This window comes from Squalius cephalus (assembly GCF_949319135.1).
Source record: "Squalius cephalus genome assembly, chromosome: 7".
In the NCBI taxonomy this organism is placed as follows: domain Eukaryota; kingdom Metazoa; phylum Chordata; class Actinopteri; order Cypriniformes; family Leuciscidae; genus Squalius; species Squalius cephalus.
In genome coordinates, this window is record NC_137128.1 from 32,856,988 (window position 1) to 33,001,166 (window position 144,179).

At 36.6% G+C, this 144,179-nt stretch overlaps 4 protein-coding genes and 1 long non-coding RNA gene across 10 annotated transcripts; 4 read left to right on the forward strand and 1 right to left on the reverse strand.

Moving 5' to 3' along the window:
• The first annotated feature begins 2,853 nt into the window (after positions 1–2,853).
• lamc1 (laminin, gamma 1) lies at positions 2,854–56,129 on the forward strand. Its single transcript, XM_079877374.1, has 28 exons — positions 2,854–3,609; positions 34,402–34,706; positions 37,754–37,884; positions 40,192–40,358; positions 41,885–42,073; positions 42,387–42,504; positions 44,259–44,357; positions 46,483–46,619; positions 46,760–46,882; positions 46,991–47,180; positions 47,697–47,809; positions 47,982–48,203; positions 48,678–48,866; positions 48,975–49,220; positions 49,868–50,021; positions 50,114–50,256; positions 50,362–50,540; positions 50,626–50,782; positions 51,011–51,216; positions 51,347–51,426; positions 51,514–51,651; positions 51,920–52,064; positions 52,152–52,301; positions 52,917–53,031; positions 53,338–53,537; positions 53,730–53,888; positions 53,973–54,072; positions 54,849–56,129. Exons 1-28 carry the CDS (start codon positions 3,240–3,242, stop codon positions 55,103–55,105), a joined length of 4,782 nt encoding a protein of 1,593 aa, XP_079733500.1. The 5' UTR covers positions 2,854–3,239; the 3' UTR covers positions 55,106–56,129.
• Positions 56,130–61,317: 5,188 nt separating this feature from the next.
• On the forward strand, positions 61,318–74,133 carry lamc2 (laminin, gamma 2). The gene is made up of 22 exons (XM_079876400.1): positions 61,318–61,591; positions 64,572–64,748; positions 65,087–65,210; positions 65,299–65,441; positions 65,527–65,658; positions 65,758–65,947; positions 66,848–66,960; positions 67,070–67,285; positions 67,378–67,554; positions 67,818–68,051; positions 68,176–68,312; positions 69,592–69,748; positions 69,840–70,045; positions 70,235–70,314; positions 70,799–70,936; positions 71,062–71,206; positions 71,649–71,798; positions 71,994–72,108; positions 72,590–72,786; positions 72,964–73,122; positions 73,209–73,308; positions 73,483–74,133. Exons 1-22 carry the CDS (start codon positions 61,516–61,518, stop codon positions 73,734–73,736), a joined length of 3,420 nt encoding a protein of 1,139 aa, XP_079732526.1. The 5' UTR covers positions 61,318–61,515; the 3' UTR covers positions 73,737–74,133.
• Positions 74,134–74,670: 537 nt separating this feature from the next.
• On the reverse strand, positions 74,671–85,201 carry nmnat2 (nicotinamide nucleotide adenylyltransferase 2). Its single transcript, XM_079876401.1, has 11 exons — positions 84,951–85,201; positions 83,300–83,388; positions 81,321–81,388; positions 81,077–81,155; positions 80,875–80,992; positions 80,714–80,794; positions 80,089–80,133; positions 79,564–79,640; positions 77,319–77,420; positions 77,110–77,177; positions 74,671–76,191 (listed from the first exon to the last, which is right to left on the reverse strand). Exons 1-11 carry the CDS (start codon positions 85,033–85,035, stop codon positions 76,089–76,091), a joined length of 915 nt encoding a protein of 304 aa, XP_079732527.1. The 5' UTR covers positions 85,036–85,201; the 3' UTR covers positions 74,671–76,088.
• A 4,088-nt stretch (positions 85,202–89,289) lies between these two features.
• smg7 (SMG7 nonsense mediated mRNA decay factor) lies at positions 89,290–108,713 on the forward strand. Of its 4 annotated transcripts, none has more exons than XM_079877527.1 (23): positions 89,297–89,404; positions 95,095–95,126; positions 95,511–95,628; positions 95,759–95,891; positions 96,161–96,332; positions 96,478–96,549; positions 96,663–96,813; positions 96,939–97,074; positions 97,168–97,330; positions 97,779–97,935; positions 98,279–98,349; positions 98,437–98,497; positions 98,587–98,718; positions 99,090–99,507; positions 99,594–99,735; positions 99,831–100,204; positions 100,403–100,747; positions 102,425–102,574; positions 103,130–103,207; positions 103,453–103,609; positions 103,977–104,147; positions 105,575–105,729; positions 105,848–108,713. In XM_079877527.1, exons 1-23 carry the CDS (start codon positions 89,379–89,381, stop codon positions 105,959–105,961), a joined length of 3,528 nt encoding a protein of 1,175 aa, XP_079733653.1. In that variant the 5' UTR covers positions 89,297–89,378; the 3' UTR covers positions 105,962–108,713. The 4 variants fall into 4 exon arrangements, with proteins under 4 accessions (XP_079733655.1, XP_079733656.1, XP_079733653.1 ...); XM_079877528.1 differs by having other exon boundaries at positions 98,608–98,718; XM_079877529.1 differs by lacking the exon at positions 102,425–102,574 and having other exon boundaries at positions 89,290–89,404.
• Positions 108,714–117,429: 8,716 nt separating this feature from the next.
• LOC307161763 lies at positions 117,430–120,070 on the forward strand. 3 transcript variants are annotated; one of them, XR_013821797.1, is made up of 5 exons: positions 117,430–118,003; positions 118,104–118,167; positions 118,857–119,156; positions 119,298–119,372; positions 119,507–120,070. It is a non-coding gene; the product is annotated as an uncharacterized lncRNA (long non-coding RNA). The 3 variants fall into 3 exon arrangements; XR_013821798.1 differs by having other exon boundaries at positions 117,527–118,003; positions 118,093–118,167; XR_013821799.1 differs by lacking the exons at positions 117,430–118,003; positions 118,104–118,167 and adding an exon at positions 118,349–118,410.
• The last annotated feature ends 24,109 nt before the right edge of the window (positions 120,071–144,179 follow it).

Here is a 144,179-nt window from a genome sequence, read left to right on the forward strand (position 1 = left end):
CCTTGAAATCATTTAATGTGTATAATTAAGTATTAGCAAACCAGGTTTAACCCTTTAGATTTACCTTTACTTTTAATCTAATTGAGGTGTTTGGAGGGTATTAAAATGTTGTCAAAACCTTTCTTAATTTTGTTTTTCTATTTAAATTTGGTGGGTAAGATTAAAATGTTGTCAAAACCTTTCTCGATTTTATCTATTTAAATCATTACCTCTTATCTGACTTTTATCGTTTTTTTTGTTTTGTTTTTTTGCTTAGGGCAGAGGAGTTTGCCAATGATTACCGATAGAGGGCGCTTTAAAACCGCAGCAGACGGTGCTTTAATATGAATGTTCACTTAAATAAATTATTTAAAACGTATTTAATTGCTGTTATTTTAACCTTGAACGGCTAACCTAAACTGCAAATATAATTGTTTCTCATTGTGTAACTAAATATAACTGTAAATACACACAGTGTCCTGTTTTTGTTCCTTTAACATTTTTACTTTGTTCTCTAGATTTACTCAATAAAGCAAATCTGGCACCACAGAAAAAAATATAAATATTTGAGAGGATGCTTTGAATATCTTGAGGGAGAAAATATTTGTAGCCTCTGGGTAAGATGAGCGTACATACCTTTTGTTTCCTGGATAGACTAAGTCCCCTTAGAGAACAATTGCTGGTGAATTTGTTTAAAGTTTTAAGGTAGTGAGACAATGCACATCCTGGGCATGCCTGAGCTTGATGCAGCAGGGCACTGTCTCAGTATGGGGGACTGGAATGAGTATTTGACAAAGTGTTGACGGTCTTTTCTCATTTTGACATAGATCTAGCTCTCATTTCCCCTGTTCTGGATGAAGTAAGTCTAGTGATTGATGGATGGACAGAAGTCTAGTAGAGAGCTCACTGCATACGGTCATAGATATAGGTAGATAAGGTCAGGTAGATATCAAGATTCTTGACTCAAAAACTTATAAGAATCTCTTTGCTTTATTGCCTTTTAAATAGGTATATCATGATTTTTATTTATCTCCAATTTATCTCTTTAATTTATTTCCAACAGAGCTGATTTTATCCTATTTAGATAGATGCCAATTTGATCAATTAATCTCCACAGCTGATGGGAACTGATTGATTGCCTTTTTTAACACCAGAGTTTTTTTATTCTTTGATCAACATTTGATTAAATCGTATAGCATCTAAAGAATGTCTCCGAAGAGTCTGCTCGCATGGCCATCTGAGAGACTCATTGGGCTCATGCTGAATATCAGGTGCAGTATAGGCCTATCTGCTATAGCCGCCTAAATCTTATCAATGGTATGCTGATAACTCAGTGCTCCAGCTCTCGCTTTCCAATCAAACCATGGAGCAAACTTTATTTGTGAAAATCCCATGCAAAAAGAAAGTTCATTGAAAATATATATATAAAAAAATCAGAATAGCCAGTCCTATATGTTGTTATTTATTAAGTCCTATTTATTTTTATGATGATTTTATTACTGCCCAGTCAAGAAAGAAAAAGTTGCTGTTATTATGTTTCTAGCATGTTATATGTTTGCCAACAGTTCCTCTAACCCTATGGAGTGTGTAGATTTTCATTTCTTAAGCAAACATAGGAAGACACATCATGGCCATAATCCAGGATGGCGATGTCAAGATGCACCAGGCTCAAATTTTCACAGAATGGTTGTGAGGGAGCATGAAGAATTATTTTTAGACATGAATTGACACCTCTTGAGTCAGACCTTAATTTCATTGACAGTCTTTGGGGTGTGCTGGAGTAGACTTTACAGAGTGCTCGACTCTTCCATTGTCATTACAAGATCTTGGCCAAAAATTGATGCACCTCTTGATGGAAATAACATCACAACATTTATTTCCATCAAGAGGGGCATCCATTTTTGGTACACACTCCATCAATTAGGGTTAGAAGAACTGTGATAGAAACATAATTGTCACTGCAATAAAGATCCAATCATAGACTCTTAAGCATTTGCCTATTTAAATCCAAACAGCAATTTATTTAGTTTTACTGGGCAGTAGGCTTTGTGTAGCCTACCGTAGTTAGTTCTGTGAAGCCTTTGAATATGCATACAGTGGTTAGGACCTATGCTTATCTGCATAAAAAAAATCACAAAGGCAATATATAGCCTAACATAAATTTGAAATGTTTGAAATTTTCATCAGTCTTTCTTATTTACAATCAATATAAGGCATTTGCTTTCTTAAAATGCACATAGGCCTATCTGAGAAAACAACGATTTTATTTTTGCTTGAAGTCTGTATGAAGGATTAATCTAAACATTGATTGAATGGGTGTGGGAGGAACTTTTAGTTGGTTCTCTATTACATCTTTGAAACAATGCTGGTAAAATATTAATAAACAGCCCACAAAACGTAACACTCAGCTATTTAAAGTTTTCGGATACACCCTTGCCTGGTATATATAACCTTGCTCTTTGACTCCACTGCTCTCAGCAAGCAACAGCTATCATCCCCTAGTTATTCATAGCATGGGGGATTCATCCAGAAAGTATGTCTTTGAAGATAACACAAGATAAATGTGAAGGTGGACATCTCAGAAAAGTGTTTTAATGAATAAAAGTTTAGAAAGGTCTCACCATCTTATTTGAACGATATTTTTTTAAGCCTTGGTTTAACACACATATTTGTTAAAAAAATGTAAGCTACGGGTAGTTAGTGGTCAGTTCATCGCTCCCATGAGAATCTGTGAGGTAGCCTATGAAATTCTGTCCCCAACCACTCCTGAACATGACTGGCAAAACTGACCAATTGTGAAAGTGCAAAGCCACGCCCATAGCCCTTTCGCCACGCCCACGCATGTCTCCCTGTCCATTCGGACTTGCCTTGTTTAGCGGGTCGGCGGTCCATCAAAGCATCCTTCAGGCGGAAGTAGACGTAGGGATTTTTTTTTTGGAAGTACTTTGACTTGCGCACTAGCTGCCAGGGTGTAGTCGGATATAGTTCCATTTCTCCAAAAGTTTTTTTTTTTCCATGGCGGTGGTTACTAAGCACCAATAAAGTGAAGGTCTGCAAGAGAGAAGTCGCGAGGAGATTAAGCCACAACTATTGCTTTTCTGGAGGTGAAGCGATTACCACCATTTTCCGCATGAGTTTATTTATTAAAACACAAACTCGGTAGCTGGCGAGTTACCGCAAACTTTTTAAAGACTGCGAGGATTTTAAGGGATCAAGACAGTGACGGTAACTACGTGAGGTCGCATAAACTAAAGGACACAATGTCGCTTTTTAGTTATTTGTTATTATGGACTTTGTGGGCAGCGTGTAGTCATGGAGCGATGGATGAATGTATAGACGAGTCCAATCGGCCTCAGCGCTGCATGCCAGAGTTTGTTAACGCCGCTTTCAATGTAACCGTGGTGTCCACCAACACTTGCGGTTCGCCGCCTGAAGAATACTGTGTACAGACCGGGGTTACAGGAGTCACTAAATCATGCCACATTTGCGATGCCGGGGACCCCAGACAGCACCACAGCGCTGTTTATCTCACCGATTACAACAACCAAGCGGATACCACCTGGTGGCAAAGTCAGACTATGTTAGCGGGCATCCAGTACCCGAACGTTATCAACCTGACCCTTCACCTGGGTAAGCTGCTTTCTCTTGCATCCTCGTCAAATCGCGTTACAAAATGTTTGTTTCCCTGAGCCGTTCTGGGAGTTGTTCTAAAGTTATGACAAGTCCATTTAACATGTGTTGCTTAAAGTTAACCATCTGATTTTTGTGAGTGACTAGCATCTAGTATAGCCTACTATTCATTATATTAGTCGCTAGTATGCATTCATAGCGTACTATAACTTACTTTGGAGATTTTTTTCCCTTTGCTACTGGTCGATATGGATATTGATAAATAACTAGGCTACTTCAATGTGACTGGTAACAAATTGCATTTTCCCCCCATTGAAATCTATGAGGTCTAAGATTCAGATATTAACTATTCATTTCTGGCTATTCAATTGTTGCTAGTAAAGTAACTATCCATTGTTTAGTAGCCTCTTTATTCATTTGACACTTGTAATATTAAATGAATATACACTAGTAGGCTGCCTTTTTATTAGACACTGGTGTGTGTTTTTAATCTTACTAGTAAGATTTTTCTTTAAAAAACAACAACACTATCAGTAAGGTCTCTTTATTTGAACTAACAATGGACAGTGCTTCTGCAGAATTTTTAAATCAAATTTTACTAATATATTTAATATTAAAAGTTGTAGGCTACCTGTTAATTAAGATTAATACATGCTGTAAAAAGATTGTTTATTGTTAGTTTAGTTATCTAATACATTAATGTTAAAAAATGGGGCCCTACAGTAGTGACCAAAAGCAATTGTAGTGAGACAGTAACTAACAATAGATGCTAGTGTCTCATAAATATTTATTACTGTCTAATAAATAAGTTATAGTAAACCAGATTCGTGATCAGCTCAGATGTGAAACATCTGGCAATTGTTGTTTTCTGCATTATAACAGTCATTTGAGATCACCTGATCCTGCTTCAGAAATGCATTGAAATAGTGATAGTATTTGATAGCTTTAGGCTGTAAAAATCTGCATGTTTCTAATTGACATTGTTCAAAATGACTTTTTTCCTGTATTTTACTGTTATCATATAGCCTACTGCATGTCATTTAGGAAGGTGCATTATCTCTTGAAAAAGACTCAAGTTTGATTGTCTAACCACAATAGTGCTGTCACAATTCCTTGATTAAATTGTTTTAAATTGCATTTTGCACATGTGTTGATTGACTGGCATTGAATTCTGACCCCTGCCAGATTATCCAAATTATAAGAATTAAAACCATTTAAAATAATATAGCATAGTGCTATTATCAAATCATAAAGGCTGTGATTCAGTTTAAAAAATATGCGCTTCGGGTTTCAGGGCGAAGCGCGACACTATCTACTACTATTTATTTGCAATGCATGCAGGTTTCTTCTGTCTCAGAACGTCTCCGTTCACAGTAAATGCTGCTCCACACAGACTCAGTCTCCGTCTCCGCATGTTCTGTTTGTGTGGGTTTCCAATAACGTGCATTTGGGAATGCATAATGTGTCTCCAACACAGGAGAATACATCAATGTTTCTAAATATGGGAACTGTTATTCATCACAATTTCAAAATTAAAAGTTTAAACCCTCGCTCTGAGTTTTCCAGTTTTAATGTCCACATGTTCCTTGTCCAAGAAATTACAGTGGCTGTAGCATTTCTATCATAAATATTAAAGATTAAGTGGATATTTGAAATAAATTTTTGGTCAATACTAAACAAGGGTCATGCTGTATGTGTAATAGCAACAATAACCCGGCCATTATTTATTACCACAAAAAATATCCGATTATTCGATTAATCATCAAAATAATCGACGATTAATCGTGAGTGACAGCCCTAAACCACAATCTCTTACAGTTCTGATTGCTGTCATGGAGAAAGCTTACCTATGAAGCTCACATGAGATACTCTGGGTTGAGAATCTGGTTTTATACTGTTTTAGACAATATAGACCCTCTGTTAGACTTGGCATGGAGTGGCCTCTCTACTAGGCAGTGAAGTTGTACGCATTACGCGAATCATTGAATTTCTGCCAGCCTAAGCAAAACGATTGGGTTGCAGGAGGAGGTTGTTCTGACTGTGGGAAAAGAGCACTAACATAACCAATTAGTAGAGTGCCAGCAAGCCATGGCCTCTGTATCATTTCATTCCCAGGTAGATGCTGCTATATCAGTAGGCCTATAACCAAATGTAAGTAATAAGCATGTCTAATGAGCTGTAATCAGCGTGTCAATACATTTGCATTTAGATAATGGAAGAGGAAGTGATTTTGCTTTTAATGTTCCTCTCAGACACTTGGCTAATTAGCAGCCATTTGTTAGCATGTGGACTATAACGGGCCAGTTCAGTCAGATGCCTTTTCTTCTAATTCACTTTATAGTTCTTGTTAATTTAGGCATTTTCCATTTGAATCGTGTCATTAAAACAGTGTGAAACTGACAGTCATATAATATTTGATGCTTTTCATCTTAATTATGTGCTGAAATTAAGTGAAGAAATTGACTAAATTGAGGCAAAGTGTGGGGGGGGGGGGGGTTATGCATGTAGAAATGTATATATTTTTATATGCAATTTGGGCCATATTTCCATGCATCATGTTTACGCAGTATCCCAAAATTTGCTTAAAAATATGTGGATAGTGACAGATACATAAATCTGTAATCGGTCGACTTTGATGAGCTGAAGTGTATCTGCACCTCTGCTTTCCACCTCGCTTATTTGTAAGTTGCTTGGATAAAAATGTCTGCTAAATGTAAATGTACATGTCTTACCGAGAACTGAAGCTCAAATCTCAGAGGAGATACACGATTGTTGATTTACATGTTTTTGTTCTCTCTCTCTCTCTCTCTCTCTCTCTCTCTCCCTCTCCCTCTCTCTTTTTAAAGTGACTCTGTAGGTGGGAACCCCCAAGAAGTCCGGGTCCCAGCCATAAGCTTTTATTTTATGTGCTTTGCCTTTGATGGCTTTTATGTTTATTCTGCCTTAGTTTGGGATGTTCGAGGCGGAAACAGGCATGTCTTAACTTGACACTGCTGAGTCCTGTGAGAGCATGGAGATTTGGCCGGGTCTAGCAGAGTCAGGGGGGCGAGGAGAGATGAGGAGGGTAGATTTACTATTGAACACTTCTGTATGTCCCACACTCGTACTTTATTAACCAGTTCTGGCTGTCCTGTCACGCTCCAAGAATGTGATGAGAATAAGAAATGTGAATCATCATCCAGACACTGGCTAATGAAGACCTTGAAGACATGTATCTGTACTTGTACAGGCAAATAGATAGAAGAATGGTCAGGTCAGGTTAATGGAAGATAGTTGATGCTGCTTGTTTTAAATTGGTCTACTTGTCAGACGGAGCCTAGAGGGATTTCAGACACAAATTTAATCATACTGTAGCAATGTTCGATGTTATGGGAAGAAGGAGGCGGGAACCGGCGAACAATCAACAGATTTTAATAAATAAATAAACAGATACAAAACGAAAGTAAAGACAGATAAAACAGAAACAAAACATCAAATAAAATCCAGACCTGGCCTCTCTCATCCTTCACCGTCGTCGTTCCTCCGCGAGAGATACGAGACCGGTGCGTCGCGCAGGTGTCGCACATCAGCAATCACGCCACCGGCCTCGCGCCGTTCTCCCACGGCCCTCAGCCTCGTCCTGCTCGCCACACATACCTTGCTAGAAATGTCAGATAATTTTTCTGTAAGGACATTGTTTTTTCCTGAATTGGAATAGGCTTCAATGTTATATTTAAGGATCAAGACTAAAACAATGACTAGGGAGCTATAGAATTTCGTGATTCTTTTTTAATTTTTATAATAGCCATTTGTTCATAAATTCGAAAAAACCCTCTAAAGGCTCTGTAGACATCTAAGGAGGTTGAAAAATGTATTGTAGAGTGTGATCATGGTCAGAAGTTTTTGTCAAAGGTGTATGTTTTTAAGAGAACTCATTGTACTAGTCTGTTACTTCCAGTTCCAGTTGCAAGTTTATCTTCAAAACTTGAATTGGCAAAGTGCATTTGAGATGAAGTTTTTCTCCAAAACACCATTGGGAGCATTTGTGGAGGGTGAGAATTTCCTTTCATCTGATAAACTGCAGCAGTCAGTGATTCATTAACTTGAGCTTGTGAATGGCCTTTATCGTGCCCTATTTCCTCCCTCACTGATAGAAAGAAGTCCACAGTGCTTACTGCAAACTGTCAGTCCGTGACTTGCATTTTACTCTGCATCAGATTGTTTTCAATGCCTGTGTCATTTATTTTCAATTTCATATACTTTGAGTTTGTAACTGCACTGAATTCATATGCTGTCCTCATGTGTGCTGTATCAGGAGCTGTCCTTGTTTTCACTTCTGTTTTCTGGGAAAGAGCTGGTCGAACATCTGCCTCCTAATTGTTTAAATCTGGGAAAATTCTGGAACACTCTATCTGGAATACAATGTGGCCCTTTTAATGCTGACTTCCTTTAAGATTTTTGTGTAGATGATTATTTATGTGCCTGGAAAAAGCTTGTTTTACTTGGAGCTAATGCGCATTTACAGTATGTTAAGTAGTTTGACCCTGGTTTTACTTGACAAGAGCCAAATTCTTGGGAGAAGAACTTGTCCTCAGTTCTTGTTTTCCTCCTCTCTTTGTCTTTTTCCAGTCTCATCCTCTCTCTCTCTCTCTCTCTCTCTCTCTCTCTCTCTCTCTCTCTCTCTCTCTCTCTCTATCTCTCTCTCTCTCTCTCTCTCTCCTCTCTCTCTCTCTCTCTCTCTCTCTCTCTCTCTCTCTCTCTCTCTCTCTCTCTCTCTCTCTCTCTCTCTCTCTCTCTCTCTCTCTCTCTCGATTTCTCAAATGAGAGGAGACGATGAGTGTTAGCAGTGTGGGAAACTGAACAGCAGAATGTTTCCTGGGCTCTGGGGTCCTCGTCTCTCATCCCTTAGAGGCACTTTTTTTCCCAAACTCCATCAAAGAACTTGTCATTTCTGAAGGACCAGATGGTCCAAATTATACCAATCTGAGTGTAGGGGGTTGGAAAGAAGAGCGCACTATCTGGTTTGAACCTATTGTTATTCTCTGGAAGGTATGATCTCAGTGTGGGAAACTTGTGTTTATGAAACCTTTGTAGTCGAGCTGTTCATGTAACTGCACGATTTTGTTTTATTCATGTTGTCATCGGGCCTGTTGCTGCTTTTCTCCTTAGAGACAAATTTGGCTATTGATGTTGAATTTGTTTGGAATTCTATCACTATAGTAAATTCAATCCAAGCTAATATGATGTTTCCACATTTACAATGCCACCACTCTTAGAAGGCAATGACTTGGACTATTTGGTGGCTCTAATTGTATAGCCAGGGGCAGGATTTGTGATTCGGACCACCCAGGATGGACAAAGTGCTGAATCTCCCTCATTTCCTGGTGATAAAGCCATTGTGAGCCACTAGTCCTTTCCAGATTGTGCAGAAGTGTAATGAAAGATCCCACACTGGGTCTGTGGTGCCAGCCATTGGACCCGTCAGACGGGGAGCTGTGGTTATGGTGTCACTTAAGAGAGCGTTGTCCTGTGGGCCCGTTTGACTGCCAAATAGTGGAACAAGCCCTCGGGGGGGGGGGGGGGGGGGGGGGGGGGGGGGGGGGGGGGGGGGGGGGCACTGTTTGCTGCCCTTGCCATCAATGATTAGTGCTTGTAACAAATGACTGGACCCCGTTAAAAGTTAAGCTCTGGAGATTTAACGCTAGTTTGGCATAAATCAGCCTGTCCTCATGATGGGTGATACTTTCTACATGCCACTGTGCTGATTCTTTGAGTTAGCTGCTTGAGAAAAGTAAAAAAAGTTAAAAAAAAGTTGAATAGTTTTTACAGAGAATTTCCCAAATTAAGAGAGATCCTTCAAAATATTTGAGAACATATTAATCTTTGGGATGAAGTGAATTCTGTAAATTCCACTACGTTGATATAGTGGGTATCCACGCAATGATTGTAGATCATGCTGATTATTTTATTCAAATTAAACAGTTTTCTGTAAAACAAAAAATTTAGGCAAATGATTATAACCAATTGTTTTTTGTTTTTTGACCGCTAACCAGAGGGTGCGATTCCCAAAAGCATTGTTAGCCAACTATGTCTTGACTAGTTGGTTAATTTCTCCAACTATGCATCGTACTATGGTACGTTTATATAGTTTTACGCACCGCAGTTATTTATTGATTTGATCATTTTTTTACGTAATGCGTATGTTTGCAATGTAAAATATTCATTGTGATTGGAAGACTTTTTATTGACCGAAATAAAATACTGTACTATTTTGTCTAAATAAATTTAAATCCAAAACTAAAATAAACCTTTTTAAACGATTTGAGGGAATTTAGGTATCACATCATTAGAATGTTTGTACAGTGTGAAAAGTAACCTAATATTTAGCAGATTTTACAAATGAATATCTACATTTAACAGTGTTATTAAATTCTTTGAGTTTTGCAGATTAACTTTAAGTGAATGCTAGATGACGGCAAAATATTTAAAATGTAAAAAGAGTGGAATTCTTTGAGTGGTGTTCAATATCGAACGGTACCGGAAATGTAAAACAATTAGTAATCTCAACTAAAATGGTGCCTATGGAAAATCTGTACGCCTCTTTTGTTTGTTTGTTTTTCCCATACAGAGAGGAAAGACTTAGTGAAAGACTTGTAGTTCTGCTGCTTTGATGTGTGTGTGTTCAAGAAGGAATTGAAACTTTCCCACAGTTGACTTCCCTGTATTTATTTCGTACCTTTTTACGCACACACTGGATGTACATTATTTGTCCTTGGTCTTTCAATACCTTGAGGCTCAGTGCCCTCAATGCTCTCAGCTCCACCTGCAAGCAGCGTTCATCTTGTTTGGATTAGCTCTTCTCAAATGTCTTTGATTGGGCAAGTAGCAGGCACTAATGCCACCCTATTTAAGTCTTTACAGGTGATAACATGCATTAACCTCCAGTCCAGTGACGGCATATGTTTGCAGAAGACTTTGTTTCCTTTCTGCCAGGCGCTATATTGTCTGAATCTATCATGCAGTGTCATTGTTTTGCCTCTTCTTCGTTTGATCTGTAGTCTAGACTTGTATGGAAATGTAGTTCATGCTGAGAATGTGACAGCTCAAACATGTGCTAATGTATGAGTGGAATAAGACTGTGTGGTGGTTATTCCCCAATCCTGTCATTCACAGAATATCAGAAGCAGAAAAATACTCCCATGAACAAGACGTGTAACAGATGGCCTTTGGGTTGATGCCAGCATTGCAACCTGTTGTGAAGTTGCAGGAAAAAAAGTAATATCAGAGCTCTTATATGACCTCATATGCCACATATCAGCCAGTTCATCTAGCATTTATTTTACAATTACATATGTCATTTCACCATTGGGTAGTATTTTGCACATCGCTATATAATTGGAATCATTCATTCATTCAAGTTTAGACAATATTTAACTTTAAATTTCCCACAAATAGGACACAAAGCAGCTGTGTAGTTTACTGATACCTCAACTTAAAACATGCTCTTCAAAAACATATCCAATGTCAGGCTCTTCACTGTTATTTCTGACAAAGCGTTCTTCAGAAGCTTCAAAGCGCTGCATCCAGGTATTGAAGTGTGAATCTGATCTCTCTGCTTCCTTGCAGATTGTCAGTTGCCAAATACAGCTGTTTTCACACATAAACAGAGCTTCACAAGCCAGATGGGAAGAGAAATGTTGTCCCAACACAATGGGGAAAAACTTAGTGTATTTATTGTTCTTTAGTTCTTCCAGCACCATCATACTCGGGTGCTTGAAAGAGCTGGCAGTGTATGCTTCACAGCTGGTTCATACTTTATGAAAATACCCTCCCTCAGGCATCGGTGGTAGCACATGCCTTTACAGTGAAGCATGATTTGAAAGTAGAGTAAAATATGAGGTTTACAGTCGGAGAGAGAAACCCTTGCTTCCTGCTTTTGGAGACAAACTGTTCTTTTTCCAGTGTATACATAATGTACATTGTACAATAAAGAAAATGTTGAAGTTGATTTGTTACAGTCAGTGAGTTCGATTACACACAACAATGTAACATACCTTTGTTTTCAGAATGTAAGTATGAACACCAGTAAATGTGACATGAAATTGGAGTAAAAGTTAAATCCAGTTGTACAAATTTAAGCAAAACCTATTTGACAAACCTATAGATAATTGCCTATTACCCTAATTTATTTGGGAAATATGACACTGTTTTTTCCTGATAAAATGGCATTTTCTTACACATTGTCGTCTGGTTATAACTAGTGTAAGATTGTGCTTGTTAATTACCTCAATGGAAATGCACATAAATGTAGATATGATTTTCTTGGACATGTTGGTACAGTAGTCCACATTTTCACAAATTCTTAATTAATGCAAATTTAATTCCCAAGCCATTCATCAGTACTTCAATAAATGTATTCGCACAAAGCTGATATTAAAATTGGCTAAGGGTTCAATATAAGATTAATATGGTAGGGAATTCACTGGGTTTTCATCACATTTTCCCTTCTGGGAAATCCTCCATTAGTATGTTATGCTGGGAAATATCATGTTCTAGAAACAACATCATAGTGCTTTTTTCCTCTTGTGGTTGGGCAAATAGTTGTTTTAGTCCGTCGTATCTTAGGTCCTATGGTTTCCTGTGTCCTGTGTTTTCCCGAAGTGCCTGGAAAACTAACTCAACCCTTTTTGACAGAATATTAAACAAACGATCTTCTGGCAGTTTACTCCATGTGAGAAAAGGAATGTCATTTGGCAAACCATGACTAGTTTATTGTTTGACTCTTGAACTATTTGGCTTTTATTCCGATCATTTTATTGTAATCAATTTTAGAGATGGTTTTCATTTCTTTTTCACAATGAGAGAACCGTATGAATTATGTACCAGTTTATGTGGCTTACCAACTTTTTTGCCCTTCAGTGCAGGCTGGATTTCAAGACTATTTCATGACCTCACAGTGCATTGCATGAGTCAGATTTTAGACAGTTCCTTCACACATTCCTTTCAGATTATTTGTCATGCCAACCTTGCACAAAACTCATTCATCACAAGATCATTTTGTTCAGCAACACTTACCTGTCAAAGGAAGAGTTTATTGCATCCAGAAATAGATTATGAGAGAAAATAAGTCACAATATAGAGTCAGATGGACAGGTGGAGTCTTGGCATCTATCCGGTAAGGAAAGGCCTCTGATTCCAACCCATGAATCAGTAAAACGTCACATAGCATTTAACTCAATTTAGCTTTTGTTTACACGGCCCTTAATGTTAAGAGCTGCTTTATTAGTAAAGAAGATGACCCACCTATGTTGTGCATTCAGAATATTCTATTAAAATTAAATATTTATATATAGGATTTCTAACCTTGCTTTTCAAAGCAGGTCTTGTAAAGATTTCTCGTGCACACTCTGTTGACCAAATGTCACTTTGGTTTCCGGAACCCAGAAAAAAACGTCTCCGCAGTCACTTCCTTTTGTCTCCCCTGTCCAAACACGATCTCCTCCTGAGGAATAACAAAGCAAATTCTGCACTTTGTTGTGACATTCCTCCTGCCTTTGTGTTGGATAATTGGCCAGAATGCTAGTTTGCAGGGCTGGTGTGGTAGTCCAAACTCTAGAGAAATGCTAAGATAGTGATTGACCATTGTTCATTTACAAGTCAGTTCAGCACTCTTATCAGAAGATGCACTCACACATTTCTACAGTCCATAGGATCACGTCTGCTGTACTGCACTCTTATCTTGGTTTCATTTCCATTTATTATTTTACACCCTAAACTGCTGAAGTCACTGCTGAGATAATTGCTTTTTAAGAGAGAATAAATTATAGCTCGCAACTTTTGCTATGTGATCAGAACATATTTTGAAGTATTTTAGGGTTAAGTAAATAAATATTTATTTTTTTATATTTTAATTGATTGTTTTTTTTTAAATGAAATTCTTTGGAATACTTCTTTGATCCTCAGTGATTCATTGTTTAGCAAGTACATACAGTATCTTGTTTCTTGTTACAGTATCTGTGCTCTTGTTTACATTCAAATTAAGATCAAGCGCTGATTTATTTGTAATATGCGCATAAGCACATTGTCCACATTCAGCCGAGTTGGCCGTTATCTGTCTGGGAAACTCACAATCGGAGAATCTTGAAAGTCGATTAACTTCATCGTCCTGCTTTGATTATGACTGCATGAATATCAGAGATTATTTTTTATCTTAAAACGACCACTGAACTCCTCCTCGCTTTGTACGTAGCTTCTGCTTCAATCGTAAAACCGCATAGAATTGTCTTCAGCAAATTTGAGATCAGTGTAAGGATGAAGGGAACTCCACCAAGGAGCTTATTAAAGTAAAAAGGTATAGCCGATTAAGGAATGTCTTGAATGGCTGCACTCTCCTTAAGCCTCTTGAATGAAGCACCGTCCCACCGGAGAAGCCTCAGCCGTGTGTGTGTGTGTGTGTGTGGATGTCAGGGTCCTATCTTTAGATCTGAGGCATGGGCCAGTGCTCCCCCTCTATCTCTAACCCACCCTCTTCAAGTTCTACTTCACAAAACCCCTTTGTCTTCTTTTCTTTACATGGGGGAAGGGTTATCCAGTAACTGGATTAGTCTTTTTGTTTGGTTATTCCTACTTGTCTGTTCATACACCCCCCACCTTTCAGTCTGCTTGTTTTTTCCCCTCCATCCCCTAATTTTCTCTCTTTCTTCTCTTCTTGGCTTTCTTTTTCAAACTGAAAATTCTTAGAACTCACTCTCAACTTCATTGCCCCGTCTTAGAGAAGTCTTCATCTGGATGAGATGTTAAACACCAAATTTACACTCTAAAAGCTTAACCACGGCCTGTGTTTGTAGTCCATTTATCACTGTTTACTTTGAAGTTGAAACTTTACATTCCTGCTTTAGAGAGTAAATTGAAGGGCCGGGAGCGGCTTGAAGGGGGGCAAAGTGCTCCGTCTCAGCAAATTAGAGCACCGGTTCTTCGGTGTCAATGGATGTCACCAGGACGTTGTGTCCATCTCTCGCTGTTGTCCCCGAGGGAGGGGACGCACGAGAAGCCTGACACGATTTCGAATGGGACAGGATTATAAACTAACACTCGCAAAGTACAAAGTTGGCTTTGGCGACTGGCGGGAAACTCTAGTTTTTACAGGATGATAACTTTTTTAATAAATAATGCAATTGCCAAATTGTAAGAATGATAATCTGACGTTCATGGTGTAATTGACAAGCGATTCAAAACAAGGAGCAAAAGTGTCTTCTAAAGTAAGCATCATAACAGCATTATTTAATCAAAGTTTTTGTGAATATTTCTATCATTATTTACATTTATGCAGTTAGCAGACGTTTTTATCCAAAGCGACTTACAAATGTGAAACAACAGCAATTTGTCATTATGCCACCAATATCAAAATATGAGAAACAAAATCATGATCTGTCTGAACTTTTTTTTTTACACCATGAATTGGGTCATGTCAAAAATGCACTAATATTTATAATATATAATACAAATATAATACATAGAAATATATAACAATATATTTGGATATATAATTTTTTTTTTTTTTTTTGTTATTCGTAAATTTTATATATATAACATTTTGTTGACAAAAAATAGTTTAATGGCCAATAAAAATATATTTTTTAAATTAAACTAAATCACTGACAATTGGCAAAAAAAGTTAATTTTGGGCCCTTAGTACAGAAGGTTTGAGTAAATTTGCTTTCTTTGTATCGTCATGTTTTATTGTTTTTACATTTGTTCCTGAACACTTTCCTGTCATACATTACTTACAGTTAGGGATGAGTCCACTCTGGAATGTCACTGACCATAATGTGACCCATGAGATTTGATTTAGTCATTGCCTTTGTATCTGATAGATGGTCTTCATGCCGAAACACGCTACACTTGAGGATATGGTGCCCTTAGGACACACTTGACTTGTACCCCTACGCCCATACTCCCTTTTTCACTGGCCCATTATTGACTCCTGACCCCTTTGAACTCCAAAAACACCCTCCTTATTTCACTAGTGAGATCACAGAGAAGTATTGGCATTGTATGGTATTGGCAGGATTTAATTGCTTTTGCAAAAAAGCCCTGGCTATTTGTAATTGAAGTAAGAGGAAATTAATCCAAGGCCAGATTTTCCATATGCTCCTGTTGGGCATTTTGTTACTGTTGATATCAGTGATCACTCGTCATGTGGAAATGAAGTTCAGCTCTCTGTAGTCCTCCTTTCTCATAATTACATGCATCAGTTCAAGATGGATTTAAAGGCTTTGTACAGTATGCCTCTTTGACCTCATAAAACGCTGTGAGTTCCTGCAGAAACAAATATTGAAACACAGTGTAATGCTACACCTGAAATGCAGGCTTTTTCCATCAGAATATTGTTTCATGTCTATATTGAAATACACAGTTAATATGGTAATAAAATTGCTTTAGCTTCTATATAGTAATGGTAAATAAGCTCTGGCCAAATAATCATCTGCCAATATTCAGATAGTGCCATTGAAGTTTTAATCCATACGGGAAAAAAAGTAATACGTTTTTTCTTTAGTGGTATTTTTTTATTGATTAACATAAAATTTTGAATGAAAAAACTGAATTGAAAAATGTCTTTGTTCATTTTTAAAAATTCTAAAACTTCATTTATATCCAGGGTTAAATTAATCCCAAGATTTCCTATGTGTAATGTACAGTTTAAAACCCACTGTATTTTAGTAAATATCAGCCATTTTTTATTAGCCATCATTATTCCAGTCTTCAGTGTCACATGATCCCTCAGAAATCATTCTAATATGATGATTTGGTGCTCTAGAATCATGTCTTATTATTGTCAATGTTTTTAATATATTCATTTATTTTTATTTATTGCATGCATCCTTCTTGAATGAAAGTGTTCATTTCTTTATAAAAAAAAAAAAAAAAAAGTAAGTGTACATTTTCCTAATAAAGTCATGACATGTTGTGGTGTGAGAAACAGTTGGCCTTTGGTCAGTATCTTGTACTCAGATAAGCTGAGCACAGACGAGGCACCGGTAGCGTTAAGGATCTTGTAGCTGTCAGATGATAGCGTCAAAGTTTAGTAATTAACATTCAGGGTCTGCTGAAGCTCTTCTCTTCTGTCCGTTAGATGTCTGGCCATGTGATTACTCTATTCAGTTTGGAAGGGTTTTTCCTCATTGTCCATTGAAAATATGAGGAGCGAGAACAATATATTACAGTGTTGACTGTCTCCCAGATGTCACCATAAAATATCTTGGCTCAGATGTATGTTTCTGCTGCTGGCGATATAGGAAGTCTCTTGCAGAAGACAGACACTGAGAGGTGTCATTTACAATTCAAGACATTGCTAAGTTAAAAAGAATGTGTCTGCTGAAGCGGATTGAAAAAAACGAATTACTGTCATCATGTATGTTGTGGCACAATCATGCACTGAGACAGAAAGTACGACCAATCTTGTCACTATCTGCCTGCCTTTTAGCAATTTTCTGTACCTGAAACTCTGGATACTTTCTCTGTGCATTCCTGCAGCCTAGTTTTAGCCGTAGCAGCTGTCTTGTAGCAGTCTATGTTCAGTTAGTTTTCGGGGCCAAATTTAGCCCTGGCAGACTGATCTAACCTGACTTCCATTCTTTTTTTGCCCTGAGAGTTTGCTAGTATAGCATGTGCTTGACGTTCTGCCTGGCACCAAACAGCATTTTCAAGTTTGTGCTCATTAGCATGCCTAGCATACTCTCCTGAGCCTTCACACAGCCAAAGACAGTATGAGGAGGAGGAGGAGACTGACCACTCATAGAAAATAGAAAAATGAATGGGAGAAAGCGCATCTGTGTGTCTGTCTGTCTATCTGTGTGTCTGTCTGTTTCAAAGTTATGTTATTTTGACATACAAAGGGTAGGCAATTTCAGAGTGGCTAGCAAGAGCAAGCTAGATTTGAAAGCATTAGACTCTACCATCTCTTCAGACCAACTCAAAAGACACGTCTCCTCCAAAAGATATGAACACGTACAGCAGAGTCTGCAAAGCGTCATGATAGTTAGCGTTAAACTACCTCATGTCTCAAAGCACATACCATTACAATAATTATGAAACCTAACTTAGAGAGCTCTGACTTACCAGAACGTCAAGGTTTGCCATCTTGTAACGGTTATGATATGGCGTAAACGCAGCATAAGCTTGTTGTTTTGGTTCAGGAAAAACAGTAAAAGGCGGTGGCAGCTGTTTGTTTATGGCACTCTGTGACTGACTGTCTACAACTCTGCATAGACTCATGGAACGCGCTGATGACGTGTGATGTCTGCGCGAGCAGGGTGCAGGGAGGTATGGAAATGCATAGGTTGACAGTCAGGTACGACATCCTATCATTGCATTCGGACCGAATGCAATGATTGGACGGATATTTGGGTCCTGAGACTTCCACAGAAAATATAATGTACTTTTTAAAATATTTTTTTATAAAACTTCTATTATTGATTGCAATCAGGATGTTGTGAAGAGAGTTTCAACTAGTATAACAACAAGTGTTTATGAAAAACATTGCCTAGCTTTAATGTAAATTTTCACATTCAGTTTTTGGGAAATTTGAGAATGGATGAGCCAAGCTCGTCTGTTATTAAACAAAACATAGTCTAAATCCAGTTGCTCATGTTACAATTTTGGCCTTGAATTTGCCGTCTGAGAAAAATGACTGTAATATGATTGGTTAAAATCTGAAACCTCTGTTGACTGTTGTCTAAACATGCTGGTTCAGTCTAAACATCACGATTATCCTCCCAAAAAAATCTTTGATGAAAATCTTCAAAATCATGCAGCCAACAGGTACAGCTGTGATGAGAGAAGCGAATGGGTGATTCTGTCTATTAAAGTAGAGAGATAGTGAGATGTCTCCTTCCTCTTATCAATCTCAGAAAAGACCCTTTGAAAAGAGCAATTATCTCCTTTGGCTCTGTGCTGTATCTTTTTTGCTCTTGTAATGGCTGTTATCAGCGGTCCTGCTGCTGGCTGTCTCTGCGCTGTGCTTTATTAAGGGAACAGCTGAGGGTGACAGACAGGAAGTTGCCAGCTGAGTGTTGAACCTATTGGAAACGAACTCAGTGATGGTGTTATGGTCCTGGTGTTTTTAATATCACACCCAGGCAGTCAGCTGCAATATATTGAAGCCTTTTGATGTTGATAGTCTGATCTTATTCCTAACCCCTAAGCTATCAGTCCCCAAAATGACATATCCACTTTAATGAAAAGTGAAATTAAAAAAAGTTATAGAAGTTTAAAGGGATAGTTCACCCAAAAAAATTATTTTGTCATTTACTTACCCTCATGTTCATTCCAAACCTATATGACTTTTTCTTTTGTGGAACACAAAAGAAGCTATTTTGAAAAATGTTTCTTTGTTTGTGTGTGTGTATTTGTTTGTTTGTTTGTTTGTTTGCATGACCATTGAAAGTAAATGGGGTCCAGTGTTGTTTTGTATGACATTTGCATCGTAATAATGGTGAGGAATTTAATTTTTGGGTGAACTATCACCTATACTTTGGTTGGTTACTTATATATTGGTTATATCCAATTCGCCTTGAGTTTTTTCAAAGCAATAGTACTGGGTTTTTGCACATTACCATAATCAGAAAAAATGAATCGGTTTATAATCTCATTCCTTCTCATCCGTAAACCCTGACCTGATAAAACCACAATCCCAGCCATAGCCGAACCCTGGGCTGTGGGAAAGGGACTGAATGAGCGGTTTAGGCTCCTGACCTCTGGAGGCACCGTTGAAGGAAGTGCTCTGGACTGTTTGTGGGGGGGTTTGTGTGTGTGTGTCTTCCTCTTTGTCTGATTTGTGTTGCACAGGAAATTATTAAATGCCTCAGGGAGACCTTTCTCCTAATTATAGACACAGTCTGTGTGTGTTTATGTGTGTGTGAATGTGGCAAGATGGAAAGAGATGCATTGCGTAGGCATGTAGATGCTTGCAGTTTAATTTGACTCTGTTTTGTATAAGGAATGATCCTCGTATGGTAGATGTAAAGGAGGCAGAGAGGAAAAAGTTGAAGCCATAAACTAATAATTTAGGGGGAATGTGTCCGACACGCAGAGTGTTTTACACACAGGAGACTGAAACTCTACACTGAAGTCCTTTACCGCAGCTGCTCTGGATAAGTTCCTTTCAACAGACATACTTTTGTTGTATATGACGACCTTGAGCTTTAATCACGCAAACAGGATGTTTGTTTTGAAAATTCGTTTTGCCGCAGAATACTTGTTCATCACCGTGCTCTTTTGACTTATTTTCTGCTTGTTTAACTGTGATGGACATGAGTACCTAAATACTCCATGATTGCAATGATCAGTTTTCCAACAAAGTTCAGTAATAATTACACATTATAATTTTTGGTGTTTGAAATTTCTCTAGTCAATCCATTTTTTTTAGTTACATAATTAGGATATATATAATATTATATATTATTTTGTCATACTTTTTTCACCTAGACATTGTTTATAGAGATCACACAAAAAACAATTATTAAAATTCCTTATCTAGTCATCATAAACGACTACAAAGTAATAAGAGCATCATGGAAATGTATTAGTCAGAAAGTGTGGGATCCCAAAAAACAGAGCATTTAGTCTCATCAAGAACTAACTGGACTGATAAATCAAAAACTGAGAGCTTGAGTGGAAAAAAGGCCCTCAACGCCCATAAGGCACAGTTGTTTAATGAACGGCCGAAATATGTCAAGTTTTCAGAGTTGGCTGATTGACCCCGATGATGTTGTAACCCAGAGAAGTCGGAAGTTTAAATAAAGGATGTAGTAAATAATATCATGGATTGTTATTTCTTTGACCCTTCACTTCATTGCTTGAGAAAGTCCTTAAAATATCACGTATACCCCAGCACAGGGATGGTTATTTGAGGAGGAGGGTCGAACGAGGAGCTTGGCAGCTCTTCAGTAATTGTTTATGCAGCTGTTGCATGTCCTGCATCCGTGTTTAAACATGCAACCTCAGACCGAAGTTGAACAGTGTCCGCTTTTTCCGTGCATTATCTTGAATAGGTTAAAACTGCCTCCTCCCGTTTCCCAAGTTCAACTCCCCTAGAAAGGTTTGAGATTTTTGTTGGTTTGAAACGAGGCTGTCGCATGCCTTAAAGCCCTGAAGTTAATGAATGGTGAAGTGAGTGTTGAGCCAAGGCATCCTGTGGAATAGTTTTGTCAATGTAAAGTTATGGGTGTTTATCATTAACTCTTCTGGATGCATGTGCAGACCTGAAAGAATGAGAAGAGGCATTTCCTTATTTAACCTTCACATCGTCCTTTTCTATTAAATGAATATTCAATACAAGTTAAGCTCAATCAAAAGTATTTGTTGCATGATGCTATTGTTGATTACAACTACAATTTATTTCATAGTCTCTACTTAAAAAAAGATCAAGGTTACGATGTGGCGCTTGCAATGAAAATAAATGGGGCCAATTTTTTGGGAGGATTTGAAAGCATAAATGTGAACTTCATTATTGTATAAATACATAAAAATATTAAAACATTATTTGAGCTTTTTGGTCTTAACTTTTATGTAGGGCTGTCAAACGATTAATCGCGATTAATCGCATCCAAAATAAAAGTTTGTGTTTACATAATATATGTGTGTGTATGGAGTATAATTATTTTCTATATATAAATACACACACATGCATATATATTTAAGAAAAATGTGCTATTTATATATAAAATATTTATATATAATATAAATTATATATAATATAAATATATATACACAGTATATACATGCAAATATTTCTTAAATATATACATGCATGTGTGTGTATTTATATATAGAAAATAATTATACACCGTACACACACATATATTATGTAAAAACAAACTTTTATTTTGGATGCGATTAATCGCGATTAATCGTTTGACAGCCCTACTTTTATGGTTGTTTTAGGGTTTTGTACATTGTCATGGAAACAAAGTTTTAAAATTCAATATAATTTTACACTGAAAAAGAGGTTTTCTGACACCAAAATCATGTTAACATGCCTATTGTTGATTTTTTTTTTTTTTGTGGCTAGCCTATATGTTTGGAACAGTAAGTATTCTAACATTTAAGGATTGACCTCATTCACTTTCGTTGTAGGTGCCTTACTATAACCTGTATTGTTGCTGCTTTTTTTAAAGAAAAGAGAAGCCAATTATTATTTTGTGGTAATCAATGTTATAAAAAAGCAAAAATATATGCAGAAAAAAGTTTGTATTCTGTGATTTGCTGGTGACCTTTTAATTGCATTTCATGAGTTCACAATCTGACTGGCATGCTTACTTTTACTATTTTTAACACTAGGCTGAACAAGACCAGACTAGTTAGTGCTCAGCTTCTCCAGCTGTCTACAACTCAACAAGCTACCACCATGTGTGGAGTTACAGCACAAGAAAATCCCATTGTTATGACTAGTCAACCACAAAGTCTTGTCTATGAACGCTGTCTGATGTGGTTCGCGGGAGGCTGTGATGTGTGGCTAGTGTCACTGTGCGTGCATCTGCACTGCAGTGTGGTTTAATACGCATCAGTGCCTTGAAGCTTTGCCTTAAAGCTTCCCCTTGAACCGGTGATGACAGCTTTTGGTTTCATGCAGTAATATTCAAAGTAAACCACATCTTTGATTTTACTTAATACTCTGCAATGATTAATGGTTAAATTCTAATTAAAGCAATGCTTGTAAGTAAAGTCGGCATTTCCCAAACGATAAAGATAATAGATTTATACACATTTTTATTGTAGCTATAGTTGTAGCACGCAATATTATTGATTTGACTTTACTGACACTACTGAATGAGAACTGAACTGAGCTGGACGATGACACCACCGTTTTCTATAGAGCTGCTTTATAGTTGAATAGAAATCATATGATGATCTTTATACAGTTATTGAACGGAACTGAATCTCAACTGACCTTAGCTGAACAATGGCTCTATTTTCTTTTTAGAGCTGGTTTACAGCAGAATTGAACTCTGTTTGCATCACTGAATAAAGCTGAATGTTTGTATAAAGCTCTGTATAAATAAAGGTGACTTGACTTGACTATTAACTTTTGTTGAATATGCCCTTTTAAATTTTCATATTTTAATTTTACTTTTAAATAGTGCATGATATTTTCCAACAGAAATGCTTTAGCTGGCAGTAATATGAAATAACTAACAAACTATAATAAAGTAAAAAATTGAGTTCATCTTCACCTTCTTCATTTTTATTGCAAATGTAATTGCATTGTTGGTGCAAAATTACTTAAACCATTGTCTGATCTTGGACTTATTTATTCATATTGCCATAGACTGTTTTAATTAAAATAGTTCATCATCATAGTATGTCTTTTTCATCCAATTTCTTACAAATATCATAGTTAAAAAACACACAGAAATTATTTTTCTTTTACAATTTTTTTTTTTTTTCAGTTAAAATTATTTTTATATTTGAACCTTTTGTCCTTTTTCGGATATAAACTGAAACCTTTGATTTTCCTCTCTCTCTCTCTCTCTCTGTCTCGCTCTCGCTCTCTCGCATAGTTTTATATATTTAGATGTAAAGAGCAGTGTAGTTTAACATTATTACATTGCTCAACGTGAAAGCAAGTTTTTAGGGCCGGAGTTGAACCGATCTTTCCGGCCCGGAACCCCCTTTTCTGCAGTGGAAATGCACAGAACGGTTTGAGAACGGACAAAGGCCGGGAACACGCACCGGAACCGTGTCGGTGGAAAAGGGGTATGAAAGACCCAAATTGGTTGATGTGCAAAAAACAGGATATAGGATGTGATGTGATCTATTGCAGGATTGCAAATGTTTGTTGTTTGTGCCTTTTGACTTCTAGGGTGTGCAGTCAGGGTGGGCCTATTGACCCTGTTTTACTATGTGTTTGCCCTGGTTTCCCACAATAAAACACACATTTGTAGCCCCATGTGATCCTAGGTGGCCATCACTGTCAAAACTCAAAAGCTCATTTTGTTTTCCCATCCTCAGTTCTCCTGTTTGCCTTGAACAGTGTGAAGCCAGTTACTTCTAACTGGTGTGAAAATCTCTTGATTGTAATCAAATTATTTGTTTTATTCAAAACCCCTTGATGTTAAGTAAAGTCTTGAGTAGTGATGTTTTGATTTTATAGTCTGACTCTTGGTTTAACCTTTCATTCCTTAGAAGATGCCCTCCTAAAAGATGTTTGGGTATTGTTGTCCACCAGCAACACCAACACAGCTTTTCGTGTCAACACCATGCCATAAGTGATTTTCACACCAGTGGTCCCATGGTCTGTCTGCTCCGTAACGAGTCAGGGGGCCTCAGGCATTAAACTCAATCATTACTTCCCACCCTCCTTTCTGTTTTTCATCCTCCCCTCTTCCTGCCTCCTCCACCCTAGGGGACCCTCACACTCCCCTCTGAGCTCAGCACTCCCAGAGCTCAACACTGTGATGCTGTTGACTTCTCACTAAAGAGCAAGCAAACAGCAGGTCCTGTATAGGTGCTTAAGTTTAGGTGAAGATGGATCAATGAATTCAGGGCAGCCTAAATGGGTCTTATCAGAATGAATTAATGAGGGTTTAACTTTTAACATGGTAACTCCTAAGTCCATAAACTTGAATGGATCATGTGGAAAATATATTGTCATCGTGGGAATGCAAAATGCCTTTTATGAAGTCTGTTGTGAAATTTTACTTTCTAATCTACTCAGTCTAATCTAGTCTGATTAATATGCATTTACATTAGTTGCAATATAACCCCTAACATAATTATGGCCTTAAACATTTGTTTGCATTTCTAGCTGTGGAGTTTTGATTACACAAGTTGCATTCTCAGCGTATATAATAAGAATTAGTGTAAACTGTCACCTTTTACAGTAATTTTTTTTTTCCTTGATAAAATAAAAAACAGGTTACCTGCTGTCATGAATCATGCAGACATCGTTTGTTAAAGTTTTGTGTTTAAATGTGAGAGCAGGGTAGCCAACATATAACACATACACTATTTAAATATAATAACAAGCATAACAATTGCTTGTTATTTTACATAATATTTACTAAAATAATAAGAAATAATTTAACAAGTAATACATTTTAAACTGATCTTGATAAAAATTAATCTAATATAAACAGATTTTTTATTTTAGATAGCAACTTCTTGTTTTTGTAACCCTATTAGGGCATTTTCAAAAATAAAAAATTGTTTAAAAGTATATCTTCTGTGCATCTGCACTCAGGCACTGTGTTCTCAGCACTGTCAAAATAAAAGTCCTGCTTACTTATTACACTTATCAGCCAAACAGAAAAACTTATCAGCCAATGTCAATAATTTAAAACATTTCAAATATCAGCTATCTAGCTGTAATAAGGATTGAAGGTGTGGACACGCGCTTAGTGCTCCATTCATGTCTATTTGTACCCCATGGAAATGAAATAGTGGAAAAGCAAGATCATGCAAAGTTAGTTATCAACTGAGTTGTAAAGTTCTGGCTTGGTCAACTTGTTGTCAAAGTGTAGTGTGACTGCACCAAATTCACTTGTCCAGTATGCAGATGGGTACTGATTTTTTTTTTTTTTTCTTTACCTTATCAAATTCAATGCTCTCTGATTTGTTTAGTAAAGGGCTCTCTGCTCGTCTCTATGTATTCTACTGCATTCCTCGGATTCCTCTATTGTAATGCAATGCATGCCACCCTCCTTCACTCCACCTACCCGCTGTAAAACCAATAGTGTAAAATGGTCAGTTCCAGTTCTGAGTGTAGATTGGTTTCAATGTAAATTCTCTTTATTCCTTCCTCACAATCTTGTTCTCTCACTGTTTTTGTCCAGATGAGCTGTCGTAGGAACTATTTTGCATCAGTAACAGAAACTGTGTTGCTTGGGTTACAGGTTAAATTGAGCTTGACTGTTGCTGGGAAGCCATGTTTTTACATGACTAATGTGCAGTGGCCTTTCTAAAGCCTTTGAAGTTACTCAAAGGTTCATTAGAAGATTGAGCAATAAATGTTAGATTGACACGTGTTAAAGTTATCAAAACAAAACAGATATTTAACTGATATTTAAGATTAGATTAAAGGTTCCACTAGAGGTCAAACAATTTATCGGTTCAAATATCTGTTGTGTGTGCTACAGAAAGCTGTTAAATGAGGCGTGAAAGGCTGTAAAAAATACAGAACATTTCTTCCCCTTTTGGGTTGATTTGTGTGTAGGGCGCAACGATTGAAAAGTTGGCGAACGACACAATAAGCATTTTGTTTCTTCTGTCAATCTGATCAATCCCAACTGTGCTTATTTTAGGCATATGATTGTGCAACAGCACCACATTTTTTTTAAGGTTAAATGTATGCTTTGTTCAAATAATATAAATAATTCTTTATACCTTTGTGAAATGAATTTCAAGAAGTGTGTACTGTGAACATTCTCTCTGGTCACGCTGTACAGGCTGATAGAGTGTTTTGCGGGAGTGTGTACGGGAACAGATGTTCGACATGTATCTCCCAGCAGGCCGATGGGCAGATGGTGAAAAATTATGTACAGGAAAAAACTGTCATGCCCACATGTTTAAAAAGTCAAAGCCGTTATTGTTCATCCCACCACAGAAGAATGCAGTGAGGTCATGAGAGGATGTTTAATTGGACTGTAGCTTTGGGCTGAGGCTTTCCCTCCGGACAGCCCCCCCACTCATGTACTCATACAGCAATCCCTAATCCTTCTAGTTCCCTGAGGGTCTCTCTCTCTCCATCTCCCTCTCGTGCACCTCCGGCTGTGTTCGAGAGGTTTGGAAGAGTGCTGAAGGAATGCAGAGAGAGGTCCAAGCTTAGTTACCTCACCCCATACATAGATCGTCTTCCTCCTGGAGCAAACAGGCACACCTTGAGTTAGTCATAGTTGAAATGGTCGAGTACAAATGGTGGAAATTGTCATTGCTATGATTAAATAGTTTTTTTTTAAACCTGGATATGTTTGTATTTTGTGTTTTGTTTGCAGACCATCCAGGTTCTTTCTAGGTCATTTTCACGAGCACCTTTTTTTTTTTTTTACATTTCAGTTGCAACTGAAAATAGATGGTTGTGCTTGGAGTCAATTGTTCTATTCATGATAACGAATTGTGCGAACATAATTTTTGCCCAGGCTGCAATACATAGAAATTATGAACACGTGCAAAAACAAGAGAGAACAAAATAGTATTAACTGATTATGTTGCAATGAATGCTTTGTCCTGTGAGCGTTTTCTTTTATATGCATTTTTTACAGCTACTTGTAGCTGTAGTTTGCCTTTTTTTGCCAAATAACTTTGACAGATAAATGTTTTAACCAAGTTTAGTGATTTTTATTCTTCCCTCATATTTAAAATAAATGTTTTTTTTTGTTTTTTTTATCAAATATTTCTCATTTTTTAGATGAATGATGTGCAAAGGTCAACTATTGAGAAATGACAGAGGACTGTTGTAAACTGACCAACGCCTCCCGTCAGCCATGCCAAGAGAGGCAGGTCTGGACATACAGGGTGTAACTCCAATCCAACTCCTTGTTCTCACGGGGAACGCCAAACAGAGCAAATGGTTTTCCGCACCATAAATTTATCTCTGAGAAATCTCAGTCCACCACATGACATTTTAGAATGGCTTATAATCAATTTAGCCACGATTAAAACATTCACACAGCAGTAAACCCACAACAGTAAAGCTTTCAGAGTTGTTTAGATAATGCAGCCACTTATTCAGAGCTTTACCCCGTCCTGTAAACAGCTTTGTGAATTACTGTCGTCCCCCGCGAGACAGTCAGCCTGGGACCCGAGACTCCATTTGCTGCCTTGTTGAATGGATCCATCTTTCTTTTGTTTTAACAGAGCTGTAGCTCAATTGTCGTAGGTCTTTATCACCTCAAAAATCTCCATTAGGGCTTGAAGGTTAGCTGAAAGGTGTGAATTCATAGCATGGCCTTTGGCAAAGCGCTCCACCTTTTTTTTTCTTTTTTTTTCTCCCAAACCCCGGAATGTCAGTAATGAATGGAATCCCTGATTGCAAAGATCTGGATCTCACCTTTGAAACTTGTGAATGGGCAGAACTCCTCAACACAATGAGACCTGTGCATTAGTGTTTCATTTGTAATTGGTGGTTATTTGGTGTTTGTTTTAAGAGGATTTAATTGGGGCCATGTGACAGTTGCATACCAACAAGACTGACCATGTTATTGTGATGTGATTTTCTGAGCCGGGCCTCTTGGCAGCGCCTCCTTTTGAAAGAAGACTAGTGGACGGCCTCTCCATTTCAAAGGTCTTTTCAGTTTAGTCATTTCCCCCATAAAATTTGGATTTACCTTCAGCTCACAAATAAATGCGTTTGACACTTTTAAAGGCTAAATCTTTTGCTCTCCGCCTTGCCAAGCAAGCATGCACAAGTTTTTTTTTGAGAACCAGCCCCTCTTCTTCATTAGACAGGCATTCCTAACAAAGATATTTGTTTTAGTTTTTGTGTTTCCTTTTCACTCACCCTAATCAGCGTCTGGCCACCGTGTTTAAGGGAGGATCTGGTAAGCGGCCATTGAGAACTCTAGTGGGAGTGAAAACTCAAGGATGTAGAGTATCTCCTGACTGATTTGTTATTTTCTTTTACTCACAGTTCCTGAATTGAGTCTCTCTCATGGCTGATGTGTTTCCGTCTCAAGGCTCCATCGGTCCCCCACTAAGGTCACTGTGTCCTCTCACGCTTGGTTTGAAGTGGATTCATTGCAGTGTCTTTAGACAGCTGCTGCTTTTCTTCACTCAGTTTTCAGTGTTGGACTCATTCTGAAATATTGATATATGGAGCCGCGAGCACAATGCGCACATCTGTCTGTGGTGCTGGTTTAAAATTCAAGCTATGATAGGTCTAAAACATGAAGAAAGTGATTCAGCTTGGACTTACAAATATTTAGAAGGACAGAACATAGGGCAAACTTTTTTTAACCTCTTTTGATCAACTTAATGCATCCTTGCCGTTTCTTTCAAAAAAATCTTACTGAATAGAATAGAAGAGTTTTTATGGTTGGCACACAAGCCTCGGCGTGTTGCCTGAGCCCTTCTCTCATCTTTCATAATGACCAGTTAAGCCACTCTGAACCGCACAGTGGCATTTCACAAACTTCCTCGCCTCCTTCAGAGGACATGCCTTAAATTTAATGGCATACATCCTTCACCCTTCCCCTTTTATAAAATTGGCAAAGTGTTTTTCTCTCCAAACCTTAATTAACTTTTTAATGATCTTTTGATAACAGAAGCAGAAGATGACATTTTGAGTTCTGAAACGTACAATGTTTTTTTATAGTACAATAACCTCTTTTATCACAAAAGATCATGGAAAAATCCTCATGCTGTGACCTCTTTAATGCAGCTTAATGCATTTTTATTTGACATTTGTTTGCAGTTTTTGCTCAACCAAGATTATTCTCTCATTTAAACATGTCTGTCTTGCATTCTTTGAGTTAGTGACAAGTTTCATCAAATATGTCTCTCCCCCATGATTCTTGATGTTATCTTCTGTGTTTTACCTCTTTCTCTTAGTCTGTGTTGTCCCCTTGCTTTTTGCATATGTTCCCTCTCTCTTTTCAATCTCTCTTTCGGTCTGCTTGACCCCCCACACTGGCGTCACTATGTGCGGAAGCACATTCCAGTCAGTTCAGCAAGTTCTCGCCCTCCTCCCACCTCAACGACTTCTGTCCTAAGTTGTCACACAGTCTCAGTTTTGGTTAAAGGTATGAGACTGAGAGAAACTGCATCTTAATGAGTCTGTTTACAGTAAAGGCTCAATACCCAAGGCTGATAACCAGAGATATTGTGACCTTGAGCAAGGCACATAAACCAAGGTCGCCTCAAGCGTGTTGTCCCTCTGATAAAGGGTTCTAACTCGGCCCATTGTGACAAGTTATCCATACTAAGCACAAAATCAGATGTTATTTGATATTTTGTAGTTGTGGAGAATGATTTTAGACCAATTAAATTTTGCAGTGGGCGGGGCTACACAATGCTGGTTTTATACAGCTGGTTAGGACACTTTGTAAGGAAGAATATATGACTGCATGTGTCTGTGTGACTGAGAACAGATTGTGAAAGACAGGAAGTGAAGTGGAAGGTCCCTGTCTGATAACTGATAAAGCTGTGCTTGACATTTCCAGAGATCTTGATGGTGGATACAGACACCATCATTTTTGTTTTTGTTTTGTTATATCCATCCTATATCTATTCAGTCTCACAATGGGGAGCCACACAGTTTTTATCATCAATACCCTGATTGTTCTGGATTGAATGGTGGAATTCCTCTTGTTCTTCTGCTCAGGGCGGTCTTGAACTTGAAGGGCTGGGTAAAACCATGTAGTGCTGGCGTCATGCTTGTGCCACAAAATGCATAACATTCTTCATGGACTTCTTGCATTTTACACATTATAAATGTGTTTTATTGCATTTAAAAAATATATATATATATATATTAACCTTGTTCACTAGGGGTCACAGACTTTTGGACCCCATTCTGGATTTAAGTCTACTTCATATCTGCATTCAGTGGCAGCAGTAATAGGTGATTAAGTTGAGGAATTTCCCATTAATGGTGGGATAAAAGAGCCCTTCAATTTGCCTCCATATGAGCCTAATTAGAGTTTGTGAAAAGCTTTAACTCCTGGTGTAAACCTCAATACATCAGTTGACTTCACACCAGCTTTAGTTCATGAGCAGAGAAAGTGACTTTTCCCATGAGGATTATAAAATAAAACCAGCAATCACACAATAACAGTAAACAATAAAAAGACTAAATTAAGTTTACTTCCACAAATCTCTGATATTCTAAAGTATAGTCTAATATATTTTGTATGTTTCATATGTTCTAGTATGTTCTCCATAGTATGCGCAGTCTCCCAGCTGGCGCACACTCTGAGAAAGAGACTCCTTCTGCTCATCACTGCGATTTTTCTCAGCTTCAGGAGACACCTGTGGCTACTTCCCCCACAGCTGCAGCCGATGATGGTTTAGGTCTGTGTAATGTCTGCTTTGTTGACCCAAAGGAAATGATTAATTGCCCATAGGATGTGCAATATTTTTGCGATCACGAGAACATCAGGTTCCCATTTTTTTAGAGTGTCTGCATATTAGGACTTTTTTATTTGCTCTGATAACTGCTGTGTACCACCTGCTGTGGTGTAATGTGATTGGACAACATTTTTATTATTATTATTATTTTTCTGCCACATTGTTTGCAGATGTTTGAAACAGGCCTCCACTTTAATTCTTTCATTATGCAGACCCTGAAATCACACCCTCTCAGTCTCAAAAGATTTTGTGACAAAGATGAGATGTCATCAAGTATAAGTTCAAAGACAGTCCAGTGCGCCGTCCCCCACAGGGCCTGACCCTTTCCTCTTCATGTGCACCCTTGCTTCAGTCATGCCTTTGAGCTCCAGCAATGCTCCAATGAGCTCTATGAGTCAGTGCTCAAGTGTGCTTTGTCTGTCTTTCTGAAGTGCGTTGGCTACGTGAAGGGGCTTTTTTGTTTCCCTCTCAGCCGGCTCGATTCTTCACTGCTTTGCCAACAGATTTGGTTCGTCTTGTTTTGCGAGGATGCCGGGGAGACTTCAGAGGTGAGACATCAATGATGGCACTGTTCGCCTCAGTGCCAGACCAGTCTGTGAAGTGCATGCACAACTTGCGTGCGAAAGCTTTAAAGCATTGCTTTGTTTGGGTATTAGGTTTTAAAAGTCATCCTGCTGTTGTCAGATCCATGGCGTAGCTGTGTCAAATGTGGACGCCTTGGATTGTTCCTGGGTTCAAAGCAGGACTTGATTGGTCACAATGTTCTGTACTACCACAATTGTTCCCAGCCTTTATTTCAGTGCACCTGAACTCCAATGAATTACAGTATGATCAAGAGACAAATAAAGTAAAATTCTGCTTGAAAACATCTGGATAAGGATTGTGAGTGAGTCATCCGATTGCCAAAAATAGAGAAGAATTTGCAAGGCCCATAAGAAATATTTACAACTATTGGATAAAACTGTTGCTGAAATTCTTTTGACTCACTGTTGTGGTGTCTGAATTTGTGCATGCATGGGAATATTGTCTTATTTCATGAGCATGACCGTCATCATTTTCACTCTTTTGCAAGAGCTTGTGCTGTGATTCCAGCACTGTTTTTTTTCCAGCACTTTCTTTCTTTTTTTCTTCTTTTGTTGTTTCTGGTCACTCTTAAAGGGACGATTTATCTAAAAAATGTTATTCTGTTATTTACTCACCTTCATCCAAACCAATTTGACTTTATTTCTTATGTAGAACATAATGAAGATGTTTTGAAGAATGTTTTAGCGGTTTTTGAATTTTCATTTTAGACTGAACATTCAAGCACCGTTTCTTTTTGTATCTGTGCTTATTGCAAGTGCAAGTTCACTCAAAATTGAACATCATGAATTTGAGTTCCACGGGGGAAAAAACTAAGTTTTGTTTCTGTGGAACTTGAAAGAAATTGTGTAGCAGAATGTGATGAGGTAGCCACTATCCATGTCCACTGAGAAAAGAGCTGCTCAAAAATAGATGAAAAAGTACCAGAAAAGCCCATTTTACATTTTTTTTTCGTCTTTTTTTTGTTTTGTTTTTAGCCTACTTTTTTGTGTAATTTTTGGATGATAGCTAGCTATTCTTTGATTCACCTTTGAGTCATTGTAAGCTTTTTTTTAAGAGCTACGTTTGGCCTTTTCAGCTCATTCACTAACGAAAAAGCAGAAAACCCACGCCCTATTGTAAAAATCTCTCCCACTTCTGTCGAACTTTGACCTTGTGTGCAGGAGGCTCCTAAAAGTCAGCAAGTTCATTTTCATGTTAACAGCCAAAATGCCCTCAGAGACTGAGTCTTTTTGTCATTGCTTCAAACCAGTCCCTGCTTTAGCTGTAGTTAAACTTTTTGATGCAATCTCTCAGTCTATTTACTTAACACACAGTTGTCCCTAGTTTTTGCGGATTTGTTTGGAGAGCAAATTCTTTGCTAAAGCAAACATTGGTCCCCCCCCATGGCCCTGCTTGAAAGATGGTGTCATTTTCTTCGCACTAAATAAATGATGTCTCTCCATGCCATTTCCATTGGCCCCTGGTTACAGTCTCTCCCAAACACCCATAGCTTGCTCAGACATGCAAAAATATGTTTTTACACGCTCTATATAATTGCTGGAGGACCTCGCAAAGCTGCTGAAATCCAGACTAGCACAAAAAACTAAGCTTCTTGTAAAAAAAAAAAAAAAAAAGCATGTGATTATGCTCTTGTCTTGTCATTTTACGAGACAAGGTTTGATTGCATGTTATGTGTTAAGGAGTGGAAAAAAGTTAGGCTAGTTGACGATGAAATGATTCCAGTCATGGCAGAGAGATGATTGTCCACAAAAAAGAAAAGTGAAAAACCTTGAAAAGGAAGACTAGTTTAAACACACGTACCAAAGTTTTATAAATGTACTCTTTGTATTCAAAAATATATAAAAAAAATATATTTATTATGCCATTTTCACACAAAGTTTACAATTAATGAGCACCAAATCAGCATATTAGAAATCAGATTTCTGAAGGATCATGTGACGCTGAAGACTGGAGTAATGATGCTGAAAATACTGCTATTTATTATTTAAAATAAGTTAAAAATGTGTCAATTGGAAAAATGTTATTTTAAATTGTAATAATATTTCACAACATTAAAAAATAGTCTTGCTGAGCGTTATGTGCTGTAGCCATCATTTTTTCTTTACATTTTGAATGTGTGTCTTTTATTTTCTTCAAAATAATTTTTTAATGGATTTTTCAAGGTTAAAGTATTTTTTTATATTATAAATTATTAATTCATAGTTATTACATTTTTGGGGAGTTACACCATCTGACAACCTAAACTAACCAAAAAAATATCAAAATAAATTTTTATTCAGAAACTGAAAACATGCTCATCATAGAATTTGTGTTCAAGTCATTGTATGTATAAAATTTAAATTCTATTGTATTTTTGAATAAATAATACAACAACAAATATGTGTAAACACAATCATTTAAAAACGAGGGTGTCCCTCTCAATTGCTAAAGTGGTTATGACCATGATTCTTGCAGCAGTTAGAGGGGGGGGACATTAGCAGAAAAATAGAAATTTGAGGATAAGGATTTGCAGATCTTATCAGACAGGAAGGAGCGCTGAGGTATTTTCAGTGGATCAAGGTTATGTTTGCATGGCATTATGCCAGCTTTGTGCAATATCAGGCTTGTCTGCTTAACCTTGATCCATTTTTCTGTGCAATCTTTCAGAGATGTGTGTATGTTTGACACCTGCAGTGCTGATTTAGTGTCTTATCCAGTCCTTGAATCCAGCTCTATCTTTTTGTGGGCCGTACCAAAGCACAGATTGTTTAGTAAAGGGAGCGAATGGTATCCATCCAGTCATTCCAGCTTTATCTGAACCTCGTTCTACCTTTAGCTTGAGGACACTACTGCCAGCCTATCTGTGTGAAATCTGCCTTGCATTCTCTGTACATTATAGAACATGTCTCACTGATCTCCTCTTCTATGTTTATCTAAATATATGATCAGATACGCAACATATGTTTATCTGTGACTTTACCATGCAATGCATGCTGATTCTGCACCCCAGCTATTTTAAATTGGTTGGATTTACCATTTGAATATCAGGACTTTCTACTCAGTTAGAAAGTCCATCCATTTCAGTTTCATTGCTTTATGGTGTTACATTTAGTGTTTACAATGTGTTTTATGAAACAAAAAGAATGAAGTATTCATTGCCTCATATTGCCTTCTCTCTTCTTCCAGGCAAGGCTTTCGACATCACCTACGTGCGTCTGAAGTTCCACACCAGCCGTCCTGAGAGCTTTACCATCTACAAGCGCACCAGTGAGGACGGGCCCTGGGTTCCCTACCAGTACTACAGCGGCTCCTGCGAGAAGACTTACAGCAAGACCAACCGCGGCTTTATCCGCACGAGTGAGGACGAGCAGCAGGCTCTGTGCACAGATGAGTTCAGTGACATCTCACCCCTCACCGGAGGAAACGTGGCCTTTTCCACGCTCGAGGGCCGACCCAGCGCATATAACTTCGACAACAGTCCTGTACTGCAGGTAAAAGAATCTTCTATCTCTCATTTTGTGATCTCTCCCTTGATCGCTCGCTGCTCTTTGATCGCCCTAACTCACTTATGAAGTCAAAAGCGATCACATCATTCGCAGTCTCAGACATAACAAAGTTATTGGTGGGAATCGAAATCTCAGTTTCCAGATGTGCGGTTGTGCAGTCATGTGTGATTGCAGCCAAGTTACTTTTCCAAGATTTCAGATTGAGCAACTTTCTGCTGCCTAAAACAAACAACTCGTAATTTAGAACTGTTTGTGTGTGTGAGAGATATTGGTATTTGCAAAATATAACAATAAAATAATACTTTCCACTTACCATATTTTCTGGAAAATAAGTTGTAGGCTACCAAGTAATAGTAAAAATATAAAGTAATAGTAAAATAGTAGTAGGCTTGCCACATTGAGTATATTTAAGAAGGTTGATCACATTTAGGTTCAAATCGTGATTATTTTGTCAACAATTTATTAATTTAATGCATGGTTTTATTTTATTTATTTTTTTATTTTTTTATTTTTTTAAAGAAGTCTGTTATGCTTATTAAGACTATTTATTTGATTTAAAAAAATGCAGAAAAAAACAGAAGTATTATTGAATATTGTGATAAATTCAATGCATCCTTGCTTAATAAATTTAATTTAATAATAATATAAATAAATATAATAATCAATTTTCAGTGGCTGAGTAGTTTCCACCATTATTTTGTGTTGTTTCATTAAATCATCCATTTTATTGTTAAATAGGTTTACGGTGTGTTTTCAACATGTTTCAGCCCGTTGAACGCCACAGAAATACTGTTAGGCAGAAATACTACTGTTACATTTTTCAGTTCACCAGAACTTGATATACTTCCATAGACCACAACCACACAAAAACATTTTTCAGACTAATTAGCTGAATAAGAGACAGACGTTCAGAGCTGAGTCAGTCCTTCCGTGTGCTGACTATGGAATTCGTTGTCATGCAGGGAAAAACAAGATGCTGCTGTGGTTAGGGGGAAGTGAGAAGAGGTTAACTGTGTGAGATATGAGCGGGATTGGGTGGACAGCAGATAATGTATGGCTGAGTTCATGTATAGAAGCTGGCAGGCAGTCTGGTTGGTGTGTGCTCGTGAGACCCGTGGTGCGATGTCCAGGTGGTATGTCGCCTCCCGCTCGCTCAGCACAGCCAGCAGTTGCAACATGTTACTAGTGACGCCCCCAGATTTCCCACCCCGTTCTGCTTGTGCTTGGCAGCACACAGACACAGCTGGAAAAGTACATGTGCGTGTGTTGGTGTGTACATGCAAGAGCTGGAACACTGGGATCTGATTTGGGTTGATTTGTGTCTTTTTGAAACATTTTTATCAGTTTCATTTCACCACTTTCATATGTTGAACATCCAAGTCAGTCTGCATAGTTTCTACTTCACAAAAGAGAATCTAAAATAGATAGTATATTCTTGTAGGATGGCGCCTGAGGTCAGAATGTTTCTAGTTGTGATTTTATTTTGGGAGCTCTTCTTTAGTGTAATGAGTATGCATCATTGTCTACTTGATTAGTATTTATATGATTTCACTTAAATGGTTGTCAAAATATAATTATGTATCACCAAATAAGTGCTTTGTGTGGTCATGTGTTGTAATTTTATTTTTTTGTATTGTTTTTCAAATGTAAGGTTAACCAAATGTACAATTTTAGCCCTGTCGCCAGATGCTTCCATATCAGACATCTCATGTGGCGTAAAACTATTAATATCAAAGCCCCGAACTCTTTTTATAGGAATGGATCTGTTTCTGAGGGTTTATGTGGCTGTCATGCCTGCTCCAATATAGAAGCGTGTGATGAGTGAAGGTTTGTTAGTGGACTTTTGGAAATGATCAACAACAAGTTTCTTCACTCATCATCTGTCATTATTACCATTAGTTGATAATTAGGTGTTACTTTTTATGTTTTATATGTTTCCAAGTAGTTGGCGCCTTGGCGGTATGCGCCTTCAACTGGGTTTGCCAACCTCCATTAAAAGGAAATGAAGCTCAATTGTGCGTGCATAAAGCCAGAGAACCAATGAGGTTTGTTCTGGCGCATCACACACACATTCGAGCTTGTGTTTAGCACATTTAATGTGTCAATTGAAAGTCATTTATTTTCTGTTTATTTGAATCTCCCATCAGACAATCTTATGACTATAGATGTCGTTGCCATAACCCGTTGCTTTGGGTTGCGTGTTGCTTCGGACACCGGCTTTGCTTTCTATCCTCATCTCTACTTTTTTCTTTTTGCTGCAATTCTGCTCATTGTACATATAAAATACAAGAAGCTAATATCAGTAGTCCCAAATTCATAATTGTGACCACACCACACAGACTGTTTACAATGTCTAAGATAAAAAATATATCTGGATAAGCTGTCAGAATTACATAAGGACGTTTCCTCCTCAGTTCCAGCAGTGGACTGAAGATGAGCATTGTTACAGGGTTGCCTGGCTCCACTTTAAACCCCTGTGCTATTCTGTCAACCCACTTGTAAAATAATAACTCGCACAGTTTATAGCAAAGCTGGAGGTAATGCTTGCAAATCTTTCAGGAAAGGACTAATGTTTTGGTCTGAGTCATGTTTTCTTTGGTTTCTGAGATTGGCACTCCCAACATGTGGCCAAAGCAGGCAAAGTTCAACTGCAAATAATGTGCAACATCATTCTAAATGGCATTTACATGCTAAACGTCACACTGGTGTTTTTCTCTTCCCATGAAGCCTTTCTGCATACATTACAGTGCCTCAACGTGACTCCAGCAGGTTTGGTTTAGATTAGAGGCCTGAGGATTTATTTTCTTTAAACATCTGCACACAGAACAGATGGGAAGAATCCTTCCCTGCTAAAATCTATCCAATATCTGTTCCAGAAAAAATGGAAACAAAATCGTTACATGCTCATCTATGACTCATCTATGACATTCTCTGTCTACATTCTTGCTTTTGTTTTCCCATGTTTTTTTTTTTTTTTTTTTTTTTTAAATAATGCCTAATTTGTAACACAACTGTTCTTTTCTCTCTGTCAGGATTGGGTGACTGCCACAGACATCAGAGTGAGCCTGAACAGATTAAACACTTTCGGAGATGAAGTTTTCAACGATCCCAAAGTTCTCAAATCCTACTATTACGCTATCTCAGACTTTGCTGTTGGAGGAAGGTACGTTTTTTAGTTTCAACATCTGCTCTCTGAACGTAAGTTTAAATCAGCATCTCCAGCTGTTCTGGACGTGGTTCTTTGTGTTGCTTCACTCTCCAATGTAAATGTCAATATATATAGTTTAATGAGACATTCACATATCTGCCTTGTACTCAGACCAAGGATGTCAACAACTCCATCTGTAATGCTGCACCTGAAAGATGATATGAGTTTTTTTCAGTGTGCAAACAAAAGAAATAAACCAACGCTCTGAAAGATTAGATCGTTGCAGTGTGAGTTTCGCACTTTGAGAGAAATGGATTGGTTTGGGGTGTAGTTTCTTTTTAAAATCTTTTTGCAGGGAAAACTCACTCTCTGTGGGAACAAGTTTTTCTGAACTCACACAGGTCAAAAATGGCACAAAACTTCCTTGTTTTAAACCATTTTGTTCAATTGTGTATGTATAAAAGGACCAAAAGGAATTGCTGTGCAATTATCTGAACTATAGGTACAACAGCGAAAGTATTACCTCTTTATTTCCTGTCTGTGGAATCTGTGAACTATGACAGTAAGCTTTTAAGATGAAGGACATGCAGAAGAAGCCCATATACGGGATCAGAGCATTGTAAAGTAAGTGTGAAACATCTCCTGGTGCTCCAATGCATGTCTTTTCACCTTAATCTGTTTGAAATGTGGAGCAGATTTCCATTACACAGCCCACATTCCCTACATTCCTGCCTGGGAGTGCTGGATTACAGAGCACAGAGGAACTGGAATGGGGCGGGCAGAGAATCTGGAAAGGGAACAAGGTCGAGGCCAAAGGGAATAATTTACACCTGCTGCCTCACGGCCTCAGTGCGCCTGTCCAGCAAGACACATCAGCGCTGAATGGCAGCCAGATGTTCCTCATGTGATCTGATAACCAGACACGTAGCATCTTGGGAGGTTCAATACATCCCTGATAAGTTTATATTAGGGAAGAATGCATGTCCGATGAGTGCATATCCTCCACCAAGTTATTATTCCTCGCATCACCTTTTCCATAAGGCTTTGCCAAAGAACACCTGAAACAATGTGTGCGAGGTGGCTTCAGCTGCACAAGCCCTCTCTTGTTCTGAGGCCTCTGTCAAAGTATCTGTCATGAACATGCGGCAGTGAGCATATTCACCTACAAAGACAAATAAGTCCTCTTATGTGCCCAAACTGTGGCCCTGAATGGATGTTCAATTGATTTTGGTAATCAGGCAAAAGAGCTTTAAAACTTTTTTAAAAACAATTAAAAATGTTTTGTGTAGCTTTCTGTCCAGGTTTCAAATTTAATATTATGCAAACAATTGGAATATCATGCAAATAAAAGCAAAGTTTCCATTGAATGTGTTAAAGTGAACTAAATTGTCACTACCCGCAAAAACAAAACAAAAAAAAAAGTGAAAACCAGAAGTCGAAGATGAAGCCACTGACACTTTTATCAAATGTTCTATATTTTATTAAATGGGAGAGAATAGATGTTTCATGGAAGTAATAGTAGCAAATCATTGGAGCAAATTATACAATCACATGACTTTGTTTGATGCACATATTAATATTTATGCTGTAAATATTTTTCCATTGTAATCTCAAGCAGTCTTATACATGTTGTATAATGTTATATATATATACACTTGTGCATTTATTGCATTTATTTAAAATATATATTATTTAATTTTATCCCTAAATTTGCATAAAAATACTGGAATGGAACTGTCAAGCTCCAAAACTGATAAAAAAAAAAAAAAAAAAGTGTGTATTTACAATTGTCAGTAAAGAATTTAAATTTCAGTCTGTTCCTCACAAAAAACTATTGTATGACTTCAGAAGACTCGAAATATAGTCATATGGACTGCGTTTAAGATGCTTTTATTCCTTCTCTTTTGGCATTGCATATATAAATAAAAATGAAATACATTTCCAGCTTGATGTGCTGTGATATGCAATATTTACTGCTGGTTAAAAGACTGGGATGAAAAACAGTGTTCAAAAGCACTGCATACCGTACATAGTATTACTGTACTGCACTACTGCATACTCTTCTATCAAAGGACAGGCAGGATAAAAACACAGACATCAGCCACTCAATCTGACAACAAAGGTGCAGTGACGTTTCAGTGATAGGCTCAACAAACATCGTCAGAGCTCTGTGTTTGAACAGCTTTGCGGCACGTTTGTGCCTGCTTGGTTTTGTTCCGCACAACAGCAGCAGGATGTGTACACATATAGTAAGTGTGCCCTATCATTGTGTGGTGGCCTTTTGCACCTGACCGGTCTGTTACCTTCCTCCTCCCCACCCAGGTGCAAGTGTAATGGCCATGCCAGCGAGTGCGTGAAGAACGATCGCAGCAAGCTGGTTTGTAACTGCAAACACAACACAGAGGGAGCAGACTGCAACAAGTGCAAGCCCTTCTACAATGACCGTCCCTGGAGGAGAGCCACCGCTGAAAACCCCAACGAGTGTCTGCGTAAGTCTTCTGTGTTTGGTCGAATCTTCCTCCAGAAAAACAAAAAACAGATTTCTGTTACAATGGTTTTTCCTCACATAAAGGGAAATTAAAATGTGATCTAACACATCTAACAATTAAAATGTGATCGTTTACTCACAATCATATAATTCCAAACCTGTATAAATAAAAATGACCTTTTTATACCGCCACACTTTAACCAATATTTAAGAATATCATAACCTTTAGTAAGATTTTTTTAAAGAAATTTTTACTTTTATTCAGCAAGGGTGCATTAAATTCATAAATGCATAAATGCTGTTCTTTTGAACTTTTTGTTCAACAAAAACAATTTATCAAATGTATAAAATATTTAGCAGCACAACTGTTTTAACTGTGATGTTAATAATAAGAAATATTTCTTAAGAACCAAATCGGCATATAAGAATGATTTCTGAAGGATCAGGTGACACTGAAGATTGGAGTAATGATGATGAAAATCCAACTTTGTCATCACAGGAACAAATTACATTTTTAAATATCTTCATACAGAAAACATGTTTAAATCGTTATAACATTTAATCATATTCTTGTGTTAAGTGTATTTTATCAAATAAATTAAAAAAAAGTATTGGCAAGAAATATATTTTAGTGTGCATTTATTAAAATAATAAAAATAATTAATATTTGTTAAAATGTTATTCACTGCTAATGCTAAATTAGAGATTAAAAATGCATTTAGATGTGTTGCACCAAGATCATCATGTCACACAAAATTAGCCCTGGCTAGTCATGTGACTGATTCGCCAAATTTGGAAAACCTACATAAATGAGAACACAAATTAGATTATGTTCCTTCAGAAGACTTGAAAAATAGCGTACAAGTCATATAGAACACTTAAGATATTTTTATGGTGCTTTTTTGACCTTTAGGAAGCTAGCAGTATAATCATCTTTCCATGTAAAATAAATCTACTTTCCATGAATGGAAAACTAGCTCAGAAATCCTGCCTTTTTCTGTAATACGTAGAAATATACAAAATCCCATCTGTTTGATTTCCTCTGTCATGAGTACATGAAGAACTACAGTCTTTCATCACAGACTAACCTCCTCCATATGGTGTCATTTTTGTTTTCTTTAAACCGGAGTCATATTGTGTGTGGAAGGGGTTTCTGGTGTCCTCCACTCCCTTATCTGGACACATGCATCCACGCATTTATTAGAAATGCATGACTAATGTGGACATCTGATGTATAGCAGCCTGAGGCCCGGTGTTCTCACACCCACACAGCTCCTGCTCCTCCATCATCATCTTTCCACTAAGTGTGTCTTGTGTCCACCAAGTACTTAGGCAGAAGTCCTACTCGAAATCCTGATGACTGCCAAACCGCATCTGCGTAGTTCAGACTAGTTCCTCTGTTATCACCCCAAATTTTTCCATCATTTATCTTATGTGCAAATGTGAGTGTCTGCATCATAGGCACATTTATGCCGCCCCTGGGAGTTTTTACATGAAATTTCTGACTTGAGATTGTCTCTGTTTCAGCATGTAATTGTAACGGAAAGAGCGCAGAATGTTACTTTGACGCGGAGCTGTATCGTGCCACTGGACATGGAGGTCACTGCCGCAGCTGTGCCGACAATACAGATGGGCCGAACTGTGAGCGATGCTTGGACAACTACTACAGAGATCCTTCTGGCCAGCGCTGTCTTTCCTGCAGTTGCAACCCTATTGGTGCGTAACAGCCATACTGCAGGACCAAGGTGGAAGATAAATAAAAAGCCATGCATGTTTTATTTTACTTTTTTTTCCCCAGTTTTTCAGTTTTTTGTTTTGGGTGTTTTTTCATTCAAGGGATCTCACAAAATTCCAAAAACCGATCCAAAAATACAATGCTGAACATACAAATTCAACAAAGATAAACAAATGTGTAATGTACTGTATGTGAAGGTGTTTTAACATCTTGTTCTGGTGTAAAATTTGAATAGGCTTCCAGAGATTGAGTTTGTAACCATTACCATTTATTTTATTGGTTCTTGCTTTCCAGGTTCTCTCAGTACTCAGTGTGACAACACTGGCAGGTGTAGCTGTAAGCCGGGAGTGATGGGAGATAAGTGTGACAGATGCCAGCCTGGGTACCACACACTGACTGAGGCAGGCTGCAGGTAAAGTGCTTTAACTCATCCACGCTGGCACGTAGGGCCTAAAACTCATTTTTGTCACACTTGCCAATGGCCGGTGACAGAAAATTTACTGGCCATAAATGTTTTTTACCGGCCATGAAACTGTTTTTGCAAAAACAGGCAGTAATGACACCAAAATTTTAGAAACCAATGAAAATTCACAATTTTCTATTCCAGTTAAAACTACTGACCTAACCAATATAAATGTAAAACATTATTAAGGACAATGAAACTGTCAGTAAAAATAATAAAAACAAATAATCAAATTAAAAGCAATGGCACAAATAAATACAGAAGTCGAACAAAAATGCAATTGAAATGAACAGTGCTTTTCAAGTTTGTCTAACAGTAGTTTTCAGGTATAGAAATTAAATAAAGTATGTTTAACATTGTTTGTTTAACATTAAAAACAGCAGCAGGAATATTAGGCTGCTGTCACTTTAAGACAATGCATGAATCCAATATACTGACTCTGTACACATGCATTGTCTTGCTCGACTGTTTACGTTCACTTAAGACATAACCAACTATGTTTACTAGTATACTTGCCGAGATGGGCATTTTTTACATAATTTTCTGTGAATTTAATCATTTTGCCGCGTTGTTAGAACACAGTATCATGCGCGAGACGCTGCAAAAGACGCGAACGCAACGGACATACACGGCCGTCTAGCATGTGTTTACATTGAAAAATAATGGCAAAGTGGCGCAGTGAAATGTAAAACACATTCTGGGCCCTATCTTGCACCCAGCGCAATTGACTTTGTACACCGACGCATGTTTCATTCCTATTTTGCACCCGCAAAAATCTACACAGAAGCAGCAGTTTTCATTTTTGCAAATCATATTATTACAAACGATAGATAGATAGATAGATAGATAGATAGATAGATAGATAGATAGATAGATAGATAGATAGATAGATAGATAGATAGATAGATAGATAGATAGATAGATAGATAGATAGATAGATAGATAGATAGATAGATAGATAGATAGATAGACAATTTATTATAAAAGCATACATCTAGCTTACACATTTACCCACATTATTATATGCCTGTTTAACCGAAGCTCATTTGGGTGTGTTTCTCCATCCCCAATGTCACTTCTCTCTCTTTTACGGCTGTGACGAGAGCGTTGCTCTCCTCGGCTGTGAACCGCTCCTGGCACGCGCCTGGCAAATCCGCCGTTATAATAGCAATACGCCAAGGAAAAAGCGCGTCTGCTCTTAAAGGGAATGTGAGATGATGCTCTGATTGGTTTATTTCACGTTACGCCCAAACCACACCTATGAATAATGAGGCTACTTCAGACCAACCCCTTTTAGATTTGCGCCGGGCACAAGAGTCATTTATCCCGCCGGGAAAATAGCAACAGCGCCGAGACCCGCCCACAAAGTTACTTGCGCTTTGCGCTTTGACACTTGCGTTTCAGATCGTTAAAATAGGGCCCTCTGTGTGAACGACCCCTTAGGATTCATAAAAATGCAACCGGCCAACTGGCGATTGACTTTTTTTCATATACTTGACAATGCCGGTAATTTGTACTCTCATTTGGCGCTTGGCAAGTGTTAATTTTAGGCCCTGCTGGCATGGCTTAAACCACCAACCAACACACTTCACCAGAAGCTGTCATTCTTATCTAGAAGGTTATATTAGAATGCAGACTCAACAATCAGTGTCTTTAAAGTTGATTCCTTCTTGACTTTCTTGCTCCCTCTTTTCCCTCTACAGACCCTGCTCTTGTAATCCGGCTGGAAGCACGCAGGAGTGTGATGTCCAGACTGGACGCTGCCAGTGCAAGGAAAATGTGGATGGATTCAGCTGTGACAGGTCAGACTCTTCACTTTACAAGAAAACATCCATGCACATGTTCGCCCACACACACAATGGCAACTGTTGTGGCTTTTTAAACACCCCTGCGCTGATATAGCATTGTCCATACTTGACTTGTTCACATGGACAAAAGTTATAATTACTAGGTTTGTTTAATATGTTCTCAAATTAGAAGGTAGTCATCAACAGAATTAACTCTTACATCAACCCCTCAGAAGCCCCATAAAGATGGTCCACCTTTCAGCTCCTACTCTGTTATGAGGATGTCTGTCAAAGCTTTTATAAACACAAGTTTAAAAGGGCTGTCTGACGTCTACACCGTTTTCTTAGGGAAAGTCCCTATGTGGGTGACACACGGAGGATATGAGGCCATGTGTGTGTCTGAGAAACAGAATTAGGACTCTCAGTGTCAGATGGAAGAGAAAATAGCTCAGGGATGGCAAAGGTTTCCCAGCTGAGAGCCCTCAGCCAGACCATGTAGGGCCTCCAGACTTGCAGTCACCAAAGTTTAACTAGCTTGGTGACTGTGATGGGCCATCTCTACATATTTCATTGTGAGTCTTTAATAAAGTGTGATTTTAAATACACAATAAAACATGAATGCAATTAATCATAACTACACACTATCGCTCAAAAGTGCGAGATTTTTAAATGTTTTTTTTTAAAGAAGTCTCCTATGCTCACAAAGGCTGCATTTACTGATCAAAAATACAGTAAAACAGTAATATTGTGAAATATTACAATTTAATATAACTGTTTTCTATGTTAATATATTTTCAAATGTCATTTATGATGGCAAAGCTGAATTTTCAGCATCATTACTTGTCATCATAGTCTTCAGTGTCACATGATCCTTCAGAAATAATTTTAATATGATTATTTGGTCCTCAAGAAACATTTCTTCTTATCAGTGTTGAAAACAGTTGTGCTGCTTAATATTTCTGTGTAAACCGGGATAAAAAAAAATTAGATTCTTTGATTTAATAGAAAGAGCAAAAGAATAGCATTTACTTAAAATAGAAATCTTTTTGTAAAATTATAAATGATGAATTGAATGCATCCTTGCTGAATAATAATTTTCTTTCAAAAAATCTTTATGACCCTAAACTTTTGACTGTTTAATAATAAGAAACATTAGAATAAAGTACAGTAATTAAAATAATTCATTATTATTATTATTTTTTATTATTATTATTTTGTTTTTGTTTGATTAAACAGTATATCATGATTTTTTTTAAATTGCCAAACCCTAATTTAAACAATCATCCCAAGTATTTGCCATTTCCATTTTGATTTTGCATCATCCCAGCTTTCCTGCCTGTCTTCACTTTGCACTTTGCATAAAGAAAACTCTAAAATTTCACTCACATGTCGGCTGTGACATTCCTCTCAGCCATGAGTTTGGCCACACATGGACAGGATAATCCCTGCAGTATATACTCATATGAGACAGACAGAGGGGGAGAAATGGAAAGACAGGTTCAAGAAGGACTAAAGAGAGTGTGGCTGAAGCTCCAGCTCTTGATTAATGTGTGGCTTGTTTTTAGAGGCTCAGCGATGATCTCACTTTTGTTAACTGATGACCCGTTTACTTTACTTCACTCACTCCACATGTTGTGACTTAACGTGGGGCCTGCATACAAATCCAAAAACCGTATTTCTCAATCATTTAATGCTGAATAAATCACATTGCACAACATTTCACAACACCTTTTGTGAGAATGTTTTTTACAAATGAAGTAAAATCTAGATGAATAAAACTGGAATAGTAATTGTATTTCAAATAAATAATTGGCATGACTAGAATTAAAATAATTGAAACATCCCTCATCAGAAACATGTTGTCAAATATTAAAATCAAACTAAAATAATCACAAATTAAAGATAAATCTACATAAACCAGATATGTCCAAACCTGCTCCTTGAGGGCCACTGTCCTGCAGAGTTTAGCTCCAACTTGCCTCCATATGCCTGCCTGGAAGTTTCTAGTACGCTTATACCTTGATTACCTGGTTCAAGTGTGTTTAATTTGGGTTGTAGTTGAAAAACTAGTCAGCTTTACCAATCATCTATTCAGCCATCCTGTCTCCATTGCTAATACACTTTTGCATCTTACTCTCAGGTGTAAACTGGGCTACTTCAATCTGGACCCCCAAAATCCTCAGGGATGTACTCCATGCTTCTGCTTCCAGCATTCCACTGTGTGTGACAGCGCCGAGGGCTACAGCGTACACAAAATCACCTCCAACTTCGACAGGGGTGAGCATCCATCTAATAGTCAACACTCTGTATATACTCATTTCTTGAATGTGGTTTTCAACAAATGTGCCAATGTAAAGTCAACCAAAGGATTGTAACATGGGGAATGAATAAAATATGTTATATATGTCATTGAATAGACGATGAGGGCTGGAAAGGACAGCAGAGAGATGGCTCCAGCGTTCCCGTGCAGTGGTCGCCCAGCTCTCGAGAGATCTCGCTCATCTCAGAAGACTACTTTCCCATCTACTTTGTGGCTCCAGGTATAATAACAGATGCAATTTCCTCTGTGTTAAAGTGGCAGAACATTGAATGACAGCAAGACATGTGTTGTCTAATCACCTGGGATGTTTTCTTTTTTGTTTCTGTAGAGAAATTTCTTGGTAATCAGCTGCTGAGCTATGGTCAGAACCTCACGCTGAACTTCAGGATTCAGAGACATGATGCTCGACTGTCAGCGGAGGATGTTGTGCTGGAGGGGGCGGGGCTTCATGTTGCTGTGCCACTTATTGCCCAGGGCAATTCCTACCCTGGAGAGGAGACACAAACTTTCGTGTTCAGGTAATGTATTTGATTTTGATTTTGATTTTGATTTAAACTAGGGCCGGTATTTAATTGTGATGATTCTAAATTTGTTTTCGTCATTAACATCAACACATTCAAATACTCTATAATGACTCTAGTGGCTATTCTGTATTCTCAGTTAAATAAATAAAAAAGAAGATATAGATATATATTATTTTTACCAAGGCTGTATTAAATAAAAAATATTATTACTGTTTAAAATAACGGTTTTAAATAAATAGAAAGATAACTTAAGTTATTAAAATAACTGTTTTATATAGTTATTTTTGTAAATGTATACATTTATATATTCAAAAATATCAAATGCATCGAAATACATTGAAGTTATTACACGCATTGTTACATTTTAAAACATAGTTCTGCTGTAAAGATGAAATATTTAGATTTCATATTCAACTCAATCTTTTGCAAATGAATTGATTTATGCACATATGTAGCTTATCTGCTGTCCATTTGCTTGAAATGTTAAATATCATCTATTTTGTCTTTCAGACTCCATGACACCACTGACTACCCTTGGAGACCCACAATGAAACATGCCGACTTCCAGAAACTCCTGCACAATCTGACTTCTATCATGATTCGTGGAACCTACAGCGCAAGAAGTACGTCTACTAATTCACTGAAGAAAAGCTTTTGTTTTTAGTCGCTCTATGAAGACAAAATATGTATGTGTTTAGATTTCTGTTTGATAATGATGACCTTGAGTTCTGTTGGCGAGACTCTTAAGGTAATTTTAACTGGTACTTGAACTTACTTATAAAATTTCTGCTGTAGGTGCTGGTTATTTAGACAACGTGTCCCTTGTGACCGCCCGCCGTGGCGCTGGAACTCCAGCTCGTTGGGTTGAGAAGTGTACGTGCCCTCAAGGTTACGTGGGGCAGCATTGTGAGAACTGTGATCTGGGATATAGGAGGAGCCAACCTGAGTTGGGCCGTTTTAGCCCTTGCGAGCCATGCAACTGCAACAGACACAGTGACACATGTGACCCTGTGACAGGTTTGTCATCACAACTGACTTATTTGGATTGCATTGCCTTAGTGTTGATATATCATTTACTTATCTGCTCTCAGGAGACTCAAGCCTACAGTATTTATTATCTAGATGAGGGCATTAAGGAAGGTCATGTGCTCTGGATGCATGCAACATAAAAGCCATTGAAATATACTACATGTGAATTTAATTATAAAGTGTCACTACTTGAACTGTTATTTTACCCAGAAAGTTGGTACAAAGATCTTAATCCATAATGAAGATACACCAGAAAGATTCAGTACTCAGAGGCAGAATACAGACTATAGATTTTGAGTCTTTTCTATGTATTCCATGCTTACCCAAAATTCACTATAAACATACTAAACTCCATTAATAATCAGAGTAGTACTAGTGCTACTTTTGGCTTTGTGTTAATACAACGTTGCCATCTTGTGGTGATGTGTGGTATTACAAAGCGTCTTTGTTTTGTGCTTCCAGGAATGTGTAACTGCCAGCACAACACCGCCGGCATGAGCTGCGAGAGGTGTAAGGATGGATTCTATGGTGATTCTACGGTTGGCACTTCTTCAGACTGTAAACTCTGTCCCTGCCCAGAGGGTGCCACGTGTGCTGTGGTGCCCAAGACCAAAGAGGTGGTCTGCACAAACTGCCCAACTGGAACCACAGGTACAGATTCAGAGCATTCAATGAGTTTAGAGCTTATAAGCTTATACAGTATACAACTTATAGTAAGTATTACAGCATATAATCATCCAAACTTTTAACTGTCTCCAGGTAAACGATGTGAACTATGTGACGACGGCTTCTTTGGGGACCCTCTTGGTGAAAAAGGTCGATCCAGGACATGCCAGGCCTGCAGTTGCAATAACAATATCGACCCCAACGCTGTGGGCAACTGTAACCGAGAGTCAGGCGAATGCCTCAAGTGCATCTACAACACTGCCGGCGTCTTCTGCGACCGTTGCAAAGAGGGTTTCTACGGCGATGCACGTGCCGCAAATGTAGCTGACAAATGCAAAGGTGAGTTAAATAGGAACAAAGAGCCTTTTTTTAATTTATTTTTTACCTTTCTAGGAATAGTTTTTTATATAAAAATATATATACTGTAGACACACTACCATTCAAAGATTGGGTGTTTTTTAAAGAAATATATACAAAAAAAATTTTGTATATACTGTAGACACACTACCATTCAAAGATCGGGTGTTTTTTAAAGAAATGTATACTTTTATTAAGCAAGTATGTATATTTCTATTTCAAATAAATAGTTATTTTGAACTTTTTATTCAACAAAAAATACTGAAAAAAAAAAAAAGTATCTCAGTTTCCACATAAATATTTAAAAAATTCAACTTAAGAAATCATTCTTGAGCATATTAGTATGATTTCTGAAGGATCATGTGACTGGATTAATTATTCTGAAAATTCGGCTTTGTCTTCACAGGAATAAAGTATTTATATATAGTAAAATAGAAAATATTTATTTTAAATTGTAATAATGTTACTGTTTTTACTGCATTTTATATCAAATGTGGCATTGGTTAGCATAAGATAATTTTTTATCTTATGCTATAATATGCTTATGCTTATTATATAAAAACATAGTCTTACCAACCCTAAACCTTTGAATGTTATTGTATAATATTATTATTTGACCACCTCTGCAGCGTGCTCGTGTTCTCCATACGGTACAGTAGACAGGCAGACGACCTGCTCTCAGGTGACGGGCCAGTGTCAGTGTCTTCCACATGTCATTAACAGAGACTGTGGTGCATGCGAGCCCGGATTCTACAACCTACAGAGTGGCAAAGGATGTGAAAGGTATTCAATCTAACTCTCTTTTCGTATATCATTGATACCATATTGCGAACAGGATGTTGAACATCTTAAAATCTTTGAATTTGTTTCCTCAGATGCAACTGCAGCCCTATTGGCTCCACAAATGGCCAGTGTGATATCGGAAGTGGCCAATGTGAGTGTCAGCCTGGGGTCACAGGTCAACACTGTGAGCGCTGTGAGGTCAACTTCTTTGGATTCAGTTCGTCGGGTTGCAAACGTACGGTTTCCTGCTGTTCTGCCTCGTCAGCAGTTCTACTAAATGCAATATTACTGTATCTTGCATTTTAGATTTGTTCCGTTTACCATTGGTTTGTTTTTGCAGCTTGTGACTGTGACCCAGAAGGCTCTCAGTCCGCACAGTGCAAGGAAGATGGCCGTTGTCATTGTCGCCCAGGCTTTGTGGGAAGTCGCTGCGACATGTGTGAGGAGAACTACTTCTACAACCGCTCCACTCCAGGCTGCCAGCAGTGTCCCAACTGTTACAGCCTGGTCAGAGACAAGGTATGAGGTTGTCTTATGAATCCAGCACTGTTTGTTTTATAACAGAAGAGACAGCTTCTAATACGTCTGTTTTCTTTCTGTGCAGGTGAACCAGCAGAGACAGAAGCTTCTTGAACTTCAGAATTTGATCGATAATCTGGACAACAGTGAGAATACAGTGAGTGACAAGGCCTTTGAGGACAGACTTAAGGAGGCAGAGAAAACAATAATGGACTTACTGGAAGAGGCTCAGGCTAGCAAAGGTATTGTCTGTCAATGTGGTCATTTTCAAAATATTTCAATAATTTGTTTAAAAAATCCGATTTTTTTTCATCTAAGCCATTTAATTTGACATCATGTTGATTAACTGCATAAAATAAGAAAAAAAATGTTTCAAAAAAGACATTGACTGACTTTTTTTTTTACTTAGTTGAGCAGATATTTCATTTTACATCATGATTATTCTGTAATCTTTCACTATTATCATACAGAAGTGGATAAAGGCCTTTTGGACCGTCTAAACAACATCAACAAGACCCTGAACAACCAGTGGAACAGACTGCAGAACATCAAGAACACTGTGGACAACACGGGAACGCAGGCAGATAGAGCACGCAACCGAGTGCGTGATGCAGAGAACCTGATCAACACTGCTAGAGAGGAGCTGGACAAAGCCAAAGAGGCCATCAGTAAAGTGGTGAGATTACGTCGCCAAGAGAGCATGTCGTAATATTCCACATACAACTTGAGCTAATGATTGTGGAGTCCATTAAAATGTCTCTTTTATTTGCCAATATTTTTACATTCTCATTCTATTTGACTTTTAGGACATTAAAATACCCACAAGCTCTGGAGATCCAAATAATATGACACTTCTGGCAGAGGAAGCCCGTAAACTGTCAGAAAAGTGAGTTAGGACATTTCAATGTTAATATGACTTTTTCATTCCACCAAACACAGTTTTATATAACCTTTTCTGTGGCTCTTTGCACAGACATAAAGCAGATGCCGATCAGATTGAAAAGATTGCAAAGGATGCAAATGACACTTCCACGAAGGCTTATAATATGTTAAAGAAGGCGCTCGATGGTGAAAACAAGACAAGCAGCGACATTGAAGATCTCAACAGGAAGTACGTTCTGGACTTCACATTTTATAAGACTTTCTTTCTGACCAAAGTATCTTACAAATGATACATTTTTTGTTCAGCCAGTAGCTGAGGATATAAAGTAAATTAGAATAAGGTTCAAATATCATATATGTATGTATGTGCATTCTCCATATATCATGCTTTAATTTTATTATAAATGATTTTATATTCTGATTTTAAGAATGTGTTTAGAGATTTTAAATGCAGATGGTCATGCTTTACAATGAAGATGATGTTCTTATGTGCTCAGATATATTGAAGCAAAAGATCTGGCCAAGAACCTGGAGAAACAAGCTGCTAAATTACACGCTGAAGCAGAAGAGGCAGGAAACAAAGCTCTGAAGATCTATGCTAACCTGACCAGCTTGCCTACAGTCGACACCAAAACTTTAGAGGTGCTGATTTGACTGATTCTTGCTGAATTTACACAATCATCTTGGATGCATCTATAATCAAATTCTCTTGAATTGTGTTTTCCACAGGATGAGGCTAATAAGATTAAGAAGGAGGCATCAGACCTGGACAAACTGATAGACAAGACCGAGAAGGAGTACAACGACCTGAGAGAGGACCTGAGGGGCAAAGAGACAGAGGTCCGCAAACTACTGGACAAAGGAAAGACTGAGCAACAGGTACGTGAGATTTGACTTGTGAGATGTGCTTGTTTTGCCTCGGCTGTATGAGATTTGTTTTCAAAATGCAGTCATGGTTGTCTAAAATAAGAAAAGATTAGAATCTTCTGTTGCTTTTTTAGTTCAGCTGCTGTTTCACATGGTTAATATGTAAGAGTGGAGCTCATGCCATGAGGCCCAGGAGCCACATAAATGATACTGATGAGAGACGAGTGATACCACTGGTCATAGTCCATAGTCTCATCCTAATCTGATTGAGTTAAATGTCATGTTCTTAATGAAAGAGCTGAACCATGAACTCAGACGCTGTGCTTGTGAAGCCTGCTCAGGGTGTAAGTTAACCTTTTGAGATGTTTGATAAAGTTTGGCATTTTATAAATAGCACTTTCATGATTACTTTAAGACTGGATGTTAATAATATTGTGTATTTGTTCACCCACAGTATTGCTTGTCATTCTTAGAAGTGAATATGTTCCTGATAAACAGTATATTTCTTGTCAGAACAGAATTTCTGTACTTATAGAGTGTTAGCCAGTCAAGTCATCGAAGAGAGTGGTGCAAAAACCCAATATATACTGTGTTGTCCAACTGTCTTTCTGCCCCTGTCTTCTTCAGACGGCTGATCAGTTGTTGGCACGTGCAGACGCAGCGAAAGCTTTGGCTGAGGAGGCAGCAAAAAAAGGCAATTCTACCTTCCAAGAGGCCCAGGACATATTGAACAACCTCAGAGGTGAGGGCTCTTGGGTTATTGTGCATATATATATATATATATATATATATATATATATATATATATATATATATATATATATATATATATATATATATATATATATATATATATATATATATATATATATATATATATATATATATATATATATATACCTTTTCTAAAATAATGATTAAAAAAAAGAAAATAAATATTTTTTTATTTATTATATATAATAAATAAAATGTCTAAACAAATATATACATTTAACAAAAATTGATATTTATTTATTTAGATATTCATTATTATTTGTCTCACTTTTAGACTTCGACAAGAGAGTGAATGACAACAAAACTGCTGCTGAGGATGCCATGAGGCGAATCCCAGAAATCAATGCGACAATCAATGAAGCCAATGAGAAGACCCGACGAGCAGAGGCGGCTTTAGGCAACGCTGCCGCAGATGCTAAAGAGGCTAAAGCAAAGGCAGAGGAAGCGGAGAAAATTGCTAATGACGTACAGAAGGTACATGTTGAGTTTCTGATGAAGAATATCACAAGCATAAAGTCCTGAGATGTCTGTATGTTCATCAAATAGTCACACCACAGTTGTTTATTGCATGTTCTTACCAAATGTGATGTTTTAAGCCACATGGCTTTATCAAAGAGTTGCCTATATATTCTAAACTATTATGTGATTTGCGTTTTCCTAATTTAGGGTTCGGCGAAGACTAAGACAGATGCAGAAAAAGCTTTTGAGGACACCATGAAACTGGATGGAGAGGTGAACAATATGATGGACCAGCTCACAGCTGCTGAGAAAGAGCTAGAGAAGAAGAAAGCAGAGGCGGACGCTGACATGATGATGGCATCCATGGTGCGTTTTGGACTTTTGTCGACCACTTGTTTTAATACCTCATTACAGACTTTGTATTTTGATTGACTTTGCTGTTCTTCACAGGCATCTGATAATGCTAAAGAAGCTGAGGGCAATGCCAGAAAAGCCAAAAATGCTGTCAGGACAGTGCTGAACACAATCAATGAATTATTAAGCCAGCTCGGTAAGACTATCTAGTTGCTAATCAATAATCCAAATTTTTGTGACAATAACGAATCATTTTCATTTCTGCGTTTTAAGCATTTCAACTAGCTTGAAATAATCCTAACTGTGCATTTCCTGTGCCATGCAAGATCGTTATCATGATATTTTGTTCCAGCTAATCGAGAGCTTTTCCAGTTATCATGAAATTTTAATGAAAAACTCAAATGAAAATGTTTTATATTCTTGTCTTTTTATACATTAATTTTAAATATGTATGCATGTGTGTATATATATATATATATGTATGTATGTATGTATGTATGTATGTATGTATGTATGTATGTATGTATGTATGTATGTATGTATGTATGTATGTATGTATGTATGTATGTATGTATGTATGTATGTATGTGTAACTGAAATAAATAGGTTTAATTTGAAGTACTAAAATTACTAAAAAGTGAAATTAAATTAAACTAAAACTAAATAGAAAAAACTGAAATAAACTAAAATTAAAATGAAAACTGAGAATATAAAAATAAATGCTTATTCAAAACATTGTGTATAGTACATACATAATACTAAACTAACACTGGTAAGCTAAGAGGCTAAGCTTTTAGCTGTTAACCGAAAACCGAAAAGAAAATGTTTAACTTGATTTTTAGCTTAATAATTCCACTTGGTATCAGTAATACATTTAATTTCCCCATTATATTGTGCAAGAAGAATGTAGTTCTGTGAAATGTAGTGACGTCTTAGCACACAAAATTACAACACTACCTTATCCTCTTCCAGGCAACATCGACAAGGTGGATCTGAGCAAGCTGAATCAGATCGATAACGCCTTAAAAGACGCCAAGGACAAGATGGCAGGAAGTGAGCTGGACAGGAAGCTGAAGGAGCTGAATGACGTCGCCAAGAGCCAGGAGGACATGATCAGCGACTACGACCGTCAGATCCGAGAGATTCGAGCGGACATTGCTAACCTCAACGACATCAAGAACACTCTGCCGACAGGCTGCTTCAACACTCCGTCTCTAGAGCAGCCTTAACCTCCACGCCACACGCTACACTCCCTGTGTTCTTCAATGTCCTCATCAGACACCACCCTCAACCAAAACAGGCTGTGTTTCCTTTCAAAATCTCTTATTTGCATTTTCTTTCCTTTTATTAGGTTATTGTTTGTTTGTATTTCTACACGTTTCTTCGAGATCATGTATTACAAACAGAAGACAAAAGCAGCTTTTCATTTTTTTGATATGCAGAAATGATACGTGAAGAGAACTCCAAGCAATGGCGCTCACCAGCCGTGTGTGTGTGTGTGTGTGTGTGCGTGCATGTTTGTGTGTATTTGTGTTTGTGTGTTTGTGCGTGTGCGTTATAGCCAGCTTTTAGAGACCTTAAACCCACATGACTGCACCACCTCCAGCTCTTCCTCTCAAACCTCTCTGATCTTTACCACAGAATCAGAATTATATGACTCAATCAGAAGCCAAGACGTTTGTTGGGGGAAGTTTGCTACTTAAGCTAGTGTATATCATCATCGGTAACGCTCAAAGCTAACAGTGAAGGAATCTTAATTTGTTCGTAATGCGCATCTCCTTTCGCCCCTCGTGCTAGGTTTGGTACTGATAAAGCGCGTCGAGAGTGAGTCGTACACGTAAATACAGTATTTCAGCTCGTGTGTATATAAATTGTTCAGTACTAGAAGTCCCTGCATGGCTCAGCTGATTTCATACATTTCATGGTTGTGAGACATTTCAGTTTTGTGTTGGTTTTTATTTTTTCAGACGCTGCTGCTTATTACAGGTGTTCTGCGAATCACATTAACATGAGCAAAACTCAACACTATGCAACTTTGTACATTGGCGTAGCAAGACTTTTATCTGAATACACTGGTGCTAATAATTATTTCAAATGTTATATTTTTGTGTGAATGTTTTTTTTTTTTTTCTCCTTTTTTATTATAATATAGAGTTAAGGAATTGTTATTTGTGTAAATATGCTTAAATGATTCAGGAACGGCTGATTTTAAACCCAAGATCTAACCAGCCACCTCATCAGTTCATTCATGAGAAAAAAAGTTAAAAAATCTGCCAAAATTATATATATATATATATATATATATATATATATATATATATATATATATATATATATATATTGTATGTTCTGTGGTATAATACGCTTGCCTGTATACATGGCTCAGTGTTGCATCATAGCTCTATCATTTATTTTATTTGTGGTTCATTTTCAGCGGATGGTGATGCGTAATGTCTTGACCCTTTAACTTGTACATCCCCCAATCATGTCTGAACATCCACATATGTCTCTAATATTTCATATTTATCGGAATGATTTGCTTTACTTGAGATGGTAAGCTTAATCACGTGTTGCTAGTTAACCATCTATTTTAGTGCCTAAACTTTTGGACATAATCCTCTAAATGTGGACGTTGCATTTTAAGTTAAAGAGGTCTTTAAAAGTCCAAATGATGATTTAGTACATTTCACTGTTTGTTTCTTTCTGTTACCGTATCCGTAGTTCCTTCAGTGACAGTCTTACTCTGACAGGTTTGCTGAGTTTAGCAGTTCCTCAGCCGATAATGTCACATCGAGATTCAACTATGGAAAGTGCCACTATAAAACATCAGACATATTATAGACCTCCCCACTCTACCACTGCGGACATAAGTGCAACACGTACACGTTTATGTATAAACAGTATTTTTAATTTATAATGTATCAAGTATTTGTGATCTGTTGTTCTACAGTTAGAGTATGTGTTTGCTGCACAAGTCTTTATGTGATCCTTTGGTTCTAGAGAGTGTAATGGTTTTTAAAGACTCCCTTCCCTCTGTTTTAATCAAGGTATTCATAAACACACTCACAGGACCTGACACACCTCTGCTTGTTACCCATTTGCCTGTAAATTCGAGCGTAACATTTGAATAATAAACAGTGGTTATTACAGGATTCGTCAGCGTGTGATTTTGCTTCATTTTCATTGTAGAATTCAATGTGTGTGTGTGTATGTGTGTGGTTCAGGTATTCTTTCTTTGTGAGGACAAAATGTAAATAGTAAACTTTTTTTTTTTTTTTTTTTTTTGGTCTCCATGAGGATAACCGCTATGTTCTTTGAAAACATCCAGTTTGCAATATCAAGCAACATAATGAGCAGTTTTGTAGGCAACAGATAAAAATAACTGGAAGCGAATGACGTCAGAAGCCAGACACTTTACAATTACAAATGGCCACGCCCGCTTTTACCTGAAAAATAAGATGGATACAGTTTGTACACTTTTGGTGGTTTTCAAACTTTTGAGGCCATGCAAAAACCCTCAAGTATGAAGATATTGTAAGGAGCCTTTATTCTATACATATTTTATATATATATTTCATGTATAAAAAAAAAAAAACATTAAACTGTATAAGGCATGAACATTTGATTTATGCAGATTTGTTTTTTATTTCTTACTGTCAATTGAATAACATTCAAGATGTAGGCCTATTACAGTTTCCAAAAAGTATTAAGCCGCACATCTGTTCTCAACATTAATAAAAATAAGAAAGATTTCTTGAGGGAAAAATTGGCATATTAGAATGATTTCTGAAGAAGAATTGTGTGACACTGAAGACTGGAGGAATGAGCTAATGAAAATTCAGCTTTGCCATCGCATTAAAATATTTAAAAGTTATTTAAAAATAATATTCCATATTATTACTGTTTTTACTGTATTTTTGATTAAATAAATGCAGTTTCGGTGAACATATAATATGTACTTTTATTTTAAAAATCTAACCAACCCCAAACATTTGAATGATAGTATATATTTAAATAAAATGCTGACTTTAATAACCCTTAGAAATACATTTTCTAAAATCATTTTTGTCTCGAATTGTCCATGGGCCACCTATAGCACCCTCTTGTGTCTTTATGTGGGTTTCTGGACCCCTGTTAAAAAAATAATAATTATAACCTGCTGAAGATTGATTCTTTACAATTCAGTAATTAAACGTTAAATTCGAACCATATTCATTTCATTATAGCAGTGCAGTAAACAGTATTTATTGCTGTGCAGGAAATGACACAGAGTCATTACCAAATCTTGTGGGTCAGTATTACAGACAGATTCACTCATGAGACACAAAATCAGCACTATTAGCAATATCACTACATTTAGTAAGACTTCGCTATGATTCAGAGGTCATCATCGGATGCGGTTGCACATCATACTCATCAACCTCAATTTTAAATGTGTTTTTCTCTTCAACAAGCCTGAAAGTACAAAATGTGAACTATACACATAATGAAAAGCATTGTGCCCTTTTTGGCCTTAACAGACTGTCAGCAACTTAGTATTTCCAAAAGTCATTTACATCTTTGACATAAGAGGCTCTCTTTTAATGTGCTGGCAGTCATGACTCTAAAAAAAGAAATAAAGAGGGTTTTTCTCAAAATCCACCAGACTGATGACTGGATTGAAAAGAGCTATCATGTGCACATATCATCTGCAGAGTCGAATCAAATGAGTTCATCATTTTTATGGTCGTTCAACTGAAGTTAAGTTTCTTTTAACACAAAATTACTGACTTATTGAAATAATAATAATAATAATAAACAATATTGAACAGATCACTCTTAAAAATGAAGGTTCTTTATTGGCATTGATGGTTCCATAAAGAAACTTTAACATCCATGGAACCTTTCAATTACACAAGAGGTTCTTTATAGTGGAAAAAGATTCTGTACATTTTGAAAATGTTCTTCACACTAAAAAACAAACAAAAAAACACCTTGTTCTTTTAAGAATTGTTCACTAAAAGGTTATTTGGGGAAGCAAAAATGGTTCTATGACATTGCTGAGAAAACAGTTGTTCAGAACCTTTATTTTTAAGAGTGTATGTCATGTTAATTTTCCAAATATATGACAAAATATCAAAACAAATGTTTTTGCAATGCGTGTTTTTAATTTGGAATATTATATCTGTTTTATCATTTAAAACTTAAAAAAAAATTGGGAAATGTTTTGTTTTGAAAGTTTTATTTTATTTTATTTATTTTATTTTATATATCTAAACTTGTATTTTATTTTATTTTATTTTATTTTATTTTATTTTATTTTATTTTATTTTATTTATTTTATTTTATTTTATTTCATTATTTTATTTTATTATTTTATTTTATTTTATTTTATTTTATTTTATTTTATTTTATTTTATTTTATTTTATTTTATTTTATTTTATTTTATTTTATTTTATTTTATTTTTTGTTTTTTGCTTTTTGCCATATACATATATTTATTTTTTATTTATTTTTTTGCTTTGCTTTTTGCTTTTTCTTATGCCATAATTTATAATACACTGATAATCATACATTTTACAATGTGAAACTCCTACTGGGGCCACATATTCACTCCAGTCGGTTGGTGCAAAACTTATATGGAGCACATGATATTAATATTGCAGTGTTTTGCTTGATGTAGCTGAGAGGCAGGTTATTTCTTGTATGATGATGATCATCAGTGCTGTTTCTTTCTCCTGTCCTGTTACAGTGTGTGTGAGGGTGTGGTGTTGGCAGAGACCTGCAGAGGTAGATGTACTCTGTTCTCTGCAGCCGGAGGGAAAGGGTCTGAGCATGTTTTCCTGCAGAGGTTTTAGGTGGGGCTGTGTGAGGAACAAGGTGTGGAAGATAAAGATGTGTGGCACTGGATGTTTGGGTGTGTTTTGGTAATGCGTAGCTGAGACACCTCTGACTCAGCCCAGTGTCTCTCCTTTCCTCTCGGGGAGTTCATGACAGGGCGTAGCCGACTGCACACACTAGAAAATTCACTGCCCTGAGGCTTTGTATTTTTCATGAGTGGAATATATTTGGCTGTTCTACGGTGTGACTGTTCCAGAGCAGTTCAGTTTGCTCCGGTATTTTGATGACAGCTGTGGTTTTGATTTCTAAGTGACGGTCAAAGATGTAATTATCTATATCAGTGATTAACTATTTATTACTCATTTTCAATATATATGATTAAAAGATGGCAAACATCATATGATTCAGTGCCACAGTAAGTCAGGACCCATGCACCCAATTTAACATGACAGTGATTCACTGCCAATTCAGATTAGACCAGACATTCATTCATTTGTAAGACACAAATGCCCAATACCAAACAAGATCCCTCACAAAAAGTGAGGCACTTTCCAGATGTTTTATGCCTATATTTCGTTCTTTAAATTCACTTGATATATTGAAAGTTTTTGATGTGCCCAAACTTGAAATGCAATCTCATTGTGGATCAGTTATTGTAGTTGAGATGATTGTGTGATAAAGAAGACTGCAATCTCAGACTGTTTATGATTGCTACATGTCTATGGCTTCGGTTTGGTGGTTTGTTCTTCAGTTTGGGTGTGGTTCTCTTGCCATCATTCTCTTGCCATGGTGGGAACTTCTAACAATTCAGTCCAATAAATAAATAAATAAATAAATAAATAAAAAACACTTTAAATAAATAGAAGAAATATTATAATAATAATAATAATATATAGACAGACAGACAGACAGACAGACAGACAGACAGACAGATAGATAGATAGATAGATAGATAGATAGATAGATAGATAGATAGATAGATAGATAGATAGATAGATAGATAGATAGATAGATAGATAGATAGATAGATAGATAGATATTTATGGAAAAAAAATTCAGGTCAACCAGACAAAGCAATTATCTTGATATTTTCTATATCCATAACTCATGGGGAAAAAAATCATGAAAGTTATATTTAGGCCCATATATTACCTCAAAAACATGAAAACTCTTGAAAATAATAATTACATTTTGTACACACATATGAAAATGTTTTAGTTTTTACTTAATATTTTAGTCATGTCATATTTATTTTTATTTTAGATAGGCTAATTGCATAAATGTTTCTCAAAAATATGTGGAAATGAATTTAATTAATTCTAATTTAATTAGCTACTTCTATTCAGTTTGTAAGTTATCTACTGCCTGTTGCATTGTCACTTTATTAATAACAATAGGCCTAGTCCAATAGATCTGGCATATGAAGCACAACAGAGCCTCAAGCAATACATTTAATAGCACATTTAGGCCTAGATCTAAATAGGTTTAAAACAATGGGTTTAATTGTTCTCGTGCTGTGTTCTAAACTTCTGGTTGCTAGGCGTTTAATCAAACACGTGTTTAAGTTAGGAATGGCATGATACATTTCCTATCAGGCACGTATCTCTGTGAATCACTCGTGAGTAAATATACAGTTGAGACACGGAGCTTGACGTGCCCGCGCTTGTCAAGTTGGAAGTTGTTAAATGCGCGCGCAGGGATCAGCTGGCACAACCGTTAGGTGTCCGTCTCCGCTGAGGACCGTCAATATCCTTAATATCCTTAATATCGACCTGACACTATAAAAGAGACAACGTGCCGTTAAATCTCGTGTCTTGGATGTGGAAAATGAAGAGCAGTTGGATCTTTCTGTGCTTAGCTTGCATCTGGTATCCAGTTCACGGGACAGTTCAATGTAAGTGAAGTTTTGCCAGTTCAGTTCATTTTTTTTTTCTACATTAGTGTGTTGACAAGTGGTAGCTACATAAAGGCTTTAATTTGCAGTAGACCTATTTTAATTAAGTAGACCTATTGCTGAAAATCAGATTTGTGGGCATAACTTTTTTATGACAGTAATCCGTGACAGCTGACCCAATGACAGTCTAAGAAAGCTTTAATAAGGCGTCCAAATGGGACAACTAAAGTAAAGTTTTGTATTTAACAATTCTTAAATTAATTATTTTTTCTGTTCTCTTCATATATTAACCATGCAAAATGATATTGTATTATTGAGGGGTAGGCTATCATGGCATCGTGACAGTGATCAGAAAGTGTCTCACTTTATAGCCTACCTGCATGTAGGCCTTGATTATAATATATAGGCTAATATAAGCAAACAACAAACATACATATAGGCTAGCTAGAGAGATATTATATACCTCATATACCTATCATATAATAACAGCCTATAACCATTACCACAATACTTTTCATAAAGGCTAGTGATGTGATTTTAAACTCGTATGAGTTTAAACTTGTAATATGAATGTAAAAACAGACAGCATGTAATGTCAAGCTGTGTTCTGATCATAAAATATTTTAAAACCTGTAAAAATGTAAATTATATAGGCTAATTATTATTAATGCAGACAGTGTTTTTTTTGAAGGCTACTTAAAAAATTTTTTTTTGTTACAGGACTAGGCTTTATTTAGATGTAACAAATTATGCCAGCATATTCCAACAACAGGCTATAGGACTAGGCTAAAAGGCGATACAAATGGTGATTCAATTCTGGAAAAAAGTCCATTGTTTTGCGTTCCATTGCGCTGCTTTAATTGTATTTCTTTGTAAACATTCGATACATTTGCACTTGTCCAGCTGCTTAGTCAGCATCTCGTGCATGAAATCTGCTTTTCTGCTTTCCTGTGAGAACGACCCCATAAATATTAACAACTCGCATTGTTATTATGGGCCCTTTTCACATTTCCATGGCGCTCAGAAGCAAAACTCGTCATGTTTGGGTAAATTCAGGAGACTACAGCAAATATAATTTTTGCATTCCCATTTGCTCCAATAGCGAAAGAAAATCCATGATAGCGTTTCCATAACAAAATATAACAAAATATATAGAGGGTAATTATGGCAGTCAAAAGAGAGTAAAATATCAAAATTAATTGCAGTCACGTCCTCAGCCCTATTAACACCCTTGCAGCAGTGCTAACTATTTTAATTTAATGCCTAAGTTATATAACACAAAGTATAGGCTGTTATGAAAATATATAAAATTGCAACATCAGTCTGTACAAAGGGTCCACTGTTTATTTTGAACATGTCCTAGGATGACCCTTGTCTTACGGTTAGGTTTTGCTGTTGTTGCTGCCTACCTGTGTTGCTCACCTGTGAGGAACCCTGATGTTGCCACATTAGAAGGAATGGAATGTCTGGTCTGAGTGGATGACGTTTGGTTCATGCTGACTTGATATTACCGTATTTTACCGTTGTGATAAATTACCTACAAGAGCGAGCTTGCCCTACCTTCAAAGCCAGTCTATTATCTAACATCTATTATCGTCTGTGTGTTCAGCATTCTGTTGGCCTGGCTGAGCATAGAGGCTGTTTTATTGCAGGTAATCCTACATGATCTAATGTGCTTACACAGCTGAGGGCATTTCTCTTTCCCTTTTAAAAGATGTCCACCCTGGAGGTCCGGTGTGTCTTTCAGATGCTTGTTGATCCTCAGACATTTGTGGTTTTGTCATTGTATGGTAGCTTATGGTTTGTGGGTTTGAGTAATTGTCTATGTATCCTAGAGAGTGAATAAACCTTAGGGCGGGGTGTTATTTACTGCATTGGTGGCACTGTTTTATAGGTATAAGACGGTCTTTAGATGTTACTTTCCCATGCTCACAGCAATACCACTAAAAACTTGACTGGCGCCAGTTAACTAGCAATGTGATGCTTTCTATTCAAAGACTGTAAAAAGTTATTCAGCAGATTCCCAAACCACAGAAAGTTGGGAACATCTTTATAGGGGCGCAGCGCCAGCGTCAGAAGCAGAGGACAACGTGTGTGCATTTATTGATAAATTGTTATGATATTTGCATCTAGTTCTTTATCATAAATGCAGTTTATATAATATGATGCGGGAGCAATTCAAGAGCATCCACTGTAGTTTCCCATCCACTGTAAAACCTGGGCTATTTATTTATTTGTTTGTTTATTTAAATGATGAAATTATTTAAATTCCTTTTATCTAAAGGGCATGAGACTTTTCCTACTTTTGCTATAATCATACTTTAGTGCAATAAAATAGCTACAATTTGTTATGATAATCATTTTTATAATAAATCCAAAAGCAAAACACATGAAAAGAACTATAAAAGGGAGTGGAAATGGCAAATTAGCTAATGAGTGCTCCTCTGCTGCCATCTACTGGTTTTAGGGGTAATTTCATCTCATTTTCATGTTAAAAGTGTGTTTCCACCAGGTGACAGAAATCCTCCACTAAACTTAAAGCATGACACATTTTTCATGTTATCTCCCTGAATGAAAATGAGAAATGTAGATCTTCTTTCAAATTATTTTTTCTGCACAAATGTAGAGTTAAAAAAAACAATAGTGTTTAAAACTATGTGTTGAAAAATAATATTTAAACAAATATTTTACCCACATATTGCCAATCTAGACAATTACAGTAATATAAAGTTTGTCTATATTCTCAAAGAATATTTGTGAATATTAGCTGGTTATTTAAAATCATTAGAAATTAATTCAATATTCAGGGATTGACTTGATAGCTAGCCTATATAAATATCTATATATATATAAAAAAAAAAAAAAAAAGGCTGAGCCCTCCTAATATTGAAATCCTAAATTCACCCCTGATATGAGCCTTTCTTTGAACAGGGAAAAGTTATTGACACATCGTAACTCATCTTGGCATGTTGTCTTGCAGCCTCCACTACTTGTTCGTGTAATGGTAAAGCTCAGTACTGCAGAGCAGATCATCTAGGACTGTACTGTATAAACTGCCAGAGAAACACAGAAGGGCGGCACTGTGAAAACTGTAAGGAAGGATACCACCACCAGAGGGCAGGAGACAACTGTGTGCCTTGCAACTGCAACACTGCAGGTGAGCTGAACATTTATTTACTCTCCTGTTGTGTTCCAAGTCATACCGGAAAGAATTTTAGTTTTTGAATGTTAGAATGTTTAGAATGTTTTCAAAAGCAATTGATTGTTTTCTTCATCTTGTGAAATAATTTGATGCTGCATATAGAAAATGAATTAAAAAAGAAAAGTATGCATGTTCTAAATTTCTTTAAAATAATTGCTACCCTACTTGTTTTTGATATTTTGTTATATAAAGCAAATATGGTTAGATATAAATTTGTAATTGTGGCTTAAGTGCTTTAAGTGTTTAAGTGTAGTTAAGTTGTTCAAAATGCATGTATGCTTTGTTCTGTTCAGGTTCTCAAGGACCGTTCTGCAACAATGAGGGCCGGTGTGCGTGTAAACAGGGAATTTCTGGAGACAAGTGTGATCGCTGTGATGATGGCTCTCAAGTGACTCCCAATGGATGTAAGCCTTTGAGGTGAGAATAATGAGCCGTACATCTCTGACTGCTATCTGACTATTAATATGCAGGTTTGTTTGGTTTAATTAATGATCTTCTCCTGCAGGCCAAGCTGTCGGTCACGTAACAATGGCCGTCTTACATATAATACCGAGGAGTGTCTGCCCTGCTTTTGCAATGGCCATTCAAGTGTGTGCTCTTCAGCTGAGGGATATTCCATTCACAACATCACTTCAACTTTTGAAAATGGTGAGCTTGATGTGTAACCTCTGGTTTTAGTAAATCACATTTGGTTTTAGTTGTCTTTGTTCATTTCATTTGTCTCGTCTCACAGGACCTGAGGGCTGGCGGGCTGCCACTGGTCAAGGTGTGAGCTCCTCACAAGTGCAATTCAGGTGGTCTCTCACTCACAAAGACCTTGAGGTTATCTCTAAAGAGATCTTTCCTGCTTATCTGTTTGCTCCCGGTATGATTTAAACATTTTTTTATGAATTATTGGCAATATCATAATTATCAATGATGCGTTGTAATTTCCTTGACTCTTGTGCTTCTGTGTTTAATATAGCATCTTACCTGGGGAATAAGGCATTGAGCTACGGTCAGACACTCACCTTCTCTCTGCGTCTGGACAGAGGCGTCCGTCGTCCTTCCGTCTCTGATGTCATGCTGGAAGGAGCAGGTCTTAAGGTGTCTGCTTCACTGGGAGACTTGAGAACTGTGGTGCCCTGTGGAAAGAAAATCACCTACACATTCAAGTGAGTAACATCATCAGTAATAACTAGATCTTTATGTTTTCTAAAGTAATGTGAGTGGTTTTTACCCTGCCCTGGTCCCTGCTACTATTTAAGACTATAGATTTTTTTTAGGGATGCATTATATATGTATAATGCATATACACAATATATATACACAATATATATATATTGATTTGTTCAATATTGTAAATGCACTACCGTTCAAAAGATTGTAATTCTTTTATATTTTTCTCTTACGCTCATCAAGGCTGTATTTATGTGATCAAAAATACAGTAAAAACAGTAATATTGTGGAAGATTATTACAATTCAAAATAACTATTTTCTATTTTAATATATTTTAAAATGTAAGCAGTCAGTCTTGTCACATGATCCTTCAGAAATCATTCTAATATGCTAATTTGGTGCTCAAATGAAACATTTGTGCTGCTTAATGTTTGTAGAATATTAATATTTACTATGATGATTAGTAAGTTTAATCAGTTTAATTGTGCATGCTCATTTCCCTTGTTTTTATATTGATTATCTTTTTCCTCATCTAACACTCATGTTAATCATTAAAAAACAGTAATAAATTTAATAACACTTAAATGTAATATTTAGCAAATCTCAAAATTAATTTCCATTTTTTCTTACTGTTCATTGTAATGTTGTAATACCTAAATTCATTTCACATATAACATTTAAAAGAATATATTTTCAGTTGTTAATTTTTCCTTTTTAATTTGACAAAAGAGTATAGAATTTTAATATCTGCAATTTATTAGTTAGCAGCCATAACATGAAAAGTATTATCTATATGAAATTTAATATCATTATCATCTAGAATTGGTACAAAATGATAAAAATGTTTTAAAGGTATATGTCTTAGATTGATAATAATTATTACCATATTTCACAGACTGGACGAACAGCCTGGAAGCAAATGGAAACCGCAGCTCTCATCCACGGAATTTCAAACACTTCTGAGCAATCTTACAGCCATTAAAATCAGAGGAACATTTGGTGAAAATGGTGAGTCTTTAATCTCTCCAATCCAATTATGTACATGCATAAACTGTTTTAAACATGCACACAGAACGTAATGCAGAATAAAAGAATTATATGTCTGGTTTCACAACAGGACGTGGTTATCTGGATGATGTCTCTCTGGTGTCAGCTAAACTGGGTCCCGGCACCCCTGCAGTCTGGGTAGAAAAGTGCAGATGCCCTGCTGGTTATGATGGACTGTTTTGTGAGCACTGTGCCACTGGATTCAGGAGGCGTTTCCCTGGTCAAGGCCCCCGAAGCCCCTGTGATCCCTGCTCCTGTCAGGGTGGAACGTGTGATCCAGAAACAGGTTTGTTATTTCAATGGTTAATGTGTGTTTGTGTTTCAGTTATGAAAAAGAAGAAGCCTGAGCTGAGAAAAGTGGATTTGTTATGTTTACAGGAGGCTGTTACTCGGCTGATGAGATACCAAATCTGCAGATGTGCCCTAAAGGTTATTATGTCAACCGCCAACAGTCCAACTCCTGCCAGAAGTGTCCTTGTCCCGAGGGTGAGGCTTGTTATGTTATTCCAGGAACCCAGGATGTGATGTGTGCCCGCTGTCCCCGGGGGAGTACAGGTGAGGAACACAGGGAAACTTAAAGGTTCTTAAAGGGAATGTACACCCAAAAATCAAAACAAATTTTTCCTTCTGGCTTCTCTTTTCAATATAATGAAAGTATGTCAAAAAGCACTATAAAAGTAGCGTAAAAGTAATCCATATGAGTCATGCACTATACTGCAAGTATACTGTAATCATGCACTAGATTTAGTGAGGAACTTTAAATTGAACTATAAAAAACTGTTTGAATCTCATTATTTCTGTTTGTCATGTTTTTAAAGGCTCTCGTTGCGAAATATGTGATGACGGTTTTTATGGAGACCCCCTGGGAGAGTACGGCCCTCCCAAACAGTGCCAGCCCTGCCAGTGTTATGGCCATGTGGACCAGAACGCCATCGGCAACTGTGACCGCCGAACAGGGGAGTGTCGGAAGTGCCTGAGCCACAGCACCGGCCCCAAGTGTGAGAACTGCGAAGATGGATACCACCACAGTTACCCCACAGACCCATGTCAGGGTACAGAAAAATACCTTGACTCTCACAAGCATAAATATAATGCTGCATACAATACCAGTAAAGTGAAATACAAAATCCATAAGAGTGAAAGTCACCTCAGTTTTGCTTTCTTTTCTCACTGAAGCCTGCAACTGCAATCGTCTGGGCTCTGTGTCGAGTTCATGCAGCGATAAAGGCCAGTGCAAGTGTAAGGAGGGTTACGATGGACTCAAGTGTGAGAAATCGACATGTCCATCCTGCTTTAACCCAGTCAAGAGCAAGGTAAGACATTGCAGAACTGAAAACAAAATAAAGAAATGCTAAATTTTCAATTATTTGATCAAAAATACTGTAAAAACAGGAACATTTTGAAATATTATTACATTAAAAAAAATCTTTTTTAATCTATTTTAAAATGCAATTTATTCCTGTGGTGGCAAAGCTGAATTTTCAGCATCATTACTCCAGTATTCAGTGTCACATGATCCTTCAGAAATCATTTTATAATATTTATTATTATTATTATTATTATTATCAATGTTGAAAACAGTTGTGCTGCTTAATATTTTGGTGGAAACCGTGGTAATTTTTTTCAGGATTCTTTGATGAATAGAAAATTCAAAAGAACAGCATTGTTTTGAAATAGAAACCTTTTGTGATATTATAAATTTCTCTTTGCTGTCACATTTTTAAACAATTTTATGCTTGCTAAATAATAATTACTTAAATTACTAATCATCCATGTGTGTGTGTGTGTGTGTGGTCCTGGTAAACCCTACATTATGGGGACCAAAATGTCCACACAAAGTAGTAGTAGATAGTAATACCAGTAATTTTTGACCTTGTGGGGACATTTTTTTGGTCCCCATGAGGAAAAAAGCTTATAAATCATGCTAAATGAGTTTTTTTTTTACTTTAAAAAAAAATTTGTTTGTAAAAATGCAGACCGTTTTCTGTGATGGGCAGGGTTAGGGTTAGGGGAAAGAGTACAGTTTGTACAGTATAAAAATCATTATGTCTATGTCTAATGTCCCCATAAAACATGAAAACCATTGTGTGTGTGTGTGTGTGTGTGTGTGTGTGTGCGTGTGCGTGTTTGTGAGTGTGTGATTTAACCATGAGAAAATAACGATCATTTAATTTGTGCTATCATGTCAAAATAAGCACTTTACACTCTACGCTGTGTGAAAGAAAAGATGAGAGAATCCTGCTGGGTTTGATGATTGTTTATTATCTGGAGTGATATAACGGTATGTTGCTCTGCTGCCGATCTTGAACACTGACTGTGTGGGTGGAATTAAATGTGCTGTTTGCCCAGGGACCAGCACACACAGTCAAGACTGATCTCATACACAATCTCAATGCTGTTAACTGTGGTGCATTTACCAAACCTATATAACAAGAGGAAAAAAACCCACTCAAGGCTAAATATGATTAAAAAACATTAAATGATGACATTTAGCGTTGGATCCAGTCCCTGCGCAGCTGCTAAAGTAGAGGTATTAAGTTTAATGTTGACAAATTATGGTAGATAAATGTTGGTCTTTGTGTTTTAATTCAGATAGAGGTGTATGCACGACAGCTGCAGGAAATGGAGGATTTATTTAAAGGAATTGGAGGTGATGATGCTCCAGTCAACGATGCTCAGATGGAACGGGCTATTAGGGCCGCAGAAGTCATGGTGCAAAACCTGGAAATCAGAGCAAATGAACTCACAAGTACAAAAATCCTTCATTTGTTTTGATTCATTCATTTTTTTCTAGTTAGTTCGTTGTTTTAGTTTGACTAATTTTTTGTAATACCAAATAGGTACAGAGAAACAGCTTCAGGATAAACTGGCGAGCATTAGCCGATCCCAGCTGAGAGAGGACAGAAACATGGAGGCTTTGTTGACAACAGTGGATGGGATCAGAAACAAGGATCAGCAGTACAGGACGGAAGTTTCAGAAATCCGTAACCTCATCAGTGAAATCAGGTTAAAACTGCAACAGGCCAAACGGGACATCCAACAGGCTGTGAGTATTTAAATATTATATTTTTATGGGTGGTATTATATTAATATTGGTGTTTTTTTAGCATTTGGTTTTCAGCCGGTTGTTGAAAGGTGATCTATAGCTTAACTATCGCATAGAGAGTTAGTAAAAGTATAACTATTGTTGTTTTGAAAATTCTCAGTATTTTTTTTTTATATATGTCTATTTCAGGAGTTTCCCTCAGGTGATGGGGTGCCAGGTGCTGACACCTTGTCTGATTTGGTTCAGAGAGCTGCTGATCTTGCTGAGCAGTATGTCATGTGTTTTTCTCAAATGAAACAGCAAACAGTGAAACAGCACAACATGTTGTGACCCATGACTACATGTGCACTGATAAGACACTTGCTTAGCCAACAAAGGCTATAATAGTTTTTACAGTTACACATTAAAATGTGGTTCTGAACTGTTTTAGCTCCAGGCTTTACATGGAACATCTAGTGATTATTAAGACATTATTATTGAACAAAAGTCATAAATCAAACACTGAAATGTATTGGATCTTCTGCATAAGCACATCAACAACAAAAGATTAAAAGATGATAAGCCTATTTATTTTGCTATCATAACTATGCATGATTTAGTTGCATTACTGCATTTAGCATGTTTTTTCACTTGAGAATAATTAAAAATGCATTTTACCATTGAATAGACTTCCACTTCACTTGCAGCACTTATCTGCAGTACATATGTTGTGCATCAATTATGTGTAAAACTGACTGGTGTTTTCCTTTCCAGGCATCAAGGTGAGGCAGTGACAGTGGAGACCATTGCAGCCAATTCTCTAACCGAATCTGAGAAAGCCCTAGATCTCATCCGAGGTGTCATCAACCGAGAAAATCAGGTCAAAGACAAGGTCAAGGATCTCAAAAGACAGTAAGTTGCTTATAGCTCAACTTTTGAATGAGAAACATTGTTAAACTCTCCTCAGTACAGAACTGTTCTACCTTCATTGTGCAGAGGTAAAGACTGAGCTTACTTTCTGATGATGTTGTTCTCAGGTATGAAGCAGATGTAACTAAAGTGCTTAACATGGAGAATACGGCCACTAAACTAACTGATACAGCTGGAAAGGAGAGCGGAGTAGCTCAGAACACTCTGAAACAGTTATCTGACCTGGAGAAGAAACTTCCAAAGCCTCTGACGGTAGTGAATATGGATTCAATATTTATGTGTGTAGAAGAGAGATTTGAGTAAAAATAGGGGAATACAGGAGCCTCAAGTCATTGTTCACAACCCGATTATTTTCCAGAAACCATTTGCTCGTGTTACTGGAGTCTAAAAAAATACACTATATAAAATGAACAATGTGTAGTACACAATTCAAAATAAAGTTACTACAATGAAAGCATCAGATACGACATTTCCCTTATTCAACATTAAAAAAAAAACAAAAAAAAAAAAACAGTATGAACTACTACAACAGTGAAAGAAAGAAAGTATATATATATATATACCTCAAAATTATCACAGAGTAAGAAATTTAAACCAGGTTCCTCTGAAAATGTATATTTGTGTGTGAGTGTGTTCTTGTATGACTCTATTGCGTTTCTGGAAGTTGTTAGTCAAAACCTTTCTGTTTCTGCAGAAGGACATTGCTGATGTGGTTACCACGTTTGACAGTCTGAAGGGTATGGTGGAGGGGAATCTATCACAATACCAGGACTTTCAGCAGTATATGCTCAATGAACAGAAAGAGACAGGTGATCTGTTCAATAAGGCCAAGACTTTCCAACAGGTAAACAAGATCCTCTGTTACTGTAGATGCTCAGAAACCACTGAAACATATGTGAAAGATGTGTAAGAATGTGATGACTGAAAATGAGCTTGATTTTATGTTGATGATATTTAACCAAGAACTGTGGAAACATTGACCTTTAGTGCATTTCCTGGGTCAACAGGAAACTTGACTAATGTTTTTATTTGATTTAAGGTTCAAGACAAACTTCTTGCCAGGGCAAACGCAGCTGAAGCAGTCAAAAATAAATCTCTGGAAATCTTTGCCAACAACAAAGATAGTCTGGAAAAGACACTAGAGACGCTCAAAGGTGCAGATGAACAATGGATTTTAAGCTATTAAATATCATATACACATTACCGTTCAGAAGTTTGTGCTCTGCAAGATTTTTAATGTTTTTGAAATGCTCACTAAGGTTGCATTTATTTTATTTAAAATACAGTGAAAATACAGTGAAATATTATTACAATTTAAAATAACTGTTACTGTGATGGTAAACAACATTACTCTAGTCTTTTAATATTTTTGTGAAAACCATGACTTTTTTTAGGGTTCTTTGATGAATAGGAAGTTAAAAAGAACAGCATTTAGGATATTTTGTAACATAATAAATGTCTACTGCCACATTTGATCAATTTAATGCATCCTTGGCTGAATAAAAGCATTAATTTCTTTTTAAAAAAAGTCTTACCTCCTTCTACTTTTGAGCAGTAGTGTATATATCTCCAGATAATGTTCTGCCATCATTTAAACTATCCAACACAACTGACCTTAAATGTCTCTTTTGTCAGATTTTGATGAACAGATTGGTGATAATAAGGATCTTGCCGATGCTGCCATTGCAAAACTGCCTGCTATCAATGACACCATCCAGAAGGCCATAGCTGACAACACCAAGACTCAGGACATTTTGGATGCAATGGCTCCTCACTACAGAGATGCTCAGGATACTATTAACTCTCTTACAAGCACTGCAACCAAACTGGAGGTATGGCGACCTGTTCTCTTGAGTGTTCACCTAATTCATTTCTAAAAACAATATTTGTGCCAATGCCATTTTTATGTAAATTTCACAGAGAGACCAGTTCAGTTTCTCACAATGTCTGTCACAAGTTTACAGAAAGTTTTGAATGTGCTCACAGGGTGCTTGTATGTGTCTCCGCAGGGAATGTCCGATTCTCTTCCGTCTTCTTCCGATATTTTGAAAGCTGCAACCAAACTGAAAGAGGATGTGGATGGACTGAATATAGAAGCGTCTTTAACTAGGGACAGATTGAATGAAGAGAAAAACAAGGCTAAAGCACAGATTAATCAAGCGAAGAATGTAAGAATGGCTGCTTACATAAAACTATTTGAAATCATATTTACTTTGGAGATGCATGCTAAATTTTCTTTCCTTTGTCAAATCAGGCTGTCATGGAGTCTACTGGCGCACTTGGAAATGCAAAGAATGCCAGGGATGCTGTTAGTGATACTTTAAAGACAATCACTGATATTATGAGCTCACTGGGTGAGTTATAACAGTAATTCACTACATGCTAAATATACAGTCAGGTATGGGAAAAGATAACTATCAAACTGGATAATGACATGTTGGAGGCAGAATATATTTTCATAACTTGATCTTAATTCCAAACTCCAGCGATGAGTAAGGATTCACTATAAATATAATATTGCTCTCCAGGAACTCCTGGGACAGTTGACGACAAACGAGTGAACGACCTAGAGAACGCCATCGCTAAAAGCCGCAGCCGCGTGGACAAAGAGCTGAGGCCCAGACTCAGGGAGCTGGAGGAGAAGGAAGCCCAGCAGAGAGCCAGCATTTCAGGCATGATCAATGACATAGACACCATCCTGGCTGACATTGCCAACTTAGAGGAGATCCGTAAAAACATTCCAAATGGCTGTTACAACATACCACCTATTGAAAGGCCATAAAGGCTTTGGGTTACTGCAGGGCCAAATCCCAATGTAACATAGTTTAATCTATGAACTTACTGATGCTACTGTTCAACTAAAGAGTGTTTGTTGCATATAACATGATTTTGTACTGTTTGAGAGATTTTTTTAGTATTTATTTTTTCAGTTTATTTTTTTTAAAATGTTTTACTGTGAAGTTTGAAATGATGCCAAAGATATTTACATTTGGGTAATTAATAGATAAATATATACCATATCTGAAACTAATTGTTCTTGAGAAGAAGTAACACCCAGTTGCTTCTCCATCTGTTTCTGGATATAGTGAAAAATACATTCAAATGTGAAAGAAATGTACAACATAACAAATTTCATTCTTTTAATTTCTGTTTTATTAAATTCAGTATTCATCAAGGACACGAGTCATTGTCATGGCAGCATACTTTTTCAGTGGTTGAATGCTTATCGAATAGCCACTATAAAATAAAAATATATTCATATATGACATTACGCTGACACACATATTCATGCTTTTCACCATAGACCACTAATTTAAAAAAAATGTATAATACTGAAGATCTAAAATTAAGTTCTGCAGTTTTAGCATCTTAAAAACAGAACCCTATCATCTTAAATGGTGTTTAATATGTATACAAGGAGATTTTAATAGCCTGAATCTCTATAATCAATTCAAAAGCATGAGGGCAATTAAAATACAAGAAACAAACAATATCATCAACAATATCTACTCTTGTTGATCACGAGTTTGAATGAAGGCATGACGAATGCAAGGAAGCAGTGAGGATTGTAGAGGTACAGAAGAATGCAGCATGCCAAACCGTGAAAAAATATATTATTCTGTCTACATTGAGAATACGTTCTTATTAAGTCATCTAGTGATTCCTAATACACCAGTTACTATGGTGACTGCTCAGCAAAAAATGGAAATAAAATCATGAAATTATACTGATACAAACAGTGAGGTATCAATGTGTGTTTAACAATTGTTTTTGTATATCAGAGAAGTATAATCCATTCAAAAAATGAAATGGGGGGGGGGGTATATTTCTCCTTCAATGTCTGTGATAGTGTACATATCTAACAGAATATTAGGTACAGTAAACCTAGTTAACTCTGGGTATGAGTTGGTTACACAAGGAATATTTTATAATGTTACAAACTCAGTACTGTAATACGTTTTCATATTTCTGAAGATTAACATTCTGGCTTTCAATTTCATTTATGATAGTCTCTGGTTAAAGTGATCAAAATTAAACATCATATTTTACCTACGTATTTGTTTGTGCTAAAATCATATATCATATAAAAAACAGCAATCACAGTAATATATTGAAGTCTTCATATCATAAAGCCAGAGCCTTGTGTAAACTTGCAAATCCTATCAAAATGCAATATACACATAATTCGCTGAATCTGTTATTCTTCTCATCAAATACACTTTGATTCATTTATGAAGGTGTTAGATGTGCAGTTGATTGACATTTCATGTTAGCTCAAATCATTTAAAAGATGTTCCAACAATCAAATAGAGGAGTTTTTAAAAGCGTAGAATTACTTTATGCCCTTGTCTAACATGAAAAAGCTCTCAAATGGTGTCAGTGTGGTCTCTTCACAAAACAAGCAAAAAGTTAAAGGAATCTTGGCTGAAACGAATGGTTTGATGCAGAGGCAGTGACTAAAGATCACATCTGTGGCATGTCAGGATGTAAATGTCGAGCATTTGGAGCTGTGTGAGAAGTAAATGTGCACAAAAGCAAAGTAAATGAAATTGCATTCTTTAATGTGCAACCAAATACTCCACGTATACATGAATGCACATTGAAGACAAAACATTGAGGCATAATACAGTATATGAGACAGATGTTTTCTGTACATACAGTTGATTGATGAGTAGAAAATGTTTTTAGAGATGAGATGAGTCTAAGCACAGTTAACACTGTAACCACAGACTATGGTCTACGTGGTAGTTTAAACACTCATGCGCTGAAAGAAAACCCTTAGGCATGCACCTACAAGAACAGAGAATATCAAATCAACAGCAAAGGCCGACATTATAGCAGGCAATGATTTATTTCATGAAATCAAACTCTTTTTCTGTCATAGTGGCGGCGAGGCTCTCTCCTCTTCCTCCTATTGGGCACCTAAGCCCACCCAGTCCCTTAAAGCTGATTGGTGGAGCAGATCCCTCAGGCACAGTGCTGTACATCCCAATGAGACACGAGTAAGAGGGGAGGACAGATTAATGCTCCTCTACATGGAAAAGCAGTGGTAGCACAGGAGGATTATACTCTAGATTACACACAGAGAGACAGACAGGGATGACTGACGGGTTCAGAAGTGGACTTCCCCACACTATCCAGAAGCATTGATGTAGAGCTGACTCTGCAGGATGTAGTCGATGACTGGCTGGCTCAGGTAATCCACCACGTGACCGTCACCGTGCTGAAGAGCCAGTCTGGTAAGGAGAAAGGCAGAGGGTTAAGGCCCGTTCACACTAAGGGTGCGTTTATATGACAACAATGTACTAAAATGGAAAAGTTTTTCCTTTGCATTTTTCGAGTAGCCTACGATCCCCATTAACACGGATATGCGAAACTGATTAAAAATGCAGTATTATGCATGTCAGGCCAGTAGTTGGCGATGTCACTTTGTAAATAAACACTACGCACCTATCGACTGAACACGTACTACGCATGCGCATGATGTCACTGTTTTCACAAATTCGCATTTATGTAGTTTACACGGAGAAAATAAAGGTATGGTTATCAAAAAGTTTGCGTTTCAGGCCCTTAAAAATGAACGACCAATGCATAAGAAGTATTCCTTTTTTGCTATTGAAAACTGTGAAGTGTAAACTGCCCCTAAAAATAAACATAACAATAACTATGTCACCGTCCACACCAACAGATGATATCGTTCTGAGCGGGTATGTTGTCTGCTGCTTTAAATTTATTCTTTTAAATTTAGAGCAATTTAAAACTACCAGTATATCTTTATCTTATCATAAAGGCTCATTTTCACCAAAAACGATAACTATAACGCTAAATATTTTAGCGTCCACACCTACAGACGACATATTTCTGTTAATTAAACATGTAACGTTACTACAGTTTTGTCGTCTGCCGCTTTAAATGCTCAAGCTCTTTAAAGCAGGATGGAATTTGATTGGCTGTCAAAGTTTTTATCATTCATTAGGTGGAAAAAAATCGTTCTGAAAGTGACTGCAACGATATTGTTTCTCTGTGCTGTTATCGTTATAGTTGTGTTGAGGACTCTGCTGTTCTTTTATGTATCATTATCATCCTTGGTGTAAACGGGCCTTTACGGTACAGAACGGACAGATGAATGACGCGGAGACAGCAAGAACACACACCTGCTCTTGGTGGAACTGACGACTGACATCGGGTGGTCGACCTCATCCTTTACCACGATTATATTGTCCTGTGAGAGGAAAACCAAAGCCGTTTAACAGTCACAAAACAAATATGCTCTAAATCCCCTGCTTTGACTGTGTAGTAAAACTTTTTTCACTAGTCAATGATGACAACTACCAAAGGAAAGCAAATAGCTTGGTGCTAATACCTTATGCTTTCGGAGCACAGATGAATGGTTCATTATCCTTCCTGTATCGACTCCATCTCGAGGAACCACCACTATCCCAAAATCTCCCACAATCACTTCCATCTAGAAGAATATAATAATCTGATATTTAGTTCAGTTTAACAACACATATCTCGATTTGTATTAACAATAGTTTGAATGTTAGTGCCTTGAGAATTCAAAATACTGATACTATTTACTTTCTTAATACATGTTCCAGGTCTTATAGTGTAAAATTCATCAATGCATGTTATTCTAAAACAAGTAATGTGAAGTTTTATGTTGACTTTAAATTTCTTAATCCATTACTTGCATCAACATTTAATGTTTATCATGTTATACTTATTGTTATTATTATTATTATTATTATTATACAAACATTCATATAATTTATTGGGGGAATTTTTAAGAGATTCTTTTTGTAAATTATATACGAGGTGTCCCAATTTTATACACACACACACACACACACACACACATATACACTCACCTAAAGGATTATTAGGAACACCATACTAATACTGTGTTTGACCCCCTTTCGCGTTCAGAACTGCCTTAATTCTACGTGGCATTGATTCAACAAGGTGCTGAAAGCATTCTTTAGAAATGTTGGCCCATATTGATCGGATAGCATCTTGCCGTTGATGGAGATTTGTGGGATGCACATCCAGGGCACGAAGCTCCCGTTCCACCACATCCCAAAGATGCTCTATTGGGTTGAGATCTGGTGACTGTGGGGGCCATTTTAGTACAGTGAACTCATTGTCATGTTCAAGAAACCAATTTGAAATGATTCGAGCTTTGTGACATGGTGCATTATCCTGCTGGAAGTAGCCATCAGAGGATGGGTACATGGTGGTCATAAAGGGATGGACATGGTCAGAAACAATGCTCAGGTAGGCCGTGGCATTTAAACGATGCCCAATTGGCACTAAGGGGCCTAAAGTGTGCCAAGAAAACATCCCCCACACCATTACACCTCCACCACCACAAGCCTGCACAGTGGTAACAAGGCATGATGGATCCATGTTCTCATTCTGTTTACGCCAAATTCTGACTCTACCATCTGAATGTCTCAACAGAAATCGAGACTCATCAGACCAGGCAACATTTTTCCAGTCTTCAACTGTCCAATTTTGGTGAGCTCGTGCAAATTGTAGCCTCTTTTTCCTATTTGTAGTGGAGATGAGTGGTGCCCGGTGGGGTCTTCTGCTGTTGTAGCCCATCCGCCTCAAGTTTGTGCGTGTTGTGGCTTCACAAATGCTTTGCTGCATACCTCGGTTGTAACGAGTGGTTATTTCAGTCAAAGTTGCTCTTCTATCAGCTTGAATCAGTCGGCCCATTCTCCTCTGACCTCTAGCATCAACAAGGCATTTTCGCCCACAGGACTGCCGCATACTGGATGTTTTTCCCTTTTCACACCATTCTTTGTAAACCCTAGAAATTGTTGTGTGTGAAAATCCCAGTAACTGAGCAGATTGTGAAATACTCAGACCGGCCTGTCTGGCACCAACAACCATGCCACGCTCAAAATTGCTTAAATCACCTTTCTTTCCCATTCTGACATTCAGTTTGGAGTTCAGGAGATTGTCTTGACCAGGACCACACCCCTAAATGCATTGAAGCAACTGCCATGTGATTGGTTGATTAGATAATTGCATTAATGAGAAATTGAACAGTTGTTCCTAATAATCCTTTAGGTGAGTGTATATACAGTATATATATAATTGCTAAGAACATCCAACAACGCCAGCGGTTGAAGTTACAAACTGAGAAGTTACAAAATCAGGAAAATATCATAAAAATGACACAGTGAGACATTTTTTGTTGTTGTTGAGGGCTTTAGAGTTGCTGGATATAAGGTGAGTGTTCAGGTAGGAATTAAGTTCCTTACCAAAAATGAAAAATTAGGGCTTAGATTCCGCTTTTTTTTTAGATGTGGAGCAAAATAAATAACCGGCAATATTGTGTCTACAATGTAAGTACTCCATATTATCTCCTTGCTCATTAAACTATTAAATAATAGCTATATCACAATCGCAACCGCGCCATTTGGTCTGAATATAAACAAAACTGTGACTATACCTGAGACGGCGCTTAAGCTTGTGAGTGTGATATTGCTTAATTTTAGGAGAACATACAAAATATGAGCAAGAGTAATATATTTTATATATTGTTAAACACATGTTTGTGTAAAGAAAGAAAGAAAGAAAGAATCATATCTTACATCACTTTCGTTCCACAAGCCAGGGATAGAGAAAGATTCCAGAAGATCACTGCCACAGAGGAGCAGGATACGCAACTCTGAACAAACCACAATCACAGTTTCACATCACACCATAAAAAACACAAGACACAGTAATGAGATGTTTTTCCTTCGCTGTAGGGGTAAACACAACAACTTTGATAAGATAAAAAAAAGAAACAAGTCGCATTTTCCCCATGAGGAGGAAGAATGAGGCACTACACAGCACACAGATGCCTTCTTCTCCACCACAGTATAGACAAACACCATCACTTTTAATGACTTATATTATAGAAAGATGTCTACTGTTTTGTCTATATCTCTGACGACTGTTTTTCTGTGTTTGTCTTATTTGATGTTATTTATATTTTCTTGAGGAGAAATACACAGTGATTTTTTTCCCCCTCTCCCTGGGCAAACTCTGTATTTTCTGACGATGACTCAAAGTGACAAGCAAGGACTGATTTGAAAACCAAAACCATGGCAAGGGAAATCACATTGTCTCACCAATTTCCTCGTAGCGCATTGCTGTACCAAGGTTGGCATTTTCGTCTGTTCAGAAAAACAGAAAGGCTTGTGAGGTCACAGGATGATTGATTCATTGAAAGTCACCATAGTCATGTAAAATTGTTACATATCCTGTGCGCATGAATAATTCAAAATGATTATACAGAATTATATGATTTCTGCATGAACTTAACCACAAGGCATTTTATATTTTACATTTACACAAATTGGAAGAGGTTGAAATGGTGACATTAAACTTAAATAAGTAGTGTGAGGCAGATCATTTCATTCATTAAAAAATAATGCAATAAAAAAATTAAAAACACAAAAATGAAATGACTTCTAGACTTTTTGTAATGTCTATTCAGTGTATTCTCTGTCATACTAAAGTAATGTCTTAAATCATCTTCATATTTTAGCATATGTTCAAATTCAAATATTAAAATATTAATCTGCATGTCATGTAATAAATTAATTAAATTAAATAAATTAAACTGTTCAGTGACAGTTACAGGTACATTTAATATATTTAATATTTTTATATTTATATTTGTATTATATTGCATTTATATTATGTGTATTTGTTATGTATTAAATCCTGTACATGAATATACCAACAACTTACCAACAAAGGTAAAACGATCCATGTGTGGGCGAACACAACATATTTTGCCCAGGTTTTCGCTCATCTTTCCCCAAAGCTTAACTGGAGAAAAAGAGGCATCAGTCAATCATGAAATCATGGACCTGTTCTCCAGAACACCAAACAAAGGTCACCTCACTTACTAGCCACAGACTTGTTTGCTGTGTTTTGGTAAATAGGAGATGTCCCATTTTGGGGCTGGCCAATCACTGGGGTTGTGGATGGTGTGTTCACGTTGGACAGAATGCATCCTGTGACTCTCTGCAGAGGAACATCTCAGTCTATCACTTTTAGATTGAGTACAAGTAAAAATCGTACAGCATTCAAGACAAAATTGAGACTAACCTTCATTAGGTCACGGTGATGCTCCAAAACACTGCAGGTGGTCTGCCAAGTGTCCTGGTAGCTCTCCCAAGGATCCACTCTGCAAAAGACCATTAATCCATCAAACATTTTATGTCCAATCCATTTTGAAATATGTAAGCTATTCATCATCAATGTAGCTCAAGGATGCTGAAGTACATGTAAGTGCTGCATAGCATTCTTATGAGGGTGTTGCCGGGCTCCATTTTGACTGATTGACAGTTACCTGATCCAATCAGACGACTGAACTGCCAGCTGACACATGGTGAGCCGATGTCTGCTTGAGACAAGGCCCTAGAAAAGCAGAAAAGAAACCAAAACAAGGAAGTGAGTGCTTTAGCATCCACCTATAAAGAACATTTTTGAACTTGTGAAAAACAAAGAAGGGAAACCTATTTGATCAACACAAAAGCCATTTTTCAAACATTTGCCCTTTTTTTTATAGATCAGGGTTCAAAACACAATGATTCCTAAAATTGTTTCTTTCACACGTTATGCCTCTCCCAACACAATGGGTTTAAGCTGGAATGACTGAATCCTGCTTTCTAAAGCATTTATTATTCATATTTTGATGCTAAGAGAGAAGAAAACTAGGCCAAAGTTATTTTCAATTCCAGTTGTTCAGTTCTGCTGATTCATATGATTCAGATGAAGACCTTATATGCACAAAAATAAACAGGAATCTACTTAACAAGAGACATGTGGTTTTGTTCACATTCATGAACATAAAATTTGATGTAGACAGTTTAGGGATTTACAATTGGTTAAAATTTGTCATGCAAATGCGTCCATTTTTACCAAAAGACACCTGTTTGATTTGAAAGTGACTTATATGTAAGCAGTGCTACCTTTCTTCCCTGTGAAATTTCCAGAAATTTCTTTGATGTGACCTCACTTTAATGGAATATAATAGATATAACAGTGGGAGTTTTCACTGTTTATGTGGGATTTTAAGTGAGTTAGATTTTCAGGTTACATATGGCATCAAAAGACTTTGTGAGTCTTATGAGTGATGACTGAGTCGTGAACTCGAGTACTGAACCGATTCGTTCAAAAATGCTGATTCATTCAGAAACAAAACAAGTGGCTATCTCTATGAGTGAGTCACTGAATCATTCCCTCAAACGATTTTTTTTTAAAAACACTGATTCATTCAGGAACACCATTACATGTTTTGCTCAGAACCACACAGGGGCCCTATTTTAACGATCTAAGCACATGGTCTAAAGCACACGGCGCAAGTGCACTTAGGGCGTGTCCGAAATCGAATCCACTTTTGCTAGTTTAACCATGGGAAAAATGGTCGGTGCACCCAGCGCATGGTCTAAAAGGGTTGTCCCTATTCTTTGGGGAGTAATTGATGTGTTTTGGGAGTGTAATTTCCCATTCCCTTTAAAAGCCAGTTGCGCTCGCGCCATGGCAGATTCTCCATTTACATGGCAGAATTTGCAAGCGGAACGATTGAAGTTTTTTCTAGAGAGCAAACGGATCTGCTCGTGTCCGAGGTTAAAGGGCGCAAGCAGACCATCTACGAGACAAGCCGGATTCCACCATATCTTTATGTACACAATAATAATCTTTTACATCGTAAATTTGGCTAGTTTGTGTGCTGCAGCGCTTCCCTGTGTGCGTAATAAGCAGAGTGAACGCGCGTTGTGGACCCGCCTATAGGCGCACATTACTAACGCGCTCATTAAATAACAAAAAAATATTGCACCATTGACTTTAGACCAGATTTCTGTTGCCTCAAAATAGCAATGCACCAAACAATGCGCCTGAACACACCTCGTTTTCAGACCAGCACGCCCATGGGTGCACAAATGGACGCAAATGCATTTACTATTTAAACAACGTGGCGCAAGACTTGAAAATGATAACTGCGTCGGGCTGAAACTAGCAAAAAACACTTGAGTCATGTCTAGCGCTGCATTGCACCAAGTGTATGATAGGGCCCAAGGTTTGTTTGGAGCAGCAAACAAAGCAAAAATAGACCAAGGGATGGGGAATGTGTATCTAAAAATGCAAGTTACTCAAAATCTACAATAACTTTTTGTTTACTGAACTGCAATTTCAAACACAATGATGGTCTGAATCTCAACATCGGATGTGATTATCTGAAATAAAAGAAGTAATAGCACTCTGCTCCTGTGATATTGCATAAATATGCAATACTAAACTGACTTTAAATTGAAAATATTCTCTTACCGGTTTGCCATAGGAATCGTGTACAGGTGAGATGATACCCCCAATCACAATGAATCGTCCAGTCTTGTGTAGGTACTCTCTGGCTTTTTCTGCAAACCAAAAAAGGTTACCTTATTATTTCATGGCCATCATTTGACTTCTGTGACACATGCCGTGCTATAAAGGTATACTCTTAAAAAAAAAAAGGTTCTTTATGGCATCGATAGTTGAAAAAAAATAAAACTTCTAGTTTGGAACTTCTATTTTTAAGAGTGTAGCTTGGATGAAAATGAAAGGAACTCTTTTCGAAACATAAGAAAGTGAAACAAGGTATTTTATTCAGGAATTCAGAAGCAATAAACCCATTCTTATTTTTGTACCTCAATATATGCAAAAACATGCAGTAGGGGAAGAAGGCTTCAAAATTAGGTCACGGACACAGAAGCTTTTTGCTTCCGGGGAAAACAGCAGAACTGTATTGATCAAACTGTGGTGGTGGAGGAACTCCTCATGTTGCTTATGCACTGAGAAACTCAGCTGCAGTAAATGAATTAAGGAAAGTACAAAGCTCCTAAGGTTGTTTCCCTGCCTAGTATGTTTATTGGCACACTAAAATGTGCAGACGGACAAGCCAATGGTAGAAATCTCTCTCTCGCTCTCTGTGTCTCTCTTCTTTTCCCGATTGCACTCTTAGTCAAGTTCCTGTCACATACAGTATGATGGTATAATTGTAACAAAGCTAATCTTTAACCATCATGCTCTTTTGAGATTGACTAAACTTTAATGCAAATATGTTTAAGATGTTCCTCTGACCTAATCAAACCTGTAGGCAAATATTATTGACATTTTATAATGAAATTGTAAAGTGTAAAACAATCATCCCAATATTTATTTGAAAACTTATGTCAATTACTGTCTTCTTTTAACGTAAAATGTAATGACAATAGTGATAAGTTCTCTACAATTTCAACCAATTTGGACTTTGAAAGTCAGTTTGAAACTTAAAACAAAAATCAAAACAAAAAACTAAACAAAAATCAAGTAGACTTAAAATTACTGTGAAAGTTAAATGGATGCTAACATAAAAAAAAAACATTTAAATACATAAATCAAAATCCAAATAGTCTTAAATCAACTCAATAATTTATTTCCATTTATATCAAAATCTAATTCCTTACTAATTTCCTTAAGGTTGACGCATGAAGGTATGTCTATAAAGTCTCTTAACAGGACAACATGCGAGTTTTAATGTATCATTTCATTTGATGTTAAATTTACAGTAGACTGTTACTTATCTTCCTATATAGGCGTTCTAGCATGTCAAGAATCCTTAGTTCGCAGGATAAATGATTAAGTCCACTTGTTGAAATATCATAAATCATAGATTTGTTTGCTAAACCTGCGGCTGCGCAGCCCCATCATCTGCTCTGAGAGATGATTTGATCATTCTGGGTTCTGAGGCCATCGCCCATTTCAGCACCTTCGCTTTGGACAGCGATCGACAATAAGAATTCATTACAGAAACATCTAATGATTATCGATCATCAAGCGTGAATCACAATGTATGAAATCATCACGGTCACCATAAACCCCTTTACATACTCAAACAGCATACGCTGAATTAAAAATCAGCTCGCGCATCCACTCCCTCTAGAATAGGCGAAATACTTACCGAACATATGAATGTGTCCCTTCGTGATGGGGTTGAAACTTCCACATGACAGCAAAATGACATGCGTTTTAGTGTTCTCCGTCATTGTGTTTGTGGTGATCTATCGTTTTTAAACATATGTCGCGGATTTCTAGGCCTTTTGTTTTGTTGTAAGTCCGCAGCAAGAGGCGAGGTTCATTAGGCTGCGGCAGGCGCGAGAGGCAGAGCGTCACTGATCTGTTCCTGCGCACTTAAAGGAACATGCGCGTAGTGATGCGATTCAAGGACTCTTGGTTCCGAGTCATCTGTTAAACGCTTAGCCTATGTTACCTTAACGGTTCCGATTCTTTTAGTGCGCGGTGGAATAATTATTTCGTAAAAAAAACAAAAAAAAAGCCTAGTAATAACATTAAAGAGAGAGAGAGAGAGAGAAAGAAAGAAAGAAAGAAAGAAAGAAAGAAAGAAAGAAAGAAAGAAAGAAAGAAAGAAAGAAAGAAAGAAAGAAAGAAAGAAAGAAAGAAAGAAAGAAATGTATTTCTTATTGAATGTAGCCTTCTTCGTATTGCTTTCATAAAAAATTTTTTTTATATAATTTCTTGAAAAAATTGTTTACACAGTGTTATTTTTTCAAAGACGATTAGAGCCGTTTGGACTTGCAACCCTGTTACACATATAATTTTTAGAATTGTTTATTTCTTGAAAATGACAAAATCACACAAATCAGGTTTTTTTGTTATTACAAATTTGTTATTACAGTAAAAAGTATATATATATATATATATATATATATTGTATATAATACCTTTATGATGAAAATAATAATAATAATACCAGATGATGAAAATACACTGAAAATCAAAGTAATTACTCTGAGTTAATGAAAATTTCTTGAAAATGACAAAATCACACGAATCAGGGTTTTGATTTGTTATTACAAAGTAGATTATATATATATAATACCTTTTCCAGATGATGAAAATACACTGAAAATCAAAGTAGTTACTCTGAGAGTGCAACCTACTGTAAGCCCATAAAATAAAGCTTTATTTGCAGAGGCACATAACTGGGTCAGACTCGGGCCTATATTCCAGAAATGGACATAAATGGGTGTTTCTGAACAGCCGCACTTTCCTTTTATAATATTAAAATCAATGATCCTTCCTAAATAATAATAGCAATAATGATAATTCATCAATGTCAGTGGAGTAGATTGGTATCCCCTGTGGGTAAATTGCATTTGCACCCCATGTTTATCAACACTAAAAATACATTCGAAACACGTGCAGACAAGCAATCAAGAGAGGCAAGCCGGTGTCCCTCATTAACACTGCTTGCCTCTGTCTCAGTCAAAAGCTTCAGCTGTAAGTCAGACCAGTTTGAAGTGAACAGAGCCCCACTGGATGTATCTCTCTCAGGCTTTTCGAACTAATCATAACTGGTCATCAGCAAATATTGTTCAAGATATTTGAAACTCCAGAATAATTACAGTTACTGAACCAAGCTGCTTGGATTAATCGCTTCTGCTCTCAGACCATTAGTTTCTGCTTGTATTATTCTCATCTGTAAATCACTTAGTATAATAGTGTCTGCTTCATTCAATGAATTGTAATGAACCCTATGACTGCAAATATAAACTGACTCCTGTGTGCAGCACTGAATCAAAGCCTTTGCTCTTAGTTCAACTTGTATTATGACTTATGTAGGAATAGATTCAACATTTTTCTCACATATTTAGCATTGCATGAGTGATGTGTTTATCAGCACAACGAACACGTCCTTGATGACAGGCGTTTGAATTCGAAGCACTACAGTCACAGTGTGACTCATCAAGAGCACAACGAGCTCTCTAACGCTCTCAAACATGTTTCAAATGGGGAAAACAGCTCAGTTTAACAAATCATTATATTTGAGAAGTTATGCAGGATTTTTGTTTGTTTCCCACCATGTACAGGTGCTGGTCATAAAATTAGAATATCATCAAAAAGTTGATTTATTTCCAGAATTCAACTTAACAGGTGAAACTAATATATTCATGCAAAGTGAGATATTTCAAGCCTTTATTTGTTATAATTTTGATGATTATGGCTTACAGCTTATGAAACCCACGAAATCAAAATCTCAGAAAATTAGAATATTACATGAAATCACACAGTAATTACACAGTGATACCATGGTCACTGAACCAGGTTTTGGTTCTTTTGGCAGTGTGGGCAGGTGCAAATCCTGCTGGAAAATGAAGTCAGCATCTACATAAAGCTTGTCTGCTGAAGGAAGCATGAAGTGCGCTGAAAATGTCCTGGTAGACGGCTGTGTTGAGTGGACAGCACAGTGGACCAACACCAGCCGATGACATGGCTCCCCAAACCAACACAGACTGTGGAAACTTCACACTGGACTTCAAGCATCTTGGATTGTGTGCCTCTCCATTCTTCCTCCAGACTCTGGGACCTTGGTTTCCAAATGAGATGCAAAATTTGCTCTCATCAGAAAAGAGGACTTTGGTCCACTGTGCTTTATTAAATCCAGAGTCAACGCAGCCGTCTACCAGGACATTTCCAGAGCACTTCATGCTTCCTTCAGCAGACAAGCTTTATGGAGATGCTTCCTTCATTTTCCAGCAGGATTTGCACCTGCCCACACTGCCAAAATAACCAAAACCTGGTTCAATGACCATGGTATCACTGTGTAATTACTGTGTGATTTCATGTAATATTCAAATTTTCTGGGATTTTGATTTTGTGGGTTTCATAAGCTGTAAGCCATAATCATCAAAATTATAACAAATAAAGGCTTGAAATATCTCACTTTGCATGTAATGAGTCTATATAATATATTAGCTTCACCTGTTAAGTTGAATTCTTGAAATAAAGCAACTTTTTGATGATATTCTAATTTTATGACCAGCACCTGTATAATCCTCCTCAACACAAAACTCTCAGAATTATTAAAGTCACCATAAAATAAAAACTGATCAACATATTTTTGTGGAATATTGCAGTGTTTATCATAAATGTTTTATCTGTGCACATCATTATATTTAAAAAAAATATAATGATTTTCTTTCTTTCTCTCTTTCATGTTATTACTAGGCTTTTTTTAGTGAAATAATTATTCCACCCTGCCCTCATAAACTTCAACAATCAAAATAACTTCCCCTCCCTCTACAGCGACACCTCTTCTCTGCAGACAATTATTGGACAACCTGTTACTCACATGAGATTGCAGCAATAGCAAACCACAATGATCCAACGATCCAATCAGTTCTCAATGGACAAAATCAAGTCCCGCTCAACATTTTGTCTTGTTCGAGAAGCTGTTTCATTCTCATATATCCATCACAAAAGGGAAGAAAAGACTATTGCAACTTGTGTTTCATTTTGAAAAAATTTGTTTTTCAACCCACTTTTCAACTGTTTATCTACGTATTCAACACACTAAGAGGCTGATGAGTTGAATCAGGTGTGTGAGTAAATGAGACATCTAAAACATTTTGGTCCCCATGCAGGCAATTGAGAAACACTGCTTTAAAACATTACACGTTTATTTTTTATAGTGATTACTCAAAACATATTTGGATGTTTTCTTTTTATTAAAGAACAAGTTACAGTCGTCTTAAGAGGAATCATAGCCACTGTTACAGTGGAGAGCAAAACAATTACCTGGAAAAGACAATAATGAAAATACTAGTAAATAAAGTAAATACAAATCCACAAATAAATAAATCAACATAAAATAATTAATATAGCTTATAGGTAAATTAAAAAAGTAGCCTACAAAGCACCTAATTATTGAATGTTTGTTTAAACTCAGCATGAATGTGTAGTTATATGTATTGTTTTCAGTGTAGCACAGAACTGCCCATGTCTGAAACATGCAAAGTCAAACTGTAGGCCACGTAAACCCTCAGCTCAGTCTTGAGAAGTATTTGGCCTTGTCATGCTGCAGTCTGTATAAAGACAAACTATAGCTTGCTTTTTTTGTTTTGTTCTCTTCTATTAGCTAATATTTTCATAGTTATCTAAGTATTTGATTTGCTATGATTGATGGTTTCATCATGGTTACCTTTGATATGTTCATTGTTCAAAATTTTGCAATAAAAAATCTGGACAAACTATAGGGCTATAAAGAGTAGAAAATGAAACAATTTTATCAAGTGCTGAAAGAAAAGTTTAGCCTAATATATCAGTGTATCTAGACCAAGAGATATACCATTTGTTATGAATGCGGCCACTGAGGTCGACAGTCAAGTTGTGGTAGTGTGCTAGCTAGAGAATTTCAAGTAAGTACTGTAAGTGACCAAGGGGGCAGGGCCTGTGACGTAGTTCAGCGCGCTCTTCTGTGTACGTCTGGACCGTTTTCTACCAATGACGATGTGATGGACAATATGGCGACGGGAGTAGACTTAGCTTGTGAACCTATCGTTGTCTAAAAGACTGGCGATCCGACAGGATGAACCTCTGCGCCCAATACTTACGGTGAGTAAAATCCGGAGATTCTCAGACTCGAATTGGCGACAGAGACCGTGTTTCTATAATTGAGGCCGAATGTGGTTTATCGGAATGTTGTTCGGCTAGCATTGGCTGTCAGTGCTAGTGCTTGACGCTAGGCTAGTTAGCATGCTTGCCTGTAAACGAGACACGAAACTGAATACAAGCAGAAGTGGATGACGTATTGTCCTGACTATTACCAAAAACACTGATAGATGGGTGGTTAGACAAATCGCGACATTTACTTGATCTAACGAGAATTCGTGTGTACATAGCAGCTGTTGTAGGAGGGCATGCTAGGTGCTATGTTAGCCCGCGTTAGCTACAAACATACCACTGGATGAAGTCAGAAAACAATCCGGTTACACATGCTCGCTACATTAGTCACGCAAGGCTGCGGGTGAGTGATTATGTTTGCAAATTAGCCCGAAAAAACAAACCAAAACAAGGTTTCATATGTTGCGTATCTGCTAACGTTAGTTACATAGGTTTCCATTTTCCTTTCATTTCAGCATGAATAACGAATTACAGTGATGAGCCATTGGTGACAGTGAACTGATATGATCATGACGCTTTTATAAAGCTGTTATGCTGTTTTATGTAAGGTATGTGGATGACAAGTGTGTTTTGACCTTGTTTTATTCGTGTCACTCGATAGTTTTACCTAACTGTTAGCGTGCATTGATTTTGACATATAACATTCAGATCAAAATCAACACGTATTTCTTAAGAGATGACTTTATCTGTGAGAATGTCTGGTTTGCAAGGCAGTGTTTTTCTTTTTAGTATCCGATGTGCTTCAGTAACCTTGGGTTGGTTCAAAACAGTGTGACATGAATCGACCGAGGGAGTATGTAAATAAATTGGCGGCTGATAATGACAAATCCAGGCCATTTGATCGTGAAAGGTTGTAAGCTGTGTGCCGAGCAGATGCGTTTGTTGTTAAGGAGGTTTGTAAAGAAATGTTGGTGATGTGATGATGACAGTTGGACGGCACATTTCAGCTCTAAAGTGACTGAGCACAGTAGATGACTTCAGTACTTGCTGACAAGAGACAGCAGAAAAGCTTTATGTTGTTGTGCTTTAATGTCATCTAGGGCTTGCATAACAACATTTAATCTGGTTTCATTCTGCCTGTTTTAACGGGAAGTTCATTTAGTATGCAATCCCAAATGTTTGGAAGGGACTTTTTGACAACATTAGGCAGGTACTTTTTTATTATTTGAAGTTGTGCTAAAATTATGGGGTTAGAATTGGTCCTTTACTACAAATAAATATGAAATGAATGTAAAGAGATTCACAAAAATGGAACTTATTCACAAATAAGTAGAATGAGGTCCACAAATAAATTTGCAGACGTGCTAATATTAGCAATATCACACAAGCAAGGGTGCCGTTTTCCCTATCAACTCATACAGGAGCATTTCTGCCCCCTATATATTCAAATTTCCACCTCTGACTTGAGGACAGTATGTATATTATGACACACAATTCATTTACAAATGTTAAAATCACATTTTAAGGATTTATATGATTGATAAGAACCGAGTATGCAAATGTTGCTATGTTGATGAATGGAATTGACTTTATCGCAAAGATGGTTCTAGAAACTAACCATTACACCTCTTCCAGAAGTGGTCAAATGAGCAACGGACGAACTGCGAGAATACATTTCTTATATAAATCTATTATGATGTTGAAAAGTGATGTTTGAGCAGCTTATTTTTAAGATCCTTTCAGACCATGTCTCCTAATAAACTGCAGCGTGCCGTGAACAATGTGCAACGTCTCATTACAAAATAAACTGAAGCGTCGGGAAACACTCAATACCACATAAGATGAGAATTATTCTACATAGGGCACAGCAGAAAGGCAACAGCACTCAAAGACTCTTGTGATGTTTTTGCAGACATGCGTGTTCAGAATAATGTTTTAAATAGAGTACCTGCCGCACATATTACTTGCGGTAATGTATTGAGTTGACAATACTACCATTTAAAAAATACAGTGGCATCGACAGTATTTTAAAGCTTTATTGTGCTGTGCCACCCTACTGTGTTCATGAGAATACTCAACAAGACTGGCATTTTGACATCATTTTGAGTGTATTTTTGTGTATTGTGTGTTCGTTTAAGCACTGTAAGCCGTGAAAAAGAACTCAATTTGGTTATTGTGAGCTGTTTGAGATGCTGCTTCATGGATTTAAATTCTTGCCCTGTAAAAGCAAGAGATCTACCAATTGTTATGAATGCGACCGCTTTGAGGTTGACAGTCAAGTTGAGGTAGTGTGCTAGAGAATTTCAAGTCAGTTGATTGAATTGTCTCTTGTCAACTGGTCCGGTACTGCATTGTTTTTATGCCTTGCTAATGTTTTGTTTTCTATGATGTATTTTGTACATTGTTATTGTACTGTTCATTTATTGTATTCACTATTGGATGTGTGTTACCAATGCAACATTATCAAGCTGGCTTTTTTTAACCATCTGAGGGTGCTTTTGGGCCCTGGTGAAGTGTTGACATGCCCTGACATTTGTGCTTTTTTTTTTTTTTTAATGTTGCCAGCCACCACCAGCATTTTTGGCCATTTCCACAATTTCATGGCCCCCAGAATATTTTCTTGTGTGAATATCTGAACATGCAATATATCAAAAGAAAGAACAGACCTCTCTGCTTTTTTAAACAAAAAAATCTGTTTCATTCTAGCTTCATGCATTCTTTTTTTTATCATCAACACTTGAAGTTTCATAAAAAAAAGTTACATTTTGAGCAAAAAGCTGAGAAAATTTTATTTTTGTCAAAGACTACATCTGGATCAGATTCAGTACGATGATCAAAACATAGGCCTAGATGTAGTAAATCAAGTCCATCAACACCCCCAAAGCTTGCACAGTCCTATAGCACTTCCTGGGCGACATTTCATTCAGTAACATTAGGCCATTTAGATTTATATGCTGTTTATTGTTGATGATCGGATTATTTTTCAAATGCATCTGCTTGCATAGCCTATGAGATCCATTGTTTCTGCTGCTTCTTTGCCTGTGTTTTGATCTGGAGATTCTGTACTCTTTCAGGAGATGTGTAATAGCGCACCCTACCATATATCCGTGATAACACGGAAAGCTGTAAAATCTTGTCAATGGCAGGGAAGCGTTGTCTCATGAATTACTAGATAACTTGTGAATGGCAGGGAAAGAGTTAATGGCTAAAGTCTGATTACACTGTTGAATTTAAAGCCCCCCTGTAGTCAATAATTTTATCCCTTAAAACTCATGTATGTTTGATCACCAAAATGCCAATGGCATATTTAAACCTTTTTTCCTGTGAAAAAACTGTATTCATGCCTTAAAATATATTAAATGTAATTTTACACCTTTGCTTCATTTAGTATACGTGTATCCATGATTATGCAAATGAGCCCCGGCCTTCACTCACTCATACAGGCTCATCTACAAGTCGATGTATCAGAATGGTAATAATGCGTTTTATGTTTCGCTCTCTACAACGTCGGACAAATAACGGTAATTAATATGATTAGCCTTTGGCTGGGCTATGTTATCAAACAGCTAATAATGTTTTGCTAATATTACACAAACCCTGTTCCCGTTCGCCATCTCAGAGTCAGACAGCTGCCTTCTAAAAACAGTATCCTTACAATTGCTTTGAAAAACTTAGAACATCAGTGGGGAAAGGCATATAGTTCATCATAACATTGTATTATACACATCATATATATAAAAATATATCTGGATAACCTGGCTTCTCTTGACGCTCCCCAGCTTCGCAGTATAGTAATGATGATATGCTAAAGCCCTCACGTTGTTGTGATTGGCTACATGTCCGATAGTTTGGTAGCAGGTAGTTTGTCACGTCCGAAAACACCAGCGATGTCAAACTGCGTTTTTGAGACTGTCTTTGGTTCACTGCAGTTTCAAGGAGAAAATACTCTGCAATGGTGTTGACTTTTGAGATTGCCCATGGTTTGTCTTAAAGCATATTAAAAACACCACATAGACATAAAGAAAATTAAAAACTTGATTTTCACCACAGGGGATCATTAGGGCCCAAGCACCGATGGTGTGAGGACCCTCTTGGAATTGCTCCGTTTATTAACAGATTGAATTTAGGCTTTTATGTAGGCCTAAGGGATAAAGTTCAATATTTTGAGAGAACCACCGGCTGGATGTACATTTTCCCGCTTATTACACGGCTACTTGCCACATAAGTAAATAATTAGACATGAAATATTGATCTGAGTTGAAATATTTTATTAGGTCTTTAAACGCAAAGCTTCCGCGGAGAGAGCAATTGCAGCGCGACAAGTTCAAACTAAACGGACATTTAAGAGATACAGTATACAGTCATTCATATCACTTATTACACAGCAACACAATTTTTCCTTCGACAGTAAGTAAGGGTTCACACTATTGCTGAAAAACAAACCCTACGTAGTTGTCAGATATTCATATGAGCGAAGGCACAGAAGGCAACAGGCCATATCTGCTGATAAACAATTTTTCTAGAGGCGTGTTGTTAAATTTTTTTTTAACTTGAGCATCGCATGATTATGATGCCGTTATGCACGAGATGCTGCAGAAGATGGCGGTCAAATATGTCCTTTTACAACAATGGAAAAACCGTGCAGTGGAATGAGAAAAAAAACACGTTCTCTGTGAAAATGAACTAGACACTCGCTACTGCCGTGTCCCATGTGAAACAGCCTTAATACTAGCTGTGAGCATGCACCATTTCGCACTGTGACATTTAAATATGTACCGGAACAGTGGATAGTGGCTTTAAATGTGGATTTATTCTACCAAACTGTCGGTAGTTGTCAGGAAAACACTATAACGCCTCAAAATGACGCCACCTTTTCACCTGTCGATATCCGCTGTGTGAATGAAAGAGCTGCCTGAGCCCCACTTTCACCTCTGACACGGAGAGCAGACGAGATGACAGCGCGAACGGCAAAATGTAAACATAAAGGGCAATATGTCACGTCACCAAAAATATTGAGGTCATAGGCATATATCGTGCAATAAGTCGATATATTTATTATCGCGACAGGCCTATCAGTATGTAGCCAAAAAAGAAATAAGGGCCTACCCATAACCAGAGCCGTCATCCAGCTGAAGGCACTGGATATTGCCAAAGACTTGAACATACCCACCAGCCAGGCCCCTCATTACTTATTTCAGCAATGTACTGACACACTTGCCTCTTAATTTCTTTGAAACGGCCGCTGTGATATGGCGTAACGGTGTGTGTCCACTGGTGCGGTGCAGAGGGAGCGTTTTTAGTTAATTCCTGTGGAAGTTCAGTGTCATGCTCACGCATGAGCAAGACCAGGCTAGCAAAAAACAAATCAACCACTAAAATATCTAACACGAAGTTATTATTATTGCCAATTACTTATTTGGCACATTTCTGCGTCAGTTAGACCAATGGCATTTCTTTAATGTTGCTGTGTGTCATCACTTGAACTGTGCTTATTGATCCGTTAAAACAAATAAAAATTAGGTGCAAAATGGCCTTGAGTTTGTGAATATATAGTCTAACATTGAAGCCCCTAAACTGCAATGCTGTTGTGCTTGTTCCAGAGATGTGTTCACTAGACCTTGTCCAATGATTCTCTCTTAAATCATCACCTCATTAACATATTCATTTCTTGTTTTGAGCAGGCAGGCAGAGGCCCTGAAGGCTGACATGACAGGTATGTGCTACCATCTCTAGTTTAGTCTATTTAGTTAGGACTTGAAACATTTGTCAATGTCTTCTTATTTATTAGCATGCTATTTTGATGCGTTTATCTAACTTGTGATCTTTAAAATAATAATATAATGGCAATGGTCATAAGTTGCACATATTATTAGAACTATTGATGTGATGTATGAGCTTACTTGTATGAGGAGTCTATTGCTGTTTCATATTTGTCATCTTATCCCTGTCACTTTGGTAACCATGGCATTAGATGTGGTTACTAAGACGTGCAGATCTTTCTCCAAATGAACTGAAAGGCACTGTTAGACACAGTCACGTTCTACAGTGCCACTGCAGCATTAGCTTTTTAACATGTTCCACTCCACATGTCATGCAGATTCTAAGCTTGGTGCTGCGGAGGTCTGGACATCACGGCAGGCTCTTCAGGACTTGTACCAGAAAATGCTGGTTACGGACCTGGAGTACGCCCTGGACAAGAAAGTTGAACAAGATCTGTAAGAATGTCAATGATAATACATTGCTTAATGATTTGCATAATTTACATGCATCACGCCTTGTCTAAGTTTGTGTATTATGTTAAAAATAACTGACTTTCATTTTGTCCCTCAAATACGTCTGTTTCAGCTGGAACCATGCTTTTAAGAATCAAATAACAACACTACAGAGTCAAGCTAAGAACAGGGCCAACCCCAATCGAAGTGAAGTACAGGCCAATCTCTCCCTGTTCCTTGAGGCAGCTAGTGGATTCTACACACAAGTAAGCAATGTATTGAAATGATATTGTAATCATAATTGTTTTTGTTTTTTTTATTGATATGCTGTTGCTTTTGCCATGAATGCAGCCATTGCTGCTGATATGGTGTCAAATAATAAATAAATAAACACACAAGGAAGCAGTGTTATTGTACAGTGCTCACTGCTCAATGCTCATTGTTAAGCAGATTGATGTCAGTCTGTTATTCTTTGTTGACTGTGTTTGCCACGACCTGTAGTGACCTTAATTAAAATCTCTTTTTGGATTCTTAGTTGTTGCAGGAGCTGTGCACGGTGTTTAATGTGGACTTGCCATGCCGTGTGAAATCATCTCAGCTTGGCATCATCAGCAATAAACAGAGCAGCACCAGCGCCATAGTGAAGCCCCAGCCCAGCTCCTGTTCTTACATCTGCCAGCACTGTCTCGTTCATCTCGGAGATATTGGTGAGGTTGCTAAGTTGCTGACGTTTTGTAGCTATTTTGGGGAGAGCATTAGCAACCTGCTCTCCAGCTTTTATAAATATGAAATATTTGGATGTTATTCACTGGGGGGTTTCATTGGTTGTGGTTAATTTTACGAAACCCACAGCACGTTATCGGAACCAAACCAGCCAGGCAGAGTCGTACTACAGACATGCAGCTCAACTTGTTCCCTCAAATGGTTTGTATCTGTTTCTGCATGTTTTCACATACTCAAGCCCACCACTGACATTTGAAAATAAATTAAGTGAATTAAGTGAATTAAAAATGAAACTTTTCTCCCTCTGCTCTAAGGTCAACCTTACAATCAGCTGGCCATATTGGCCTCCTCCAAAGGAGACCACCTTACAACAATCTTCTACTACTGCAGGAGCATTGCTGTCAAATTCCCATTTCCTGCTGCCTCCACCAACCTACAGAAAGCTCTTTCCAAGGCCCTTGAGAGGTCAGAATGTCTTTGAAGGGCTTGCAGACATTTATTACATTTATAGGATCATAATATTTTGCTCACATTATCGTAGACAAGTAAGAAACTAGTGTTTAATTCTCTTGCGTCTCTTTAACCCACAGCCGTGATGAGGTCAAAACAAAATGGAGCGTGTCTGATTTCATTAAGGCCTTCATCAAGTTCCACGGCCATGTTTATCTCTGCAAAAGCCTAGATAAGCTGAACACCCTGAGAGAGAAACTAGAGGAGCAGTTCCAGGTGCAGTCAAAACCACCAGCTATAGCACTTCATATCATTTTCTTGGTCTGAATTTGTATACTCAAATATTCTCCTGACTGATTCGCTCCACAGAGGCTGATTCTTCAGAAAGCTTTCAGCTCCCAGCAGCTGGTCCACATCACGGTTATAAACCTGTTTGAACTGCACCACCTCAGAGACTTCAGCAATGAGGCAGACGAGCACAGCTACAGCTCGGACGAGCAGATCAGCTGGATCCAACTCCTTGGCCTCTTCAGTATGTCCTTTATATCACACTGCGTCCATACCCTTTCTTGTGGTCTTTCTAAACCCTGGGTTAAACACGCTTGTAATTTTAAAAGATATACACATTCAATAGTTGGGGGTGGATACGATTTTTTTTTACGTTTCTGAGAGAAGTTTGCATTTATTTAATAAAAAATGCTGTGTAAACAAACAGTAATATTGTGACATATTATAGTTTAAAATAACCATTCTCTAATTGAATATATTTTAAAATGTAATTTATTCATGTGGTGGCAAAGCTGAATTTTCAGCATCATTACTCCAGTCTTCAGTGTCACATGATTCTCCAGAAATCATCTTAATATGCTGATTTGGTGCACAAGAAACATTTCTTACTATTATCAATGTTGAAAACAGTTGTGCTGCTTAAGATTTTTGTGGAAACCATGATGTTACTGTTAAAAATGTTATTTCCCTAGTGTCTTTCCTGGGCGTGATGCTAAGCCGAGCTTTACTCAATAAGAACCGAGAGGAGATCATGGGGGAATGCCCTCTTCCTGCCATCAAAGTGTCTCTGGACTGGCTGAGGCTTCGACCCAGTGTGTTTAATGAAAGTACCATGGACAAGCGCCAGTAGTAAGAAAGACTTCCTATTTTCTTTCCACCATAGGGCTGAATGCTATTTGAAGATGTAGGTTTTATTTCAGTTACAAAACAAAAGCTCGATTTCAGTAGTTCTGTTGATTTAGCATTTTTAATGAGTTTGTATTTAGTAGGGAACTTGTAGTAGTTTCTTAAAAGACTGATTCTGTCTCTTTAATCTGCAATCTGCATAATCCCAGCAACAATACCCACAATCCATTGCATGCCATGTCTGTTGTATTTTTTTTTTCATGATGACACACAAAATGGTTCTGCCTGAGCCAAGATTTTGAGGTATTGAATACTGTTAAAATGACACATCTTTGGCATTTCACAGCATCTGGCCATGGCTGGTGTCCATTCTGAACAGCTTTCAGCCTAAGGAGGAGGATGTGTCGAATACATCAGGTATGAGTGCTGCATCACACTCTTAAATTTGCTTATGAAATATCTTTTGAACAGTTCTTTCCATTAATGGTCATGATTGTTTCACAGTTATTCCACTGCCCGAAGAGTTCGAGCTGCAAGGCTTTCTGGCCCTTCGCCCTGCTTTGCGGTAAACCTTCATTATAAATTGATTACTGTTCTTGTTTTGACTCTTTATTTTACACACATGACTCTTTTAGCTGTGTTTGTTCTCTTAAGGTTGTTATTCAATGATTCCAGGATGCTAGACTTCTCTAAAGGGCATCAGAGTGTTGTGGAGAGCCTGTTAGTTCATGCCCGACACCAAAGACTCATCAGCCAGGGCAAGTGGGTGGCTGACAACCAACCACGGTGAGCTGTTGTTTCACTTTCATTCATTTCTTATTCATGACTTTTTCGGTCTTTCTTGGACTTTCCTGAAGTTTGGCACCTTCAAAACTGTCTTAGTTCTTTTAGCTGTAAAATATGCATTAAAATATATATATATTTTTTTATGTTTGCGTATTTTTTCTTTTTAATTTTTTTATCTTTCTTGTTTTTCCTTATTCTTTCCTTCTTTCTCTTTTTGTCATTTAATAGCACTTTTTCTTTTATCTTTTTTTTATAACTTTTTGTGACTAATTCAGATTTTCTTTTTTACTTATGACCTGTGTTTTAATATTTTTCTCAGCTTTTTGCTGGCATATGTGCAAAAAAGTAATTTTTTCTTTTGGTATTAACAGGTTGATCCAGTGTCGCATAAGTGATGGCCTTCTGCTCTTCATAACTGACATCCCTGAGATGGTGGTAGAAGAGCCACAGGAAAAAGACACACCAGTCCTCCAGGAGTCATCTAATGGTGAGCAGACCTCCAACGACAGCACGCAGGGCCTGAAGTCTGTCCTCTCGGCTGGAAAGAACCAGAACAGTGGGCTGGATGGTAGCGAGAGACCTGTGGTCACCTTCAAAGAGAACATTAAACCTCGCGAGCAGAGTAGAGAACAGAACCGGAACCAGCACCAAAGGGATGCAGGGAAGGACAGAGTTGGATTCAATAAAGGAAATGGAATGCAAGGGAAGAACGAGCAGAAGAAAGAGGGCAAAAGAAAGAGTGAGGTGAAGAAAACCAGTCATGATAAAACAACGGATGCTGGGAAACAGGTAAGGGAGAATCAATTGTGCCTCATTTTGCTGTAATTCTTATTCAAATGTGTAAACTTAAACTCCTTTTTGTTTTTTGCTACAAGGTGAAGACTCAGACTGAGATAAGGAAGACTCCAGTGTCTGAGGCGAGGAAAACTCCAGTCACACAGACTCAAACCACATGCTCTTCACAGTTTATCCCCATCCACCACCCTGGAGCTTTCCCACCTCTGCCCAGCAGACCAGGTACACTTAGACACTTTCATACATGCCACACCTGAACATTATTATACATGGGCTGTTCAGTCATTGCTCATTTCCTCATGTTTTTCCTCCTTCAGGCTTCCCTCCACCAGCATATGTGATCCCACCTCCCGTGGCATTCTCCATGAGCCCGGGCTTCACCTTCCCCACAGGTGTATCCGTACCTGCACCCTTCCTCCAGACCGCCTCCCACCCTCAATCTGCCAATCCTGTACAGACAGGGAAACCCTCACACATTCCCTACAGCCAGCAGAGGCCCTCGGGCCCTGGAGCCCTAAACCAGGGCCCTCCCCAGCCTCAGCAGACACAGCCGCCCCCTCCACAACCATCCCAACAAGCCTTGCAGCAATCTGTGCAGCTCCAAGTACAGCAACAGCAACCGCAGCAGTCGCCCACCAAGCAGAGCTCTCAGCTTGGCAAAAGTCCACCACATCATCACAGCATGCAGCAGGTAATGTGATGCCTTTATTTAAAGCATGTGGTATTACATGAATGCCGACTTAATTTGCTCTTGTGGTTCTGAGGTTCAATATCTGCTCTCCTGTTTTCTTGACAAGTCCAATTACCATGGAGACTACATAGAAACATTTATGTTGCTGACCTTGTTGGGTAATTTCTCTGCTTTCTCCATTTTATTTTGTCCTTGCAGGCTTACATGCAGGTGCCTGAACAGCCTGGTCAAATGTGGAGCCAGCACCAAACTCAGCCCACCATGCAGAAAATGCCCATGCAGATGCCAGTCAAACAGCCTTTCTTCATGCCCACCCAGGACCCAATGAAGCTCTTTGATCACCCTATGAGCATGCAGCCCCCTCAGCCCAGCATGGACAAGAAGATGAAGTTTCCAGAGGTCAAAGTGCAGGATTTCTACTGGGAGCCACCTTACCACATGGGAGGAGAGGGCAGGAGCGGAATGGGGGACAGGATGGGCAAACGTCAGCCTGGAGTCTTCTGCCCCGACCAGGAGAACATGCCCAGAGGGCCTCCATATGAAGTTAGCACTCTTTTTCATCTGTTTATACAGCTGTTGTATGTTAGAAGAAATTAGTGTCAGGCTTAATATAATATGATGATAGCATACTATTGTATTTTAGTTTTCTATGAGTTTAGCATGTAATATGCATACTATATGTATAGAAAACAATAACAATAAAATGAACACGTTTATAAATATTTCAATAAAAAAAATATAGCCTAGTAATATTTGATTTAACTATATGTTATATTTAAATATAAATAAATATCTGCATAAACTACCAAAACTTTTTTTTTTTTTAAAGAATTATCTTATGCTCACCAAGGCTGCATTTATTTGATCAAAAATTACAGTAAAACAATAATATTGTGAAATATTATTACAATTAAAGCCACAATTAAACGGCAGTAGTGACAAATTCACTAGTGTGTTTTATAGCTAATGTAATGGGTTATAGAAAAATAAATGTAGGACAGGGATTTGGTTCTGTGTATCTGTTGTTGTTTGGACTTTGAGATGTGGGCGTTGCGCTTAAATTAAATCTAGCTTGCTGGACTAAATCATTGGAGAAGTCCTGCATAAGTAAACAGAGAGAACTCTGTTGTTTTTTACCAGAAGGTCAAGTTATGACATTTTTATTAAATATTGTCATGCATTTCTTTAAAACATCTGTGGTCTATTTATATATTTTAAAATGTTATTTATTTGTGTTATGGCAAAGCTGAATTTTCAGAATCATTACTCCAGTCTTCAGTGTCACATGATCCTTCTAATATGAAATTCTAATATTCTAGTATCAATGTTGAAAACAGTTGAGCTGCTTAATATTTTTTTTTGGAAATCTAGATTTTTTTTTCTTTTTTTTCTGGATTCTATCTCTGGATTATAAATGTTATCACACTCACTTTATATCAATTTAATGCATGCTTTTGAATGGTAATGTTAAGGCATTACCAAAGAGTTACCATTTTACCATTACCATTTTAATCAAATATGGATTGAAACCGTTTTAATTTCATTTTTAAAAACTGGACATCACTCATTAATTTAAAACATGCAACATTAGGTCAAGCATGCAATGTAGTTCATTAATGCTTTAAACAGGTATTGTTTCATAATGTGTTCTGTTTCACATTATTTATTCATAGCATTCTGCTTGGTGCAGTGTTCCCTAAGCAGTAAGCAAGTATTCTAATGTGAACACGACCTCAGTCCTCATTCTCAGTCAATTCCTTCTTCTTGCCTTTGGTTTATGTAGGCTCAGCCTCTGAAATAGATCTGGTATGACTCTGTGATTATCATGGGTTTTCCGGCATAAGCTGGGGATCATTTACATCCACATTGGGTTTTATAGAAACTTGATCTCAGCGGTTGTGGAGAAGCGCATGCTTTCTAATTTTTCATCTCTTCTTTCACGTTTCCACCTCTGTCTAACTCTGCTGTGAAGTATTCTGTGATTCATTTGTGACACTATTTTACATTTGAGTCAGTCCAAGAGCTTTATCACCAGCCGTGAGCATAAGTCAGTTTGAGAATGGCACTGATCTTCACAGGCTGCTGTTTTTCTCTCAGATAGCTCTGACAGGCTGCTTCCTATTTTCTTACATTCTGTTTCTCTCATCCCTTTTCCTCTCTCCCTCTCCTTCTCCCTCTCTCTCTCTCTTTCCTTCCCCTTTGTGCCTCGTTTCTCACTAGGACAACAAGAGCTCCCCTCTTCTGCCCCCAGACCTGTTAAAGACTCTGGCGGACTTTGAGGAAGAGGAGGAGCTGCTCTTTACTAAACCTCATGATTTCTACCAGGCCTTGGCTGGCCCTCTTAATTCTGCTCCTGGAAGGAACATGTTTGTATGTAGTTCTCCTATCTTGTCGTCTGGTGGGAGTGGATAGAGAGTTTTCATATGAGCTTCTATGGATAAAAACAATCTGGTCCCTGTTTACAATACCAGTTGAAAGTTTGAACATGCCTATTGTTTTCCATTTTATTAGAGCAATCGTATAAGTAGTCATCGTAACTAAGAAATAACACAGAGATGGCATATATGTAACATCATGAGATGCATCCTGGGATACTTTTTAAACAGTATTGAAAGAGGTTCTTATTAATATCTAGGTATTAGTTGTTATTATTTGTCTATATATATAAAAAAATTAATAAGCTTTTAGATTTTAAAAAGGTTTTAAGATCTTATGAAAAAACAATTCAGTCTAATGTGTCCAAATGTTGGACATGTATCAAATGAGTAGTGTGCTATTACGTACTATATCTTCCATTTGTTATAACATGTGGCTATATCTGGAAATATAGTTTTTGCTTGTACTGTGGTTTGCCTAAAAATGATTTATCTGTTGGAATGCATGTTCTTCAGAGTACTCATCTTTTGTGCTTTTCTCCCTCTGTAGTTGCCAAATCCGTCACGACTAGACAGTGGAGCTGATGTGATTGGGCAGTCTTCTCTTCTCCCCCGATTTTCCATTCAGGTAAAGCTGCAATGCTTTTGTCAACACTTTTGTCCACCTTTGCATTGTGAATCAAAAGTCACCAGGTGGCAGTGTTTTCCTTCAAAACACTACCAAAGTTTGTATTTGATGCACTGACTGGTAATGTAACTAAAAATTTCTGGGTGGTTTTGCCAGCTCTGACTTGTTAACTTTTTAAGAAGTACAATAACCAAATTTGAATTTCCTGATACTATTCTTTCCTTTTTCTGTCCTCTGTTTTACAGGACAGCTCCTATCAGAACAACAGTATTTTTAGCGAGGCATACGGTAAAAATATGGCCCCTGCGTCTAAGCCGGATGCGCCCATGATGCACCAGGAGCCCTCGCTCTACTCCCTATTTGAAGGAACCCCATGGTCCCCCTCCCTTCCTGCTAGCTCAGGTACCATATAGTGATTTTGATTTACTGTAGTATGTGAGCATTAACTAGATGGCTTAGAGCAGGGGTGCCCAATCCTGTTCCTGCCGATCGACTGTCCTGCACAGTTCATCTCCAACCCTAATCAAACACACCTGCCTTTAATTTTCAAGTGATCCTGAAGACCTTAATTGGTTACTTCAGGTGTGTTTGATTAGGGTCGGAGATGAACTGTGCAGGACAGTCGATCGGCAGGAGCAGGATTGGGCACCCCTGGCTTAGAGACATCATATAATGAGGATTCATTTCATTCATAGCCTTTATTTTAGATTTGTACATGTGAACTAACAGCATCGGTTTATGAATATTCTGTTTCCGTCTTTTGCTATAGATCACTCAACACCAGCCAGTCAGTCCCCTCACTCTTCCAACCCAAGCAGCCTGCCTTCATCCCCACCCACCCATAGCCACGGCTCCCTGCCCTTCTCCAACTTCGGCCCCATTGGGACGCCTGACAGCAGAGACCGTCGCGGAACCGATCGATGGAAGGCCGATAAGACTGGTAATTCCCATGCTGAGAGCATACTCTGTTGGTTCTATGTATCTCTTCTAGTGGTCGACCTATATATTGTCAAAGCTGTTATATTTATACACTATATTGCCAAAAGTATTGGGACACCCCTCCAAATCATTGAATTCAGGTGTTCCAATCACTTCCATGGCCACAGTCGTATAAAATCAAGCACCTAGGCATGCAGACTGCTTCTACAATCATTTGTGAAAGAATGGGTCACTCTCAGGAGCTCAGTGAATTCAAGCAAATTTAAGTCGCCAACTTTCAATAGCTACAGACCTCCAAGCTTTCAGATTAGCTCAAGAACAGTGCATAGAGAGCTTCATGGAATGGGTTTCCATGGCCGAGCAGCTGCATCCTAGCCTTACATCACCAAGTGCAATGCAAAGCGTCAGATGCAGTGGTGTAAAGCACGCCGCCACTGTAAAGTTTGGTGGAGTGGGGATTGTGGTGATGGTGGCCCCTTAGTTCTTGTGAAAGGAACTCTTAATGTTTCAGCATACATCAAGACATTTTGGACAATTTCATGCTCCCAACTTTGTGGGAACAGTTTTGGGATGGCCCCTTCCTGTTCCAACATGACTGCGCACCAGTGCACAAAGCAAGGTCCATAAAGACATGGATGAGTGAGTGAGTTTGGTGTGCAGGAACTTGACTGGCCTGCACAGATTCCTGACCTCAACCCGATAGAACACATTTGAGATGAATTAGAGAAGAGCCAGGCCTTCTCGTCCAACATCAGTTCCTGACCTCACAAATGCGCTTCTAGAAGAGTGGTTAAAAATTCCCATAAACACACTTCTAAACCTTGTGGAAAGCCTTCCCAGAAGAGTTGAAAAGGCTGGGCCAACTCCATATTAATCCCTACGGATTAAGAATGGTATCATCAAAGTTCATGTGCCAAAAAGGCAGGTGTCCCAAAACTTTTGCCAATATAGTGTATATAGTCAATGTTTTGCCAGTAAGTGTTGTGAGTGGGACTTTTATTTTGACAGCAATGAAACCTGAGAAGATGTACAGGACCTCTTCTTCTCCAACTTTAACAAATCTGTTTAAAAATGGATAGGCAAAACCTATGATACTTTTTAAATATACTGTTGGAATAAAAAAAAAATGCACTATATCATAAAAATTAAAGTACAGTGCATGCAAGACTTGTCTTTCTGTGCAAATGATCTAAACCCTGTTAACTGAGGTGTGGATAGGAGAGTTTAGCTGTCAATGGACACGCACGAGTGAGCAACTTCAAACTACGTTGCGCTAAATCCAGCTTCCCTCTGTCATGTCATATTCACTGTGTACTATATGTATAATTGGCCACTGCTAGCCTCTGTTATTTTATGTAATTAATTAACTGTTAATCATTTTTGAATATGTACATTTTATGGTTGGTATGTAAATATGACTATCTTCAGGTGTGAGCGGCTTTGGGTTGGACTACCTGCCTTCTGCCTCGTCCTCTTCTGTGTCAGAGGCCAACAGCTGGCACCAGGGGGCGCCAACCAGCAGCTGGGCAGCCCAGGACATGCCAATGGAGGACTCATCTACTGTCCTCCTTGACAGTTTCAAGGTAGCATGAGATGTTCTAACCGCAGATGTGCTACAACATATTTTGTCAGTTGCTTGGTTGTTTTACTTTGGTCTTAATATCCCTTCACTTTCCATTTCTTCTACCCCTTTTTCTGCAGTCAATCTGGTCGAGCTCTATGATGCAGCCCGGTCCGTCTGCGCTGGAGCAGCTCCTGATGCAGCAGAAACAGAAGCAGCAGCGTGGCCACGGCAACATGAACCCGCCACACTGAGAGCCCACAGGAAGACGCACTTGTGTCAAACATGATTCAACAGAAGAGGTGAAACACCACAAGCTCCAATCGGAAATTTCCGGCATTATCTGCGCGCGGAGGCTGGAGACGGCGAACGATGTGAAGCGACAGGCTCAAAATGAACCGCTCGCCTGACCGACGAGGGACGTGCAGCCCTCTCCTCTCCTCTCTCTCTCTCACTCACTCTGTCTGTCTCTCTCCCTGTGCCTCTATGGCAACGAGGGCGTGCAAGCACCTGACCTGTCACGCTGCTCAGCACGTAGCCGCTGCAGAACACTGACTCTGAGGGGACAAACTCTCTCTGATTGCCACCTCGCTTCCTCTGGGGGTCAAAGGTCATTCTCCCGTCTCATCTGGACTTAAGACTCTGGACTAGACGCCCACATGCCACCTGCTTAAATCGCTCTGTGCGACCGGCACGCCGCACGTGGAGGAGTTAGGTGTGGGTGTGCGTGTCGGAAAGGGATGTTTATTGACAGCAGATGTGGTTTTACGAGGGACAAAAAAAAAAGATGAAAGGAGTGGTTTTGTTTTATTCCAAGTCTGGATTCATTTTCTCAGAGGGATTTGTGTCGCTATGTCCAGAATAAAAAATAAAAAAACGGAATGAATGAAGGATGATGCAATCGGCATGAACGTGCGCATCTAGAGAATGTGCTCGAATATTAGGACTTAGATTGACACAGGCATGGATCATGGTGTTGTCATGTACAGTCTGTTGATTTGTAAGAAGAGTTTGGTGAACGGGACAGGGAAAGTCTCTAAAGTTCGAACCATTATGAAGCTCATAGCGACATTTATAGCTCAATCAGTATCAAGCGGAGTTGGGGGTTAGACTATAGATGTAGGATGTAGTATCATTAGCTGCAATAGAGACTGCAATTATTAACAATACTGTATTTTGTGACTTGTTCTGTAGCAGTTTTAGCTCTCTGAAATATTATTCAGTAAATATGTTCAATAGTTTACTGCTAACGGGGGAGTTCATTCGATATAAATGTGTGCCTCCCCTTCTCCCTCCTTTCCTCGTTTCTTTACTCTAGCTTACCAGCATAACGGCTTCTTTTGTTCCTGTTCTGCCTTTTTATTAAGATTTTTAAGCTTTATCAGCTCTCTTTGTGCCTGATCTGTGTTTTCTCTCTTCCTTTTGTTGTTCTTTCTCTATTTTTGTTTTAAGGAATCGTTAGCATCGCGGTCACCTTGGCACTGTAGGGAAGGTTTGGGAAACTTAGGCGAACAGGTCAAGCTGCGACGCTGTTGGCTTGTCAGAAAGTGACGCGAGCCGGGGAAGCCCATTTTCCCACAGCAACCTCACAGCCACTGAATTGTTCTTCTTTCAGGTACCATCTCCACAGGAACTGTACTCCGATCGGTTTAAAAACCACAGACCGTATCTCCGAAAGGATGCTTTCCCGCGCTCCCGTTATGCTAAGCACTAAAAAAGAGGAAAAGCAGTAATCAGGCTGACGCTTCACTCTGAAATCTTTAAATGTATATCATCAGTTGCCTCAGGTTAGCGTCAAGTGACTCTGTTTCTCATGCGATTGTGCGCTAGTAAGTGGTCACGTCATCATCATCAGACGCCCTGTTTGCAGCCTGTTTTTTTCTCTCTCAAGGTTAAAATCGAATATTGTTTTGAAAACTAACGGTTCTCTTTTCAGTAGAGCATATAGCACTGAGTAAGCCTTCGAGACCTTGTAATGGGTGCCACTGTTTGGTAAATGTTCTGGGGCCAGGGGTTAGTGTTGGATAGGCTGAGAAATCTATAATGCGTTCACAGTGGTTAATTCTTCCTGGTTAAGCAATGCGTTTTTGTTCGGAGGTTATATGAAAGACGTACTCTCTTGTATGATGAGAATAAAGCGTGTTTTTATTTTTGAGTAGAGAACATTTTATTAAAGACAAACTTTAAATGATGTGTCTATTTGCCGTGTGATTGTGCTTCTCTTGTTGCATTTAAAATTGTATAAAAAAAAAAAAGAGGAATTAATAATTACGTGGAATCTTAAAAGTTGAGTTAGGTCAAAGTATCATTTGCAAAAAATAAAATAATTCTACAAGCAAAGTTAAAGTGGGAGCTGAGGCCCCATTTTGTTCATTTTTTTGTTTTCCTCTTATAATCGTTCGGCAAGGAGTTTTCAGAAGCCTGTGCTCTGATTGGTTGCTGTGGACGTCTAACATTCTTTTATTTTGGATGGACTTGTAGTGCACAGTCTTGTGTGAATGTGCTTTTTTTTTTGATACCCTGTATCTCACTGCATTGTAAATGTGGATTTTTCCCTGTTGTCCAGTATCCATCTTTTAACTGTGGCTTCTGTAGTGATGTACATTACAATGCTGATCACAGGACAACAGCCTTGCGCCTTTGGGCCGTAACATAACATTCCAATAATAAAGCTAAAAATAATAATAATAAAAAAAAAAATAACAGCCAGCTTTTTACATTAAATTTACCACTATGAAAGTTTGTCCCAACCCTGAATTAAGTCTGCCACTCTTGAAATTCTGCATGAAATCCATCTTTCAGAATGCCTTGTATTTTGGATGAGGGAGATATCCAGTCAAATTCTTTTGTTTGTTTGTTTTTTAGAGGATGTTGTCAGGGAATAGTTGGGTTTGAGGATATCTCCTTCTATAATGGGCTTGATTTATTGTGTTCTTGTCTCTTTGTGGACACTTGTAAACGCTGGAATCAGCTATGCCTTTAATAAAATAAACCATGTCCTCATAAGCAGACTTTGGATTCTTTTCTGTACCTCACACTTTGGTTTGTCTTATCCCGTCAGGACACTGATGACTATTACATCCAACATGATTACAGGGTCATACGTTTTAACAGTATTGTTTGTGCCAGCTATTATGCTTTGAGCCAATATCCTATGTTGTAGCTGTTAAAAATGTTCAGTACTACCATTATGAAATATGATTTGGTCATTGCTTCATGTCTCACATCTGTAAAAGGCTGTCACATCCAGGTAAGAAAGCTTCCATTTTTACAGTTTTCAGTGATAAATCTACCCTTAAAGGCCCGTTCACACCAAGAACGATAACGATAAAGATAACGATAGTTCTACAAATCGTTCTCAATATTAAACAATAGCAGAGTCCTCACAACAGCTATAACGATAACAGCAAAGAGAAACGATATCGTTGGAATCACTTTCAGAGCGATTTTATCCAGCTGATGAACGATAAAAACATTGACAGCCAATCAGAATCCATCCTGCTGTAACGAGCTGGAGCATTTAAAGTGACAGACAAGCATGCGCTTAGACTAAACAGAACAATATTGTCCCCTGGTGTGGATGTTAGTATAGTTATCTTTATAGTTCTTGTTCTTGGTGTGAAAGGGCTTACAATAACTGTTCTGTTAACAACCCTCTATCGATCCGACTGTCCGTAATTGTGGATACAAAAATGTGAAAGTAGAATCGGCAGTTTTTACGAGTTGTCAAAAGACTTTTGCTGAGAAATAAATGTGAATATCTTGGTCCAGGTAACACATAGAACAAGAAAACATTTCAAATGTACATGTACTACAGACATTGTAACAATACAAAGCTGTTTGAAAAATGGCAACGTTACACTTAAAGATAAAAGATTGCGATCTCATTTCTAAATGACAATGATTTGGCTATGTCTGTGTCTGTTTAACCTTTGACAAGCATGACCACAGCAAACATTCAAATTCGATTCTCAATTTATCTTGTGCAGCTCTATAGTGTTCATATACATTAATACTTAGGCCTAGATGGTGTATTGGGACTTAAATGAACACTCCACCGTTTTTTCATATTAAATTATGTTATTCCCTTAACACTTAGGCCTAGATGGTGTATTGGGACTTAAAGGAACATTCCACTGTTTTTTCATATTAAACTGTTATTCCCTTAACTAAGACGAGTTGATACATACCTCTCTCGTCTCAGTGCGTGCACTCAATCGCTCTGGCACGCGGCGACACTTTGATAGCACTTAGCTTAGCCTAGTTCATTCATTAGGGTCCAAACAGAGATGAAGTTAGAAGCGACCAAACACCTCCACGTTTTCCCTATTTAAATACAGTTACACGAGTAGTTACACGACCAAGTATGGTGACAAAATAAAACGTGGTGCTTTTCTAAGCGGATAAAAAGGATAACTATATGGCGGAATAGCACTTGGGAGCACTTCGACTCGGCGCAGTAATATCATCACTCCTGAAAAATCCTCTCCCCTTCTCCCTCTCACTTCTGTCATTAGAACCAACGTGACTTTTTACTGCGCCAAGTCGAAGTGCTCCCAAGTGCTATTCCGCCATACATTATAGTTATCCTTTTTACCCGCTTAGAAAAGCGGCAAGTTTTATTTTGTGTCACCATACTTGGTCGTGTAACTACTCGTGTAACTGTGTTTAAATAGGGAAAACGTGGAGGTGTTTGGTCGCTTCTAACGTCATCTCTGTTTGGACCCTGATGAATGAACTGGGCTAAGCTAAGTGCTATCAAAGTGTCGCCGCGCGCCAGAGCGATTGAGTGCACGCACTGAGACGAGAGAGGTATGTATTAACTCGTCTTAGTTAAGGGAATAACATAGTTTAATATGGAAAAAACGGTGGAGTGTTCCTTTAACCATATGTATTCAGAACATTATTTTTCTATTCTATACATCTTAATGGGATACATATTTTCTCATTTGTATACAAAAAGGCTAATAGCCTATCAGGAAATTGTTTCAGGGGGAAAATGGTTCATTAAATGGACTGTGATATAATTGGTAACACTTTACTATAAGCTTAAATATTATTTAATGCATTAGATTTCATGAATTAACAATGTTCATCTAATTTTTCAGCATTATTTTGGTTAAAGTTCGTTTATAAATAAATTCTTTAATTTGTTTGTTAATACATTAATGTTAATTTACAACAACTTCAAATGCAGAAATTAATATGAAACTATTACTAAATGCTGTAAAAAATATTTGATATTCTTTCATAGCTAATGCTTTAGTTAATGTAGAAAAATAGAACCTCTCTTCATTGCGTTACCATTTAGCCTATTTTTGTCATTGTCTAATTTATCATAAATCTGAGTTGGTGCAAAATTGACTTTATAACCAGGAGAGGGAAATGGTTTAGTGTAAATCACAGAGGAAAGAGCTGTGAAGTTGATGCTGTCTAGAAATGGAAGGGGACGGGTTGTTCTTAGAACACCTCTCAGCTCCTCACCCACTTCCTGACAGGAAACCACAGTGGTTGAAGATCAGCTTACCACATATACGCCAGCTGCCTTATCATCTCTCCTTAATGCAAACTCCATTGAACCGTTTTTGCCACAGAATATTTCAGTGTGTACTCGGGGCCACGTTGATTCAATATTTGAGGAGCCCCTACAAAAACTCTTGCCATTTGATTTCAACATGCATGTGTTTCCTACCCTGTTATATGATGTTAGTTTCAGTTTGACCAGACCCTCAGTCATGGCCTGACAGCTCTTAACACTACCATAAATCACTTAGGCCTACACTGTCAAATTGCACAATTCATAACATTATTTACTTCTAAAGATGAAGTCAAGAGTTAGAATCAATGTCAATTTAAACTAAAATATAAACTAAAAGTTAACATAAATTACAGATTCTTACAATGCTACTGTTATTATACAAAATTGATACATTAAGGCTCGTTCACACCAATAACTATTGCTATAACGAGCGTGCACACGCACACACCAACGCACTATATCTTTCTGTTTATTATAAACCCGCACTGCAGTTCTCTTACGAGAGGTCTCTCGTACTGCGTAATATCTTATGCAAGGGGAAAATCTCTTTTCCTCGAGATACTGAAGCCAAAAATTATCCTTAATTTTGAAATAATGTAATACGCGTTGCGGCAGCATGCAGACATAGGCAAGACGGCTCGCACGCCTATTGGCTGCCCTGCGACAACTGCAGCAGCCTATCGAGAGAGGCCCTTCGTGACGTCAGAACCAATGGGGATGCTTCGCGCCCACTGCGTCACGTCCCGCCGAAACGGGTGTGGCTTGGGCCTATAAATACAGCTCGACAGGCTGGTAGAATCTGATTTTTCATCTCTTCAGCGGAGCTCACGCATCGCTGAATCCTGAGAGGAAGAAGCCGCGGCGTCTGAGAAAGCCTTCTGCGGGACGAGCCTTTGCATCTGAAGCCGCTGGTTGACAACTCGCCGCTTCAGTCGCCGTTCCTGCTACGCTATCCAGCGTGTATATCCTTTTCTCTGCTAGTGTGAGAATATCTTTCTGGGCACAGAACTGGACTCGCTGTCTATGACAGCACAACTATCGCCACAGCGCAGGCTGATTATTCAGCGCATGACGAAAACCTTCCGCTGCGGCACTCTAGTCCCGCTCAGAAAGTTTCAGAAAATGCTGGGTCTCATGGCCTCAGCATCATCAGTTCTCCAGTTGGGTCTGCTCCGCATGCGCCCACTGCAGTTCTGGCTAAAGGCACGAGTACCACATCGAGCGTGGACCTCCGGTCTTTATCGCCTCAAGGTCGATCAGAAATGCGTCTCAGCTCTGAAATCTTGGAGAGCGACCGGCTGGTACCGGTCAGGTGTAAGCCTGGGGACTTCCTCGAGTGTGAAGGTAGTGTCTACGGATGCCTCCACTTCGGGATGGGGAGCGCTCCTCGAGGGCAGACCATTCTTCGGCCAGTCAGAACGGGAAAAGCTTCTACACATCAACTGCCTGGAGATGATGGCAGTCGACAACACGCTGAGGTGCTTTTGTCCCCAGATCCAGACCAGGAGGCAGGAACGCCTCCTGGTCTGGGCTCAGCACAATCTGCGCTCGCTGAGAGCAGCACACGTGCCAGGCCACCTAAATTTGGGACCAGACAGAATGTCCAGAAACAATGTTCCGGCAGGAGAATGGTCTCTACACCCGCAGACAGTCCAACTGCTGTGGAAGACATTCGGCAGAGCGAAGGTAGACCTGTTTGCGTCTCAAGAAAACGCTCACTGTCCGGAGTTTCTCCCGGTGGGAGTGTTAAACACAATCACGCAGGCTAGGGCACCGTCTACTAGACGGCTCTATTCCTCTAAATGGTCTGTGTTCTCTAGCTGGTGCACAGCTCGTGGCATATCACCCCTAGACTGTGGGGTGACGGGGGTTCTCTACTTCCTGCAAGAGCTACTGGATAAGGGCAGAACCCCATCCACGCTCAAGGTTTACGTGGCGGCCATAGCAGCGTTTACTAGACCGACGCTTGGCCAGTCACTTGGGAGGAACGATCTGGTCATCCGCTTCCTTAGAGGAGCTAGGAGGCTGAATCCTCCCAGACCTCCCTCAGTCCCTGTGTGGGACCTTTCTACGGTTTTGGAATAAATCAGTACTGTCTGCCCCGATGCTACCGGCTCAGACTACTGAAACTGCTTGAGCACCGCTCGCTGATCGATTAAATAACTCTATGGGCAGTGTGTAAGACCCATAATATTCACCAGCCCAGGCTGAGTCCTTTCGCCCTGACTGTGTGGAACACTGTTGATATAACTTGCTCCTCATAGGATGCTACTTGTTATGGGAATGATGCTATTCTAGCCCCTCTTTCCCAGACTCTCTGCGAGTCCCTGCTGATTGTGCACTATATGAGCCCCGGGCACCTGCCCTTGGGACTTTGGTGTTGGATTTCAGCACATACGGCGTTTTACACTGTGTTCCCCTAGCGTAAGATATTACGCAATACGAGAGACCTCTCATAAAAGAATGAACTCGGTTACTAACGTAACCTCGGTTCTCTCTAGAAGAGGGAACGAGTACTGCGTATCTTTGCCGTGCATGCAACACGCTCTGGTTCGCTTCGGCGATAAAAACCAGATTCTACCAGCCTGTCGAGCTGTATTTATAGGCCCAAGCCACGCCCGTTTCTGCGGGACGTGACGCAGTGGGCGCGAAGCGTCCCCATTGGTTCTGACGTCACAAAGGGCCTCTCTCGATAGGCTGCTGCAGTTGTCGCAGGGCAGCCAATAGGCACGCGAGCCGTCTTGCCTATGTCTGCATGCTGCCGCAACGCGTTTTACATTATTTCAAAATTAAGGATAATTTTTGGCTTCAGTATCTCGAGGAAAAGAGATTTTCCCCTAGCGTAAGATATTACGCAGTAGCCTACTCGTTCCCTATTCTAGAGAGTACCCTATTCAAGTACGTTTTATTGTCTGCCGCTTTAAAGCAGAAAGGATTCTGATCGGCTGTCAATGTTTTTATTGTTCATCACCTGAAAAAAAGGTGCTTCCAAAGATGTCATTCCTCTTCGCCTTTCTTGTTTGTGTTGTGGACTCTGCTATTCTTTTACATTTAAGATCGATTTTTAATATCGTATAGGGGAGAGGCGGGACAGTTGAAACACTTTTCAGATAAATGTCGTTTTCTAAGATTAGGTTACAGATAGATTTTTTATTTTTTGTGATTAACAACTCACATATGTGTTCTCTTAGTATCATGTGTTATTCGGTACAAATATAGAATGATTTAAGGAAAATATGACTTTGAACGGGAGTTGTGCTTTGTTTCAATCGTCCCGCCTGTGCGGGACGGTTGAAACACAGGGGTGGGACGGATGAAACATAACAGTTTAAATGGCAACTATTCATCTAATGCTTATTTTTGTGAACAACACCTGACAAGTAACGTATGTACATATTGTTACAAACATATTTTGTAATTTATTTTCATTTAAAGGTTCATATTAACCATTTTTGTTCTGTCGCCCAATAAACAATAGGCGATAAGCCTATGCGCATTTTGTAATCTTTCTAACAGGCTATTTTGACGAAGACAGACAAATCAGTTTACAAATAATTTTCTTACATTTCTTCCTTGAGTCATATTGAGTGTTTGCTAGTTGAATAGCCTGTTATTATGAAGAAAACGAGGCCAACCAGAAGACGATAAATAAAATTTATTGAATATTGAAGATTGGACAATCGATGATTATTACAGAGATAGCATGTGTTGCGTAATTGAAAATTAATTTGCATTAAAAGAAACACAAGTCTAGAAAAAGTATATGAATCTATGAACAGTATAGGCTATGACCAGGTTTAACGTGCAGGACGCGCGGTCGGGACGGTTGAAACACTGTTTCAACCGTCCCGACAGCGCATCCTGTCATTTAAACCTATTTTGCTCTTAAACTAAAAAACTCTGATATTGCACACTTAAGGGTGTGTTGCAGTACTAATAGACCTGCCGTATTATCATTACAATGGCACATGAAACAATAAATCCAACTTGTCATTCCAAAAAAAGTACCGCACGAAATAATTCACTCACCGCATTCAAAAACAGCTTTGCGGCTTTAACTCCGAAACGACACGACGTAAAGAAGAAATGTTTTCGCGGGTATGTTAGGCATTGCGTGCTGTACGTGCTGACGAAATTTGACGTACATGACGTGAGTGGTTTTCAAGGAAATCTCAGTGTTTCATCCGTCCCGCGTTTCAATCGTCCCGCCTCTCCCCTAGGCTATATTCGTTGTTGGTCCTTGGTGTGAATCAGCGTTTCTACTGTAGGCTAAGTTATGCCATTCTGATATTACATATGCATGTGTTGTACTAGCTATTGAGGTAAATAAACATTTACTAGGCCTACATCATGTACAATATTCGTAATTGACCGACCCGCCCTCTTTAGTTTCTGTTGCTGTGTCCGACAAGCCACGCCGCTCTCACGCCACACCCACGCCACACCATGTTCTCACGCAGTGAAAAATACATCGCGGAGCAGAGAGGACACTGACAACGCGCTGACAGACAGGACAGACCAGGTTACTTTTGATATGAAACAAAGTCTCACCTTTAAAATTTGGTCTTTTTTAAAAGAAATTTAAACAATAAATACCGTTTTGTGGCTCAGTTAAAGCTGCTCGTGAACCGATCATCTCTTCCTTCTAGTTAATTTGTAACATCAAATAAACATGAATGAACATAAGAAGGAATGTTGTTTTAACCGCGGAAAGACGTCAGTACACCGTTTTTCAAGTTCAAGTCCTCCAACGTTAATCTACTAACTCTTCTGACTGCTTTGTCGGATAAAAATGACGGATTCGGCGGATGGCGGAGTATGATTGGTCAGATCTTACAAACTTATTTAGCACAAGAATGTATTCTTCCAAAAATAAAAAATAAATAAAAATTTTGTTGGGAAACAATAGTCTACATTTTCTTGCCTCACATTTATTTATAAAATAATTAGCTAAATTGCATAGTTTTGTACAGTTATGTCATTTCATGTCATTTCAGATTGCAACACAGTGCTAAGTTTTGGAGGTGATACAGAAATAGAAGAACATTAACTGCATATTGGGAACTAATTTTCAAATAGATTTCATAATGTGCACAGGAGGAGATAATTTACCTATTTTAGAAACAAGGAGCCAACAATCAAAGTGAGCATCTGCTCTGGTTCTTATTGCTATTTCTTTGAATATCATTGTTATGTTTATATAATTTGGAATAGGCTACCGTGGTGGGGAAATTGTTATACAAATAAATGATTTTCAAAATATAAATTCAATGCACTAAGAATCAGAGCTGTATGTTCCATTGCCATTAAAATGATTTATTCACAATGAGTTATAAACATTATATTATTTTGTATTTTATTATATTATATTGTTCTCCTAGATTTTGGGGCACCAACTTTATTTTAATCTAAGGTAAATAAATCCATCTGTTTTTTAATTTTATTTTTATTTTTAATTTATCTATATATAATGATGAAAGGATTTAATTGAATTGTATCTTGTATATATATATATATAAAACATTTTTTGGAAACCATTTACTTATAACCATTTCTTAATTATTCTTGAATAATGGTTTTAATATAAATCAGTAAACTCAAAACATTTATAGTTAAAATGAATCTAATAACACATTATAAATGTGTTTTCTAAATTTCATAATCATTTGTTAACAAACACATATTCATTACTTCAATGAGCTCATTGTTTCTGCATTAAATTATTACATTTTTAGCTAACTGTGATTTTTGTATATGTACATTTCTGAAATGCATAACTTAGACAGTTACCTCTGATAACTGAACACTCTATAATTGTAATATGGACTCAAAGCTGCTTTGAAATGATGTGTATTGTGTATCGCTATACAAAATAAACGTGAATTGAACTTGAACTATAGTGCCTGTGTTACAAATAATATAGGCCTATTATTAAGTATTATGTAATTACAGACAGCTCCACAATAGGATCTGTAGTATTCCTCACTTACTGTTCTTACATTGTCACAAGATCCCAAATGTATGGTAAGACCAATTATTTACTAAACGTTTCTGAAGACTTTTCATCGAGTGTTTTAGGCACCATTTTCTCCATATATTTTGTGAAATGATATTCTGTTTGATGTGTCATTGTTTGCTCTTTCACACAGAGGCTGGCAGTTGGTTTTTGTTTCGAGTTGTGTCATTGTGGACTGGGGTACCACAGTGATTCACTTCTCGCTTTGCCTCATACAAAAACTTCACAGTTTAAATGGCTGCCACTGCGCTGAATGATTCTTCTGAGGTTGTTCTGTCATCTTAGACATTTCCGCTGCAGCTTGGTGTTTCATCTCATGGCAATGGATTTTTAACATAGTTTTAGTCAAATATGTCTATTGAGAAGCTTTTTCAGAAGAGAGCATTTCAATCTCTCTTCCATATAAGACAACCTCCAACATAGGGCACAATTGCGTCAGGTTTTTGTACTGACGTTTTTCATTGTGTCTGGACTACCACAGTGATACATTCTTCATTAGGGACTGTACAAAAATCTCATAGCATTGTTAGGAAAGAACATCTGTTAATAAATTGTATTAATAGCTTTAAACCAATATCTGACTGAAAAACTGAACGATCACAGTTTTGATTCTCACAGTCTTGTTGTTTCTGTTTTGAAGGCTTTTGTTCCAGTCACCTGTTTGTATCTGAATGGAGCAGACATGGGATTATCATGAGGACGGACTGGCAGATGGAACTGTCTTTGAAAGAAAATCAAACTGTATCTTTTCAACTGGCTATTTCACATCCAATTTCAGATGGGTCTATATTATATTTCTTAAGATATGAAAATACTTTCCATTACCAAAGGATATTGTCAGAGGGCTGAATGAAGTGCAGATCCTCTAACTTTCGGAGATCCCATCCGTCTCACGGTCGAACCAAGTAAGTAAATTCACTTCAATGTTATTATTATTATAAAGCATTTTTCCAACCCATGCACCTGTTTTGTGAATACATGTACTTTGCTTAGTTAGTTGTTGTAAATAGGGCTTATTTAGGTCAGTTTGTCCGTCCTAATGCAGATGTAGGGTCAGGGGTGTTTTTGTAAGGGTTACGGTAGCAGTGCATTTTCAGCTACTGACACTTTAACATTCGGAAAGCCGATAACTCTCACCGTCTTACCAAGTAAGTACTTCTTTTTAACTATTGCATGCTTTTACACCAACCATTTTGCTGTAGAAAATAGTGGAAAACCAATTAGGTTCAATCGATGTCTGTAAGTTGCTCTTAGTTGGTTGTGCTGCTGTGTTGCGTTCAGCTTGTGATCGCAGTATGTTCACTGTTAACCCGTTGCTCTGAAGAAAACATTTGTAGTAGAGTCATTATTTGTTCATAAAACTAAAAGAATAGATGACTGCAAGGTTTTTTTCACTACATTATGGGCATAGTTTTGCAAATACCATATGTAAAGAACTGTTAAGAATGTAAATGTGTACCTTGAAATGCAATGTAAGTCGCTTTGGATAAAAGCGTCTGCCAAATGCATAAATGTAAATGTAAAATGTAAAGAAAGTACGGTCTTGCCAAAGAATTGAAAAACTGATGAAAACTGCTTATTTTTCTTTGCTTAGAAGATGTATCGTCTACTCCTCCGGTTTTGTCCATCCTGTCCCCTTTGAAAGAACAGAATACGAAGGGCAAAGAACAGGATATTTGTTTGGCCGCCGGGTTCTATCCTCAAGATAAGACTATGACTTTGACTTCGGAAAGTAAAAGTTCTGTGAATCTAAATACCAACAAAGCAGAACTGTTCAAATCCAGCAAAACCTATTATTATGCTGGATTCAATGGTGACACAATCCAAACATGCAAAGTGGATGCTATAGAAGCAGACAAAACTGCTACTGAAGATGCTTCTGCTCCTGTGACAGGTTTGTACTTAAATTGATAATTATAGTTTCATTTTTGTTTTATGAGATTTAATATTTTAAGTATTGTACGTTATTATATATATATATATATATATATATATATAAGAATTCTTTGTTTTCTACTTAATTCTTATTCTGCAGAAAGTCCTAATAAACCGACTTCACGGTCTTGTGAAACAAATGCTCCTAGCACTCCAGCCTCAGAGTTCAACAGGGGTTAGTAATAAAATACAGTGTATTATATGCTACACATATATCTTGCATTAGTTATCTAGATTATGCTATATAAGTAAATTAAACATCAAGGGATGATTCATTTTGTGTGTGTTTTTTTTCTTTTTTTTTCTCAGATGATCCAAAAATGAAGTCCATGACCCTTCTTGTGACAGGTCTGAGAATTCTGCTGGCTAAATGTGTTGCAGTCAATGTATTGATGACTGTAAAGGCATTTCTATTTTAAAAGTTCAATTCAGCAAATCGAATTTCTTAACTGACGCTTGATCAGACCCTGGCAAACAAACAAATGCGATTATAGTGAGCCACAGTGACAGTATTTATCTATATCTCTGTCTGTTAATGTTAAATGGAATGATACAATTTGTTAGTAATAGTTCAAATATACAAAACATAGATACAACCTATATTGTACTTTTTTTTACATTATAAACATTTCTGAATTAGTGCTGTAATGTGCATATTGCTTTGTTGTTGTGTGTTTTTAGATTTTGTTGTGCAAGTTAGAATTTTTATGCTTTTTAAATCAACAAGATAATTTTTTTTTTACATAGCGGTATCACAGAGTTCAAGACTCTTACATTGTCTAATTGTGTTATTGATTATTATATGACTTAAATACTGAGGCTTTGCATGTAATATGATTTTTATTTTTTATTATAAAATAAAATGCCTTCATGAAAAAAATGTCATGCGAGTATGTCTAAACCACAGTTTCAACAGCACATTGGTGCTCTCGGCAGACGCTAACCACACTTTCAGATAAAGATCTACTGCTCGCTTCGGGTTCCAAGAATTACTGTTTTGTTGCTAAGTTTTTCCCCCGGTGCCTCTGTGATATAAAACGAAAAACAACTGTAAAAAAAAGTCTTGCATCTACAGCTTCTGGGGGCATTTTTTAAGTAATTACTTAACTTGATTTAAAAAGAAATATTTCACAATTGTTTGTCAAAGCACTGTTTTAATGATGAAATTTGTGAGACATATATACTGTTTTAAGATTTTATAAGAAAAGATAATATTTTTTAAATGTTTTTAAAAGAAGCTGCTCACCAAGGCTGCATCTATTTGATCAAAAATAAGGCAAAAACAGTAATATTGTGAAATATTATTTACAAATTAAAATAACTTTTCTTTTTTAATATATTTTAAAATGTAATTTATTCTTGTGATGGCAAAGCAGAATTTTCTGCATCATTACTCCAGTCTTCAGTGTCATGATACTTCTGAAATAATATGTTGAGTTATTATTATTATTTATTATTATTATCAATGTTAAAAACAGTTGTGTAAATTCTTTTTCCAAGATTCTTTGAATAGAAAGTTCAAAATAACAGCATGTATCTGAAATAGAAAGCTTTTTAACATTATAAATGTCTTTACTGTCATTTTAGATCATTTTAATACATCCTTGCTGATTAAAAGTATTAATTTCTTTAATTTTTTTTTTTTTTTTTTTTTTTTTTAAATCTTACTGACCCCAAACTTTTAAACGGTAGAGTGTATAATTGTTACAAAAACTTTATATTTCAGATAAATGCTGTCCTTTTGAACTTTCCATTCATCAAAAAAGTACAAAAAGTACTAATAAGTACAAATAATAATAGATGTTGATGTGCACCAAATCAGCATACTGGAAATGATGCTAAAAATTCAGCTTTGCATCACATGAATACATTGCATTTTAAAAATATTCAAATAGAAAACAGTAGGCCTAATTTTTAATTAAAAAATATTTCACAATATTTCTGTTTTTGCTGTATCATTCACTACTATACTGTTTTTGGAAAAAATAAATGTAGAGCAGAAGAGATTTAAAAAAAAAAAAAACATTAGAACAATCGTACCAATCTTAAACTTTTAAGATTTAAAAGTGTAAGTTTTAACCTTAAAACCTTAGTGTAAGTTACTAGTCTCTTCAAAGCAAATATTTGTTCTGTTGTATTTACAAATCACTTAATTTTAGTAAGTAAGATGTTTTCACTCACACATTTTATTGAAATAGTGAGCTTGCTGCTAACCGAGACCATGAAATAAAAGCTGTACTGCCCTCTTGTGGCCTATAGTGGGATTTTGCATGCCGTTAGGCCGGTTGTCTAAACAGCAGACTTGAGTGACCCCTAGTGGCCGACTGAGCTTAATTGGTACCATAAATGATTTCGCATATTCAAACTTTTTTTTTTTGCTTGTATGTGTGAACGCTCAAGAGCTGTTTGCTTAAGGGGATAATGGTTCATTCCCGATTTCAATCCGGCTTTACCCCGCTATAAGAGGACTCGCAGAATAAAATGAATATCGGCTGTCTGCAAATAACACATTTCTAAAATGACATCAAGTAGCATCGTGCTTTTACTTGATACTCCATCTAATGCAAGGAGGCATTCCAAAGTGTTTTGTTTACAGCAGATTCGTTAAATTAGAGCTCGTAAACATTAAGTTTTAATATGCGTTGACAAAACAAAACCGAGTAATATAAAGAAAAGCCCAATGTTATTAACCTATTTTAGACACTGCTTCATAGGTTGACAGGAATGAGCAACAATAACGCCATGTGTCAAGGTAAAACTAGGCCAGTAGAACACTGATGTCTATATGAAGAGGTGAGTTACTATGTATTCCTCATTTGAATGGTTTCTTCACCTAGTCTAAAATCTTCTGTTTTGTAGGTGTTAGTTTAATTCTGCAGCTAAACTCATGTACACATTCAAAACACTTCCTTACACAGGAAGTGCAGAAATATCCCAGGATCTGATGTAAATTGGGAGTAGTGACACTAAGGTAAGGATTTAAACTGCTACAAAATTTTATGTATTTATTCAATTTGTTTCACCGCACCACAGTAAAATATTCTGTGTAAATGAATTGGAAATCACAATATATCACAATCACTGATATATTCTCATAGATGTCAGTGATTGTCTATAGCTACTAAAGACTCTTGGCTTCATTATAATGTATCTCAGGCCAAATTTGAGACAAATAGTAAAAATCATTCTATTCTCTAATGCAAAAACAATAATTACATTTTTAAAATTTCTAAATAATTGAAAATATTTTTATTTTTCGGCGTACATTTGATAATGCTAAAATTTATTGGGAAAGAATGTAAAAATGAAGTATATTGAGTATTTTAAGATAGTGTCATTGAGAGTTTGAAGATTTCCTGTTTAAATCTATATTTTTTATCTCTACATTGTAGGAAGAGGTTTTATGTATGGGAATGCAACACTGTGGTCGTCTGGTTCAGGCTACAAGCTCTTAATGGGATCCGGAACAAATTTAATTGTGCAGTCCAGTGAGTATATTCTTTTTAATAGATTTTGTTGTTGCTTTTATAGCATGAAAAGTATGGCTTGAAATTATTATTAGCTTTTTATATTATATTTATTATTCTTTAATTAAAGGGAAGTGGAATGAGTGCAACATTTTCATATCATTATCACTGGTGATAATGCAAAGATTATAAATTAAATATTTTTATATTTAGTTAGCACATAGAAATATTGCTCAGTTGAGGATGTTTGCACTGAAGGATATTTGACATGGTGTGTAGTGTTGTGTGAATGACCAGGGAATCAATAAGATAATCTTTGGCACCGGTACAAAACTTATAGTGGAATCAGGTGAGATTTATAATTCTTTATGGCTTTTAAGTCTTCTGTAATGCAAGAAAGCGACATTTATGTTGAGCACTTCTCCATTTATAATAGTTATAAATACCGGTCACTACTCTAGATGGAATATTTGATGGAATATTAGAACCCAATTCAGTGTTTGACTAATGTAGTACATGATGAATGTGTGTTTTTATTTTAGAAAAATAGTTTGAATGACAATAATCAGAGGGAGATTATTAGAAAATATTTCTGAAAACCTAACATGAAATATAACACATTTTCAGTCCTTAAATGAGATAAAGTGATGCTCATTGTGTCGAGGCGTTTTTGTTAAGCAGTGTAGCTCTGTGAGAATGCAATAGGGGTTAACCAGGTCATATTTGGCCAGGGTACCAAGCTCTTTGTGGAATCAAGTAAGTTGTATTTATTTGTTTAACAATTTATTTGGTAACACTTTACAATAAGGTTTCATTTGTTATCATTAGTTAACATCAGTTAACATGAACTAACAATAGTTAAATTAACAAAAGATGAATAAATACTGTAATATATCTTACCAATAACAAATTCAAATGTGTAAGATTAAAAACGAACACTGGTTGCAGGTCTCATTTAGTGTTTTGTGTCTAAATAGCAATCTTTGTAATTGTAAAAATAGTCTTAGTATATATTTGTGAGACATACAATCATGTTGCATTTACATGAAAACATCCAACTATAGCTGTTAAAGTGGAAAGACTTTATATTCAGTTACTTTAATCCAATTTCACTGTACACAAAACCTCCATTAAATGTCATATGCATTGCTCGCATAAGAAAATATACATTTTTCATTGTTGAAATTAATTTGAAAATATATCTATCTTCAAAATGTGCTGTTTGGTGGGTTTGTGTTATGGTGTATAACTTTGTGTGACTAGAGGGAATGACAAGCTTATATTTGCAAGTGGCATGAAACTAACTGTGGAATCAAGTAAGTTCTGCTCTCTAATCTTAAAAGAAATGTTTGTTAGGTGTGACTTTTAAATACTAAATAAGCAGTTTGCAAAAAGTAGTTTAGTAAAATACAACATGTATTTTGAGTAAGTTTTAGAGATGCTTACTTTTGACTTGCAGACGTTTTTTAACATAAATATTTGCAGCTTTTGTATACTTAATTTAGCCTACAAGTACCGCAGTCTTGATGGCAATGCTGGGCTTTTTCAAGAGTTAAAACATCTTATATGTAACATAGAACATGGCATTTTAACAAACAAAATTTGAATTTTAACAAACAAACCTAAGCAATAACTTTAAAATGATCAATGTGCAGTGAAATCTCTTTTGATAGACAGCATGTTTTTAGAGATTGCTTCTCATGCATAGGTTTATGTATGGATGTGTAGCCATGTGTGAATACTGGCAGCCTTGGAAAGATGATCTTTGGTAAAGGAACCAAACTTTCCATCCATGCAAGTAAGTTTGCATGTCTGATATATTCAATAATTGCAATCTTCAGAGTTGTATGTTTTATCCTTTTTTTGTGAGTGCATTAACTCTAGAGAAAGTTCTGCGAGTTAAGTGGTAGTATTGGTCTAGTATCTGGACTAGTAATCCAAATGTTGAAGGTTGAAACTATATAAAAAGTAATTCATAAACTGGAGTGTTGCTGAAAGATAATCCTAGAGAAATTGCTCTGAGGAGGTTGTTGAGTCCACTGGAAAGCACTTTGATTGAGAATGCATCTTATATATGAGATTTTAATTCTGTAAATCTTTTTTATATTCACTTTAAACATGCCCAGCTATTATAGATTTAAAATTTACATGCAGATTTAATTCTATGCTTCGAAAACAAAAGGTAAATTCATTACATGCATACAAAAAAATGCAGTAAAAATAACTTATACAAAAAAATAATAGTATATGTTTTATAAAAAAGTATATATATAATTAAAACTGAAACATAGTTCAACATAGTTGAGTGAACAGTAGCAGTTAGTGTTTGGCAGTATTTGATATGGAGTGTCTCTTTGTGTGACTAATGCTGCAGACAAAATCATTTTTGGGAAAGGAACAAAGCTGCTAATTCAACCCAGTAAGTAACATGCGTATGATACTATATCATGTTTGACAATGGAAACTAAAAACTAAACTGTATAAATTATATTAATCCTTTCAATAGTTAAATTCCTGAACACTGAATGATAAAGAAAGATGCATAGTCAAATTCTTCATTTTAAATTCTAAAAAACAAAGGTACAGTTCTGTATTGGTTTAGTTTCTATCATTTATTGTACAGTAGAAATGGTTATTGTAGTGGGGAAGTGTACTGTGTGAATGTTGGTGCTGGCAATAAGCTGATTTTTGGTCAAGGGACCAATCTCATCATTGAATCAAGTAAGTAAGAGTTGTAAAAGTATGTCAGTTATAGAAACAATTAAGAAATACAGATTAAATGTGTTGCACTATTAGAATTTGTATACATTACTAGCTTTACCAAGGCCATTATCATGTGCTAAGACTTAAACTTACATTTTTGTTTTATATTTTTGCAATAAATAATTTAGCACTGAATATAACTGTTAAAAATATCCAGTGAGGGAATCACAATGAGGTTTGCAAAAAGAGAAAAAAGAGTTTAAAAAGAGAAAAAATGAAATTTTAAAAGACATTATTGTCCATGGAAAAAGTCAAGTCTATATTTCTATAGTGCTTTTCATCAAGCTTCACCAATTATGAAATGAGTTTGAAATGGCACAACGGGTGTAATATTACACAACACTGTAATGTGTAAAACATTGTCTTAGACACTCTGATTTAAAAATTCTACCTTTAAAGTTTATATCTTTTATTCTTCTGCAGTGGCTAGTAGCTTGAGTATTTGATACAGGCTTTAGTGCTGTGTGGATGCAAATACTAACAAGTTGTTTTTTGGCAATGGAACAAAGCTCGTAGTTGAATCAGGCAAGTATTTGAGTAATTTACAACAGAACACTATGTTCACATTGTATTATTTGATAGTGATGTGTTGCTATAGGCAAGCTAAAGCCATAATGTTTTTTCATCTCATTAGATCTTTGACATTTAAATAGCATTTGTAATTGTCAGTTGTATGTTGTTCACTTGGTTTAGTTGTGTGGTAGTTCAGTATGATAGGTGGACATTACATGAAATTATCATAAAAACACAACATATTTATTTACTGTAGCCACTTAAGTTTTAGAGGCTGAGAACTAATAGACTGAAATATTTAGGTGTTTTGCACTGTGTGAATGCTGGAGGTGGATATAACAAGCTGCTCTTTGGGTCAGGCACAACTTTACATATTCAGTTAAGTGAGTGATACCGTAACATCTCTTTAAGATATTACATTTAGGATGTTTTTTCTATGTGCACTACAAATCTAAAAAAAAAAAAAGAAAAAAAACCTTCAACAAGGAAATTAAGGTGCGTTAGCTTTATTTTAATCATAGTCAACACCAAAGTTGAAAATTAATATCAGAATACACCATTATTTTGTTCATTGTGAAAAGTCATGCAACCAAATAGTATATTTAAGGAAGCATGAGACAAGATGCAAAGATAAATGTTAGATGCACTTAAAGAAATTGCATGAAAAGAATAAATAAATTGCATAAAAGCAATTCTTAATTAGTATTGTCAGGTATTTATATTTGTGCATCTTTGCTTTGTTATGCCATGACAGTTGGCATGTATTTGTTATCGCCCAAAACACTGTGTGTCTAGTAGTGGGGGAACATGGAAGGTTATTTTTGGAAAAGGAACAAAACTCATAATAAATTCAGGTATGTATAAATCTTAAATATAAATACACAAACATACCCAGTCTCATCACACCTTTAGACAACATTGCAATGTAAAAAAAGGCTTGGCTAAAATATTCAATTGGATCCAAATAAGGATTAATTTATATTGATATTTTCATCAGGTTGATGAAGCCTCAAACTTTCAAAGCCTCTACATTTGTATTATTAAATCAAACCAAACTTTGTTCATGATTTTTTTTTAGCAAAGTGGAAAGAAAACTATATCTTTTTCCAAATAAAAATCCAGCTCACTGGTTAAATCTTTACCATCACTGACCTGTTGTTTTTAATATACATGTACCAAATATCTATATAATTGTAATACTGCACAACAGAAAATGCATATGTAAGAGGAATCACTATTCTCTAATCGCATCTTTAGTTATTAAACACTTCTATGCGAACATCAGTTATCTGCGCTCAGAGATAGTGCATGGGGTATTTGGTATAGGTTGTATCTCTGTGTGAATACTGGAAATTATAAGCTTGTATTTGGTGGCGGAACAAAACTCATTGTTGAACCAGGCAAGTATTTGTTTCTTGAAGTTGAAAACCCTTTAAAAAGCTTTGATTTAGGTATTTGTTTGCATTTAGTTTAGTCACGTGCTATGAGTTTTCTCATATTTCTCACTCCTTTTCTATGCAGCACATGAATATATTCCCTTCTATAGAGGGCTAAATTGAAAACAAGTCAAAACGTGATCCCTGCTGGCCTTTTGTTACATACCAACTCATTAGATTCATTTACTTGTAAAATCTAAATTATTGACCGAATCGTTTGCCATGGATTTATTATGATGTTTCCAATAAAAGAGAAAAATCATAGATATTAGAAAATTCATGAACTGTTGGGTGCATTTCACACAGTATTGATAAAGATTATATTTTTGAGAGTGGAGGGAGTTTTTGCTTTAGACAAAATTGGTGTGTGACTAGTGGAGACTTGAAAGTCTATTTTGGCTCCGGAACTAAACTGACAGTTGAAACCAGTAAGTGCTTTGTATTTGCATAAATGCATAACATATTACTAGCAATTGTTTTTATAAAGCAATACATATCAAGTTGCAGAACATGTTTCAACAAACTAAGCGTGTCATTGATTGCGATATTATGCAAAAATATAGTGCTTAATACCTAGGCTAGCACAAGTGAAAATTATTAAATTAATATTTTTCTTTGTTTTTAAACATTTTTCTGTGTGGAACAGAACCTGTAGACTTCCCTAGATTAGATATAGTAATAGGGTTTTTGATTTGTGATCTGACATTGTGTGAATGCTGGAGTCGCAGGAAAGGTGTTCTTTGGAAAAGGCACAAAACTGATAATCCAAAGCAGTAAGTTCATAAGAATTAGTGATGCTTACTTTAAATTGTTTTATTTTGCATTTCTTAGATTACGAATTGAGTGGTTTTAATTATAATGCAGTTAGACATTAATAAGACATCAGATAACGCAGCCATCTCATTTTGTGTGACTACAAGTACACTGAAGATTATCTTTGGGAGATGCATTGAATTAAGTCAATGCCCATAAGTTTATTATTCTTGGCCATGCTTACTTAAAAGGAATATTTAAATAAAGTATATTCCATGTTGATGTAGTCTTCAGGGGAAACTGACACATAATATGAAACCTGTTTTAATAACCTGATCATTCTACAGTTAAGTTCTATATGTTTATAGACAATTCTATTTTGAAGCTGGTGTTTGCTTTCCCTTAAACAATCAGGATGTTTTTGTGTAGCTATGTAACTGTGTGTGACTTCTGGAGCACAGAAATTAATATTTGGAACAGGCACAAAGCTCAATGTAAATACAGGTAAATCATTTCTATTTGCACTTTAGATTCAAGCTAAAATGCAAACAAGAATAATCTTGTTTCCACTTGCATTATTACTAATATTGCACATACTTTATATAATATTGGATGTACATTTTAGGTAGCGTGAGAAAACAGTACATTTAGTAATACATGACATATTACTAGTAATGTATTTATATAATTCTAAGCATTATTGTGTGTTTAAATAAGGGAAATGTTTATGAAGAATTTTGATTGTTACAGTGAAACACTCATCTAGTGTGCTATAATCAGTTATAGTTATGATGCTTCACATTGTGTGACTGATGGATATGGAAAAATGATCTTTGGTTCTGGCACAAAATTACACGTTAGTTCAAGTGAGTATGCAGAGTCAAATATATTTCCACCTTTTTTTCTACTGTTACCAACTTTCCTACATTGACCTATAATGGACAGCAGGAGATTAAGTATTTTGGCATGGCATGTGATTGTGGAAAAGGAATTTATCAAACAGAATGTGCCAGTTAATGACCGGTCATAAAACTAACAATATCTGTCTTTAGATTTTTTATTATGTGAAAGCAGCTTAATCAAATAGCAGATTTGTGACTGTGGTGTTAGAAGGTTTTGGTTGTGTGTTGTCATGTTGTGTGACTACTGGAGGAAGTTATAAGATTATCTTTGGGTCAGGCACAAGGTTGATAATTGACACAAGTAAGTTTATTTATTTCAGCAGTACTTTAAAAATTGCATGACTTTCTTTTTTTTATCATATTTGCTTACAAAGCTATTGTTTGTTTGTAGATACATTTTTGTCTTTACCTAGACATCGAACACTTTAAATTTACTGTTTTAACAATCAAGCCGATTATGCCAGAGCCAATGGAAAGATGCTAAAAAGGTGCCTTTTTATCACTAAACAAAGTTGAAAAAGTATTGCCAGTAAATACACTGTAAAAAAAAAATCCCGTTAAATTTACGGTATAAAACTGGCAGCTGTGATAGTCATAAATTCACCGGAAAAAAACACTGACAATGTTTCCAGTTTTACAACGTATATCTGTATATTTCATTAAGTGATATACTGTTAATCTACCTACTTTAACTGCCCAAATCTGCCTTTTTACCTTAAAATGTACTGATAACCACCAGAATAGTAATTCTTACTTTTTACTTGCAAAAATCATACATTTGACCATATTTTACAGTAAAATTACACATACTGTGATGTTAAACCAAAAAAATGTTCACCGTATATAAGGTAACGTAGTTAACCAATTAACATGTTTCCTGTATTTTACTGTAAAAATGTTTTTTTTTTTTAATGTTGTTTATTGGAAACGTCTTAGAAATTCTATATTCATCATTGTCCTTATCCTTATAACCTCACTGTTTTTAAACAATAACAGTTGTTATAACTGTTTGCAAGGGTACATTTTCAAAATCTTAGTCATTAGTTTAGATCATTGGCTTACATGTAGAAAGTTATTGTGATGGTAAACTGCATTGTGTGACTTCATCTGGACTCTATCAAATCTATTTTGGCTCTGGAACCAAACTGATAGTTGAAACAAGTAAGTGTCTGTTGAGAAGTAGAAACATCACAAACCATTTCTATATCCAGATCATGATATAGTTGTGAAATTGCTGTAATTTAGTCAGATTCATAGTCCCATTGCCACAATACTTCTGTTTACTTTTTTCCTAGTTCAATACGAAGTTCAAAATGCTTTTAATTAGCAATGATTAGTTTTCACTTGACATAAATATATTGGCAGGTGAGTTGATTTTGGTCTTTCAGGACAGTTTTTGTTCAGTGATCTGGTATTGTGTGACTACTGGTGGTGGAGGCTACAAGATTATCTTTGGAACAGGCACAAAGTTAATAGTTGAAAAAAGTAAGTTTGTTTATATTGGATTATCAGTGCCTCTTTACGGTGTGCTGAATTCTTCGTTGTTTTGTTCATTTGTGAAAAGCCATGATTGAAATATCTACTTTTCATTTAATATTGAAAAGGTTAGCTCCATTTCAAATGTCAAATTTAGTGCTGTTGACGAACAGTAGGTATCGGATGCTTTTACTTGGTATAAACCCTGTCTTACAGGATGAAAACTTGGAAAATGTGGGATTTTTAAGCTTTCTTAGTAGCTTAAGCTTTCTTAAGCTTTTCGCAGAAACTTCCTCGATGCTATTAAGATTTAGAAGAAAGCAGTAACACTTTACAGTAAGGTTCAATCTAGTTCAATGTTAACTTTTACATATACTAATGCATCTAAGCTACTGTAAAGCAGTAACACTTTACAGTAAGGTTCAATCTAGATCAATGTTAATTTTTAAAGATGCATTAGTATATGTAAAAATTAACATTGAACTAGATTGAACCTTACTGTAAAGTGTTACTGCTTCTATATCTTAAATAATAGCATTTAGGAAGTTTTTGTAGAGGCAAAATATTGTGTGTGTCTCAATCTGGAGGCATGAAAATCTTTTTTGGCTCTGGAACCAAACTGACCGTTGAAAGTAGTAAGTGTTTGCCAATATAGAAATTCCACACATTGTTCTATAGTATAAAAATGCATTCTTTGGAATGAAAGTGGGCTGTAAATTTAACGCAAAGAAATAAAAAGTCATTTCTTTGGAAGGTTATAGTATATAACATAGGATATAGCATAAAAAGAACAATTCATTTGACACAATGTAGGCAATGTGCACAAAGTCATTATATGGAATATTTTAGTCAGATATAATTGAAGTTTAAATAGAATTGTCTTTAGAGTTTATACAGAACAGACTGTATAGTTATATGTGTGTTTGACAGAGTTTTATATGGATACAGATTTGTGTTGCATGTGACAAGGGATTTTGATGTGTGGTGTGACATTGTGTGAATACTGGAGGTGCAGGAAAACTTGTTTTTGGGAGAGGCACAAAATTAACAGTTGATTCAAGTAAGTTCATTATGTTTAGCGCTACTCACATTGACATGAACACTTTATCTGATATTGGGTAAATAGCACTAATAGTTAAAACTAAGGCTTTTATCAATTCCAAACATGTCTTTTGCTGTTGAAAAAGAACTAAATTACACTTTTCGGCTTGATTACATGCAAATGTCATTTTTGAGTTTAATTAGTGCAATCAAGTTAAACTTTACTTGCGTAACTTAACTGACTTTTCTGGTTATCTTTTGAACCAAAATAGAAAATGCACATCTAATTCACAACATTTGAGACAAATCAAAATGGTTTTGGGATAGATAGTATAACATTTGAATAAATAAAAACCCTTGACTAAAGCATCTCTGAAAAATCTAAATCAGGTTAAAATTATTTAAAACATACTTGTTCTATTCAGCCGAAATGCATTAAGCAATATTAACATGTAGCGGTTACACAGAAAAGTTTAACAGAGCGATGGAGGGCTCTTTGGCTGTCTCAATAGTTTTTGCTGTTTGGTTTTGTAATGTGTGACTACAAGTGGACTCAGTAAGCTTATATTTGGGACAGGCACAAAGCTGCTCATTGAAACAAGTAAGTTAGTTGTAATCACCTTTATTTAGAGTACACTAAATTCCTGACATTGTTGACATTGTCCCAGGTTTGTTAAATTAAGAGAGACCTTGGTTTTGGGAAAAGGTATTTGTTAAGAGTAAATGTATGAGTATTTTATAGGCACACTCTATAAGCAGTCAGCATGTTTTTGTGTGGCTATTTAACTGTGTGTGACTAGTACTGGAGTACAGAAAGTAATATTTGGGAAAGGCACAAAACTCACTGTAAATGCAGGTAAAATTTTTGCACTTCTCTACAATTCACATGTTCTCAAGAGAGCATGGGTAAAAGTATATATGGTAACACTTTACAATGCGCTCAATTTGTTAACATTAGTTTATGCATTAATGCATAATAAACTATGACATTTCTTAAAGTACTTATTAGGTTCACAATAGATGTTATTTACACAATGATGTTATGTATAAATAAATATTAGAGATTATTAAATGTAATAAAAGTATTGTTCATTGTTAGTTCATGATGACTAATGCGTTACCTAATGTTAACAATTGCATAATAAGACACACTTGCATACACATACTTTTATCGAACAAACTTTAAAACTTGCATCATTTCCAGCATGTTTTTGTGTAGCTATATAACTGTGTGTGACTCAGACAGGACTACAGAAAGTGATATTTGGGAAAGGCACAAAGCTCACTGTAAATGCAGGTAAACACCAAGTTTTATAGCTCGTACACATTCTTAAAAGAACATGGACATAAGAATAAACGTGCATTAAAAAGATTAGATAATTTAGACATTCTTAAATGGGAAATTTGTCATTCAAAATCATTTCATATCAGGTATCTAGGTCATGATATAAAATTAATTGGGTTTATTATACATGTTCAATAATTTGATTTAGTTCTAAAAATAAATGAATTCACACATGTATAAAGTATGCCAAAAATGGTGCATCCTGGGCAGGATTTGCTTTAAAATACTGGATTGCTTAATAAGATTATAAAAATTCTTTGTAAGTGAAAACCAATCATTGCTAATTATTAATTTATGAAAGATTGATTGAGCTACTCAGGCCAGATAGTTTTTGTTTGGTAGTCTTGCATTGTGTGACTTATGGAAGTGGAGGCAATAAGATTATCTTTGGGACAGGCACAAAGTTAATTGTTGAAACAAGTAAGTTCAAGATTATTATTCAGTATTATGTATACTGAATTCATTGTATTTGATTTCGTCTCTCTATAATTGTCTTTATCTGAGTGGAAAGAAAGTATTGCATAAGGTTAGATGTAAAGTTGCATGTCAGATGTCAAAGTTAATCCAGATGGCATTTCTCGGGATGGATATTAGTGACATTTTACTCATAAGCTAAGAATATAAAATTAAGGTTTAGCTAGCATGTAATCTTTAGGGCAGATACTGTATAATGGATGTTTAAAGAATAAATTGTTTAACTATAAAATTAATTTAGACTTTCGACCCAATGGGAATGTTGGATCTTATGGGCAGAAATGCACTAAGCAAAATACTACAGTTACTCACATTGCAACTAAATTCAATGTTATAATATGAGTTACATTCGGATTCTTTGTCGGTCGAACATTATTATCAGAGGCTACGTTTTATAGCATCCTGGGAATCCCTAGTTTTTGCTGTTTGGTTTTGTAGTGTGTGACTGGAGGTGGATTGAATAAGATTACATTTGGGACAGGCACAAATCTGATTATCGAAACAAGTGAGTTAATTATTACACACTATACACCAAAACATCACTGACACAGCATTGTTTTATGAAAAGCCTTGTTTTTTCTTTACGGGAATAAAACTTAAGTAATTAATAGCACAATATCTGTTAGCATGAGAGCAGCTTTAAAGCCTAAAATAATAATTTTTCTTCTGAAGCTTAATATTTTTGTATTAAATTTTAAGTTGAATTTGTGTTTCCCTTAAGCATTCAGTATGTTTTTGTGTAGCTATGTAACTGTGTGTGACTGACACTGGAGTAAGGAAAATAATATTTGGGAAAGGCACAAGGCTTTTTGTAAATGCAGGTAAAACTCTTTCCTCCTTTTTTTCATATCGACTCACTTTAAAAGGACTTACAGTATAGTGCACATAAAAATAATGGATCAAGGTTGTATAACAATATGGAATTCGAAATTTAATTATAATTGAGTGGCATAAGAGGATTTTTTTAGAAAATCAGTGTAAAGACAAACATTCTTAATGTCTAACATCGTAACCATGATATGCGTATAAGTAGTAACCAGTTAGAGTTATGAAGTTTCGTACTGTGTGAATGATGCAAGTGGATATGGAAAGCTGATCTTTGGCTCTGGCACAAAATTATATGTTAATGCAAGTGAGTACACAGAATCCCACATATTTGTTTTTTATTGTTATTACTACTGTTGCTAACTTTACATAAAAATGGGAAGCAACAGTAAAAGGTTGTTCCACAAAATAGAATGTAAATTATATAATAGCAGGAGCTAAAACGTATTTTTCTTATTAAACTTTAAAATACATGAAAGTATATTCATATGAACGTGTTAGAAGGTTTTGGTTGTGTGTTCTTATATTGTGTGACTGGAACTGGATATAAGATTGTCTTTGGCACGGGTACAAACCTGATAGTTGAAACAAGTAAGTTTTTAATGCTAGTGGTGTTCTTAGGCGTATATATTCATTCATTTTCACTGTGTATTATGAGCTATTATTTGCTTTATTGTACCTGCAAAAAATTATAGGATCAATAAGTCATATTTTTTACATTACGGTCATATTTTTTTAAGTTTAAATTTCTTATACATCCAAGTTGATTGAACTTAAAAAAAAATCCTTATAGCTTTTATTGCTTATAAAATATATAATACATTGAAATCACTTTTTATTCAAAACATATCAGTTTTTTCATGAGTATGAAGTTATTGGGGTAACACATTTTACTTCTATATCTTTAAAATCAATAGTTATATCTGTTAACATTAGTTAATGCACTGTATACTGTGAAAGATTAGTAAATTCTGTAAAAAATATACTGCTATAATTGATAGTTTATTTTTGGTAATGCATTATCTAGCATTAACAAATGAGACCGTATTGTAAAGTGTTAGCGTTATTTGTTTGGTAAACTGCATTGTGTGACTTCATCTGGTCTCAGGCAAATCTATTTTGGCTCTGGAACCAAACTGATTGTTCAAACAAGTAAGTGTTTTGGAGGCTAGTTAAAAAAAAAAAAAAAAAGTTTTTTATACATATCAACATTACATATTAAGATAAAATGTAACAAGTCAATCTTATAGTTTTTAAGAGAAACTAATGAATATTTGACCGCACATTTAAAATACTATCAAAATGGTTCATTACTTTTATACCAAGAGTCATTTACTACTACGCTTTGTAATGCATGTTTAATTCCCTTTATCAATGACAAGTTATCACCTTAATCATTGACTGTATGAGAGAGTCTCTCAGGTAGTTTTTGCTTAGTGGTCTTATGTTGTGTGACTTCTGGAAGTGGCCTTAACAAGCTTTTCTTTGGGAAAGGCACAAAGTTGATAATTGAAACAAGTAAGTGTTTTTGAGGCTATAGCAAATAGCACACATTTTTTTCTAGGGAATGCATATCAATATACAAATTTCCGAAACGAAACTGATGCATATTTAATCACATATATACCAGACCAAAATGGTTATTTACACATGTAATTGACTAATGGTTATTCATTGCTTTAAAATACACCTTATAATTACAATTTGTCATATTCATCTTTAAGATTAACTGAGGAGAATTAAGTTTCAGGTCAGGTAGTTTTTGCTTAGTGGTGTTACGTTGTGTGACTTCTGGAAGTGGCCTTAAGCTTTTCTTTGGGAAAGGCACAAAGTTGATAGTTGAAACAAGTAAGTGTTTTTAAGGCTATAGCAAATAGCACAAATCGTTTATAGGGAATGCATATAATTTATGAAACGAAACTGATGCATATTTAATCACATATATACCAGACCAAAATAGTTATTTACACATGTAATTGACTAATGGTTATTCATTACTGTGCTTTAAAATACACCTTATAATTACAACTTGTCATATTAATCTTTAAGATTAACTGAGGAGAATTAAGTTTCAGGTCAGGTAGTTTTTGCATTGTGGTCTTACGTTGTGTGACTTCTGGAAGTGGAGCTTACAAGCTTTTCTTTGGGAAAGGCACAAAGTTGATAATTGAAACAAGTAAGTGTTTTTGAGGCTATAGCAAATAGCACAATTTTTTTATAGGGAATGCATATCAATATGGAAATTTCCGAAACGAAACTGATGCATATTTAATCACATATATACCAGACCAAAATGGTTATTTACACATGTAATTGACTAATGGTTATTCATTGCTTTAAAATACACCTTATAATTACATCTTGTCATATTAATATTTAAGATTAACTGAGGAGAATTAAGTTTCAGGTCAGGCAGTTTTTGCGTTGTGGTCTTACATTGTGTGACTTCTGGAAGTGGAACTTACAAGCTTTTCTTTGGGAAAGGCACAAAGTTGATAATTGAAACAAGTAAGTGATTTTGAGGCTAGTAAAGAGGAATAAAACAACACATTTTTATACATATCAGGAATGCATATCAATAAGTTAAAGAGAACTTTTGCTTATTTAGTCACACGTATACCAAAAAAGTGTAATTTACGAATGGTCATTCATTACTGCACTTTAAAATGCACATTTAATACACCTTACAATTACAAGTTGTCATTATTAATCATTGAGATTCAATACCGAGAGTTAAGTTTCAGGTCAGGCAGTTTTAGTTTAGTGCTCTTACATTGTGTGACTGATGGAAGTGGAACTTACAAGCTTATCTTTGGAAAAGGCACAAAGTTGATAGTTGAAACAAGTAAGTTCATGATTATTAGTGCTACTTAATGTTTTAATGATTTACTTTTTGCTGCTATTTAATCTTGTTCCCTTGTTCCAGAGAGAATGTTTCTGAAATAAACATAATAACGATTGTAACTCTATAATTTATCTGAGATCTGCCATTTAACAAGGTATCAGTTATTTTTTCGGCTTGAAGTTAAAACTGGAATGGTCACAGTTTTAGGATATTAAAGTTTCACCTGGTACCAATTACCCTGCTTTACATTAAGAAATGAATACAACAGGTACATGAAGTTCAATTTATAAGCTTTCTTTTATCATTTCAGTGGCAGAGGTATCACAAATTGTTGAGGAAGTTAGTGTAGAGATGAAATATAGTGTGTGACTCAAACTGGAAGCTGGAAAATCCATTTTGGCTCTGGAACCAAACTGACCGTTGAAAGTAGTAAGTGATTTGTAAAAAAATCTTGCAAATTATTATTTCCTCCAAAATATAGATTGGTCAAAAGTATTAAACAGTACATTTTATAGTTGTATAGAAACACTAACTAGATATAAATAGATATTAAACATATTGGATCATACAATTTGTGCTATAACTTTTAACAGATTCATAGTATGCATGAAGATCGGAGAACATTAATAGTATGCATGAAGATTTGTTTTATTTTGGTTAGATATAACCGAGTCTTAAATGGTAATTATAGTTTGAGGGATTTTGCTGTGCTGTTTCGTACTGTGTGAATCTTGGAGGTGCACAAAAGCTTATTTTTGGAACAGGCACAAAGCTAATAATTCAAACAAGTAAGTTTTATTCTGTTATTTTTATTTTTACAGCGTGATGGTATATTTTTAAAGATTTCGACTTCTGAGAGGTTTTTTTTGTTTACCATTGAAAAAGAAAAGAACGATTCTAAATCGATTTTAAGAATTGCTTGTCTTTTTGCTTGAGAACTTCTCAAGGTACATTTATCTCAGGGTAAATGATGTTGGTATTCAAATCTCACATTCAAGGAGATTTTCGTGATTTATTGTCTATGGGCCAGTATAGTAGTTTCTGGCATGGCCCTACTGGTTCTTCTGTCAAGAACTAAGCGAACTTCCCATGTTTCAATGCAGCTGCATCTGTTTCTCAGTATTAGTGTTAATTTAGCTGGAGATTGGAGAACATTGAATTTTCTTGTATTTTTTAAATTCAACAAATTCACATTAATTCAGTATATTTTTAATCTGCAAAATATCTTGACTAAGGCACACACAATCATCATGGACCTTAATAGTCTTGTGTCTCTAAGGCACATAGTTTTTGCTCTGTGGTCAGGTACTGTGTGACTACTGGAGTTAATGTCAATAAACTATTCTTCGGGACAGGCACGAAATTGATAATCGGAACAAGTAAGAAAAAAAACTAACTCTTTTACTTTTAATAATTATATTATGAAAGTTATTGATTTTGAGCCTGATGGGTAAATCTTAGGATCCCTATTTAGGTATCAATGCATACAATTCCCATGTGTGTTTTAAGATAATCTGAGTAATAAGAAAAGAATAAGTAACTGACTACACTTTAAGGTGGTATGTGGCAAGAACATTTGATACATGTTCTTACAGAGGTTTGAAGTCAGAGATGTTTTTGTGCAGCTATATAATTCTGTGTGACTAACACTGGAGGTGCTAAAATGATATTTGGGACTGGAACAAAGCTCACTGTACAGTCAGGTATGGCAAAATAGTTTATTCCTCAATTTGTTTTCCCTGTCTCTAAAATATCCTGCAAGATATCCAACTGAAATATATCATCATAAGAAAGAGTCTGATTGTAATTGCAAAAAAACAATTAGCAGAACTTTAGATGAGGAAACAATGGCAGGGCGAAATTGTAATGAAGCTCAGCACTGTGTGTTAACAAACTATGGAGGGAAACTTGTACTTGGCGAAGGAACAAACCTAGTTGTTGATACAAGTAAGTGCCTGCAATTGCAATTCATAGTCAACAACAATAATTGATATTATGGATATACATGCATTGTTGAAAGTTTAAAAACAAATTCAAACTAAGTGATGCATTATCCCAATACACCATAATAGAAGTTAGAGGTATGAGGTTTAGCAGTGTGTGGATGCTGGATTTGGAAAGCTCATCTTTGGGTCCGGCACAAAACTACATATTTATTCTAGTAAGTCTCTAAAATCCCAAACCTCAAATCAGATAAATATACAGTTCATGTTCTGCATTGATGTGGAAGATGTGATTATAGACACTAATGCTTAATATAAGTGAGTGTAATATAATGGTATTTAGAATATAATAGTAAGTAAAATGTTGGGGGTTTAACATCAGGTTTAGTTTAGTTGTGTATATTAAACTTTTGGTAAGGAGATTTTCTTGTGTGGCAATCCACTATATGACTACATCCGGCATGTACAAACTTATTTTTGAAAAAGTTGAATATCAAAACAAGCAAGTTCATTATAATTTATTTCTCAGATGAAGCTGTACTGTAAAACTTTAATTTGAAAGAACAGCATAGTTGGAAACTGATATCTGCTCTTGGTGATTGAGAGCATGTTAGTAGAGCAGTCAGAAAATGTAATGAAGTTCAGTACTGTGTGTCTAATAACTTTGGAGGAAAACTCATTTTTGGTCAAGGTACAAATCTGCTTGTTCACACAAGTAAGTGGTTTTGTATTTAAGTATTGCATATTAAAATATCCATTATTTGATATACAGTAGTACATACAGAAAATATTTTAAAAAGTAATGGAAGTACTAAAAACTAGAGTGAAATGATGTAGAAAAAGAATGAATGCATGAGAAAGAAATGAAATTACAGATATTGGTCACTGAAAAGCTATAAATTACCGTATGATTAATCTGCACAATTTTATTTGAAGTATAATAAAAGGTAGTTTTTTTTTCACCCTGGTAGATTTCCAGGAATGATAAAAACACCTATCAATGGCCTTAAATACTTAATACATATACATATTCTGCTAAATGTTTTGGAGTCAAGCAGTCTAATGTAGAGAGTTTTAGTTATCAGGTTTAGCACTGTGTGAATTCTGGAAGTTCTTACGGAAAGCTAATCTTTGGGTCTGGCACAAAATTAGAAGTTCACACAAGTGAGTATCCAGATCCTTATCCCATCTATTCATATTTTATATATTGTTTCAAACTTTTTTGTGTCATAATTTTAGTCATAACAATACTATTGTTTTGTTTTATTAAAAATCATTAACTGCAGGTTCATTTATATAATGTAAATATATAATTTTCCAAGTGGAATTGTAAATTTTTTTATTCAGATGTTTGTAGAATTAGGCTGTTTTATGTGAGCATGTAGAGTAATTGCTGAGAGGAAATTCAGTGTGTGACTGGATCTGGAAACAGGAAAATATTTTTTGGCTCTGGAACCAGACTTACTGTTGAATCAAGTAAGTCAATATTATTTAATGTGATGAAGCTCTAAATGTAAATGAGAAAAGTATCTTGAAACACTGTAGGCAAGGAAGAGTACTAGCTGCTATATTTTTCTTATGAATTTTTCACAATCCAGCACTCATTTATATAAAATATAGATAACTGTTTTTTTTTTTTTTTTATATATATATATAGTTTTTAAAAAGTCTTGAATTTTCTATTATGTAATTACAAAAATGAAGAAACCTCACACTATAGTCGAACACAGATAACGCATTATGTGGATGTAGAGTAATTGCAAGGGTGAACTGCAGTGTGTGACTGCAACTGGAAACTACAAAATCTATTTTGGTTCTGGAACTAAACTTCATGTTGAAACAAGTAAGTGATAAATACATTGACAAACATGGAATTGTAATTCCAAACAAAATTGTACCTGTCCCAAAACGAACATGAAAAAAACTTTTAGTAGGCTATTGTCACCATATGCAACAAAATTAATTTTGAACTTACTTGTTTCAATTAAGACGAAAAATATTCATCAAAATATAATTTCAGTTTTATATATAATCTTTAGTTTCTCAGTAGAATATTATCCACATGATGTTTGTGGTATGAAGTTGAAGAAGTTCCCATAAGTAGTTTAGGAAGTTTGCCATAAGTAGTTAGCATGTTTGTTGTTAAAAAAATGTAAGCACTTAACACAATATAATGCTTCCAGAGATTTCAATATTAAAAAACCAACCAAACAAACTTTAATTTCAACAGAGTACTATTACACAATAACTTTATTTTGATTGCAAAACTTAAATAATTTCCCCAGGCAGTACATTGTGGAAATAACCATAGCAAGTAATTAGTATGGTTGCTAACACTGTGTGTCATATTCTGATAAGATATACTTTGGTCAAGGAACAAAGGTTATCATAAATCCAAGTAAGTAAAAACAAACCAGTCGGAGTTATTCATTTATTATTTGATGTATAGTGTCTGTTTTCTGGCTGCCTTCAACCCAAAATGTCAGGTCTCTCATATATTTGGACCATGCAAAATAATAATAGTAATGTCCTGGGTTAATATAATTCACTTGTGGATCAAGTTCTATAAGACTTGTTTCTCAGGTTTGATAGATTTTGCTGCGCAGTCTTATACTGTGTGACTTATGGAAGTGGAGTGAATAAAGTTATCTTTGGGACAGGCACAAAGTTAATCATTGAAACAAGTAAGTGTTCATTTCTGTTGAGTATAGTTTAAAAAGAAAAACTTGCCAAGATTTTTGTTACCTGACATTTACACAAAATAAATAATATTTTAGACATAACGCATTAACCCACGCAAGGTCTAAAGTTTATGATGTATCCCATAAGTTGTATGTTTTAGGGCTGTCATATAACATGAAAAGTTTGTAAAAAGAACAAAACTTATGTCAGCTCATATAATGCTTTTCATAAATGGTTATTTTCATGAACCAATATTTTTAAAGAGAAAAAAAGAAACATTAAATGCTTTATATAATTATAATATTTCAGTTACATTTCTGAAAAAGCAAACAAACATGAAAAAACTAAAATGTAAAAAAGTACTATTGATTATAAAAAAATTGTACGGCAACATTTAAAACAATCGTTTAACCATGAAATAGAGTTGATTTATATAGGTTAATTATAGATTCATATATGTTAATTGTTTCTCTCAATTGATTTCTCGTTTCAAAAATTAAAACATTTGGTTTTGGAACCAAATTAAGCGCTTATCAGTACAATCACCAGTAAATTTACTAGCAAACCTGAACATCTTATATTGACGTAGCCAGTTTATAATTTCTTAGTTTTTGTTGCAAAGTTTTTCATTGTGTGAATAATGCGGGACTGGGGAAGATTATCTTTGGAACAGGAACTAAATTAATAGTTGCAACACGTAAGTGAACAGTCTTTGCTGTTAATTAAAGTTTGATTGTATTCTTTCCAGAATTTGCCTTTTCAAATAGATTAGATTTAAAGTTCTCAATAGTGCAACATAAACCTTTGTGAGTTCTTATATAGGTTCTTATTAACCGGAGCTACTCATTACTGTATTAATAATAATCTTACGTTTTTGTAAAGCCATAAAACTGTGTGTGACTAACTCAGCAGGACGTATAATATTTGGGAAAGGAACAAAACTTACTGTCGATTCAGGTAAAGCTAAAATCTATCATCACAGCATTTTCATATGCTTTTTATATAAATTATTATTATTATTTTTTTTTAACAAAGTAGTAATTATGTTTTCCATTATCCTTTTATTTCAACCAGTCAGTTCAACTAGTTATTGTTTATCTTTAGTCATCTTGAAACGTTTCTATAGCCTCATTCTGGATAGTTTTTGTTGTGTAGTTTTTGGTTGTGTGAAAACTGGGGGATATGAGAAGATTATCTTTGGAACAGGAATTAAAATGATAGTACAGTCACGTAAGTTTATTGCCTTCTGACAAGTTTTGTTTGATAAATTTGTTTTTGGTCTCAAATTATGTTTGGAGATCAGGATTAGTTTTCGAAAGTATAGTCAATCTCAAAAAAAACGTTCTCTTGAGATTTTTGAAATGATGTTTCTTGATGTGTGAATGTGGGATTGGAGAAGATCATTTTTGGAAAAGGCACACAATTACTAATTGTTTCAAGTAAGTGTATAGATCAATGTTATCTGATTTGAACCAAAATATAAAGTTCAATTAATAGTATAGATATTAGATATTCTTGATATTTGCAAGCTTTACTACTGTCTTATGCAGAGATAGACATCATTTTATGTAGACCAACATACAAAGTATCTAATTACAAATATAAAAAGAAGATTGCATGTTTGACACATTTTAACTTAAACATTTAGTATTTCATTCTTTTTTAAACCATACTAAAAGTTCCGTTCACATTTAGCAGACACATTTATTCAAAGCGATTGACATTGAAGGTGTACATTTGATCAGTTCTTATATCCCCGGGAATTGTGGACCCTTGACTTTGGCATTGTTAGCATTATGCTCTACTGTGTGAGCTATATATGATTTACTAGATTTTATTCATTCTAATGCACTCTAAGTAATTGCTAAGGTGTTAGCTACTGTGTGACTTATTCAGGGGACAAAATAATGTTTGCCTCTGGAACATCATTGACTGTCCATGCAAGTAAGTGTATATAAGCTATTACAATTAATTGGCAATGTAAAAAGTTTATAACAGTAAATTTGCTTGCATCATGTTTTCACAATGTGATTCTGACCCTAAAGTTAAGGATTTTACTCAAGAACACTATATGAGTGCTGCATAGTTATTCTATGTCAGTAAAACACTTTAAAAACTTCAAATCTGCTTTATATTAGGGGTATCTTTTGAAATGCATGATTTGTAACTAGATATTAAATCAAAAGGACTTATTATATTACCAAAACTGTATAATAGATATTGTCAAAGTTTGCACTATTGTGTGACACTTGCTGACAAAATTATATTTGGTCAGGGGACAAAGCTGAATGTCGATTACAGTGAGTATTTAAATCATAGTTGTCTGCACTACACATTTATCATTAGTGACATTAAGTACCATTATATTAAAACAATATAACAATTAAAGATTACATAAAAAAAAATAAAAATATTGTTTGACACAGTGAAAATGAGCACATACAGGCTGTGTATTAAAATAGATAAATTAACTTAAATTAAAAAATAATATTAAATATTTGGATAAAAAAAGAAATA

Coding starts and splice junctions, on each gene's coding strand:
- lamc2 (XM_079876400.1), top strand. CDS start 61,516: ATGTGGAAAATGAAGAGCAGTTGGATCTTTCTGTGCTTAGCTTGCATC. Junction 65,211..65,298: donor AATGGATGTAAGCCTTTGAG/GTGAGAATAATG, acceptor CTTCTCCTGCAG/GCCAAGCTGTCGGTCACGTA. Junction 72,109..72,589: donor GACACTAGAGACGCTCAAAG/GTGCAGATGAAC, acceptor CTCTTTTGTCAG/ATTTTGATGAACAGATTGGT.
- smg7 (XM_079877527.1), top strand. CDS start 89,379: ATGAACCTCTGCGCCCAATACTTACG. Junction 96,550..96,662: donor TCAACTTGTTCCCTCAAATG/GTTTGTATCTGT, acceptor CTCTGCTCTAAG/GTCAACCTTACAATCAGCTG. Junction 103,610..103,976: donor CTCCCTTCCTGCTAGCTCAG/GTACCATATAGT, acceptor CTTTTGCTATAG/ATCACTCAACACCAGCCAGT.
- lamc1 (XM_079877374.1), top strand. CDS start 3,240: ATGTCGCTTTTTAGTTATTTGTTATTATGGACTTTGTGGGCAGCGTGT. Junction 51,652..51,919: donor ATTGAAGATCTCAACAGGAA/GTACGTTCTGGA, acceptor TTATGTGCTCAG/ATATATTGAAGCAAAAGATC. Junction 52,302..52,916: donor AAGGAAAGACTGAGCAACAG/GTACGTGAGATT, acceptor TGTCTTCTTCAG/ACGGCTGATCAGTTGTTGGC.
- nmnat2 (XM_079876401.1), bottom strand. CDS start 85,035: ATGACGGAGAACACTAAAACGCATGTCATTTTGCTGTCATGTGGAAGT. Junction 83,389..84,950: donor GGGACACATTCATATGTTCG/GTAAGTATTTCG, acceptor TTTGGTTTGCAG/AAAAAGCCAGAGAGTACCTA. Junction 80,795..80,874: donor AGCAAACAAGTCTGTGGCTA/GTAAGTGAGGTG, acceptor CTTTTTCTCCAG/TTAAGCTTTGGGGAAAGATG.